At 37.0% G+C, this 144,179-nt stretch overlaps 4 protein-coding genes, 1 long non-coding RNA gene, 1 other non-coding gene and 2 pseudogenes across 7 annotated transcripts; 5 read left to right on the top strand and 3 right to left on the bottom strand.

Annotated features, from left to right (window-relative positions):
• Window positions 1–21,049: 21,049 nt before the first annotated feature.
• On the bottom strand, window positions 21,050–25,177 carry LOC146899658 (AMP deaminase-like). The gene is made up of 7 exons (XM_085737562.1): window positions 25,061–25,177; window positions 22,726–22,878; window positions 22,408–22,461; window positions 22,221–22,331; window positions 21,886–22,059; window positions 21,704–21,784; window positions 21,050–21,396 (listed from the first exon to the last, which is right to left on the bottom strand). The coding sequence occupies exons 1-7, from the start codon at window positions 25,169–25,171 to the stop codon at window positions 21,238–21,240; spliced, it is 843 nt and encodes a 280-aa protein (XP_085593688.1). The 5' UTR covers window positions 25,172–25,177; the 3' UTR covers window positions 21,050–21,237.
• A 26,550-nt stretch (window positions 25,178–51,727) lies between these two features.
• On the top strand, window positions 51,728–82,536 carry LOC146899656 (uncharacterized; annotated as a pseudogene).
• On the top strand, window positions 62,956–63,061 carry LOC146899657 (small nucleolar RNA R71). Its single transcript, XR_015024423.1, has one exon. It is a non-coding gene; the product is annotated as a small nucleolar RNA R71 (small nucleolar RNA).
• LOC146899655 (uncharacterized) lies at window positions 80,291–85,416 on the top strand. Its single transcript, XM_085734310.1, has one exon. It carries the CDS (start codon window positions 82,705–82,707, stop codon window positions 84,256–84,258), a length of 1,554 nt encoding a protein of 517 aa, XP_085590436.1. The 5' UTR covers window positions 80,291–82,704; the 3' UTR covers window positions 84,259–85,416.
• A 16,914-nt stretch (window positions 85,417–102,330) lies between these two features.
• LOC146899654 (protein NRT1/ PTR FAMILY 2.13-like) lies at window positions 102,331–105,424 on the bottom strand. Its single transcript, XM_085737585.1, has 4 exons — window positions 105,262–105,424; window positions 104,867–105,084; window positions 103,744–104,315; window positions 102,331–103,321 (listed from the first exon to the last, which is right to left on the bottom strand). Exons 1-4 carry the CDS (start codon window positions 105,386–105,388, stop codon window positions 102,478–102,480), a joined length of 1,761 nt encoding a protein of 586 aa, XP_085593711.1. The 5' UTR covers window positions 105,389–105,424; the 3' UTR covers window positions 102,331–102,477.
• Window positions 105,425–124,729: 19,305 nt separating this feature from the next.
• On the bottom strand, window positions 124,730–127,098 carry LOC146899653 (uncharacterized). 2 transcript variants are annotated; one of them, XM_085735506.1, is made up of 3 exons: window positions 126,718–127,098; window positions 125,767–126,176; window positions 124,730–125,162 (listed from the first exon to the last, which is right to left on the bottom strand). In XM_085735506.1, exons 1-3 carry the CDS (start codon window positions 126,842–126,844, stop codon window positions 124,833–124,835), a joined length of 867 nt encoding a protein of 288 aa, XP_085591632.1. In that variant the 5' UTR covers window positions 126,845–127,098; the 3' UTR covers window positions 124,730–124,832. The 2 variants fall into 2 exon arrangements, with proteins under 2 accessions (XP_085591632.1, XP_085591631.1); XM_085735505.1 differs by having other exon boundaries at window positions 125,767–126,188; window positions 126,718–127,014.
• A 1,434-nt stretch (window positions 127,099–128,532) lies between these two features.
• On the top strand, window positions 128,533–129,460 carry LOC146899652 (uncharacterized). The gene is made up of 2 exons (XR_015023722.1): window positions 128,533–129,061; window positions 129,152–129,460. It is a non-coding gene; the product is annotated as an uncharacterized LOC146899652 (long non-coding RNA).
• A 6,497-nt stretch (window positions 129,461–135,957) lies between these two features.
• On the top strand, window positions 135,958–138,661 carry LOC146899651 (uncharacterized; annotated as a pseudogene).
• Window positions 138,662–144,179: the final 5,518 nt, after the last annotated feature.

Here is a 144,179-nt window from a genome sequence, read left to right as displayed (position 1 = left end):
CAAAGACCAATCAATAATAGAGAAACAATGCAAGTTCTAGAAATGTAGTTGCATGGAAAACTAATCTAAATATAAGTAAATTGAAAAACAAAATATGGCAATGAACCTTATGGTTGAGATTTCTGGGAGTATGTGACTACCTAGCAATGCCGTACACTTCGCCTTTGAAAACCAAGTCACTCCTCCTTTTGAACTTTTGGAATACCACTTGAACAACTATTTGTTATCAAACTGTAAAAAGTCAACTAAACAAACAAATTCATAAATAATAAACAAGTGCAGGAATAATTACATAAACGGGGGGTAAAACCGAGTTAAACTTAATCAAAAGCAATTAAAATTGTTCGAACATAAAATTAAAGTTACATAACCAAAGTGCTGAAACAAAAACAGAAAAAAATACAAAAGAATGGGCCATCAGTAGCCTACTCAATCATACATCTGGTCCTCCGGAATCCAAGTGTTGGGGTCCTCCTCTGCATAGGTATCCTCCCCAAAGTGCTGCCTAAACTGAGCTCCACCAGCAGCAAAGTCAGCTCTGATCTCCTGCTCTCTATCCTGAGCTCGACCTCTGGTGACATCAAAGTAAGGTCCATAGCCTCCTCGGACCCATCAAAGCGCTCGAACGACCCAGTCATCTTCCTCCTGTTGAGGCAGACCGCCTCAGTGAACTCCTGACCAAACCTCGGACGAATCCAGTACTCCTGATCTGACACCTCATTCATCCAGTTGGCATGGCCGAACATGTAGTCCAGCATCATAGGATGAATAGGTGCATAGGCACCCTGCTGACTGCTCCCCTCTCCAGCAAAAGTCTGACTCTGAGGTGGTGGCTGTGGCTGATGCGGTGGTGGCTGTTGTGGCTGTCCTGCTGCTGCTGCCTCGGCAACCATGATAGCCTGCATGCGATCATGATAATCCTTGACAAAGCCATCCATGTAAGTTTCGGTGATGGGCTTCATCATTGCAACATTGATGGGTGAACCATCAAGAATAGCAGACAGCGTCAGTAAGCGGGGCAACGGAATCTCTGAAGTACAAGAGGTGCCCTCAATAGTTTGCACCACAAAAGATGCCCACGCCTTTGCATGGGGATTAAAGTCAGCTCTCAACAGCATATGCGACCCTCCATGCCACTTAGCACCTTCAACACAAATCTGCAATAGCAACTCCTCCCACCTATCATCATTCCAATTCTTGCACTCCTCCATCCTCCTCTTCACATCACAAGTCTCTGGTGGCACAATCTCCAGCAACTGATTAATCCTCTCCGGGCTATAGTCTATCTCCTTCCCCCTCACATAGGACACATACTTCCTCCCCATATACCTAGCATTGGAATAGAATTCTATCCCAATCGTTTTGTTGGCCTGCTCAAATATCATACTAACAAGGGACTCCCACCCTCTCTCAGTGATTACCTGATGGAACTCGGGGTTGGAGATGAGTTTGGTGAAATCAAATCCTCTCTCCGGGATTACCCTATAGCCTCGGATGTCCTTGAAACGGTCACGTGCAGCATTATTGTAAAACCGGTGGTTTATGGACGGTGGTGGTGCGGTGTTAGGGCTAGGTTTAACGGGTTGTTTACGTTTGGGGGCTATTTTGGCCTTTTTGGATGGTTGGGATGTGGCTTGGGACTTGCCTTTGTTCCTTGTTTCCACCATGGTTAGGGTTAGGGTTGGAGTGGAGATGATGGAGATGTTGGATTTGGTTTGTTTGTGGGTGAAGATGAAGGTTTATGGTGATGGTTTGATGATTGGAAGATGAAAATATGAAGATTTGTGGTAGAAAAGGGTTAGAAAATCGTAGGTTAGGGTTCTGAGAAAATTTTGGCAGAATTTGGCTACTTTTGGAAGTGAATGGAATGAAAATCGTGTTGGGTATATTTATAGGCTGGGAAAATCGTGTCACGTTTGGCCAAAAACGTGTCACGATTTGGTTTTGTAACGATTTTATTTTTGAAACTGCCAAAAATCATGTCACGTTTGGGCAAAATGTGTCACGATTGCTCAATTTTAAAAAATTTCTTGCCCAGAAATCGTGTCACGTTTTAGCCAGCATGTCACGATTTCTCAATGTCGAAATGCACCAGTTTGAGGCTTAGAAAAATTTTTAGGTGCCAAAAATCGTGTCACGATTTCAGTATCGTGACACGTTTTTGAAAATGTCGAATGGGCACCTTTTTAACTTAGAAAAATTTCTGGGAGGAGCTTCAGAGGGAGGAAAATCGTGTCACGTTTTGCCCAAAACGTGTCACGATTGGCACAGTATTGGAAAACAAAAAATTTCTTCCTCTGTTCGTTTCAGCAAAAATCTTTTTGTCTTTTTGAATATTTGAAAGCAATAAAAAGAAATAAGAACTACTACCTGAAATCTAAATGTGGGTTGCCTCCCACCAAGCGCTTCTTTACCGTCACTAGCTTGACTTCTGATGACCCCTAAGGATCATTCAAAATAAGTCCTACCCTTGCTTTCGGTAGGTCGCCACCCAAATATGGCTTAACTCTTTGCCCATTCACCTTGAAACTTCGGTCCCCTTCAGGTGTCATCAACTCCACAGCTCCATGAGGTGACACACTTTTTACCAAGAACGGTCCAGACCACTTTGACTTGAGCTTCCTAGGAAACAGCTTCAATCTGGAATTATACAACAAAACTAGTTGCCCACATTTAATATCCCTAGACACTAAGTTTTTGTCATGATACCTTTTAGTCCTGGCTTTATAAATGAGGGCATTTTCATATGCTTTAAGCCTCATCTCCTCAAGTTCATTAAGTTTCAAGAGTCTTTTCTTACCAGCGGCTTCTTGATCAAAGTTTAAAGCCTTAATGGCCCAGTATGCCTTATGTTCTAGCTCAACTGGCAGATGACATGCCTTTCCATAGACTAACTGATAGGGTGAGAGCCCTAAATGAGTCTTAAAGGCTGTCCTATATGCCCACAGTGCGTCGTCTAATTTTTTAGACCAATCCTTCCTATTTGACGCAACTGTTTTCTCTAGGATTTGTTTCAGCTGACGGTTTGAAACCTCTGCTTGACCACTTGTTTGTGGATGATAGGGAGTTGCAACTTTATGCCTTATGTTGTACTTTTTGAGCACAATTTCCAGAAAATTATTGCAAAAGTGCTTCCCCCCATCACTGATCAAGACTCTAGGTGTTCCAAACCTAGTGAAAATGTTTTTATGCAGGAAGTTAACAACTGTCTTAGCATCATTAGCAACACATGGTATCGCTTCAACCCATTTTGTGACATAATCCACATAGACAAGAATATGAAGGAAAGAGTAAGAGGAAGGGAAAGGTCCCATAAAATCGATGCCCCAACAATCAAATGGTTCAACTTCGATGATTCCTGATAGGGGCATCTCATTCCTCTTAGAGATGTTACATGTCCTTTGGCATTTGTCACAACGTGCAACAAAGTCGTGGCAATCTTTGAAAAGGGTGGGCCACCAGAATCCACTTTGCAAAATTTTCGCCGCAGTTCTTTCTCCACTATGGTGGCCCCCATAAGCTGAGCTATGACAGTGCCACATGATACGAAGAGTTTCCTCACCTGCAACACAACGTCTCATCAAACCGTCAGTGCCTAATTTAAACAGATAAGGGTCATCCCACACGTAGTGGTTTGCATCTTTAAAGAACTTTTTCCGCTGAGGATAAGTCATATCATCAGGGACTATGTTACCGGCCTTAAAGTTCGCAATGTCAGCAAACCAAGGCCTTTCTCCAATAGCAAGCAGTTGTTCATCTGGAAACTCGGCCTCAATGGCCTTCTCTTTCTTTGTCACCTCGTCATTTTCCAACCTTGAGAGGTGATCAGCTACTACGTTCTCTACTCCCTTTTTGTCACGAATCTCAAGATCAAATTCTTGCAACAAAAGGATCCACCTCAACAGCCGAGGCTTTGAATCCCCTTTGGTTAAGAGATATTTAAGAGCTGCATGATCTGTAAAAACAATTCCTTTGGAGCCTATTAGATAAGAACAAAACTTTTCCAATGCAAAAATTACCGCAAGCAACTCTTTTTCAGTTGTGGAATAGTTAATTTGATTCTCATTTAAAACTTTGCTTGCATAGTAAATTGCATGGAAAAACTTGTTCTTGCGTTGGCCTAGGACTGCACCAACAGCATAATCACTTGCATCACACATAAGTTCAAATGGTAGATCCCAATCGGGTGCAATGATTATTGGTGCAGTTACCAACTTGTTTTTAATCAAAGAAAAAGCATTCAAACATTCATCATCAAAATTAAATTCAGTTTCTTTGACCAAGAGGTTACAGAGGGGCTTGGAAATTTTTGAAAAATCTTTTATGAAACGCCGATAGAAACCAGCATGCCCCAAGAAACTTCTTACTCCCTTAACATTAACAGGTGGAGGGAGTTTCTCTATAACCTCTATTTTGGCTTGGTCCACCTCTATGCCCTTTGCACTTATTTTATGCCCCAAAACTATACCTTCGGTCACCATAAAGTGACATTTTTCCCAGTTTAAAACAAGGTTAGTTTCGGTGCATCGTTTAAGGACATCATTTAGGTGAAACAAGCATTGATCAAAAGACTTACCAAACACAGAAAAGTCGTCCATAAATACCTCAATATTCTTCTCTATCATGTCAGAGAAGATGGAGAGCATACACCTTTGAAAGGTCGCCGATGCATTACACAGCCCAAAGGGCATCCTCCTATAAGCAAATATACCAAATGGACAAGTGAAGGCTGTCTTCTCTTGATCTTCTGGAGCTACTGCAATCTGATTGTACCCCGAATACCCATCCAAAAAGCAATAAAAGGCTTGGCCAGCCAACCTCTTAATCATTTGGTCCATGAATGGTAACGGGAAGTGATCCTTCCTTGTTGCAGTGTTCAACCTCCGGTAGTCTATGCACATTCTCCAACCAGTGACGGTACATGTGGGTATTAATACATTTTTTTCATTAGCCACCACCGTCATTCCACCTTTCTTTGGTACCACGTGAACCGGACTTACCCATGAGCTATCAGAGATAGGGTAAATCATACCTGCTTCCAGTAACTTTAGCACCTCTTTCTTCACCACCTCCTTCATTGTTGGGTTGAGCCTTCTTTGAGGTTGAACAACGGGTTTGTATTCAGCCTCCATGTGTATTTTGTGCATGCAATAAGCTGGACTAATACCCTTCAAATCAGAAATATTCCACCCCAGAGCTCCTTGATTGTCCCTTAACACCCTCATCAATTTTTCTTCTTCTAAAGGTGTCAAAGTGTTGCTGATGATTGCTGGCTTAGAGGCATCTTTAGTGAGAAAAACATACTTCAAGTGAGAAGGTAGTTCTTTTAATTCTGGGTTTTTCTCTCCTTCTCTACTCAAAGTAGATGCCACGGTGTAGTCTTTACCAATTAACTTTTCAATTTTTACCGGGCCTAACTCTTGCTTGTTTGCCTCAAGTTGCTTGACACAATCACTCACCTCAAGATCTTCATCAGGCTCACAACTCTCTATAGAATTTACAATTGCTCTTTCAAGAGGTTGTGGTGGTTGAGGTTCACGAGAGTTGTCTTCTACTATTTCTTCAACAACATCAACTCGGTAACACTTTGGGTTTTCCTCTCGGTGCTTCATTGCTTCAAAGATATTGAACACCACTTGCTCATTATGGAACCTCAGCATTAGCTCTCCCATCTCAACATCAATCAAAGCACGACCAGTTGCAAGGAAAGGTCTTCCTAAGATGAGTGGCATATCTTCATCTTCAGCCATGTCTAAGATAACAAAGTTTGCTGGAAATACAAGATCATTCACCTTCACTAACACATCTTCAAGCACACCAAAAGGATAAGAGATTGACCGATCAGCTAAAGTAATGGTCATTCTTGTTGGCTTTGGCTCTCCACATCCAAGCTTCTTCATCATTGAAAGGGGCATCAAGTTGATACTTTCCCCTAAATCACATAGAGCTCTTCCAACGTTTACCGGTCCAATAGAACAAGGGATAGTAAAGGCACCAGGATCTTTCAGCTTAGGTGGTAGCTTCTTTTGAAGAATGGCGCTATAATTCTCGGAAAGAGAGATATTTTCATCATCTTTCGGTTTCCTTCTTCCCGTTAGCAAATCTTTCATGAATTTGGCATACAAAGGCATTTGATCAAGAGCTTCACTAAAAGGAATATTCACCTGAAGTTGTGAGATAAGTTGCATGAAATTCTTGAATTGTCCTTCCTCCTTCTTTTTCTTCTTCTCTAGATGAGGGTAAGGAAGCTTCACATATGATGGAATAATTTGTGGCTTGTCTCCATCTTTCAAGATTTGACTCTTTGACTTCCTCAAGACTGAGTCTTCATCTATCAATTTCTCACTTTTATCTCCCTCTATCTTTTTCTTCTTTTCATTTTCAACTACTCCTTGATCATTCTCATTTTCTACTACACCATTTTCAATTTCTTTTTCAACTTCGCCATCTTTTTCCACCTCCACTACTACTTCATCAACTTTCTTTGGAGCTTTTGGAACTAAAGGTGTCAAAACCTTTTTGCTCCTCAATTCTATATCATTACAAGACTCGTTCTTAGGATTTTCTTTAGTATTACCGGAGAATCCGCCTTTGTTTTGTTCAGCCAGTTGCTTAGCTAATTGCCCAAGTTGAGTTTCTAGCATCTTCATGGAGGCTTCATTGTTCTTTCTTTCAGCTTCTTGACTCTTTTTCATCTCCTCAAAGTTACCTTGAGTCATCTTCATAAAGTTCATCATAGTTTCCTCAAGAGCTGATGACTTTCTTTGTTGTTGTTGAGGAACAAGCATCTGAGAGTTCAAGGCGTTGTTATTGGAGTAACTGAGATTTGGATGCTTGTTGATACCTGAATTGTAGTATTGGTTCTGCCTTTGATAGCCTCCCATGAAGTTAGCTTCCTCACTTGATCCTTCTGGAACACATTCACCATTTGGATGTTCTTCACCACATAGATCACATTTGATTGCAGCCACTTGTTGTTGCTTGTGAGCCAAAGTAAACCCTTGAAACTCCTTAGTAAGAGCCTCGATTTGTTTGTTCATGGCTGCTTGGTTAGCTAGAATTGCTGTTTGTTCACTCACCCCAAACACTCCCCTTTCTTTTTTCTTTGCTTGGTCCCGATACTCATTGCCAGCCATGTTTTCAATTAGAGCTTGGACTTCATGATCAATTTTACTCTTGAGACTACCTCCCGCGGAAGCATCTAAGAACATTCTTGTGTTTGATGTCACCCCCTCAGTGAAAATTTGGAGGTATTGTTTCTCGGTGAACTCATGGTTTGGACATCTTTTAAGAAGCAAATTGAATCGCTCCCAAGCATCCTATAGTGACTCGTTCTCCCCTTGCTTGAAGTTAGATATCTCCATCTTCTTCTCCCAATACTTAGACATAGGGAAATATTTTTCGAGGAACTTAAGCTCTAGCTCCTCCCAAGTTTGAACAGTCCCATTGGGTCTAGCTCTTCCCGTCAAGGTGAATGGAAACATCCTTAGTTTCTTTTGTGCATCAGTCACAGTGGCTGGTTGTACGCAAAACTCACATGTTTCAGCAAAGCGGCTTAAGTGTTCATGTGGGCTCATGGCTTCGGTGCCATCGAATTGTCTGTCTCTCAATCCATTGAGAACAGTAGTCTTGATGTCAAAAGCAACTGGGTTAGCGGGTTGAAAAGTGTGGGTCAGTTGACCTCGATGAGTTGTTAACCCATAGTCTCCTAGCTTAGGTCTTGCTGCAGGTTCTCCCATGATAGCAGGTCTAGGAGAAGAGATTGTTTCAGATTCAGTTGATAGTGGCTCCGGTATTTTTTCTCGAACACCCGGTGGAACGGAATGAGACAACCTTCGCAAACAAGCAGCTTTCCGGAGTGCTCTAGCAGTCCTTTCTATTTCTAGATTGAATTCGAGATCGCTGGAGCTCACCTTACCTCGTATAAACAGCAAAATACCTTAGTAGCACTGCACAATGCAAAGTAATCAATGAATACTAAAACAGAAAAATAAATACAGAAAAATAAAATTGCAGAAATCCTAAATTATAACGTAATTGCCTTGTTGAAATCAATCAACAGTCCCCGGCAGCGGCGCCAAAAACTTGATAGAAGTTTGGCAAGTGCACCAAATACTATCGAAGTAGTAAAATATCGATCCCACGAGGACTGTTTTAATCTCAATAATTCAACTACGTTGTATTTTAGGATGTATAAAAGTTATTTTGATTCGCCACTAGGCAGTAGATTGGTTTGATTGCATAAAAGTAATTGCTGAAGATAAAATTGGTTTTTAAGAATAAGAGAGAGATGAGTTTAGGTCTTTCGAATCATCGATGTTCCCCTAATTGTTATGTTGCACCTAATCGTATGAATGATCTTCTAATCCCACGATAGTTAACAAAATAGTCCTAATCAATCCCTTGAGTTAGGACCCTCTTCTTAAACTACAGCCCCTAATCCCTTAGGTGGTCTAATAATCTTTGAAGGTTTAAAGCACGTTAACCTAATATCACTAATAAACGATTATCCATTCCTAGACTAACCATGTTTATTAGAACAATTCAATAGGTCTAAGTTGAAAGCTATGGTCAGTAGTCATTCATTCTCACAAAATCATATTTATATTTGATCAGGATATAAAAAGCATTAAGAACAATTGAATTGAATAAAGACTAGAATATCATTCACAATAAATAGAGTTTCACAACATAATATCTCAATTAGGGTTACAGTGAATCATCTCAGACCTAACCTCTAATGGATTTAGCTACTCATAATAGTGTTTACAAATAACATAATCATTAGAGGTAATAAAACATACACAAAGTGGTTGGAAGATGAAGAAATCGTCCTCCTGGTCCTCCTTGTAGTTGCAAAACCGCACTTGGCTCTCTAGAATTCGTAACCCTTGTTTTTGGAATAGACTTCAGCATAAATAGGCACAGAATATCGCCCAAATCGTGTCACGTTTTAAGTAAATCGTGACACGTTTTCACCTTGTAGAGCAAGAAATAAGATTAGGGTTTCTCCAAATCGTGGCACGTTTTACCAATCGTACCACGTTTTCAAATGTCGAACCAAACCTTTCTGAAGCTTCTTAAATCGTGTCACGTTTCATCCAAATCGTGACACGTTTTCATTCTTTGCTTTTTCTTCAGTTTTTCTGCTCTTTTGCTGTGTAACACCCTATTTCTAATAAGCGGTAAAACGCGCGAATATACTAACATATTCTAGAAATAGATGCTACGTCTTCGAATAAACCGCAAATCATACATGCATAAAGATCATGTTACACAACATAGCAGCGGAACAACATATAATTCATAAACATATCTGGATCTCCAAATAAAATACAAATGTATTCTCTACACTCCAAATAACAAAATATCTCAACAACTCCAAAATACAAAGTCAAATAAACAACATGCAAAGACTGTCCTAGATCAGAGCCCTAATCTAGACACTTGCATGAAAAAGAGGAACTCCACTCCTCAGCATCAACAAGCACAACTAAGCATCCTGCACTCCATCTACCCGTCCATACAGAAAGGTAGGTGGTAAAACACTGAAGGTTAGCATTACATCATCATAATCCATATAAGATTAACAAGAACTTTGAAGATGAAAGATATAATCAAGGATAAAGAATGACAATCCATACATAATTCCACCATATTCACAACATATAAATACTACAAGATCATTCAATATCATCATACCAAGTTCATGTCCGTAAGTGTATCATGCACATATCACAACTTCACCTTGTCAATCAACAATTAACAATTAACACTTCAATCCATAATTACAATTAGCAATCAAATCACCAAACACATCTCAATGCAATTCAATTCACCAACAGTTTATGCAATGGCTCTAGACTCATCTAGATGCATGTGGTACCAAAACACCTCAAGGTTGTCACCTTCGATGCAACAAAAACATCGTAATCACCTCCATTGGATATAAAATCCACCACCATCAGTCATGTATGCATGAACATATGACTCAACTACAAATGCATATGTTCACACAAACAATAATCACCTCACCATCACCAATACTTGTATATATGCAATCATTAACAATTCACCACCACATATCATATATACAATCACCAACAACATCCAAAAATCACGCAACATGTAATTGTCACATAAATACATCACCAATCATCTTCACATAACATATAATAATTCTCCATAAAGGATTCACAATCAATCGATTCTCATAAGTCATCTTTAGTCAAGTTCGTCTCTCAAAATCACAACAATTAAATTAATTGAACATTTGAGTCAAAACCAAGTAAACAAGCTCAATTGCCTATGCCTTGTATTCTCACAATTCACATATGTGTGCAGTAGAGGTTACATAAGCATTTCATCGGCCAAATGCGACGAATTCGCGAAAAACTCAAAGTTCGTCTCATTTTATCACTTTTCACAAAATTTTCCATTTTCAAAGCAAAACAAGTTCAAACTTGATGGAACCAATCACAACCATTTTTAGAAATCATATAAACATTATACAACTCTAATCCCACTTCAATTTCCGAAGAAAACGGGTTTTTGGAAAAATTAACGTTTGGACCGTTTTTACAAAAGTTAGACGATTTTCATAAATTCAAGTCCAAACCAATTCAAATCATGTTCCAGTAGGATTAAAGGTGTAAACAGAGGTTAATTATGTCCAAAGAAACATTTTAGAAGTATCGGATTGGTCCCCAAGTGCTCGGAAACAAAAATCAAAAGTTGCTGAACTGGAGCTAGGACGCGAAAGCGTCCTCTGCACGCTTTAGCGTCCTAGTTCCAGAAACTCTGGAACAACACGCTTTTGGGACGCGTTCTGGACGCTGATGGGTCGCTTTAGCGTCCCTAGCACGCGAAAGCGTCCTCCATCAGAATTCCAGAACTCTGTTACGGGTTCTAGTTCAATTCATCCCAAAATCCACTTTTCAATCCCCCAATTCACCCAAATCAGTTCCAAAAAGTGTTTATAGGTCAAAATAGGTTCAATACACTTAAACACATACAAGTTTTGGAATTAAACCATCAACATGACCAAGTTCACCAATTTCTCAATTCATTCTCAACTTTCAACAACAATATCAAATCTCATCATTAATTCACCAATCTTGATACCCAAAGTACCAATTCAACAACAACATGTTCCAAATCAATAACAACAACTAATGAACACAAATTCATGCATAATTCAACATCACAACATCAATTCTCATCAAACTTGCTCAAGAACACAAAACACCAACAACTATGCATTTGAACATGTTAATTCACATACTAACATGCAATTATCACATAAATCATGTTCTCAAACATAACAACAACAATTATGCACGAATTTTACAACAATTAGGTTCAATTCATCAATTTAACAAAAATGGGTAAAGAGAAAAAAAAGATGAATTATGGTTGAAACCTAACCCTCTTACCTCTAGCACCAAGAATCTCTAACCCAAGCTTCAATTGAGCTCCTAGATGAAGAATCCCCTCTTCAAGCTCTAACCCTTGATCTTGTTGTTGCCTCTAACCTCTAACTCTTCTCTTCCCAAATGAAATGAAATGAACAATGTTTGTAAAACCTAGTTTTACCAACAACTAGAGTTTATATACTAGCTCTACTCAATTGGGCTTATTTCTTAAACCTTAATGGGCCTAACCCATTTCTATTCTAACACCCAAAATGTCACTACTCACTTAATGGTAATTATAACACTAACGGTCACTTAATGGTAATTAAAATAATTACTACCCTCTCTCTAGTAACTTGGTAAAATAATAACTCTCACTAAACACTAAAAATAACTTTCTACAAAATTACAAAATTGCCACTGCCCTCAAAATAACCAAAATGCCCCTAAGTCCAAAATGACTAAAATACCCTTCTAACACCGAACTCTACGAATCCCAACCAAAAATACACACAGAGGCAAACAATCACATAAGAGCACATGTAACACACATAAATAAATAATAAAATAAATCTAGCGAAAAACGGGCTGTTACAACTCTCCCCCACTAAAAAGAATTTTCGCCCTCGAAAATTACCTGAAGGAAACAACTCCGGGTACGCAACCCTCATCCTACTCTCCGATTCCCAAGTGGCACTCTCACCAGTCGGTCCAACCCAAATCACTTTAACCAAAACGATCTCCTTGCCGCGCAAACGCTTCACTTCACGATCCTCAATCCTAACTAGCCAAGTCTCAACAGTCAAATTATCTCTCACTTCCAAATCATCCACTTGAATTACATGAGACGCATCATACACATACTTCCTCAACTGAGACACATGAAACACATCATGAAGATTCGACAAAGATGGCGGTAACGCAATCCGATACGCTACAACCCCAACCTTCTCAACAATCTCAAAGGGTCCAACAAAACGAGGAGTCAACTTCCGACACTTCAAAGCACGACCAACACCGGTTACAGGATTCACTCTCAGAAACACATGATCACCAACCTAAAACTCAATGTCCTTCCTCCTCTTGTCATGATAACTCTTCTGCCTACTTTGAGACGCTCCCATCTTCTCTTGGATCATCTTAACCTTTTCGGTCGTCTCTTGTACAACTTCCGGTCCTAACAAAGCACTTTCTCCTGACTCATACCAACACAAAGGAGTTCTACACCTCCGACCATACAAAGCCTCAAATGGTGCCATCCCGATACTAGAATGAAAACTGTTGTTGTAAGTGAACTCAATCAACGGTAAACATTCGATCCAACTGACACCTTGCTCCAACAAACAAGCTCTCAACAAATCTTCCAAACTCTGAATAGTCCTCTTTGTCTGACCATCAGTCTGGGGATGATAAGCAGAACTCAACCTCAACTTAGTTCCCAAAGCATCTTGCAAACTCTCCCAAAACTTGGAAGTAAACCTCGGATCTCGATCCGACATAATACTAGAAGGAATACCATGCAATCTGACAATCTGCTCAATGTAGATCCCAGCCAACTTCGCCACAGACATACCGGTCTTAATAGGAACAAAATGTGCCGACTTCGTCAACCGATCAACAATCACCCAAATAGAATCAAAACCCTTAACAGTCTTCGGCAATGCCCCAACAAAGTCCATAGAGATACTATCCCACTTCCATTCTGGCACAAACAACGGTTGCATCAAACCTGACGACTTCTGATGTTCAATCTTAGACTTCTGACAGACCAAACAAGCTTACACAAACTCTGCAATATCCTTCTTCATTCCAGGCCACCAAAACAACTTCTTCAAATCCTGATACATCTTAGTCGCTCCTGGATGGATACTCAAACTACTTCTATGGCCTTCTTCCAAAATCCTTCTCTTAAGCTCAATAACACTTGGCACACAAACACGATCTCGAAACATCAAAACACCGTTCTCATCCAACCTGAAATCTCCACCCTTGCCTTGGTTAACCAACACCACTCTATTAACAAGTTCCACATCTTCCTTCTGGCCATTCTTAATCTCTTTCAATATATTACTTGTCAGCTTCAACATTCCCAACCTCACACCATCTGGCGTCAACTCACTAACCAAACTCAAATCTCGAAACTGTTCAATCAACTCCAACTCTTTCACCATCAAAGAAGACATATGCAACGACTTCCTGCTCAAGGCATCAGCGACAACATTAGCCTTTCTAGGGTGATAGCTCAACTGAAAGTCAAAATCCTTAAGATACTCTAACCATCTCCTCTGCCTCATATTCAACTCCTTCTGGTCAAACAGATACTTCAAACTCTTATGATCACTGAACACCTCAAACTTAGAACCATACAGATAATGCCTCCAAATCTTCAATACATACACAACAGCTGCCAATTCCAAATCATGAGTCAGATAATTCTTCTCATGCACTTTCAACTGCCTTGAAGCATAAGCCACAACCTGACGATTTTGCATAAGCACACCACCAAGACCCATCTTAGAAGCATCACAATACACAACAAACGATTCCTTCGGGTTCGGCAAAACCAACACTGGAGCCGAAGTCAACCTCTTCTTCAACTCTTGGAAACTCTTCTCACACTTAGCATCCCAAACATAAGCTTGTCCTTTCCGAGTCAACTGCGTCAAGGGCAACACCAACTTAGAAAATCCCTCAATGAACCTCCGATAATATCCCGCCAATCCAAGGAAGCTTCTCACTTCAAAAACAGACTTAGGTGATTCCCATTGCAACACTGCATCAACTTTCGACGGATCCACGTCAATACCACCTTTTGAAATCACATGACCAAGGAAACTCACTTTCCGCAACCAAAACTCACACTTCGATAACTTAGCAAACAACCTCTTCTCCTTCAAAACTCCCAACACAATCCTCAAATGCTCGGCATGCTCTTCCTCAGACTTAGAATACACCAAAATATCATCTATGAACACCACCACAAAACGGTCCAGAAAAGGATGAAATATTCTATTCATATACTCCATGAAAACACCTGGCGCATTAGACACTCCAAATGGCATCACAAATACTCATAGTGTCCATACCTCGTTCTGAACGCAGTCTTGGATATATCTTCTGCCTTCACTATAATCTGATGATATCCTGATCTCAAGTCAATCTTGCTAAACACTTTTGCACCAACCAACTGATCCATCAAATCATCAATCCTCGGGAGCGGATACCGATTCTTAATTGTCACTTTGTTCAACTTCCGATAATCCACACATAACCTCATGCTTCCATCTTTCTTCTTAACCAACAACACAGGAGCTCCCCACGGCGAAACACTTGGCCTGATAAACTGTTTCTCGAGCAACTCTTCCAACTGTTTCTTCAACTCACCCAACTCTAATGCAGACATCCGATAAGGCGCAATCGAAATAGGACTCGTTCCCGGAACCAAATCAATTGCAAACTCAACTTCCCTCTCCGGCGGTAACTCAGTAATGTCGTCCGGGAAAAACTTCTGGAAACTCTTGCACTACCAGCAAATCACCAACACCTTTCTCACTACTCTCCCTCAAGGAAGTAAACATCATGAACACACTAGCTTCACCATCCAAGGACTTCTTCACTTGCTCCGCGGTCAAGAACTTCCCACCTTCCTCAGCTACCGGCTTAGAAAACGTTACACTCTTGGTCAAACAATTAATGTTAACACCAAAAGTCAACATCCAATCCATACCAAAAATAACGTCAATATGCTTCAATGGAAGACACACAAGATCCAACTCAAAATCAACATTGCCAAAACTAACAGGACACTTAGCACACACTAAAGAAGTAGTCACTGAACCACTAGCTGGGGTATCAATAACCATCCCTCGAGACAACGGAGTCACAACCAAACCCAAACGCTCAACACAACTAACTGCGATAAAAGAATGAGTAGCACCAGTATCAATAATTGCAATCAAAGGAGTACTATTGATAAAACACATACCTCGGATGAGATTATCCGGATGCTCCACCTCTTCCGCATTCAATGCAAACACCTTCCCCGCCGCCTTCTTCGGCCTGGTACACTTAGTACTGATATGTCCCTTCTCACCACAATTGTAGCAAGTGATTTCCTTCTTGCACTCAAAAGCCTTGTGACCTGCTTCTCCACACTTGTAGCACTTCTCACCACCCTTGCAATCATTAGCAAAATGACCCAATGTGCCACACTTGTAGCACCTCACCTCAGCAACATTCACCTTAGAGCCTCCACCAGATTCTCTCTTCTTGCCTTTGTCCTTGTTGTACGGCTTCCCAAATCCATGCCCCTTTCCTTTCTTCTCATTCTGAGCCTTGTAGTGATTAACCTTAGCCCTTCCAGCATCATCAAACATGCGACACTTGTACACCAAAGTATCAAAGTCACGGATCTCCTGAATGCACATATATTGGTAGATGTCAGGCCTCAAGCCACTCTCAAACTTCACACACTTAGAGACCATAGCATCCTCCGCATTGATGTACGGGCAAAACCTCGAAAGCTCCTCAAACTTTGCTGAAACCACAACCACAAACAACTGAGCTTCTCTATCCAAAAGATAACTGGAGTATGCAGCTTCTCCCCACTTAGCTCAGACCCGCCTAAAAGAACGGAACACCAGAACAAGTACCGACAGTACTTCCGTACATGTCGCATACAACGGGAAAACAACCAACAGATAAGAACAACAGCACAACAACACAAGAACAAGTACCGAAGGTAACTCATTACCATTCGCATACTAACAGGGTAATTCAACAAACACTAATCTACTAGTCTATTAGTGCAGACAAGACTGACCACGGCTCTGATACCAACTTGTAACACCCTATTTCTAATAAGCGGTAAAACGCGCGAATATACTAACATATTCTAGAAATAGATGCTACGTCTTCGAATAAACCGCAAATCATACATGCATAAAGATCATGTTACACAACATAGCAGCGGAACAACATATAATTCATAAACATATCTGGATCTCCAAATAAAATACAAATGTATTCTCTACACTCCAAATAACAAAATATCTCAACAACTCCAAAATACAAAGTCAAATAAACAACATGCAAAGACTGTCCTAGATCAGAGCCCTAATCTAGACACTTGCATGAAAAAGAGGAACTCCACTCCTCAGCATCAACAAGCACAACTAAGCATCCTGCACTCCATCTACCCGTCCATACAGAAAGGTAGGTGGTAAAACACTGAAGGTTAGCATTACATCATCATAATCCATATAAGATTAACAAGAACTTTGAAGATGAAAGATATAATCAAGGATAAAGAATGACAATCCATACATAATTCCACCATATTCACAACATATAAATACTACAAGATCATTCAATATCATCATACCAAGTTCATGTCCGTAAGTGTATCATGCACATATCACAACTTCACCTTGTCAATCAACAATTAACAATTAACACTTCAATCCATAATTACAATTAGCAATCAAATCACCAAACACATCTCAATGCAATTCAATTCACCAACAGTTTATGCAATGGCTCTAGACTCATCTAGATGCATGTGGTACCAAAACACCTCAAGGTTGTCACCTTCGATGCAACAAAAACATCGTAATCACCTCCATTGGATATAAAATCCACCACCATCAGTCATGTATGCATGAACATATGACTCAACTACAAATGCATATGTTCACACAAACAATAATCACCTCACCATCACCAATACTTGTATATATGCAATCATTAACAATTCACCACCACATATCATATATACAATCACCAACAACATCCAAAAATCACGCAACATGTAATTGTCACATAAATACATCACCAATCATCTTCACATAACATATAATAATTCTCCATAAAGGATTCACAATCAATCGATTCTCATAAGTCATCTTTAGTCAAGTTCGTCTCTCAAAATCACAACAATTAAATTAATTGAACATTTGAGTCAAAACCAAGTAAACAAGCTCAATTGCCTATGCCTTGTATTCTCACAATTCACATATGTGTGCAGTAGAGGTTACATAAGCATTTCATCGGCCAAATGCGACGAATTCGCGAAAAACTCAAAGTTCGTCTCATTTTATCACTTTTCACAAAATTTTCCATTTTCAAAGCAAAACAAGTTCAAACTTGATGGAACCAATCACAACCATTTTTAGAAATCATATAAACATTATACAACTCTAATCCCACTTCAATTTCCGAAGAAAACGGGTTTTTGGAAAAATTAACGTTTGGACCGTTTTTACAAAAGTTAGACGATTTTCATAAATTCAAGTCCAAACCAATTCAAATCATGTTCCAGTAGGATTAAAGGTGTAAACAGAGGTTAATTATGTCCAAAGAAACATTTTAGAAGTATCGGATTGGTCCCCAAGTGCTCGGAAACAAAAATCAAAAGTTGCTGAACTGGGGCTAGGACGCGAAAGCGTCCTCTGCACGCTTTAGCGTCCTAGTTCCAGAAACTCTGGAACAACACGCTTTTGGGACGCGTTCTGGACGCTGATGGGTCGCTTTAGCGTCCCTAGCACGCGAAAGCGTCCTCCATCAGAATTCCAGAACTCTGTTACGGGTTCTAGTTCAATTCATCCCAAAATCCACTTTTCAATCCCCCAATTCACCCAAATCAGTTCCAAAAAGTGTTTATAGGTCAAAATAGGTTCAATACACTTAAACACATACAAGTTTTGGAATTAAACCATCAACATGACCAAGTTCACCAATTTCTCAATTCATTCTCAACTTTCAACAACAATATCAAATCTCATCATTAATTCACCAATCTTGATACCCAAAGTACCAATTCAACAACAACATGTTCCAAATCAATAACAACAACTAATGAACACAAATTCATGCATAATTCAACATCACAACATCAATTCTCATCAAACTTGCTCAAGAACACAAAACACCAACAACTATGCATTTGAACATGTTAATTCACATACTAACATGCAATTATCACATAAATCATGTTCTCAAACATAACAACAACAATTATGCACGAATTTTACAACAATTAGGTTCAATTCATCAATTTAACAAAAATGGGTAAAGAGAAAAAAAAGATGAATTATGGTTGAAACCTAACCCTCTTACCTCTAGCACCAAGAATCTCTAACCCAAGCTTCAATTGAGCTCCTAGATGAAGAATCCCCTCTTCAAGCTCTAACCCTTGATCTTGTTGTTGCCTCTAACCTCTATCTCTTCTCTTCCCAAATGAAATGAAATGAACAATGTTTGTAAATCCTAGTTTTACCAACAACTAGAGTTTATATACTAGCTCTACTCAATTGGGCTTATTTCTTAAACCTTAATGGGCCTAACCCATTTCTATTCTAACACCCAAAATGTCACTACTCACTTAATGGTAATTATAACACTAACGGTCACTTAATGGTAATTAAAATAATTACTACCCTCTCTCTAGTAACTTGGTAAAATAATAACTCTCACTAAACACTAAAAATAACTTTCTGCAAAATTACAAAATTGCCACTGCCCTCAAAATGACCAAAATGCCCCTAAGTCCAAAATGACTAAAATACCCTTCTAACACCGAACTCTACGAATCCCAACCAAAAATACACACAGAGGCAAACAATCACATAAGAGCACATGTAACACACATAAATAAATAATAAAATAAATCTAGCGAAAAACGGGATGTTACATGCTGCATAAGTCTCCTTGTGAACTCCATTTTTGTGCTAAAATACATAAATAATTGTTATATAACTTGACAATATTTCGTGTATAAATCAATATATCAATAATTTCCATTAATATTTAAAAATTTTAAAAATTTAATCAAAATTATACAAACAAACATAATAAAATAATCACATGCGTTAACGCAGTAAAAAGAGCGGACAGACGGGCACGATAGTGCCCGTCTTTCCGCTAGTATATTAGAAAAAGATTTGTTAGGACTATATTAAATATTAATTATAAATCAGTTTCCAGGAGAAGAACATAATTTGTTGTCATTTGACGAGGTTGAAGGGGATACTAATAACTTATATCAACAGGAATTCCTAAACTCAAATGCTCAAGAAGTATCCCACCACATATTTTAAAGGTAAAAAAAGGTGCACACACGTTGTTGTGAAACATATATAGACCCTAGATATGGTCTGTACAATGGGATACAATGGTTATGTCGTGGTTTATTTAGGAATATGTTGGATATGGAAATCCAAACATGAAGCAATGCTGGAAAAATAGCATTCTTGCCCAAAATTAAATTGAAAATAAATGTGAGTTCATGACTTCCCTTTGTGCTTAGTAGAAAACATTTTCCGGTTATAATAAGTTTTGCTATTACCATAAATAAGTCACAGGGGCAGACCATTCCCAATGTCGGAATCTATCTTCCACGGCAAGTTTTCAGCCATGGTCAATTATATGTAGCTTTATCAACAATAGTTTCTCAAAATTCTACAAAAATTCTCATTAAAGAAGGAAAAATAGAAGGAGAAGATGGAGACTTTACGAAAAATGTAGTTTTTAAAGATATTCTTTAATCGTAATCATATCAATGTTTATTTTACATAACATGTTATTTATACATTTATGTTATGATGTTACTAATTATTATTACAATAAACAATAAATGATCATTATTTTAACTTAATTTTATATGCAGGCAAACTAAAATATGTTGAGTTGAAAAATAATTTTGTTATATGCCTTGAGAATATTTTGTTTATAAATCAATATATGAATAATTTCCATTAATATTTAAAGATTTAAAAATTTTAATCAAAATTATACAAACGAACATAATAAAATAATCACATGCATTAGCGCAGTAGAAAGAGCGGACAGACGGGCACGATAGTGCCCGTCTTTCCGCTAGTTCCAATAATACCCTACAAAATATTTCCTACAATAATGCGAAAGGAACAAATCTAGTAGAAAAGATAAAAGACTCTGTAAATGTTCAAAAAGAAGGAATAGTAGAAGACTTATTGGAACAAAAAGGAGAAGAGGGATAAACTGCCGACAATTGTTTGTTAGGCGAGAAAGATAGTTGTTCAAAAATTATGTGAATTTGTTTTATTGATGGTAGCTTCATTTTACACCTCTCATGATTATTTAAAACCTTTCATGTGCATACTATTTTATTCATCCCAGTTACGGAAAAACAAAGTTTTGTCCAGATTTATCTAGCAAGATGCAAGATAAATGATGTTCTTACAATGTGAGTTGTATATACGATCACTTTATCTCCTATTGACTCCACAATATTACTTGTTTCAATATTTGAAACAAAACAGTTCACAAGCAGAATTAAAACAACATTCTATACCTAAATTAACATGTCTCAGGTAATTTTACTTTACCAACCAACCAAAATTCTAATCATATTTTTAAAATGTCATTAACACCAAAGAGTTCAAAATGTGAAAAATTCCTGAGGGGGAGTTTTGTCGACAATTGTGGTCCTACCCGCCTCGAGGGGTTAGTCTCTATGCGCGCAGACTCTACCCAATTTACACCAAAAATGTCAATAATACAGTAATTTTTTAAAATCTCTGCAACAATCTAAAATAAGCAATATTTGGGTTTTCACCATCCAAGAGAAGAGAGCCATCATCGCTGTCCTTGAAGGCTTTCTTTTTTGTTAAAGAAGTCCTTGGAGGCTTTTAACATTCAATAGAATAAAGTTGTGTTTACCAGCCAAAAAACCGTTAATGGCCGGTCTCAATTCCGATTGAAAGTTGATATTGGAGATGAAGACATAATAAGACCTTTCAATTCATGTATTGAGAACAAAAAAATGTTATCGTACTAATTAGCATTATTCAAAACTAAATAAAAAAACACAGTTAAAATAGAATGTTTGTATCAAACTTCCAACCTCATATCGGAAAGAGATCCTCAAACTGGGAACATTTGTCTTGTGAATGTCATTTCCTTCAGAACCTCTTAAGAAATATTTATCCCCTAGCCTGTGTAACTGTAAAAGGAAAAAACTTACGATATAATAATGTAAAAAAAAAAATGAAGAAACTAGTGAATAAATATGAAATGAATTTAGCAAACAAGAGCTTGAGGTAGACTGCAAAAATATGAGAATGATCCCGATATACACTCAAAAAGGACCTAAAAAGATAGAACCCTCAAATATCAAATTGTTTAACCTCGGAAAAAGAAATCATTACATAAAAAGTCAAAACATGCATATTAATTGACAGTCAATAGTTTGCGTTTAGTATAAATGCATTTATGTGAAAGCATAAAATTCCCACATTCTTCCCAATTACCTTGTCTTGATGTGAAAATCCAGATTGGTAAACAGAGTTTCTAGCTATCTCACACAGGTCACAAGCAGAGAGTTTCCATTCCTGCAATGCACGTTTTAGTATGATATATAATCCGTAGGAAAGGAAACAGAACATTTGATCACCCTTTAAACAAACATGCCAAGAATTTGGCAGAAAACAACCTTTGCTGCAACGCTATATTCTTCTAGCAGTGGCTCTTTTGTCAAATGAATTTGCAAAGGATCGTCAGTAGAGAGAGAGACATTCAGCCCTCGCTGGAAAAACATTGGCAAAGGATTGCGGTGATAGTCCAGGAAAAGGGAATTGTTGCTAAGCGGTGACATAGCTAATCCAACCTAAAGAGAAGATATTGGTATATTATCACACATCAAAACAGAGAATGATCTAATCTAAAATATTGGGAAATAAAATGATTTATACATTAATTTCCCGTTACAAAGATTTAAAGTTTAAAACAACAAATATGTTATATGAATATTTCTGCCTGAGGGCTAACCTGCGCAAGGTAATATAAATATTGCAAAACAGGAGTCTTCCGTAGATTAATGCCATGGGAAATGTTATGGCATAGGAGGAAGGCAGCAGCCAAATGATCACTATCGCCTGCCTACATGAGTAAATCAATATTAGCACCTTAATAAACATACAAAATTAAGCCATACAGTTAGGGTGCAGAAAATAACCTCTCCACAATGAGGCCGCAATTTAATTGTTGTCATTCCTTTAGACTCGCGCAGCTGAAACCAACCAACAGTAAGATTAATTTTGTGAGTTAATAACCAAAAATTCCTTTCTAGAGTCCAGTCTTGGCCCCACCTTTTTTATCATTTTCACTACTGTGCTTGAGGAACTCAGCCCCCCCCCCCCACAACACACACAAAAAAAACTGAGGAGTAATTTCCCTTGAATTTGAAAGCGAAAAAAGGGAAGTGAAGGCAATGGTCAATTGTTAAAGACCTAGCTAGAGTTCAGTAAAGAGATGAATGGTGAATAACATAAACCTTGTTGAGTGTGTACAAGTTTGCATAGCAGTAATAGAGGTAATAAGAGTATGCTGGATTGAATTCATTTGTCCGTTGAGCAGGAGTAGGCATATGCTTAGTTGGACGCCTTTCTGGTTTGCTTTCATCATCTACAAGATCAAATCCAACCACCTGTATGTCGAAGAACACTGAAGTAAATAACAAAAAAAAAAAAAATCAAGAAAACAAACAAGTTTATGAATCTAACTTCTAAGACTTAAAGTAAAACAATGAAATTAAAAAAGAAAAAAAGAAAAAAAAGGGGCTAATGAAACAAGTACTTCCTTCTAAAGCATTCAGTATAGGCCAAAGACAGCTGCAATATGGGGCAAGACCTTTTTCCATGCTACAGTAATAACGCTATTGAGATAAGATTATAAGAAGGAATTTTAAGTGAGAATGTCATAATGTTAGAAATTGAAGCTAGGGTTCATAGATTCTAGAGAATTCCCAAAGCTCTTTGAGCAGTTTCTATTGATTATGATTATTGAATCATTACAATGATCAACGATCTCTATTTAAAGACTTTCCTAATGGTAACTAGCTCTTAAAGTTAGTTACAGAACTTATGCTAAGCTACAGCTAGCCTATGATAAGTAGCATGCTATTGTAACTAAATTGGTTACAGTTGGTTACATAAAGGTGTGACTACCCTAGGTGTAGTCCATCATACATACTGTGTACTCTTAATAGCAGCCCTCAAGTTCACCCTGGTGAGAAATGCAACACAGGGTGCTGAGGGTTTCAATAAAGGCATGGAGGATTGTTGAGCCCAAAGTGGAGTCAGTTGACTTGATTGTGGTAAAGCATCAGGGGTTGTGTTGGAACTTGGAACATAGTCTTTCTTGAACCTATGGTAACATAGCAGGTTGATGCATCATGGCCATACGTATGGCACACTTGACATCCAAGGTACTACGACCACCTCCTCGACAATTACGGCCACCGCGACCATGGTAGCCAGACCCTTGGGAGTAATTGAGATCAGTGACGTCATCTGAGGCTTGAGAAGAATGGTCTGGAGACAAATTTTTGAGTGGAACAGAATTCTGAGGCTTGGGAAATTAAACCAAATCTTTAACTGATAAGTGAGATTGTAGACTCGTAATCTTGAGGCAAACCCTCAAGAATCACATCCAAGTATTCTTTAGCTGAAAGAGTTTCAGCAGTTGCTTGCAATGATTCAATTAGGGATTGAATGTGAGCAAGAACTCAGAAACAGAACTTTGATCGAGTTGCGTAGCTCGAAGCTCAGATTGCAACCGTTGCGATTTAGCATCGGTATGTGTTTGCAAGAATGCATGAATTTGATCCCAAAGTTGCCACGAGTGCTTGCTTCTGATCACAATTGTGAGCATTTCTTTGGAAATTGTTGACTGTAACCATGAGAGCAGAATCTGATCTTGCACTTCACAAGCTTCAAACGCTGTATTAACTTGATATGCAACACTGTCATCGATCGAGAAAACGAGGTGTGGAATAGAAGGATACGCCAGAAAATTATGAAGCTTGTGAGATGTGATGACTACTTCCGCCTGCTGGCACCACACGAGGTAGTTTTGAGTATCCAAATTCACTTAAAGTGCATAGAAATGGTTGTGATGATGCGAAGACGATGCAACCAGCGGAGGAGGAATGGTTGAATGCACCGCCATGGAGGTGCTGTGCGGCAGAGGAGGAATTGGAATCGAGGAATCCATTGGAACTTCTTCTGATACCATGTTAGAAATTGAGTTAGGGTTCATAGGTTCTAGATAATTCACAAAGATCTTTGACCTGGTTCTATTGATTATGATTATTTTTATCATTACAATGATCAATGATCTTTATTTATAGACTTCCATAACTCTGAAAGTTAGTTACAAAACTTATGCTAAGCTACAGCTAGCCTATGATAAGTAACATCCAACTGTAACTAACTCTTGTTAGTTATAGTTGGATACATAGAGGTATGACTACCCTAGGCGTACTCCTAATATATAGGACCCAAGAAGGTCACCCAAGTCCAAATGAGGTTATCGGACCTAAGGTATGGAGAGTATACTACTATAAGAATAATTTGTTCCAGAAAATCATCTTATAAAAGAATAATTGGATAGATATTTGATATGTTTCAGTGCAAAATTGAAACTTATATTTTTTAGTGACCAAAATAGTATCTTTAATCTAATACAATTTTCTTTAAAATTCTTGTAACATTTTCTTGCCCAGCAGACTGTTACGACCATGCTACATATAGAAAACTATGTACGAAAACATACAAGCATACAAAGTAGAGGTGTGCACAAGAGCATAAAAATACAGATTGACGAACCTGCATCAAAAACAAATGTAATTGAGGATGAGAATTTGGATCTACCGTGGCTTCAAATAGAGGAATAAACACGTTATCCAGAATGTTCTGAAAGGAGGTAACAATTCCCATACTCCTGTAGAGAGACAGATCATTAATGGACAATCTTGCTCTAAATCAAAAGGAAGTTCTTCATCTTACTATCTGATTCATAAAGATCTTTGATGCTGCAGTTTGCGGAAGCACGGTATTGCTCTTTACCATAACAAAATAATGAATTTCCAATGAGGAAGTAGACAACTGAATCACATTGTTTTTTCATTTGTGATTCAATTGTCTACTTTCCTCATGGAAATTCGTACTTTGTTAAACAACTTCACTACCTTGGCAATGTAACTTTTCCAACGAGCAGAAGCAGTTCGACTTAGAAGCCACCACAACAAATACCTCCACACAGAAGAAGACTAAGAATCAATAAACCAAGACAGAAACGGATCATCCAAAAACGCTAAATGGACAGTCGAACACATCCCTGAATACGACAACATCATTCGCTTAAAAGCTGTTACAACAAATATTTAACAGCATCAAATCAGCCTTTATTTCTCGGCATCACGGGTCGAAATGTGATCATTCGTTGTGTATTTCATTTTAATTTTAATAAATTGTGTCTGCAAATCACAAATTATTATAATTATAAGTTACAATTAAAGTCGAACAATTTTAATGATCAGACAATTATGATCGATTGACTGTGTAAAACACTGAGGGACGGTGTACATGAACTAAAATCTGCGTGTATTTGTAGCCAAATTAATTCTTAAGCTGTAGTATAAGTCTTAATCAGTGCTGTTAAATTTTGTATGTCAAACTAGGTTTTGATTGTGTATTTTTTTTCCCGGATCTAATTAGTCCCTTAAGTATTTGACTTGATGGCTAATTTCACTCTTAATACTTGACTTGATAACTAATTTTACTCAAAATACTCATTTAGGATTGATTAAGACTATAAGCATAATTTTGATTGTTGAGAAACTAACATGATCGATAGAACTTGGATTCTCTAATGTCTATGTAACATTGAAATCACATTTTGGTTGTTGGATAAATCATAGAACTAAGAGTATTATCTCCCTGTCGTTAAATTAATCCAATGGTTGAAATGCGGTTAGAGTTTCAGAAACAGATGAGGATATTATGATTGACTACATGTTCTATAATGTTACTCTAAACTGGATTCTGTTTAAATTTACTTTTGGTTAAATAATAAGGTAATGAATACTCACTTACTTTAAACTAGACCCTCTTTTAGATGTTTATAGAGAAGTTAAATGAAAGGGTTTATGACAAAATTGAGATGCAGAAGCTAATTTCAATTTATACAAGAAACTGTTGTTTGCAAATGCGCTTTGAGAAGTTTATCCAATATACTCATATAGTTATATAGAAAATGAAACTGGCAGCACTGAGTGATCGTTGTTTGTAGTGAACTAGTGTGACTGTTGAATGACATTGGTATGTGATGATTTTGTTTGATTGAGTTTGTAGTCAACGGATAGTGTTGGTTCGCCACCAAAGATGGAGGGGAGAACTATATACTACCATTGTTGTAGTATGACTTAAAATTTGATGGATAGAGAATATTGTTGCTAAAAATATAAAAGATTTGTTTCAAATATATTTTGTGCTGAAAATATATTTATGGACAATAAATATATTTTTGTACCATATGAAGGACGATTTGATGCAAATATATTTTGAAAGGGAATATTATATTTTTGATGCAAATATTCTTTCACTGAAGGAGGAAAAAAAAACGTATCTTCAGTGTGATATTCGTTCCAAATTTATGAGTTATACTTTTACTATAAATATAGACATTATATCAGAGTAAACCTTGAGATAGAGGGGGCTGAAACAAGTGTTTAGAAAGGCAACAACAAATCTAGGGCTTGTATAGAGTTTGTCTCTTTGGAACAAACACTAGGGTTTGACGGTTGATTCACCTTGGGAAACACTATTAGGATTGAGTCTCTTGGTTACGAGAAGAGGCTGGGATTTAGGTAGAATTAGGTGGGAGACTTATTCTTGTAACCCATTGAAATCTCTTTTGTAACGTTACTCATCATATAGTGGAACGGAGGGCTGCTCTCTCCCCTAGACTAGGTCAATTTGGACCGAACTGGGTCAACAAATTCTTTTGTATTCTCTCTTCTTTTCTCTCTCGCTGTTTTCTACTTTTGGATTGTGTTTATAATTGTTCCATACACTTTATTTTGGTTGCTTGACTATCCCTTGCTCCACACATCAAGTTGTTATTGGTGTGTTTTCTCATAGAATTCACAACAATTGGCGCCCACCGTGGGGCAAGGGTCAAATGATAATCTAGTATCATGGGTTCAAAGTGGGATATTGAGAAGTTTACCGGAGATAACGATTTTGGGTTATGGAAGGTAAAGATGGAAGCGGTGTTAATACATCAGAAGTGTGAGAAAGCTTTGAAGGGTGAAGGTTCGTTATCGGTCACCATGTCACGAGCAGAGAAGACCGAGATGGTGGACAAGGCCAGGAGTGCCATTGTTTTGTGCCTCGGGGATAAAGTTCTGAGAGAAGTAGCAAAGGAACCAACCGCGGCATCGATGTGGGCAAAGTTGGAATCTTTGTATATGACAAAGTCTTTGGCTCATCGACAATTCCTAAAGCAACAACTCTACTCATTCAAGATGGTGGAGTCAAAGGCCATCATGGAGCAACTTACGGAGTTCAACAAAATCCTTGATGACTTGGAGAATATTGAGGTGCAACTTGAGGATGAAGATTAAGCTATACTCTTGTTGTGTGCTCTACCGAAATCTTATGAATCGTTCAAAGATACCATGCTCTATGGCAAAGAAGGCACTGTTACCTTGGAAGAAGTTCAAGTAGCTTTGAGAACCAAGGAGTTGACCAAGTCCAAGGACTTGAGAATTCATGAAAACGGTGAAGGCCTAAGTGTCTCAAGAGGGAATGGTAGAGGTAGAGGTAACCGGAGAAAGAGTGGTAAAAAGTCAAAGTCTGAATGCTTTAACTATCACAAGATGGGTCACTTCATGAAGGATTGTCCGGAGATTAATGGTAACTCCACACATATTGTCTCTGAGGGTTATGAGGATGCAGGTGCTCTGATGGTGTGGTGTTGTTTGGAGGATGAAGGTGATGTTGGTCACCTTGGGATTGATGCCTAGTGAAGCGGTAATCGTCTGGAGAGACATTAAACACTCAACATCAGCCTGGAAAGGTGGTGGTAAGAATACTCATGATTAGTCTGGAGAGGCAGAGGCAACAATACTCATGATCTACCTGTTGAGGTGGAGTTTCAAGGTTGAAGACATAGTGAGATGTACGCATTTGCTAGTTGAGGTAGAGTACGCTCAGCTTGAGGTGGAGTTGAACACACCGGTAATGGTACGACTATGGAGGACCTTGGGTGCTGTGCTCTATGGTGAGCAAGGGATTTCTTGATGAAGATGGAAGGCATTCCGGAGGTTGAAGAATGTATAGCACGGCTTGCAGGATTACCCTAAAAAAAGGCCAAGGGTGATTGGATGCAAGGAGACCTTCAAGGAAGCGAGAGATGTCCTGTGTTGAAGATGTTATGGTGAATGCTTGTGGGACTACCTGAAATTCCTAGCGTAGTTGGACTGCAAGGACCTTCGAGAAGGCGGAAGACATTCCAAGGGTTGAAGGGGTTTGAGGTGTATACTTGTGGATTACTCTAAAAGCCAAGGGTGATTGAGCACAAGTAGATCTTCAAGGAAGTGGGTGATGTCTCGTATTGAAGAGGTTATGGTATAGTCTTGTAGAACTACCTGAAATTTCTAGCGTAGTTGGACTACAAGCATCTTCGAGAAGGTGGAAGACATTCCGATGGCTGAAGGGGTTAAGGTGTAAACATGTGGAGCTACTTGGTGTAGTGGGAAGCAAGGGAAAGAGCAGCATGGTGGTTGATGGTTTGGCATCATCACTAATTTAGAATCAAGGTGGAGAATGTTGTAGTATGACTCAAAATTTGATGGATGGAGAATATTGTTGCTAAAACTATAAAAGATTTGTTTCAAATATATTTCGTGCTGAAAATATATTTACGGACAATAAATATATTTTTGTACCATATGAAGGACGATTTGATGCAAATATATTTTGAAAGGGAATATTATATTTTTGACGCAAATATTCTTTCACTGAAGGAGGAAAAAAAATAAACGTATCTTCAGTGTGATATTCGTTCCAAATTTATGAGTTACTAGCGGAAAGACGGGCACTATCGTGCCCGTCTGTCCGCTCTTTCTACTGCGCTAACGCATGTGATTGTTTTATTATGTTTGTTTGTATAATTTTGATTAAATTTTTTAAATTTTTAAATATTAATGGAAATTATTGATATATTGATTTATAAACAAAATATTGTCAAGTTATATAACAATTATTTATGAACTCAACATATTTTAGTTTGTCTACATATAAAATAAAATAAAAAATAATGATCTTTTATTGCTTATTCTAATAGTAATAAGTAACATCATAACATAAATGTATAAATGACATTTTATGTAAAAGAAACATTGTTATGATTGTGATAAAATAATATATTTAAAAACTATATTTTTCGTAAAGTCCCCATCTTCTCCTTCTATTTTCCCTTCATTAATGAGAACTTTTGTTGAATATTGAGAAACTCCTCTCGATAAAGCTACATATAATTGACCATGACTGAAAACATGTCGTGGAAGATAGATTCCGACATTGAGAATGGTGTGCCCTTTAACATTAATTTTTGCTCACATTTGTTACTAATATTTTTTTAGAGGATTTAAAGTCGAATCTTTAACATAATATTTTGCTCACATTTGTTACTAATATTTTTTTTTCTAGAGGATTTAAAGTTCAATCTTTAACATTATTTTTTGCTCACGTTTGTTACTAATATTTTTTTTAGAGTATTTAAAGTTCAATCTTTAACATTATTTTTTTCTCACGTTTGTTACTAATCTTTTTTTAGAGGATTTAAAGTCCAATCTTTAACATTATTTTTTGCTCACGTTTGTTACAAATCTTTTTTTGAGAGAATTTATAGTCCAATCTTCAACAATATTTTTTGCTCACGTCTATTATTAATCTTTTTTTAGAGGATTTAAAGTCCAATCTTTAACAATATTTTTTGCTCACGTTTGTTACTAATTTTTTTTTTTAGAGGATTTAAATTCCAATATTTAACATTATTTTTTGCTCACGTTTGTTACTAATCTTTTTTTTTAGAGGATTTAAAGTCCAATCTTTTCCATTATTTTTTACTCACGTTTGTTACAATCTTTTCCACGAGTAATTTATATCAATAAAATAATATGGAATACTGTTTTTTTGTGGAAGGGATATGAAAATACTTGACAATCTTTGTCGGTTGTATTTAGGGGAACAACACAGATGTACAACATAAAAGCGGCTGATGAAAAAGTAACATGAATTGTTGTTTTGTGCTAGTTTTTTTGTGGGTTTGATATTTGGTTAACAGAGGTAAAAGAGGGTTAACAATGACGATTAGTGACATGAATTACTAATCCACGTATTATTTTATAATTGGCTATTTGTATTTAAAATTAAGGGTATTTTTGGAAAGAAAAGTCCAACCCAAAGGTGTGCTTATAGATTAAAAAAAAAAAAAAAAACACATTATCATAGTTTGTATAAGCAATTATAAACCAGTAAAGTCAAATAATTCTTAAAATTAATCGTAAATAATTTGAATCATAATCACTTATAAACCAGCAAAGTCAAATAATCCATAAAATTAATCAACTTTGATTAGTTATAACATGAAAGAAAAAAAAGCTTACAGGTTAATTCTAAATTCTGATGCAGAGGGCGGAGAGAGGTTGAGAAAAACTAAACAATGCGGGAACGAACTATGAACTGTGAGAACCCTAGTTATTAATATTTTTAATATAGTGCTAACAAATCTATTTCTAAAAGATTTTGAATCATAATATTTTGCTCACGTTTATTACTAATATTTTTATCAGAGGATTTAAAGTCCAATTTTTAACATTATTTTTTTCTCATACTAATCATTTTTTTTTGCTCACGTTTGTTACTAATCTTTTATTAGAGGATTTAAAGTCTAATATTTAAAATTATTTTTTGCTTATGTTTGTTACTAATATTTTTTTAGTGGATTTAAAGTCCAATCTTTAACAATATTTTTTGCTCACGTTTGTTACTAATCTTTTTTTTAGGGATTTATAGTCCATTTAATATAGTGCTAACAAATCTTTTTCTAAAAGATTTTGAATCATAATATTTTGCTCACGTTTGTTACTAATATTTTTATCAGAGGATTTAAAGTCTAATTTTTAACATTATTTTTTGCTTAGTTTGTTACTAATATTTTATTAGAGGATTTAAAGTCTAATCTTTAACATTATTTTTTGCTGATGTTTGTTACTAATCTTTTTTTTTAGAGGATTTAAAGTCCAATCTTGAACAATATTTTTTGCTCACGTTTGTTACTAATTTTTTTAGAGGATTTATAGTTCAATTCTCATCGGCTATTATTTTTGTTTAAAACAAAATTAAAAAAACTCATATACGCGTGAGAAATAAAGCAGGAAAAACATAAACTTTGGATTATTTTTTTTCATAAGTGATTATTGTTCAACTTTGATTTTCTCAAATTCTGATTCATTCATTCTTCTAACAAAAAAAAAGTCAAAACAAAGCTTGAATTGTAATGTTGGCGGAAAATAAATTGCTCAAAGGATAAAATAGAAAGATATTCAATTCATGAAGTGGACCTTAAAGATATTCCATTCAATGGTGCTTCAGAAGTATTAATCAAGTTCGTGAGCCTTAGAACTTTCTAATTTTTTAGAGGTGATGAGATGTAATCAGAGGGTACTATGATGAATTCTGGATCGATTTGAATTCATGAGAAGAGACATAAAGAATGCAAATATATTTTTTAAACTTTTTGTGAGTTTGATCTGTTGTTAACGGTGGTAAAAGAAAGTTAACGGTGACGATTAGTGACATTGATTATTAATCCACGTGTTATTTTATAATTGGCTATTTGTATTTAAAATTAAGGGTATTTTTGGAAAGAAAATTTCAAACCAAAAGTGTGCTGAAAGGGGTAGTTTTCTTTATATATAGTATAGATACTTTTACTATAAATATAGACCTTGTATCAGAGTAAACCTTGAGATAGAGGGGGCTGAAACAAGGGTTTAGAAAGGCAACAACAAATCTAGGGCTTGTATAGAGTTTGTCTCTTTGGAACAAACACTAGGGTTTGAGGGTTGATTCACCTTGGGAAACACTATTAGGATTGAGTCTCTTGGTTACGGGAAGAGGCTGGGTTTTGGGTAGAATTAGGTGGGAGACTTATTCTTGTAACCCATTGAAATCTCTTTTGTAACGTTACCCATCATATAGTGGAACAGAGGGTTGCTCTCTCCAACAGACTAGGTCAATTTGGACCGAACTGGGTCAACAAATTCTTTTGTGTTCTCTCTTCTTTTTTCTCTCGCTGTTTTCTACTTTTGGCTTGTGTTTATAATTGTTCCATACACTTTGTTTTGGTTGCTTGATTATCCCTTGCTCCACACTTCAAGTTGTTGTTGGTGTGTTTTCTCATAGAATTCACAACAACCATGTTGCTTTGGATAATGGAGATGTGGATGACGAGAATGTGCAGGGCTATTCCTTGGTGTTCAATGGGAATGACGTCGAGCAGCTGACTCGTAAGTTCGTGGAAGAGACAGGATTTGACGGAGTTATTGTGTGTAGTCGAAGTTCTTTGAATGGAAAACTTTACCCTCTTCTTTTGGTCCTTCCTTCCTCAAAAGGTAACTTTCTTGTTTCCCTTGTCTAATTTTCTTTTTGTGAATGTTCAATCTTTAATTTGACATGCATTGATGTGTAAGTTTAGATTTGAGCTTTTGATGTCATGTTTTGTAGGCTTATGACACATGTGATGTTTCAAGAAATACAAACGGTGCACATGACATTGACATGTAGACACCACTAATAGTTTAAAAAAATAGGAGTGATTTGTCCTAACCATATGTGTTGGTGTTAGTGTTGGACATTAACACATGTCAGACACTGGACACACCTTTAATCCAAAGTGTCGATGCTACATATGTAAGAATACGACAGTTCTGATGAAAAGATATTTGGTTAAACTACAATTCCAGCTAAGCTGATTTTTGCTACTACAAAATATATTAATTCAACTATGGTTCCTTAAATGTGATTAAAAGCAAAAAATATTGATAATTGTCATATAAATGACTCAAATTGATGAATTTTGATTGGTTGGGTGATTGGATTGATTAAAAGTGACCCAACTACACCTATAAATGTTATCCTAACATTTGCTTTCTGTTTTGGTGTTTCAGTTGCAAAAGAATTTGAAGAACAAGGTTTACTGTGACAGACTTGATTTATGAAGTCTTGAGTGTATTAAACTGCAAGGCCAATGTAACATTGTGACCCAAGTCAAGTGGGTTTCAAATTCTATTTTATTACATTATATTATTAATGCTAGCTTTGGATTTGGGTACCTTGTTGTCTTATAAAGCTTTGTTTTTTTTTTTTGTTGCTGTAACCTTCTGCCATTCATTGTATTTTTTAGATGTATCTCTTGTATAAAGATATTTTATCAGAGAGATATAGTTATGTATTTTTTCAGGCAGATATAAATGTCAGAAACTAGAAGCATTTTTTAATCGGATATAATTTGTCTTTATTTGTTGTTTGCACATGGTAGTTCATTCCATGAAAGAGAGCATTCTTGTCAAAATATAAAATAAAAATAGAAACACATTATATTGATACAATAAGTTTTGAAATAAAAGTTTTGGAACACTTTCAGTTGCATCTCTTGTATAAAAAAAAATTCCTTTATAATGTTTTTAACATGACTGTAAAAATTCATTCAAAAATGTATAAGTTTAAGCATATATATAACTAAACAAATTTTAATTTAGGCCAAATACCTCCCTGGGTCCTTTTAAGTTTCACGTTTGTTTCAGATAAGTTTCTAAGGTGTCAGATAGGTCCTTTAAGTTTCTAAGGTTTCAGATAGGTCCTTTAAGTTTCGAGTTTGTTTCAGATAGGTCCTTCTATCAACCTCCATTAAGGACCTATCTGAAACCTTAGAAACTTAAAGGACCTATCTGACATCTTAGAAACTTAAAGGACCTATCTGAAACAAACGTGTAACATAAAGGACCCAGGGAGGTATTTGGCCTTTAATTTAACAGAGACTAAAACTAAGCGCTGAAAATTTTTATAGGGACCAAAAACTTATTTTACAATTAGATTTTTTTTTACAAATAGAAATAAATAGAAACCAAGAGAAAGAACTTTATTTAGAAATAGAAAATTTAGAGAAAAAATACACATCAATGATATTTATCCTGACCTGAATTGTGGAGTTAAAGAGAGCTTTGATGAAACAGTAGTACCATTCAATATTGGAGGATCATAGAAAACTGCATATGAATCCTCCTCACTTGGAAGCTTGACATTTCTCTTTTTGTCGGCAGCCACCAAAACTACAACAATTCCAGAAAAAATGCTTCCTTCAGGTTTCACATGCACTGATGCACATAGAGCCTTGTTCCAATAAAGAACAAAATTATCGCACAACCCATGCATACAACAGGTATCCCAAAACCTAACTTCCAACTCACTGAGTCTTGGATATAGACCATCGCTGTTTGGGTGAATAATAATATCAATGTTAATGTGGTATAATACCAAGTAAAGAAACTATTGATCCCTTTCTTTCCTTCATTTGTTGTTGGATCAAATTGGTCAACACCAAATGGTATGTTACATGGTCTTATCCCAACAGAGCCAATGGTTAGGAAACCAAGTCCCAAGAATAACACACTCATTTGAGAATTATTTGCTTTGATACATTCGCCAATTACTAGTTGCTGTGGAGTACAAGGTGGAGGGTGCAACTTTGGTAACCAAGATGTTAAAGCCACCATTATCATCCCCTGATTTACAAGGTTTATTAGAACACATAATGATATACATACATATATAAAATATTTATACTTAACATAGTGATTGAGATCATGTAATTATTGAGCTTCACCAATGACGAATTATTTGAGAGAACCCGAGTTCAATTACTGGTTGGAACAATTCTCTGTTAGGCTTTACATACCTCTCAACTGAACTTTGAGTTACTCAATTCCCAAGGAACTAGAGGGTTAACAAAAAAAATGCTTATACTTATTCGACCAAAGAAAAAGTTATACTAATGTGTAACTAGGGTTTTTCGGGGCGTGACTATAAATTGTCTACATATGTATATAGCTAAAACAAATCTTTAAATGAAAACTTTTCTTTAGATAATCCTATTTGAGGTGTATTAGATACTAAATATGGGCATATCCTTTGATCGAAATTCAATTTTTAGATCACCATATTATAGGAGTTTAACTTCTTCTGCTTGATCCAACTCACATTGATAAATTACTTATATTGTTTAAAGCATAAATAGTTAAATTTTTGAGATAAAAATTGCTTGCAGAATTGTTTTCTTTTTATTATCATGCAATTAGATTTAATATTGCAAATTGTAACCAATTAATAATTGGTTGTCATTTTAATATATCACGTCTATTTTTTTTAAAAACTCGGTATCCGTTCTTAGGAACAATTATTTCAAATTAGGTCAATGAGGTTGAGTGATTTAGAAAGAGAAAGTATTGATAGTGATAGAAGGCTAACCTTTGAACGTAAGAACCAACAAATAGGAGTTTGTCACATGTACCACATGAGAAGCAAGACTAATGTAGTAGATAGCTAGCTGCAAGTCAAATGGAAACCTGCGACGTGTTAGGGTCTGGTACATTAATCCTTGGGATACAAGTGGATTCTGGTGATGCAAACAACAATGGTGGGGATGATTTTTCGGGTTGATAGCGAGTTAAGCCCTACCTTGATAATGCGCTTAGCTGTTGGGCCTTGCCATAATGAGGATATTAGTGCATACGCACTTCTTCATTTAGTTAGGGGTGCTTTGAGTAAGCATTCTAGGCCTATTTTATATTTGTTTTCTAGGCCGTTGGAGCAAACTCTTTTGCATGTGGCAAGCTTAGGGCCAATTGGTAATCTTGTTTCTTGCTCAGTTAGACACACCCCTCCCAGACATAATTATCTTAGATTGACTCCCATTTTTTTTTCATCTTTGAGATTAGGGTAATGCCATTTTACATCGTGAGGAAGTGCAACATGTTTATGTTTGTTTTGAGAAGCCTTGGGAGTGCTTCCCTCCTTTTCGAGGGATTGTTGGTGGTATTCCTCTTGTGGAGGGGTTGCAAAAGAGGCTTACCCATAGCATTACACCAAATAGAAAGAATGCATTCATTATTATCCAAAGCTGGGGAGAAACTCCACTCTCATGCATAATTCCCCCCCCCCCCCCCCCCCCCCCACTCCCATGCATAATCCCCCCCCCAAAAGAGAATGACACAGATCATCAACAACAACTAATTTAGTTTCTGGAATAGCAAGGAAATCAAAGTGGATAAGAGTTTGCAAGAATCATTTTGATTTCCTTGCTATATTCCAGAAACTAAATTAGTTGTTGTTGATGATCTGTGTCATTCTCTTTGGGGGGGAAATTATGCATGTGAGTGGAGTTTCTCCCCAGCTTTGGATAATAATGGATGCATTCTTTCTATTTTGTGTAATGCTATGGGTAAGCCTCTTTTCTCCATCTATGGGTAGATTTTTGGGTTGGTGTCTAGAGTGGGGTGCTTCTGGTAATCATTTTTTTGTGGTCAATATTTATTAAAAGCGATCTCTATCGAATAAAAGAATTATGTGGGGCCACTTGGTTCATTTGAAGGGGTCCTTTAGAGGGGATAACTGGTGTGTAGTTGTTTTGTTTTAATTTTATGATGCATCACATTGAGCATGTGGGTGTTTCTAGAGATCCTCCTAGTTTGGATACTTTAAAAATTCGTGATTTTGGTAATTTTAATTCATAGATGGATCTTTTTTGTAATTTTAACTTTTGGTTGGATCGTTCAGAGTTCTCTAGGCTTGTTGTTAATAGTTGGGGACCCCTAGGTTAGTAGGATGGAAGGCAATTAGGATGGATGGAATGTGGAGGTTTTTGGTAATTTGGATTTTAGAATTTTAAATTTTGTCAAGCAGGTTAAGCTTCTGTATTTAAATGCTAAGGTGGGGCACTTACTTTGGAGGAAGTAGATTGTAGGATTAAATCATGTTCACAATTATGGGCTTTGTTAAAGGTCAAAGATGTCAAGGTGTTCCAAACTCCAAAGATCCAGGGCTCTTTCTTTGAATGGAGGAGATGTTAATTTAGGTTACTTTCATGCATGCTTAAAAAATAAGGGTAGGTGGAATTCCATCTTGGAATATTCTGACTCGCCAGAACCTCTATTTTCAGGCAGATTATTGTGCATCATGTGGTATTTCTTATGTCTTATGTGATGAGCTTCTAGAGTCGGCTTGCCACCTTTTTGTTAGGTGTCCTTTTTTAAGTTAGGTGGGGCATTATGTATATAGGTGGTTGGGGTGGGAGTCAATTTTATCGTGCGATTTAGCAAGTCTTCTTAGTGTAATGTTAAATTTAGGTGCAGGGGGATGAGAGGTTGGGTTTCTTAATTAGTTGTCTGAAAAGTTGTTGTGTGGTCCTTGTGGAGATCCTGTAATGCTCACATCTTTTTGGAGCAGGAGATTTATATGTTCCGGTTGGTGGATATGATTAATTAAATTCACCTTTTGAAAGTGGTTTTTAGGTAAACATTATGGTCTTACCTGCTCCTACGAATGGGATCATATAAATCCAATATGTGTTTTTCTTTGTTTTCTTTTTCAATGCTGAGAAGTAGACTTTTTTGGTGTTTAATATATTTTATTTTGCCTTATTCCAAAAAAAATATATAAATGTTAACGCAATAAATAAAGCGGAAAGAAGTAGTAAAACATTACCAGGAGAGACGCGAAACTAGCAAACGCTATAGTCCAAAAGCGGCATACGTATGCATCAGAAATGAAGGCACCAACTAGGGGAGCAAAGTTTGTGATCCCACCCCATATGTAGAGTATGTTAGTAGCATAAACTTGATCTAAGTGAAGTTCCCTTGTTAAATACACCATAAAATTAGCAAAAAACCCAAATATCGCTAATCTCTCAAAGGTTTCATTCCCTACAACATTAACAAAATAGACTTTAATAGAATAAATAAATAATATTCTTTTTTAAAAATAGAATAAATAATATTATAGTTGATTGAACTTCTGTTTCTGAAAGAATTTGATGGATCCATATCCTTTCCGTCAAAGTTCTCTACTGCATTCTCTTCTATACAAATCTCAGTCGTTAGATTAATCCAACGAATAAAAAAAAAGAAAAAAATAACAATAAAGATTCGAGATAAAGAAAATGGAAATGAATGCAGAGATATTCAAATTTGTAATTGATCAAACCATTGACGAGGTCGATCTTGTTGATACACATATACTCCCTCATACTCATTTATAAAAACAAACATATTTTTGTACATTTTTCTGAGGGAACATTTTTTTTTTTTATACATTTAAGGATAACAGAATATTAAATGTTTGACTTATTTCAAAAATAAATTAAGTCCGCAGCAGTATGCAAAATTAACTAAGCGCCTGTCACATTTATGGACTAAGGAACACAGGTTGCCAAGGACTCTTATTTAAGGATTAAGATTTTGAATAAATTTAAAATGTAGATATTTCCTTATAATAGTGACCGAAGCGTGTAGACATTTTTATTGAAAACAACCGTAGTATTTAACTTTTTTAAAATAAATAGTATTTCACTTTTTTTTTGTTGACAAACAAAACAATATTCATTCATTCAAATTGATAGAATACATCAGACACACTAACATCATCCATATTGCTAAAAATGTAAAGGGTGAATATTCGAACAAACTCACAACATTCAAGTTAATAACATACAACGACAAAATGTCTACAAATAATATGATAAAATCTAAATCACCAGAATACACATGTTTCTGGATCTGCAACGTTGACGCTCAAATCATTGATTGAATCTCTAATTGAATTACTGAAGTTGATCTTTCAATAGGAACAAATCTAACACTACAACAAGACGCGAAATCAAAAAACGCCGCACTAAGACGACGAAATCACGAAAAAGCAAAAAAAAAAAAAACTGTATATGTGAAAGTTACTTATTTAGATTGAAAGAAATGGAAAAAGAATGCATATGGGTGATATTCTCAGTCAAAAAATGACTTAAAAACAGTAGTATTTGACTTTTAAAAAGTTGAATATATCAATTTTTAATATTATATATCATATATATTGTTCTTTGCACAAAGTTGAATATATCAATTTTAAATATTATCATATATATATTGTTGTTTGCACTTGTGTTATAATTGTTTTGATAAAGGTTTTGGCTTATAAAAAAACAATATTCAGGAACGTAACAAAACTTCTCTCTCAAATTAACATTATTTTTCTTGATAAACTTGTTTTATTTTGTTTAATTACACCTCTAGTTTGGACTTTCTAAAAAAAAAAAAACTCTAGTTTAGACTATATGCTTTTTTCGATCAAATGTTTTCAAGTAAACCAAGTTTGCCTATTTCAACAACCAAAAAGGTATTGGTAGGTAAATTTGCTATAAATTCTTTTTACTCAATCTTCTCAAATTTTCATTTTTGTTTTAACAAAATATTTGGCCTTTGCGTTAATTGTAAGATATATGAACTAATTTTTCAAGGTTAGAAGTAAGAAGTTTAGTTCTCTCAAAAAAAAAAGTAAGAAGTTTAGTGAAATGTTGATAAAATTTAGAGGATTTGTAAGATTTCATATTGCAGTTCAAACTTGGTTTGATATCTCGAATATTAATAGTATTATACAGTGTGATTTTATTTCTTTGTTAGTATGGATTCCCATCTTATCCATTAGTACGTACTTGAATAACTTATGATAAATGTGTTGTGTGTTATGCATGATGCATAAAAAACCATGCTTAAATTATTCATTCAATGCATTATTCCGAGTGCAGGAGGTACATACCAACCTAGTTGGATTCACAAGGTGATGCTTCTGCAACTAAACAAGAATGGAATGCTAAATCTTGTTGGATACATATTTCATCATCTTTGTACAACTATTGACAATTCATGGAAGAAGACAAATATCATTCCTTATCCAAGACTTCTTACATAATTTTTTCACCATAGCTGGATAGTTTAAAAAATTGGAAAGTTTGGGCTACCAGACCCCACACATCATTTCTTTGAAATTGATTGAGCTCTTCTTGCATAGCTACTATGCATCCATCATCTGAAAGTGTTTCATCCACAGTAGAAGACTCTATCGCAGATAACAATCCCAACATAGACTCTTCTTGTCTGAAATATGATCTTGTTCTTCTGGAACTCTCTTTGTTTCCAATGATTAGTTCCTCTGGATGTGAAGACTTATACTTGTAGGTATTCTTGGATTGTGTTGCTTGCTGAGAACCATCTTGAGCTTCATCAGAAGCTTCTTCATTATGAGTGCCTGGAGTGGGTTCAGCTTCTGGACTTTCATCAGACTCTGGAGTCTGGTCAGGTTCTGAAGGATCTTCAGACACCTGTATATCTGCAAAACTTTCAACTAGTTCTGGAATTTCACTTCTAGGCTTTTTGTCATCAAATTTGATGTGCATTGATTCTTCAACACATTGTGTTTCTGAATTATACATTATGTATGTCTTTTACCTTTCAGAGTAACCTAGAAAGATTCCTCTTTGAGCCTTGGCATCAAATTTCTTTAGATAGACTTTATTATTTAGAATGTAACATGTACATCCAAATTGATGAAAGTAAGAGATATTATGTCTCCTTCCATATTTTTCACAAAAAGTTTCAAATGGATCATTTTCAAATTCTCCACCATGATCACTTCTAACTTTTAAAATTTTCAATTCCTTTTCAAACTGTATTTGAGTGCAGAAGTTACTAAACACATCATATGCATCATCTTTAGTTTTAAGGAATTTAACTCAAGTCCATCTGTTGTAATCATCAACGATGACTAATCCATATTTACTTCCATAAATAGATGCGGTGCCAACTGGTCCAACTAAATCAATATGGAGTAGTTCTAAGGGTGTGGGGGTTTAAACAATGTATTTAGATTTGAAAGATGATTTAACAATTTTTCCCTTCTATGGTATGCACCACAAAGTGCGTCTGAATAATAATTAATGTTTGGTAAGCCTCTGACCAGTTGTAACTTACTAAGCTTAGAGGTTAATCTCTAGTTAGCATGTCCCAACCTTCTGTGTCACAACCATTTCTTATCATTCACTGATAAAAGACAAACTACCTTCTGATCATTCAATTCTGAAAAATTAATTTTGTAGACATTATTTTTCCTTTTTCCCTTAAACACTATGGACTTATCATCTTTGTTGGTTACTGTGCAGTTGCTCTTATCAAACATAACATCATAACCACTATCACAAAACTGACTAATGGTAAGCAGGTTATGTCTAAGTCCATCTACCAACCACATATTATTAATTGTGATAGAAGAGTTACCAATAGTTCCCGTATCAATGATCTTGCCATTCTGGTTTCCTCCAAATCCCACAGTTCCTCCCTCTTTCATTGTTAGGGTTAGGAACATAGACCTTTCTCTTGTCATGTGTCGTGAGCAGCCACTGTCCAGGTACCATGACTTGTGATCTTCCATTACTCTTAGGCATATATGCAGCATCAAAAATTTCAGACTTAGGTACCCATATCTTTATGGGTCCTTTAGGGTTAGTACTGAAAGTTTTACTCTTCTTTTTTTGTGCCTTGTGCTTGAAGTCAAGTGGCTTCTGTTCATTCAATACTTTGGGTTTAGCACCTTTTGGTTTTGAATCTCATGAAGCAACAATTGTTTTCCTCCTTTGAAGCTCAGGCTTTAAGACATCAGACTCCGAGTTCTTCAGAACCTGAGATTTAGGTTCTGGTCTCTTCAGAATCTGAATCCTTGGAGTCTTAGATTCAAAGTTTATCATAACCTTAGGCTTAGAGTTCTTTGACTTTGAAACATTCACAGTCTTAGAGCTAGAAGCTTCAGGTTCTGATTGGATTACAACTTCAGACTCAACTACTTCAGGCACAAAATAATTTTTCAAACCCTCCTTAATGCATTCACAACATGATTTAAGATTGATTCCATTAGGTTTCCCTTATGAAAATCCAATCCCTTTACCATTGTTATTATATATGCTATAAATCATAGAAACTACTTTGCTTTTGTTAATACCTGATATAATGAAATCTTCAAGAGCAATCTCTTGTTTACTTAACGGTTTCCCTTCACACTTTTCTTGTTGACAAAGGTACTTTAGTTTGTCTTCATAAGTTTTACAAATGAAGTCAAAGCCTCTAAGTCCTTCCTCAGATTCTTTCAGATCCAATAGAGTCTTTTTTTGTTGTTTCATTAAATCAACATATTTATCTTTTAAATCTTTCAATTCATTGGTTCTATTTTCAAAGTGTGTGAGGAGCTCTTTAAGTGATTCAATAAGTTGTTCTCTGGGAATTTTAGAATAAATCTCATTTTCATCTTCAGAGTCTGTTTTAGGTTCAACATCTGAAGCCACTGTAGCCACTAATCCCACAACCACATTTGCTTCATCCTCAGCATCATCCTTATCAGACCCTGATTCACTATCCAAATCTTCCCAGGTGGCCATCAGACTCTGCTTGATATGTCTTCTGTACTTGTTGGATTTGAAAGTTGGTTTCTTGGATTTATCCTTTGATATCTCTTTCTGAAGATCAGGACAATCAGCAATGAAATGTCCACGCTTCTTACAGTTGAAGCAACCTTTTTGATATTCTTTCCTTGAGCCTTTGTAACCACTGCTTCTGATCAAAAACTTCTTATTCTTCCTAGCCAAATACTGAAGTTTGTTGGAAAGCATATCCATTTTCTCAACAACAGCAGGATCTTCTTCTGAATCTCCAGCAGGAGACTCGTCTTCAGACTCATTTGCTTTGAGAGCCTGTGAAGACTTTCCATTAGACTTTAGTGCAATAGGCTTTGGATTCTTAGAAGATTCATGTTCATTAATACCAATCTCATGACACTTGAGAGAGCTTATGAGATCTTCAACACTTAGAGTGTTTAAATCCTTAGCTTGCTCAATAGCAGTAACTTTAGGTCTCCATCTAGCAGGTAGGCTTCTTAGAATCTTGTTCACATGATCAGAAGCTACATAACTTTTCTTCAGTATCTGAAGTCCAGGTACTAGAGTCTGAAACCTTAAGTACATAGTCTCAATGCTTCCATCATCTTTTATCTTGAACAAATCATACTGATGAACAAGCATAATAGTTTTTGCTTCTCTGACTTTCTTGTTACCTTCATAGTTTGCACACAAGGAAGCAAACATTGCTTTAGCAGTAGATTTGTCACTCATCTTCAGATACTCCTTGTGAGGCAAAGAAGCCACAAGAATGCCTCTAATCTTGTGATGTTTATTGTACAACTTCTTCTAAGCAGCAGTGTGTTTCTTTCTATCAATAACAGTTCATTCTTCATCTAAGGCCTGTTATACCCTAATTTTGGAACTAAAAATACTTATTCAAAATATTTCTTCTATCTTGAATATATGTCTATTACTCTTGAAGAATTGCCAACTTGTTATTGTTTACACTGACATTTTACCCTGCTTTATCTCTCAATTTAGCTTTAAAAATCTTTTCAACTTTGTATTTGTCTATGTTTTCTTGCATTTCAAGTCATCCAAAAACATTTTTCTTGCATTTCAAGTCATTTGAATTTGTCTCTGATCAATTGCATATTTCTCTGCATTTTATTTCAATATTGTTTGCAAAATTCATGAAGAAGGGTATTTTAGTCTTTTCCTGCATTCAAATTCATTTTAGTCCTTGAAAATTGTTTGAGTCTTTCCAATTGGTCTGAATAAGTCCTTGTTTCAATCCCATGCTAAAATCCATTTCAAAAATCACAGTTGAAGTCATTTTGAGTCAGTTTAGCCCCAAGGGGCATTTTAGTCATTTCCTGTGTTAAAACGCTGTTTAAATCCCTAAAACTTGTCTCTGAGTCTTTTCATTTAGTTTGTATAAACTCTTGTTTTAATTCCCTGTTAAAAACCATTTTAAAATTGCATTTGAGTCATTCTGAGTCATTTTAGTCCCTAGGGGCATTTTAGTCATTTCACACAAAATTTCGACAGAGAGAGGTTACTTTGAAGTACCTCGTTTAAGTAGTTGGTTCATGTTAGTCCTTTTTGTGTTTTTTATTTTTGTTTCACTTTAAGTTTTTTTTTTTCAATTACCAATTTTAATTCATTTTTAATTTTACTTTTTAGTCCTTTTTGCATATTAGTCCTTCGAAGTTTTGAAAATTGCATTTAGGTCCTTATTGTTTAAAATTTGTTTTTTTAGTCCTTTTTCTAAAAATTACAGAATAGTCCCTTTTCATTTCAGTCCTCAAAATTTCGCAAGTTTTCATTTTTTTTAAGTCCTTTCACTTAAATTGCAGATTAGTCCTTTTGATTTGCAGATTAGTCCTTTAGGTTTTCATAATTTGCAGATTGGTCCCAAAGTCAAGTCCAGTGTCCAATTCAACGTGGCAAGCACCTATTGGCTATCAAATACACATGTCAAGCTATAAAAGGATCCAATCATCACAATCACCATGAATTGAATGCCAACTCATTACAATCACAGAAACAGAATCACACATGCTCTCTCTTGGCAGTTACGATCAAAAACAAAAGAAACCCAGAAATTCATCCCCAATTCATCAAACCCTAAATTTCCAGAATAAGGAATTGGATCGAATTGAAGCAAATTCGTTGCAGTTCTCAGAGATTCGAGTTCGAATCTTCATCATTGAACTGGAGGAACTGCAATCCAAGCACAAATTCAAAAGAATTGTGCGATCACAGTTCAGAGAGGTGAGAAGAAGAGAGATCGAAGCAGAATCACATCAGTGAAGAAGAAGAAGAGAATAAATGATTTATTTTCAGTTCAAGAACTTACCAGAAGCATTCGCAAGGATCTTTTGTTCGAATCTCCGAATTAAAACCAGGTATTCCTCAAAACTCCTTCGTTTTTCATCGCAAAAGCTCAACGAAGATCCACAAACACAAATAAACGGTGAATCGAAGAAGAACTTTGAAAAGATTCGAAAAAGTTTGAAACGAAACCCTAAAAATGTAAATCTTCAAAGATTCACCGTTTATTTTGTAAATCCAGACTCATAATCATAATCAGTGAAGAAAATAGTGTAGATTAGGGTTTCATTTCAAGAAGTTACGAAAAGTTTTGAAAACCTAAAAACCGTAAGATTCAAGCGTAGATCTGTTCACATCTAGGCCTCATTTCGAAAAATAAGTTTCAGAATCATGAAAAGGAAGCAAAGACGAACACAACGGTGTAAAGATTTTCAGAAAAGGTGTTCTTGTGCGGCGGCGCCACCGGCGAGCCACCGCACCTCTTCCGTTTGTGTTCGTCGGAGAAGACGACGGAAAGGAAGAGAGAAGTGAGAGCTTCTCTCACTAGGATGAGAAAAGAGAGAGAAAGAGAAGTGGGAAATGGCCTTGGACCAACCTCTTGAGCTTTTAAAGGAGCATGAACCAGACCGGTTCACCTGAACCAGTCTGGTTCACTCCTGGACCATGTGTTTGCACCGTCTGATCTAGGGTTTTAGGAACTGGATCAATCCAACGTCCCTGGTGCGTTTGGATGATCCAGGATCCATTTTCCTTTGGGCCTGGGTTTTTTCCTTCGTTTTTCCTGTGTTTTTTGCTATATACACCCATATATTTGCTATCTGAACCCTTATGTTTTTAATTTTCATGCAAAAAAAATCCAAAAAATTACCAGTGTATTTCTTGATGTTTCTAGTTGTTTTTGATGTTTTTTATATGTCAATGTTGACTTGAGAAATAGGTGAAAATATTTTTGTCCTTTGTTAGTTCAATATGTTCTTTTTTCATTAAAAAACTTTGTGAAAATTGCCAAAAAATAATTCCCATGTGTTTCTTGATGTATGTGTGACATTTTGTGATGATTTTACATGGTCAAGAGTGGGTAAGAACATAGGTGATTTTCCTTGTGTTGATTTGGTGTCTTTTGCCAATGTTTGTGAAGTTTTTGCATGATTTGATTCCAATACTTTGTCCCATAATGATTGATTGCTTGATGAATAAACTTTGTGATGTGTTTGCCCTTAATTTAGGGTATTTGGTACTGTTTGTGATGAATGTTGTTAGCTTCTTGTCCTACAAGTCATGAAAATATTTTGCTTGTGGAAATAAAGGGTAAGAATATGTCTATGAATATGTCATAACTCTTGGCTTGATACTTCTTTGTGATTCTCATGTCATGGCTGAAATAAAAAACCTTTGAAGATTGTCATGATATGGGGATTATAGGTCACATGCTTGTTTAAGTGTTATGACAAATTTTGGGCATATTTTTGCTACTTTTATGTTAAGTTTTTCCCTTTTGTCAAAGCTTTTTAGTGTTTCTTCTTGCTTATAATTTCTACTCTATTATGCATTATGCTACTAACCCTCTCATTTCATGCTTTCATGCATTCCATAAACATCTTCCACCCCTTAGTTTTAGTTTTATTTCTTGCACTTTAATCTCCATATCAAGGCTTAGCATGTATAATCTAGGAATCTTGTAATTTCTTTTATGCAATTTAAATTCTTGCAAGACCATAGCATGTATTTAGGCCAATGATGTAAAGGACAATGGACTCTAAAGATGTACACCGACACAAGCACCGACACATGCACACACATCACATGGTTACTTTAGATGTATGCTTAGGGAATGCATGTTTAGATGTATGCTTAGGAATCGCGATACTTAGAAAAATCCTCTTTCCAAAGAAATATGAACAACATCACTCAAATCGTTTTCTAAATAAACTTTGGGATCAAAATCCCATTGATTTTCTCTTTATTTTCTTAAACAAAATCTTTAATGAATCTTAATCATACTTAGACTTCTTTTGCAAAATAACTAATTCCACCTCACTCTTTTCACAATCTCATGCCCTTGAGGCCTCTCTCTCTCATTCTTCAAAATTCCATTTTTCAAACTTAAAATCAACCAACGAAAACAAAAACATCTTTGGAAGAGAACTACGGTGGATTTGATCCCTTAAAAGGGTACGTAGGCAAGGAACCAATATTCCTTCAATTCAAATAAAATGAAAATTCAAACACTTTCTTCTCCCTCCAATTCTTGACTTAGTAAACTCTTAGGTGTAAATATCATTTTCCAAATAGCATTTAAAAATAAAGCGCGCGCGTAGAAAGTAAAGATGGTTCCTATAGGATACTATAGTCGTTATGGGTGCCTAACACCTTCCCGTAGCGAAAACAACTCCCGGACCTCGATTCTCAAGGGTTTTGCTTATTTTTTCCCTTCCCAAGAAAAAATGAGATATCAAAGGTTAAAAAGGTTCAAACGTAATCAATGTTTGACACCCAAAAACCAAGATAAAACAGCTGGCGACTTCACTAGGGACATTCGAGAGTTACGCCTAGTCTTTATTTCCACGCTTGCGCTTTCATTTTTACTTGCTTCTCTTTGCTTTCTTATGTGAATAAATGTTTAAATTTCTTGCAAACGTGTGGGGTGAGAATATCAAAAGTCCTACACCTGGGCTGAGTGAACTTAGGATTTAGGAGGGATATAATCGACAATTCATTCCGAGGGTTGCCTCGTGTATTGGATTATGCGATCAATCCAACATAGCTGAGGCATTTTGGGGGTGATGTTGTCGGCGCGTGTTGTCGCGTTTAGGCACTTTACTTCTAATTGTTCTAGGATGTAGTGCGGAGGCTAAACCGAGTGTTGTCTCAAATTTTAGTCGTCACGCGATACTACACTCAAGTTAGACTTTCTTACGGATAATCATGGAGCGAGTGTTTGTCTCGTGGCACCATGATATATGTCAGAGAGGTTGCAACTTGGGAACCTTTTTAGAACCCGGTTACTACTATCCAAATCCTTAGATTCACCGGGCACCGTGTCCACCCATGACTCATTGACTTTGAATCTCAACCCACCATGTTTTCTCCATACTTGAACATGATCATGCATACATGCATACATGCATACATGCATAAACTTTTTCCATGCATTTTATCGAAGTGCTTAGACAAATTGAATTTGTAAACATTGTAGGAATGGGGAAGACTAAGTCCTACAAGTTCAAGGAATTTGTAAACATTTTATCCGACTGGTTTCCGACATCGTTACGGGGCTTTACTTACTCTTCTCCAGACTAATGTGGATGAGAAGCTTGTGCACACTCTAGTGCAATTCTATGATCGGGACTATCGGTGCTTCACTTTTCCCGACTTTCAGTTGGTGCCCACACTCGAGGCTTATTCTTGCTTGATGGATTTATCTATTGCTAAGGGGGTACCCTTCGCGGGACTTGAGAATACTCCTACTCCATTGGTTATTGCTAAAAATCTCTATCTCAAGACCACCGATGTCCCCAAGAATCTTGTCACTAAGGCTCACATCCGAGGGTTCACTTCGAAGTATCTACTTGAAAAAGCCAACCTCAAGACCACTTGTCAGGACACTCTCGAGGCTATTCTTGCACTACTCATCTATGGGCTTATCCTCTTTCCAAATCTTGATGACTTCGTGGATATGAATGCTATTGTGATCTTCCACTCCAAGAATCCGGTTCCTACCTTGATAGCTGACACATACCATGCTATTCACGATCGATCCGGCAAGGGTCGTGGATACATTCTTTGTTGTGTACCTCTCCTCTATAGGTGGTTTATTTCGCACCTCCCGAAATCTTTCCATGATAATCCAGAGAATTGGACTATTTCACAGAGGATCATGGCTCTCACCCCTAATAAAGTGGTTTGGCTCACTCCCGCTGCTAGAGTCAAGGAAATCATCTTCGGTGGTGGAAAGTTTCTTAATGTACCTCTTCTTGGTACCCGGGGTGGAATCAACTATAACCCGGAGCTCGCCTTGCGACAATTTGGTTTCCCGATGAAAGAAAAGCCCATCCATCTTGCTACATCTCCTTACTTATTTCACTACTCCAATGCACCCACTGGAATAAGAGAAGATTTCATAGAAGCTTGGTCTAAACTCCGGAAGAAAGAGGTGAAGCATATGGGTGTAAGGTCCGGTGTTGCTCATGAAGCCTATACACAGTGGGTGATAAACCAAGCTGAGAAGATTGGTATGCCTTACCCCGCCATGAGATATGTGTCTGCATCTATTCCAACCATACATTTGCCTCTACTTCCGCCTACGCAGGAGATGTATCAGGAGCACCTAGCTATGGAGAGCCGAGAGAAGCATCAGTGGAAGGCTAGATACTATGAGGCTGAGAACTTGATCATGACTTTGGATGGAAAAGATGAATAGAAGACTCATGAGGTGATGACACTGAAGAAAGAGTTGGCTAAAGCTAGGAAGGAAATTGAAGAAAAGGATAAGTTGCTTGTGAGAGACTCCAAGAGGGCTAGGGGTGCCCGTAACTTCTATGCCCGATACTGCAGCTATGAGTCTGAGTCTGAGGATGATGCTTCCACTTCCTATGCTTGAGGATTTCTTTTTCCTGTTGTTATTTCCAGTTGTTTATGTTGTTTTACATTTCAAAGTCTATCCCTTGACTTAGTATTTCCAAGGGAATTATCTTGTAAGACTCTGTGATGCTTGATTATTTTGTCTGGTTTTGATGTTTCAATTATTTAGTAATGTTTACAAGTTTCTAATTTGTCTAAAACCCTTCGATAACACAAAAAGAGTCTTTTTGCATATGCATTAACACATCTCATGCATCATATGCATTCATTGGTCACAAAAGACTTCTCTCGTGCTCATTGCCTCCCGGTTCTTCTGCCGCAGTCTGAAAAGTGGCTCGTGCTCGTAAGGTTTAGCAACCAGATAGAGTTCATCAAACAAGATTGTACAAGAGAAGAAACATGGCTAACTTTGAAGAAGAAAATGCTCAGCTCCGTGCCGAATTGGCTGCTATGAAAGAAGACTTGGCTAAGGCTCATGACGCTATGTCTACCATGATGGCTGCAGAAGAGCAACCAGCCACATCTGTCCCAGCTTCTACTGAAGTGATTCCATCTATCCCACTATCTACTGTGATGTCTGATGCTCGGTTTGTTATGCCCAATGGACGCCCTTATGGACTCTCAACCTTCTATGCTCCTAATACTGCGACTGGTATTTCTGGTATTGGCAATCATGGACAGATTCCTGTGACCACTTTTACTCCTACATCTACCTCTATGCCTCAAATAACTACTGTTGTTACCGATCCTATTGTACACATCGTGCAACAGGTAATCGATGTTGACACTCCGCGTGGACAAGGCCCTATAATGGAGGCTATGAGGAAACAGTTAAGGGAGTTAGCTGGAGAACTCCGTGAGGTCAAAACTAGCCGTGGGAACAGTGTTTTTGCTAAGGCTCGTGATCTATGCCTGGTATCCCGATTTGAGATCCCTAAGAAGTTCAAGGTGCCAGATTTTCACAAATACAATGGAACTTCTTGTCCACATAGCCATGTCATTCGGTACGTCCGAAAGATGGCCAACTACGCAGATAATGATGCGCTGATGATCCACTGCTTCCAAGATAGCTTGATGGAAGATGCGGCAGACTGGTACACTGGTTTGAGCAAAGACAATATCCACACTTTTGAGGAACTCGCTGCTGCTTTTGAAAATCATTATGAGTTTAACACCCCCTTGAAGCCGAATAGGGATTCTCTTAAGTCTTTGTCTCAGAAGTCAGATGAAACCTTCCGTGAATATGCTCATAGATGGAGAGGGGCAGCCGCCCGTGTTTCTCCTCGCCTTGATGTGGAAGAGCTAACACAGACATTCCTGAAAACTCTGAAGAAGGAATATGTTGAAAGAATGATAGTCTCTGCTCCAAATAATTTTTCCAATATGGTTACTATGGGAACTCGTCTAGAGGAGCTGTCAGAGAAGGTATCATTGTTCTTGAAAAGGGGGAATCTTCAGCTACCGCACCTAAGAAGTATGGTAATGGCCACCATAAGAAGAAAGAATCCGAAGTAGGGATGGTATCTGGTAACCAGTCTACAGCTGCTGCTCAGTTACCCGTGCCCTACCAATACATGCAGTACTCTCAACATCCTTTCTTCCCGCCATTCTACCAGCAATATCCTCTGCCACCGGGTCAACCACCAGTGCCCGTTAATGCCATTGCTCAACAAGTACAACAACAGCCTCCTGCTCAACAGCAACAACAGCAACAACAGGGTCCTCGACCCAAGACTTATTTTCCACCAATACCAATGCGGTGTGCTGATCTACTCCCAACTCTACTCACTAAGGGACATTGTGTCACTAGGCCGGGCAAACCTCCGCCTACGCCATTGCCTCCCAGGTACCGACAGGATCTCACATGTGAATTCCATCAAGGTGCTCAAGGCCACGATGTTGAGGGTTGCTACGCTCTGAAATATGTTGTAAAAGACCTAATAGACAGAGGACGGTTGACTTTTGAAAATAGTGTTCCTCATGTTCTCGACAATCCACTTCCAAACCATGCTGTCGTTAATATGATCGAGGCTTTCGAAGGAGTTCGTCTTCCTAGAGAGGCTCCCGCTTTAGATGTCCGTAATGTTGCCACTCCTTTGGTGCCACTACATGTCAAACTTTGCCAAGCTTCTTTGTTCAATCACGATCATGCCTCTTGTTCAAAATGTCTTCAAAATCCTATGGGTTATTGTGTGGTGCAAGGTGATATACAAAGCTTAATGGATGACAAGCACTTGATTGCCAGTGATGTTTGCGTGATTGTGCCAGTTTTTCATGATTCTCCGGCTGAAAGTGTATCTCAGACAAGGAATGTTGAACCCTTAGTGATCAGGTTACCTGGCCCAATATCTTACGCCTCTACTAAGGAAATCCCTTACAAGTATGATGCAACTATGATCGAGAATGGGGTGGAAGTGCCTCTGGTATCCCCAGCCACGGTTGATAACGTCGCTGGAGAAATTACAGCTCTGAGAAGCGGAAAAGTTCGTCCACCCTTATTCCAAAAGAAGGTGGTTACACCTGTTGCTACAATAACTCCACCAGTTGCTCCTCCTGTTGACAAGAACGCCGGCCCATCAGGCCAATCTATTGAGGAGTCTAATCTGGATGAAATTCTAAGGCTTATTAAAAAGAGCGATTATAGGATTGTTGACCAACTGCTGCAAACTCCGTCAAAAATATCCATCTTGTCTCTGCTCCTGAGCTCAGAAGCTCACAGGAAAGTGTTAATGAAGGTACTGGAACAGGCCTATGTTGATCATGAAGTCTCCGTGGATCAGTTCAACGGAATAGTGGGTAACATTACTGCTTGCAATAACTTGGGGTTTGGTGATGATGAGCTCTCCGAAGCAGGGAAACACCACAACTTAGCTTTGCATATCTCAGTACACTGTAAGTCTTACATGATATCCAATGTGCTGGTGGACACTGGATCATCATTAAATGTAATGCCTGAGTCTACACTGAGACAGTTGAGTCATCATGCACTCTCTCTAAGAGGAAGTAGTTATTTGGTTAAGGCTTTCGACGGATCTCGCAAGGATGTTCTTGGGGAAGTAGACTTGCCAATTACCATTGGTCCTGAGACATTCTAGATCACTTTCCAGGTCATGGACATCAATGCTTCTTACAGTTGTCTCCTTGGGAGACCATGGATTCACGACGCTGGGGCAGTAACTTCTACTCTGCACCAGAAGCTCAAGTTTGTGAGGAATGGTAAGCTTGTCACTGTACATGGTGAAGAAGCATATATGGTTAGCCAAGTGTCATCTTTCTCTTGTGTTGAAGCAGGGTCCGCTGAAGGGACGTTATTTCAAGGCTTGACTGTTGAAGGTGCAAAACCCCGGAGAGCTAGTGCTAGTATGGCTTCATTGAAAGACGCCCAGAAAGCTGTTCAAGAAGGGCAAGCTGCTGGCTGGGGCAAAGTGATACAGGTTTTGGAAAACAAGCGTAAAGAGGGCCTTGGGTTTTCCCCGACCTCAGGCATTTCAACCGGGACCTTCTATAGTGCTGGGTTCATCAATGCTATTGCTGAAGATGCTGCTGAAAGTAGTTACGTGCCTACGTTTGTTGTACCGGGAGGCACCATGAGGAACTGGGAGGCCATTAATGTTCCTTTAGTCATGCATGCTTCCATGTAATGTGTCTTGTTGCTCATGCTCTTTTGTTTTCAAAATAACAATCCTTTCGCTCTGCCCAAGGCGAAAGTGATATCATTGTAAGGGCATGTTTGTTTCGGCATTGCCGTTATCAATAAAAGTTGTCGTCTTTTCCGCGACTCTTTGTTTTTTTTTACTTTTAGTGCCTTTTTCTTGGAAATAATGGTAATTGATAGATCTCTGGCAAGTGCACCAAATACTATCGAAGTAGTAAAAATATCGATCCCACGAGGACTGTTTTTAATCTCAATAATTCAACTACGTTGTATTTTAGGATGTATAAAGGTTATTTTGATTTGCCACTAGGCAGTAGATTGGTTTGATTGCATAAAAGTAACTGCTACAAATAAATTGGTTTTCAAGAATAAGAGAGAGATGAGTTTAGGTCTTTCGAATCATCTATGTTCCCCTAATTGTTATGTTGCACCTATTCGTATGAATGATCCTCTAATCCCACGATAGTTAACAAAATAGTCCTAATCAATCCCTTGAGTTAGGACCCTCTTCTTAAACTACAGCCCTTAATCCCTTAGGTGGTCTAATAATCTTTGAAGGTTTAAAGCACGTTAACCTAATATCACTAATAAACGATTATCCATTCCTAGACTAACCATGTTTATTAGAACAATTCAATAGGTCTAAGTAGAAAGCTATGGTCAGTAGTCATTCATTCTCACAAAATCATATTTATATTTGATCAGGATATAAAAAGCATTAAGAACAATTGAATTGAATAAAGACTAGAATATCATTCACAATAAATAGAGTTTCACAACATAATATCTCAATTAGGGTTACAACGAATCATCTCAGACCTAACCTCTAATGGATTTAGCTACTCATAATAGTGTTTACAAATAACATAATCATTAGAGGTAATAAAACATACACAAAGTGGTTGGAAGATGAAGAAATCGTCCTCCTGGTCTTCCTTGCAGTTGCAAAATCGCACTTGGCTCTCTAGAATTCGTAACCCTTGTTTTTGGAATAGACTTCAGCATAAATAGGCACAGAAAATCGCCCAAATCGTGTCACGTTTTAAGTGAATCGTGACACGTTTTTACCTTCTGGAGCAAGAAACTGAATTAGGGTTTCACCAAATCGTGTCACGTTTTACCAATCGTGACACGTTTTCATAATGTCGAACCAAACCTTTCTGAAGCTTCTTAAATCGTGTCACGTTTCTGATAAATCGTGACACGTTTTCTTTCTTTGTATTTTCTTCAGTTTTTCTGCTCTTTTGCTGCATAAGTCTCCTTGTGAACTCCATTTTTGTGCTAAAATACATATAAAATTACGTAATGACAAGATGTCATCACAACCCCAAACTTAAACCATTCCTTGTCCTCAAGGAATTTACTTGCAAAGCTGACAATTGACAGTGAAATAACAATTACCTATTCAAGCAGTAGTACCCAAAAGTTCAACACCTTACTAGCTAAAGATGAGCTAGTCTGACTTGTATGCATCCACCAATTCACAACTCCACGCAAATATTTGAAATAGGGTTCTACCAGTCGACATGCAGGTCTACATATTACCATACGCTTGAAAAGTTTCTCAACATCAATCAAAGTCAATATCATTACACACTTTTGAGGTCTTTAGGGTTATAACGGGGCTTAGGTGAAAGGTGGGATACGTTTGGATAAGTAGGCTACACAAAATTTGAGTTAGGCATTCCTACGAAAGTTAAAGCACAAAATTCAATCCAACACATTCATTCAGCTAATAGAACCACAGTTGCAAAGGTACTAGAGAATATTTATAACTTTTAGGGACAATCGAGTTTGAAGTTACTCGTATGTTTCAAAGTTTGGTCCCTTTTTCATCATTCATTTCATTTTTTTTTTCATACACCAATTTTTGAATGTATTTTTGCATTTTGCATGACAATTCTTTTTCTTTTTGTTCTCTTATTCTCTAGTACCCCCACCCCAAACTTAATTGGTTGCAAATTCCAATAGCAACCCCAAACTTAATCTTTAGCAACATTCTACAATGCCTAACTCAGAAAAACAATAAGGGACAAGTCCTAAAAGTCTCTAAGTTTGTAATGTAGTTTGTCACCGAACAAAAAAGTTCTAATCCTACCGGCTCAAAGTGGCTAAGAAAAGGATAAAGTTTAACAATTATAATCAGGGTAGGCTTCAAAAGGCTCACAGGACCAAGCACTTTTGCCTCAGTGTGTAATTAACAAAGACCAATCAATAATAGAGAAACAATGCAAGTTCTAGAAATGTAGTTGCATGGAAAACTAAGCTAAATATAAGTAAATTGAAAAACAAAATATGGCAATGAACCTTATGGCTGAGATTTCTGGGAGTATGTGACTACCTAGCAACGCCGTACACTTCGCCTTTGAAAACCAAGTCACTCCTCCTTTTGAACTTTTGGAATACCACTTGAACAACTATTTGTTATCAAACTGTAAAAAGTCAACTAAACAAACAAATTCATCAATAATAAACAAGTGCAGGAATAATTACATAAACGGGGAGTAAAACCGAGTTAAACTTAATTAAAAGCAATTAAAATTGTTCGAACATAAAATTAAAGTTACATAACCAAAGTGCTGAAACAAAAACAGAAAAATACAAAATAATGGGCCATCAGTAGCCCACTCAATCATGCATCTGGTCCTCTGGAATCCAAGTATTGGGGTCCTCCTCTGCATAGGTATCCTCCCCAAAGTGCTGCCTAGACTGAGCTCCACCAGCAGCAAAGTCAGCTCGGATCTCCTGCTCTCTATCCTGAGCTCGACCTCTGGTGACATCAAAGTAGTGGTCCATAGCCTCCTCGGACCCATCAAAGCGCTCGAAAGACCCAGTCATCTTCCTCCTGTTGAGGCAGACCGCCTCAGTGAACTCCTGACCAAATCTCGGACGGTTCCAATACTCCTGATCTGACACCTCATTCATCCAGTTGGCATGGCCGAACATGTAGTCCAGCATCATCGGATGAATGGGTGCATAGGTACCCTGCTGACTGCTCCCCTCTCCAGCAAAAGTCTGACTCTGAGGTGGTGGCTGTGGTTGTTGTGGTGGTGGCGGCTGTGGCTGTCCTGCTGCTGCTGCCTCGGCACCCATGATAGTCTGCATGCGGTCATGATAATCCTTGACAAAGCCATCCATGTAAGTGTCGGTGATGGGCTTCATCATTGCTGCACTCAAATCATTAGCAAACAAATCGCACTCCTCCTCCTCACAAAGCCAATTGATAAGGCTCAAATGAGGGAGTGCCTTCTTGGTACCTGAAGCAAACATATAGATATTGTCGGCAATTAACTCACCAACATTGATGGGTGCACCATCAAGAATAGCAGACAGCGTCAACAAGCGGGGCAGCGGAATCTCTGAAGTACAAGAGGTGCCCTCAATAGTTTGCACCACAAAAGATGCCCACGCCTTTGCATGGGGCTTGAAGTCAGCCCTCAACAGCATATGTGACCCTCCATGCCACTTAGCACCTTCAACACAAATCTGCAATAGCAACTCCTCCCACCTTTCATCATCCCAATTCTTGCACTCCTCCATCCTCCTCTTCACATCACAAATCTCCGGTGGCACAATCTCCAGCAACTGATTAATCCTCTCCGGGCTATAGTCTATCTCCTTCCCCCTCACATAGGACACATACTTCCTCCCCATATACCTAGCATTGGAATAGAATTCTATCCCAATCATTTTGTTGGCCTGCTCAAATATCATACTCACGAGACTCCCACCCTCTCTCAGTGATCACTTGATGGAATTCGGGGTTGGAGATGAGTTTGGTGAAATCAAAACCTCTCTCCGGGATCACCCTATAGCCTCGGATGTCCTTGAAACGGTCACGGGCATCAGTATTATAAAACCGGTGGTTGATGGACGGTGGGGGTGCGGTGTTAGGGCTAGGTTTGATAGGTTGTTTGCGTTTGGGGGCGATTTTGGCCTTTTTGGCTGGTTGGGCTGTGGCTTGGGACTTGCCTTTGTTGCGGGTCTCAACCATGGTTAGGGTTAGGGTTTGGAGAAAAATGGATATTAGGGTTAGGGTTGGAGTGGAGAGGATTGAGATGTTGGATTTGGTTTGTTTGTGGGTGAAGATGAAGGTTAATGGTGATGGTTTGATGATTGGAAGATGAAAAGATGAAGATTTGTGGTAGAAAAGGGTTAGAAAATCGTAGGTTAGGGTTCTGGGAAAATTTTGGCAGAGTTTAGCTACTTTTGGAAGTGAATGGAATGAAAATCGTGTTGGGTATATTTATAGACTGGGAAAATCGTGTCACGTTTGGCCAAAAACGTGTCACGATTTGGTTTTGTAACGGTTAAATTTTTGAAACTGCTAAAATCGTGTCACGTTTGGGCTAAACGTGTCACGATTTCTCTTTTTGAAAATTTTTCTTGCCCAGAAATCGTGTCACGTTTTGGCCAACGTGTCACGATTTCTCAATGTCGAAATGCACCAGTTTGAGACTTAGAAAAAATTTTAGGTGCCAAAAATCGTGTCACGATTTCATCATCGTGACACGTTTTTGGAAATGTCGAATGGCACCTTTTTTAACTTAGAAAAATTTCTGAGAGGAGCTTCAGAGGGAGGGCAAATCGTGTCACGTTTTGCCCAAAACGTGTCACGATTTGCACAGTATTGGAAAACAAAAAATTTTCTTTCCTCTGTCTGTTTCAGCTAAAATCTTTTTGTGTTTTTGAATATTTGAAAGCAATAAAAAGAAATAAGAAATACTACCTGAAATCTACATGTGGGTTGCCTCCCACCAAGCGCTTCTTTACCGTCACTAGCTTGACTCATGACGACCCCTAAGGATCATTCAAAATAAGTCCTACCCTTGCCTTCGGTAGGTCGCCACCCAGATATGGCTTAACTCTTTGCCCATTTACTTTGAAACTTCGGTCACCTTCAGGTGTCATCAACTCGACAGCTCCATGAGGTGACACACTTTTCACCAAGAACGGTCCGGACCACTTTGACTTGAGCTTTCCAGGAAACAGTTTCAACCTGTAATTATACAACAAAACTAATTGCCCACAGTTAATATCCCTAGACACTAAGTTTTTGTCATGATACCTTTTAGTCCTGGCTTTATAAATGAGCACATTTTCATATGCTCTAAGCCTCATCTCCTCCAGTTCATTAAGTTTCAAGAGTCTTTTCTTACCAGCGGCTTCTTGATCAAAGTTTAAGGTCTTAATGGCCCAGTATGCCTTATGTTCTAGCTCAACTGGTAGATGACATGCCTTTCCATAGACTAACTGATAGGGTGAGAGCCCGAGGTGAGTCTTAAAGGCAGTCCTATATGCCCATAGTGCGTCATCTAATTTTTTAGACCAGTACTTCCTATTTGACGCAACTGTTTTCTCTAAGATTTGTTTCAGCTGACGGTTTGAAACCTCTGCTTGACCACTTGTTTGTGGGTGGTAGGGAGTTGCAACTTTGTGCCTTATGTTATACTTTTTGAGCAAATTTTCAAGAAAATTATTGCAAAAGTGCTTCCCCCCATCACTGATCAAGACTCTAGGTGTTCCAAACCTAGTGAAAATGTTTTTATGCAGGAAGTTAACAACTGTCTTAGCATCATTAGCAACACAAGGTATCGCTTCAACCCATTTAGTGACATAATCAACACAGACAAGAATATGAAGAAAAGAGTAAGAGGAAGGGAAAGGTCCCATAAAGTCGATGCCCCAACAATCAAATGGTTCAACTTCGATGATTCCTGATAGGGGCATCTCATTCCTCTTAGAGATGTTACCTGTCCTTTGGCATTTGTCACAATGTGCAACAAAGTCGTGGCAATCTTTGAAAAGGGTGGGCCACCAGAATCCACTTTGCAAAATTTTTGCCGCGGTTCTTTCTCCACTATGGTGGCCCCCATAAGCTGAGCTATGGCAGTGCCACATGATACTATGAGCTTCCTTACCTGCAACACAACGTCTTATCAAACCGTCAGTTCCTATCTTAAACAGATACGGGTCATCCCACAAGTAGTGGTTTGCATCCTTGAAGAATTTTTTTCTCTGAGGATAGGTCATATCATCAGGAACTATGTTACCGGCCTTAAAGTTTGCAATGTCAGCAAACCAAGGCCTTTCTCCAATAGCAAACAGTTGTTCATCAGGAAATTCGGCCTTGATGGCCTTCTCTTTGTTTGTCACCTCATCATTTTCCAGCCTTGATAGATGATCAGCTACTACGTTCTCTACTCCTTTCTTGTCACGAATCTCAAGATCGAATTCTTGTAGCAAAAGGATCCACCTCAACAGCCGAGGCTTTGAATCCCCTTTGGTCAAGAGATATTTAAGAGCTGCATGATCTGTAAAAACAATGACTTTGGAGCCTATTAGATAAGAACGAAACTTTTCCAATGCAAAAATTACCGCAAGCAACTCTTTTTCAGTTGTGGAATAGTTAATTTGATTCTCATTTAAAACCTTGCTTGCATAGTAAATTGCATGGAAAAACTTGTTCTTGCGTTGGCCTAGAACTGCACCAACAGCATAATCACTTGCATCACACATAAGTTCAAATGGTACATCCCAATCGGGTGCAATGATTATTGGTGCAGTTACCAACTTTTTTTTAATCAAAGAAAAAGCATTCAAACATTCATCATCAGAATTAAATTCAGTTTCTTTGACCAAGAGGTTACAGAGGGGCTTGGAAATTTTTGAAAAATCTTTTATAAAACGCCGATAGAAACCAGCGTGCCCCAAGAAACTTCTTATTCCCTTAACATTAACAGGTGGAGGGAGCTTCTCTATAACCTCTATTTTAGCTTGGTCCACCTCTATGCCCTTCGCACTTATTTTATGCCCCAAAACTATACCTTCGGTCACCATAAAGTGACATTTTTCCCAGTTTAAAACAAGGTTAGTTTCGGTGCATCGTTTAAGGACAGCATCTAGGTGAAATAAGCATTGATCAAAAGACTTACCAAACACAGAAAAGTCGTCCATAAATACCTCAATATTCTTCTCTATCATGTCAGAGAAGATGGAGAGCATACACCTTTGAAAGGTCGCCGGCGCATTACACAGCCCAAAGGGCATCCTCCTATAAGCAAATATACCAAATGGACAAGTGAAGGCTGTCTTCTCTTGATCTTCTGGAGCTACCGCAATCTGATTGTACCCCGAATACCCATCCAAAAAGCAATAAAAGGCTTGGCCAGCCAACCTCTCAATCATTTGGTCCATGAATGGTAAAGGGAAATGATCCTTCCTTGTTGCGGTGTTCAACCTCCGGTAGTCTATACACATCCTCCAACCAGTAACAGTACGGGTGGGTATTAATTCATTTTTTTCATTAGCCACCACCGTCATTCCACCTTTCTTTGGTACCACGTGGACCGGACTTACCCATGAGCTATCAGAGATAGGGTAGATCATACCTGCATCTAGTAACTTCAGCACCTCTTTCTTTACCACTTCCTTCATTGTTGGGTTAAGTCTCCTTTGAGGTTGAACCACCGGTTTGTATTCAGCCTCCATGTGTATTTTATGCATGCAATAAGCTGGACTAATACCCTTCAAATCAGAAATGTTCCACCCCAAAGCTCCTTGATTGTCTCTTAACACCCTCATTAATTTTTCTTCTTCCAAAGGTGTCAAGGTATTGCTGATGATTACTGGTTTAGAGGCATCCTTAGTGAGAAAAACATATTTCAAGTGAGAAGGGAGTTCTTTTAATTCTGGATTTTTCTCTCCTTCTCCACTCAAAATAGGAGCATCCATAGAGTGCTTACCCATTAATTCTTCTATTTTTACCGGACCCAACTCTTGCTTGCTTGCTGCTAGTTGCTTCACACAATCACTTACTTCAAGATCTTCATCATGCTCACAACTCTCTATAGAATTTACAATTGCTCTTTCAAGAGGTTGTGGTGGTTGAGGTTCACGAGAGTCGTCTTCTACTATTTCTTCAACAACATCAATCCGGTAACACTTGGGGTTTTCCTCTCGGTGTTTCATTGCTTCGAAGATATTGAACACCACTTGCTCATTATGGAACCTCAACATTAGCTCTCCCATCTCAACATCAATCAAAGAACGACCAGTTGCAAGGAAAGGTCTTCCTAAAATGAGTGGCATATCTTCATCTTCAGCCATGTCTAAGATCACAAAGTCTGCTGGAAACACAAGATCATTAACTTTGACTAGCACATCTTCAAGTATGCCAACAGGATAAGAGATTGACCGATCAGCTAAAGTAATGGTCATTCTCGTTGGTTTTGGCTCCCCACACTTGAGCTTCTTCATCATTGAAAGAGGCATCAAGTTGATACTTGCTCCTAGATCATATAAAGCTCTTCCAATGTCTACCGGTCCAATGGAACAAGGGATAGTAAAAGCACTAGGATCTTTCAGCTTAGGTGGTAGCTTCTTTTGAAGAATGGCGCTACAATTCTCGGAAAGAGAAATATTTTCATCATCTTTAGGCTTTCTTCTTCCCGTTAGCAAATCTTTCATGAACTTGACATACAAAGGCATTTGATCAAGAGCCTCACTGAAAGGAATATTCACTTGAAGTTGTGAGACAAGTTGCATGAACTTCTTGAATTGTCCTTCCTCCTTCTTTTTCTTCTTCTCTAGATGAGGGTAAGGAAGCTTCACATATGATGGAATAATTTGTGGCTTGTCTCCATCTTTCAAGATTTGACTCTTTGACTTCCTCAAGATTGAGTCTTCATCTATCAATTTCTCACTTTTATCTCCCTCTATTTTTTTCTTCTTTTCATTTTCAACTACTCCATGATCATTTTCTTTTTCAACTACATCGTTCTCCTCCACCTCAACTACTTCATCAACCTTCTTTGGAGCTTTTGGAACTAAAGGTGTCAAAACCTTTTTGCTCCTCAATTCAATAGCATTGCAAGACTCATTCTTAGGGTTATCTTTAGTATTACCTGAGAATCCGCCTTTGTTTTGTTCAGCCAACTGCTTAGCTAATTGCCCAAGTTGAGTTTCTAGCATCTTCCTGGAGGCTTCATTGTTCTTTCTTTCAGCTTCTTGACTCTTCTTCATCTCCTCAAAGTTACCTTGAGTCATCTTCATGAAATTCATCATAGTTTCCTCAAGAGCTGATGGCTTTCTTTGTTGTTGTGAAGGAGTGAGCATCTGAGAGTTCAAAGCGTTGTTATTTGAGTAGCTTAGATTGGGATGCTTGTTGATACCTGAATTGTAGTATTGATTTTGCCTTTGATAGCCTCCCATGAAGTTAGCCTCCTCACTTGATCCTTCTGGAACACATTCACCATTTGGATGTTCTTCACCACATAAATCACACTTGATTGCAGCTACTTGTTGTTGCTTATGAGCCAAAGTGAACCTTGAAACTCCTTAGTAAGAGCCTCTATTTGTTTGTTCATAGCTGCTTGGTTAGCAAGGATAGCAGTTTGCTCACTTACCCCAAACACTCCTCTTTCTTTCTTCTTAGCTTGATCACGATACTCATTGCCAGCCATGTTTTCAATTAGAGCTTGAACTTCATGATCAGTTTTACTTTTGAGACTACCTCCCGCGGAAGCATCTAAGAACATTCTAGTGTTTGGTGTCACCCCCTCAGTGAAGATTTGGAGGTATTGTTTCTCGGTGAACTCATGATTAGGGCATCTCTTCAGAAGCAAATTGAATCGCTCCCAAGCATCATACAATGATTCACCTTCTCCTTGCTTGAAGTTAGAGATCTCCATCTTCTTTTCCCAATATTTAGACATAGGGAAATACTTCTCCAAGAACTTCAGCTCTAACTCTTCCCATGTTTGGACAGTCCCGTTTGGAATTGTTAGCAACCAATCTTTTGCTCTTCCCGTCAAAGTGAAAGGGAACAGCCTTAGTTTCTTCTGTGCTTCAGTCACGGTGGCTGGTTGCACACAAAACTCGCAAGTTTCAGCAAAGCGGCTCAAGTGTTCATGAGGACTCATAGCTTCAGTCCCATCGAATTGCTTGTCCCTCAAACCGTTGAGGACAGTTGTCTTGATGTCGAAAGCTACGGGGTTAGCTGGTTGAAAAGTATGGGTCAGTTGACCGCGATGAGTGGCTAACCCGTAGTCTCCTAGCTTAGGTCTGGGTGGTACAACTCCTTCCATAGTTGCAGATTTAGGAGAAGCAGATGTTTCAGATTCAGTGGAGAGTGGCTCCGGTATTTGTTCTCGAACACCCGGTGGAACGGAATGAGCTAACCTTTGCGACCGGACAGTTTTCCGAAGTGCTCTAGCAGTCCTTTCAATTTCTGGATCGAATTCGAGATCGTCGGTGCTCACTTTACCTCGCATAAACAGCAAAATACCTTAGTAGCACTGCACAATGCAAGGTAACCAAATGAATATGAAAACAGAAAAAAAAAAATAAATAAATAAAAACAGAAAATTAAATTGCAAAAATCCTAAATTATAACGTAATTGCCTTGTTGAAATAAATCAACAGTCCCCGGCAACGGCGCCAAAAACTTGATAGATCTCTGGCAAGTGCACCAAATACTATCGAAGTAGTAAAAATATCGATCCCACGAGGACTGTTTTTAATCTCAATAATTCAACTACGTTGTATTTTAGGATGTATAAAGGTTATTTTGATTTGCCACTAGGCAGTAGATTGGTTTGATTGCATAAAAGTAACTGCTACAAATAAATTGGTTTTCAAGAATAAGAGAGAGATGAGTTTAGGTCTTTCGAATCATCTATGTTCCCCTAATTGTTATGTTGCACCTATTCGTATGAATGATCCTCTAATCCCACGATAGTTAACAAAATAGTCCTAATCAATCCCTTGAGTTAGGACCCTCTTCTTAAACTACAGCCCCTAATCCCTTAGGTGGTCTAATAATCTTTGAAGGTTTAAAGCACGTTAACCTAATATCACTAATAAACGATTATCCATTCCTAGACTAACCATGTTTATTAGAACAATTCAATAGGTCTAAGTAGAAAGCTATGGTCAGTAGTCATTCATTCTCACAAAATCATATTTATATTTGATCAGGATATAAAAAGCATTAAGAACAATTGAATTGAATAAAGACTAGAATATCATTCACAATAAATAGAGTTTCACAACATAATATCTCAATTAGGGTTACAACGAATCATCTCAGACCTAACCTCTAATGGATTTAGCTACTCATAATAGTGTTTACAAATAACATAATCATTAGAGGTAATAAAACATACACAAAGTGGTTGGAAGATGAAGAAATCGTCCTCCTGGTCTTCCTTGCAGTTGCAAAATCGCACTTGGCTCTCTAGAATTCGTAACCCTTGTTTTTGGAATAGACTTCAGCATAAATAGGCACAGAAAATCACCCAAATCGTGTCACGTTTTAAGTGAATCGTGACACGTTTTTACCTTCTGGAGCAAGAAACTGAATTAGGGTTTCACCAAATCGTGTCACGTTTTACCAATCGTGACACGTTTTCATAATGTCGAACCAAACCTTTCTGAAGCTTCTTAAATCGTGTCACGTTTCTGATAAATCGTGACACGTTTTCTTTCTTTGTATTTTCTTCAGTTTTTCTGCTCTTTTGCTGCATAAGTCTCCTTGTGAACTCCATTTTTGTGCTAAAATACATATAAAATTACGTAATGACAAGATGTCATCAGTAATGCCAGAAAAAACCAAAACATCTGTATTTTCTTATTAATTTCAAAAATCTGCATGAAAAACATTTTTTTCTAAAATCATCCCAATCATATTATGCAGATTGAACCATAACAAACCCATTGAACACAGTGACCTTATGGTTCCTCCAAATTTTGGATTCCCCGTATACGAAGCTGAAGATGAGGAGGATGATGAAGAGATACCGTATGAGATCACTCGACTGCTTGAACAAGAAAGAAGAGCCATTCAGCCTCACCAGGAAGAGATTGAGCTTATCAACCTGGGTACTGAAGAGAACAAGCGAGAGATCAAGATCGGTGATGCGCTTGAGCCAGAAGTGAAAAAGAAGATTACTCAGCTTCTCCATGATTATCCAGATGTCTTTGCATGGTCCTATGAAGATATGCCGGGTCTAGATCCCAAGATTGTGGAGCATCGGATATCGACAAGACCTGAATGCCCTCCTGTCAAACAAAAATTGAGAAGGTCCCGTCCAGACATGGCTCTTAAGATCAAGGCTGAGGTGCAAAAGAAGATTGATGCGGGTTTCCTCATGACAGCTGAATATCCTGAGTGGATTGCCAACATTGTACCAGTACCAAAGAAAGATGGGAAAGTTCGAATGTGTGTTGATTACAGAGATCTGAATAAAGCCAGTCCGAAAGATAACTTCCCATTACCTCATATTGATGTGCTTGTTGACAGTACTGCTCAGTCTAAAGTGTTCTCCTTTATGGATGGTTTCTCTGGCTACAACCAGATACGGATGTCACCTGAGGATAGAGAAAAGACGTCCTTCATCACTCCATGGGGAACGTTCTGTTATAAAGTGATGCCATTTGGCTTGATAAATGCTGGTGCAACGTATCAGAGGGGCATGACAACTCTGTTTCATGATATGATTCACAAAGAGATTGAAGTATATGTTGACGACATGATTGTGAAATCAAGTGAAGAAGAGCAACATGTCGTGTATTTGAAAAAGATGTTTGAAAGACTAAGAAAGTATAAGCTGCGGTTGAATCCTAACAAGTGCACATTTGGTGTAAGATCTGGAAAGTTGCTAGGCTTCATTGTCAGCCAAAGAGGCATTGAAGTTGATCCTGACAAAGTCTGAGCCATCAGAGAGATGCCGGCCCCTCAAACCGGAAAGCAAGTCAGAGGTTTCCTCGGACGCCTGAATTATATTTCAAGATTCATATCTCACATGACTACTACCTGCAGACCAATTTTGAAACTGCTCAGAAAGAATCAGCCTGTTGTATGGAATGATGAATGCCAAGAAGCTTTTTATAGCATTAAAGAATACCTGTTGGAACCACCTATCCTTGTCCCGCCAGTGGAAGGAAGGCCTTTGATTATGTACCTGTCAGTGTTGGATGATTCTATGCGTTGTGTTCTCGGCCAACAAGACGAGACTGGAAAGAAAGAACATGCTATCTACTATCTGAGCAAGAAATTCACCGACTGTGAAACTCGGTATACAATGCTTGAAAAGACTTGTTGTGCTTTAGCTTGGGCTGCCAAACGCCTACGTCATTATATGGTGAATCATACAACTTGGTTGATATCCCGAATGGATCCAATCAAGTACATCTTTGAGAAGCCTGCTGTTACTGGAAAGATTGCACGTTGGCAAATGTTGTTGTCTGAATATGATATTGTGTACAAAGCCCAGAAGGCAATCAAAGGAAGTATCCTTGCTGAGCATCTTGCTTGCCAACCTCTTGATGATTACCAGCCAATTAAGTTTGATTTCCCTGATGAAGAGATTATGTATCTGAAAGCAAAAGACTGTGAAGAGCCACTGATCAATGAAGGGCCGGATCCCAATAGCAAATGGGGATTGGTGTTCGATGGTGCTGTTAATGCTTACGGTAGAGGGATTGGAGCCATTATTGTAACTCCGCAGGGGCACCACATTCCTTTCACTGCTCGAATAACTTTTGAATGCACAAACAACATAGCTGAATATGAAGCATGCATCTTGGGCATTGAAGAAGCCATTGACCTAAGAATTAAGCACCTTGACATCTATGGAGATTCTGCACTTGTCATTAATCAGATAAAGGGTGAATTGGAGACTCATCATGAGAAGCTGATCCCTTACCGTGACTATGCAAGACGTCTGTTGACATACTTTACCAAGGTTGAGCTGCACCATATCCCTCGGGATGAAAACCAGATGGCTGATGCTCTTGCTACTTTGTCTTCCATGTTTCGTGTGAACCATTGGAATGGCATGCCCGTAATCAAGGTGCAGCGTCTTGATAGACCCGCTCATGTGTTTGTTATTGAAAATATGCCAGGTCAAGCTGATGAAGATGTGAATAATGGAAAACCTTGGTATTATAATATCAAACAGTTCTTGCAGAATCATGAATATCCACCTGGTGCTTCCAACAGGGATAAAAAGACCTTGAGAAGATGGGCTAGTAAATTCCTTCTGGACGGAGAAATCCTATACAAGAGGAACTATGACATGGTCTTTTTAAGATGTGTTGACAAACAAGAAGCTGAGAAATTGATGCATGATGTACATGATGGTACTTTTGGGACCCATGCTACAGGTCACACCATGTCAAGAAAACTGTTAAGAGCCGGCTATTACTGGATAACAATGAAGCGTGACTGCCACAGACATGCCAAGAGATGCCACAAATGTCAAATTTATGCTGACAAGATTCATGTACCTCCACATGCCCTCAATGTTATCTCCCCATGGCCTTTCTCTATGTGGGGCATTGACATGATCGGAAGAATTAAACCAAAGGCTTCTAATGGACATCGTTTCATTCTAGTGGCAATTGACTATTTCACCAAGTGGGTTGAAGCTGCTTCCTATGCAAATGTAACCAAGCAAGTGGTAGTGAAGTTTATCAATAATAACATCATCTGTCGATATGGTGTTCCCAACAAGATCATCACTGACAATGGTTCCAATCTGAACAATAGCATGATGCAAACTTTATGTGAAGAATTCAAGATTGAACATCACAACTCTTCTCCTTATAGACCTCAGATGAATGGTGCAGTTGAGGCCGCTAACAAGAATATCAAGAAGATTGTTCAGAAGATGGTCACTACTTACAAAGACTGGCATGAGATGCTACTGTTTGCCTTGCATGGTTACCGTACTACAGTGCGCAGTTCAACCGGGGCAACTCCTTTCTCTTTGGTATATGGCATGGAAGTAGTTCTCCCTCTGGAAGTGGAGATTCCATCTCTTCGTGTGATCATGGAAGCAAAATTAACCGAGGCTGAATGGTGCCAAAGTCGGTATGATCAGTTGAATTTGATTGAAGAGAAGCGTATGGATGCTATGGCTCACGGACAATTGTATCAAGTGTGAATGAAGAATGTGTTTGACAAGAAAGTCCGACCTCGAGAATTCAAGGAAGGCGAACTTGTATTGAAAAGAAGGATAAGCCAGCAACCCGACCCAAGGGGCAAGTGGACACCTAACTATGAAGGTCCTTATGTTGTCAAGAAGGCTTTCTCTGGTGGTGCTTTAATCCTTACACACATGGATGGTGTCGAACTTCCAAATCCTGTTAATGCCGATATAGTTAAGAAATACTTTGTCTAAAAAGAAAAGAACAGCGTGGTAGGTCGAAAACCTGAAAGGGCGGCCTAGGCAAAAATGCGCTTCCCGGTGGATCGAAAACCCGAAAGGGCGATCCAGGCAAAAGTTAGGGACAAAAAAAATGAATATGAAAAAGCTCGCTGAGATTGTACGCAACTCAGGCAAGAATGAGCGTCTCGATGAGCCGAAAACCCGAAAGGGCGGTTCATGCAAAAATGAGAATGATAATCAAAGATAAGTAACTATATCTGGCAAATCACCATCGCCCCTTGGGGCATCTGCAACTGTCAATGATCTTCTTCATCAGAAGCTTCTGTACTTGTGAATTCAAAATTTCTATGAAATGTAGCGGTCATCGTGTTCAATGTACCACCAACCAATAAAATTACCATTTTCCAAGTTTTGTAAATCCGTGAAGTCATGCCTTTGACTGACTCTCACTCTTCTACATCAATTTGAGCCTGTGCTATTGTTTGAAACACTATTTTTCTTTCTATTTTCAATGCTATATACAAAATATTTCCTTTCTATTTGATAAATGTCAATGTCTGAAACAAGCATCTTTGAAAATTGAAAAACCTTTTTCTGTCTATTTTGAAAGCAAACCTGACCAATAAGGTACATTCCAGTGAAACATGCATGAATAAATGAGTGTCAATGTCTATTCCAATACGTGTTACAAGCAGGTTGTTCCCCAGGATGATCTGTGGTCAATGGCAAGAATGAAAAAACAGAATGGAAATTTGAAAAAATACAAATGAAAAGCTTGCTAAGTTGAAAACCCGAAAGGGCGACTTAGGCAAAAATGAGCACCCCGCTGATTGATAACCTATGAAGGCAATTCAGGCAAAAATGGGGCAATGAAAAGAATCTATTCCCGGTGAATCGAAAACCCGAAAGGGCGGTTCGGGCAAAAATGGGATTGAAAAATGAAAAATAAAAGAAAAGAAAGAATGAAATGATATGAAAAGCATTGACCACAGCTACAATTATCCAATGCTTACCCAGCACTGACACGCCTAACAACGGCGACCTGTATCAAAGAATCTTCCAGGGTTCCCCCTTCTGCAAGCTTTGTATATGTGATATGATATATTGCCCTCAACCATGGTTTTGATACGTCTTTCAACGACGGTCTTTCCAAAGAGGATTTCCTGTACATGTTATAGCACGAGCCACTACGTGCCCAATCTTCCAATGTTTTGTCTATTTCTGTGAAACTTCTCTGTCAAACTACAAACCAATCATTCATTTCAAACATTCATACATGCATAATCATGCATTTTGTGTGCTCATACATTTAATAATCTTGTTAGACCATAAATACATGTTGCATCTCCAATCTCCACTTTCAATTTAGTTCAATCTCAACTTTCAATTCAACTCAATTTCAATCTCCAATTCAACTCAATTTCAACTCTCCAATTCAATGTCTATGTCTCTGACTATTTTCAACTTCCAATATCTCTTTCAATATCAACTTTCAATTCAATTCAATGTCTCCGTCAATTTTAATTCACTCTCAATTCGCTCTTGGGCCAACAATAATGGTCATGTCTATCTTCAAATCAAATCAATGTCAGTCTACCCTCAATTTGTATCTTTTCAAATCAAACTTCCAATTTGTATCTGGTTATACGTCTTGTTATTGGTCAAGTGGCTAGTTCGATCCAAAGAACAGCTTGTACCTGTTTACATGCCTATGCTTCCGGTCAAACGACAAGTTCGATCCAAAGAACAGTTTGCACCCGGCTTACGTTTTGTTATCGGTCAAACGACAAGTTCGATCCAAAGAACAGTTTGTACCAATCTACATGATGCGATATTGATCAAGCCGCAAGTTCGATCCAAAGAACAGCTTGTATCAACCTTTTGTCTATGTCTCTAGGTCAAACGGCAAGTTCGATCCAAAGAATAGTTTGTACCTGTCTATCTGTTTGTGTTTCCAATCAAATAGCAAGTTCGATCCAAAGAACAGCCTGTACCTGTCTTGTATTTCTATTCCCAGTCAAGCGGCAAGTTCGATCCAAAGAACAGCTTGTACCCATCTTCTGTTTGTATTCCATGGTCAAGTGGCGAGTTCGATCCAAAGAACAGCTTGTACCTCTCTTTTGTCCCCTGGTTTGTCTACCCTGTCAATGTCTACCTAGATCCCCAGTGATATGACATGCTCTGTAGACTCCAGTTGTTTGTCTTGCATTCATAATCAAAATGTTGCATGGCATTTATGTTTCTTGAAAATGTGAAAAACGTATTTTTATGTCCAAAAACAGTGCAAATGTTAATATTTAAGTATCTTCGTCCCGTCAAATCAAAGACTTCGTCTCTTGACTCTCTGGACAAAGAAACTTAAATAGGGGCAGCTGTTATATACCCTAATTTTGGACCTAAAAATACTTATTCAAAATATTTCTTCTATCTTGAATATATGTCTATTACTCTTGAAGAATTGCCAACTTGATATTGTTTACACTGACATTTTACCCTGCTTTATCTCTCAATTTAGCTTTAAAAATCTTTTCAACTGTGTATTTGTCTATGTTTTCTTGCATTTCAAGTCATTTGAATTTGTCTCTGATCAATTGCATATTTCTCTGCATTTTATTTCAATATTGTTTGCAAAATTCATGAAGAAGGGTATTTTAGTCTTTTCCTGCATTCAAATTCATTTTAGTCCTTGAAAATTGTTTGAGTCTTTCCAATTGGTCTGAATATGTCCTTGTTTCAATCCCATGCTAAAATCCATTTTAAAAATCACAGTTGAAGTCATTTTGAGTCAGTTTAGCCCCAAGGGGCATTTTAGTCATTTCCTGTGTTAAAACGCTGTTTAAATCCCTAAAACTTGTCTCTGAGTCTTTTCATTTAGTTTGTATAAACTCTTGCTTTAATTCCCTGTTAAAAACCATTTTAAAATTGCATTTGAGTCATTCTGAGTCATTTTAGTCCCTAGGGGCATTTTAGTCATTTCACACAAAATTTCGACAGAGAGAGGTTACTTTGAAGTACCTCATTTAAGTAGTTGGTTCAATTTAGTCCTTTTTGTGTTTTTTATTTTTGTTTCACTTTAAGTTTTTTTTTCAATTACCAATTTTAATTCATTTTTAATTTTACTTTTTAGTCCTTTTTGCATATTAGTCCTTCGAAGTTTTGAAAATTGCATTCAGGTCCTTATTGTTTAAAACTTATTTTTTTAGTCCTTTTTCTAAAAATTACAGAATAGTCCCTTTTCATTTCAGTCCTCAAAATTTCGCAAGTTTTCATTTTTTTAAGTCCTTTCACTTTAATTGCAGATTAGTCCTTTTGATTTGCAGATTAGTCCTTTAGGTTTTCATAATTTGCAGATTGGTCCCAAAGTCAAGTACAGTGTCCAATTCAACGTGGCAAGCACCTATTGGCTATCAAATACACATGTGAAGCTATAAAAGGATCCAATCATCACAATCACCATGAATTGAATGCCAACTCATTACAATCACAGAAACAGAATCACACATGCTCTCTTGGCAGTTACGATCAAAAACAAAAGAAACCCATAAATTCATCCCCAATTCATCAAACCCTAAATTTCCAGAACAAGGAATTGGATCGAATTGAAGCAAATTCGTTGCAGTTCTCAGAGATTCGAGTTCGAATCTTCATCATTGAACTGGAGGAACTGCAATCCAAGCACAAATTCAAAAGAATTGTGCGATCACAGTTCAGAGAGGTGAGAAGAAGAGAGATCGAAGCAGAATCACATCAGTGAAGAAGAAGAAGAGAATAACTGATTTATTTTCAGTTCAAGAACTTACCAGAAGCATTCGCAAGGATCTTTTGTTCGAATCTCCGAATTAAAACCAGGTATTCCTCAAAACTCCTTCGTTTTTCATCGCAAAAGCTCAACGAAGATCCACAAACACAAATAAACGGTGAATCGAAGAAGAACTTTGAAAAGATTCGAAAAAGTTTGAAACGAAACCCTAAAAATGTAAATCTTCAAAGATACACCGTTTATTTTGTAAACCCAGGCTCATAATCATAATCAGTGAAGAAAATAGTGTAGATTAGGGTTTCATTTCAAGAAGTTACGAAAAGTTTTGAAAACCTAAAAACCGTAAGATTCAAGCATAGATCTGTTCACATGTAGGCCTCATTTTGAAAAATAAGTTTCAGAATCATGAAAAGGAAGCAAAGACGAACACAACGGTGTAAAGATTTTCAGAAAAGGTGTTCAGGTGCGGCGGCGCCACCGGCGAGCCACCGCACCTCTTCCGTTTGTGTTCGTCGGAGAAGACGACGGAAAGGAAGAGAGAAGTGAGAGCTTCTCTCACTAGGATGAGAAAAGAGAGAGAAAGAGAAGTGGGAAATGGCCTTGGACCGGCCTCTTGAGCTTTTAAAGGAGCATGAACCAAACCGGTTCACCTGAACCAGTCTGGTTCACTCCTGGACCATGTGTTTGCACCGTCTGATCTAGGATTTTAGGAACTGGATCAATCCAACGTCCCTGGTGCGTTTGGATGATCCAGGATCCATTTTCCTTTGGGCCTGGGTTTTTTCCTTCATTTTTCCTGTGTTTTTTGCTATATACACCCATATATTTGCTATCTGAACCCTTATGTTTTTAATTTTCATGCAAAAAAAATCCAAAAAATTACCAGTGTATTTCTTGATGTTTCTAGTTGTTTTTGATGCTTTTTATATGTCAATGTTGACTTGAGAAATAGGTGAAAATATTTTTGTCCTTTGTTAGTTCAATATGTTCTTTTTTCATTAAAAAACTTTGTGAAAATTGCCAAAAAATAATTCCCATGTGTTTCTTGATGTATGTGTGACATTTTGTGATGATTTTACATGGTCAAGAGTGGGTAAGAACATAGGTGATTTTCCTTGTGTTGATTTGGTGTCTTTTGCCAATGTTTGTGAAGTTTTTGCATGATTTGATTCCAATACTTTGTCCCATAATGATTGATTGCTTGATGAATAAACTTTGTGATGTGTTTGCCCTTAATTTAGGGTATTTGGTACTGTTTGTGATGAATGTTGTTAGCTTCTTGTCCTACAAGTCATGAAAATATTTTGCTTGTGGAAATAAAGGGTAAGAATATGTCTATGAATATGTCATAACTCTTGGCTTGATACTTCTTTGTGATTCTCATGTCATGGCTGAAATAAAAAACCTTTGAAGATTGTCATGATATGGGGATTATAGGTCACATGCTTGTTTAAGTGTTATGACAAATTTTGGGCATATTTTTTCTACTTTTATGTTAAGTTTTTCCCTTTTGTCAAAGCTTTTTAGTGTTTCTTCTTGCTTATAATTTCTACTCTATTATGCATTATGCTACTAACCCTCTCATTTCATGCTTTCATGCATTCCATAAACATCTTCCACCCCTTAGTTTTAGTTTTATTTCTTGCACTTTAATCTCCATATCAAGGCTTAGCATGTATAATCTAGGAATCTTGTAATTTCTTTTATGCAATTTAAATTCTTGCAAGACCATAGCATGTATTTAGGCCAATGATGTAAAGGACAATGGACTCTAAAGATGTACACCGACACAAGCACCGACACATGCACACACATCACATGGTTACTTTAGATGTATGCTTAGGGAATGCATGTTTAGATGTATGCTTAGGAATCGCGATACTTAGAAAAATCCTCTTTCCAAAGAAATATGAACAACATCACTCAAATCGTTTTCTAAATAAACTTTGGGATCAAAATCCCATTGATTTTCCCTTTATTTTCTTAAACAAAAACTTTAATGAATCTTAATCATACTTAGACTTCTTTTGCAAAATTACTAATTCCACTGATGTAAGATTTTTCCTACATGTCATATAACTATGTACACGTGAGTATATATAGGATCGTTTCCACAGGGAGTTACGTTAGTCATAAGCATTTTCACAATCGTTCAAGTTAAGGGTTTGGATATAATTTGTTTGTTTGTAACACTATATCCATATTTGACACTAAAGTAAAAACGAGAGGGGATCGAACTATTTCGCTTGCGGTATAAGATAACGAGCAAGCATAACAGCAGCAATCTCTCGATCGATTAACAGACTCTAGCTTTATAACCAATATTATTACAATCATTTCTACAATATCCTTCGTGTCCAAAGCGACATCGTTATTTCCAAGTTAGCGTTTAAACATTCGTGTCCAAATTCCTTAAACGATAACAAAGTCGATCGGATAACTTAATCGACCGTGTCCAGCCTGATTAAGTATCCGAAAGCATTAAAATCTTGATTAAAAGTAATTATCAAAGGTTTACAAACTTGTCAAGAGTGATATAACATAAGATAGATTGTTATTCTAGTTCTAGATTCAAGAGTTTGTGTCCAAATCATCTTGAATCTCTTTGAAAGCATTAAAAGCAAGAATAACAACAATATTGAATCATTAAGCTAGAACCTTATATATTAAAAGATCAAAAGATTACATAATAGCTTGATAGTTACCTCAATACTACATAGAAGGTGATAGTTACACATAGACATGTAAACTAATGCAAGGAATGAAGGAAAGATGAAGATTCAACCCTAGATTCATTGAGACATCAAGGATCTTGGCATGGAATCTTCATCTTTCCTTCATTCCTTGCATTAGTTTACATGTCTATGTGTAACTATCACCTTCTATGTAGTATTGAGGTAACTATCAAGCTATTATGTAATCTTTTGATCTTTTAATATATAAGGTTCTAGCTTAATGATTCAATATTGTTGTTATTCTTGCTTTTAATGCTTTCAAAGAGATTCAAGATGATTTGGACACAAACTCTTGAATCTAGAACTAGAATAACAATCTATCTTATGTTATATCACTCTTGACAAGTTTGTAAACCTTTGATAATTACTTTTAATCAAGATTTTAATGCTTTCGGATACTTAATCAGGCTGGACACGGTCGATTAAGTTATCCGATCGACTTTGTTATCGTTTAAGGAATTTGGACACGAATGTTTAAACGCTAACTTGGAAATAACGATGTCGCTTTGGACACGAAGGATATTGTAGAAATGATTGTAATAATATTGGTTATAAAGCTAGAGTCTGTTAATCGATCGAGAGATTGCTGCTGTTATGCTTGCTCGTTATCTTATACCGCAAGCGAAATAGTTCGATCCCCTCTCGTTTTTACTTTAGTGTCAAATATGGATATAGTGTTACAAACAAACAAATTATATCCAAACCCTTAACTTGAACGATTGTGAAAATGCTTATGACTAACGTAACTCCCTGTGGAAACGATCCTATATATACTCACGTGTACATAGTTATATGACATGTAGGAAAAATCTTACATCAAAATAGCGCCGTTGCCGGGGAGTAACGGAAATTTTTGTCATAAGTGTTGAAACAATTTTGTCATGTTAAGTCAATTCTGCACAAAATTCTTTCATGCATATACATATACACATATATCATTCATTATTTTTTTTATGCTAACCACTTGGTATAGTCTTGGTGAACTTTGTTTATGCGAGGTACCGTTGCTCACGAAGACCTACAATTTGATCCAGAGATTGAGAAAACTGCTAGGTTACTTAGAAAGCAAGCAAAGGAAGCTAGGAGATTAGCCAGGCTGGCTCAGCCGGAATCTTTACTTTTTATTCCTTCTCCGTCAGGTTCGGTGCATACTATATCACTAGGTGATTCTTCACATTCTTCTGCACATTCATCTCCGAGGAGTGAACCAGAAGTAGACATGGTTAATGAAGATGAGAATGCTCTACCTATGTGGGTTAGTCCGAGGAGGCTAGCTAATCTTGGCAATCGTAATGCCAAATCAATTGAGCTGAAGTCGGGGTTGATAAACTTGATAACTCATAACCAGTTTACCGGTATGGATCATGAGGATCCATATAGACATCTTACCAACTTCTATGTTACCGCCGGTACACTTGGTATGAAGGAAGATGAGGAAGAGGGCGTGTTTGTGCAATTGTTTCCTCATTCTTTGATCGGGAAGGCTAAGGAGTGGTATCTTGATCAACCAACTTCTTTGATGGAAAATTGGGGTGAGCTAGAGAAAGCATTTCAAGAAAGGTTCTTTCCGGAGGATAGGCATCTTGAGGCTAAAACATCAATTACAACTTTTGCTCAAGGCCAAAGTGAGACTCTTTGTGAAGCTTGGGAGCGTTATAAATCATTGCTAAGGAATTGTCCAAAGCATGGTTTTGATAGCCAAATGCAACTATATCTTTTTCGTCAAGGGCTTCAAGACATGTCCAAGACGAAGCTAGATGCAAGTGCTGGAGGTTCTATTACTATGAAAAATCCAGCTGATGCTGTCAAAATCATTAACCAAATGGCTCTTAACATAAGAAAATCCTCTCACAACCGGAATCCTAATCAAAGGAAAGTCGGTATTCTGGAGCTAGAAGCAAATGATGCGGTCTTAGCTCAAAATAAGCTCCTCACTCAACAAATAGAAGCCATGCAAAAGGAGATGAGAGCTATGCCAAAACAAATTCTTGAATCTCTCAAGCAAGAAGGAGGAACCGCTCAAGTCAATACTTGTGGACTTTGTACGGGGGATCATCCCACCGGCTATTGTCCCGAACCCGGTTCTTTTGAAGGGGAAGAGGTCAACTATGTGGGAAACCAACAAAGGCCTAACCAACCACAACAAGCCGGAACCTCACAACAAAATCCGGGTACTTCCAACTTCCAAGGAAGGTATCCGGCCAACCAAAACCAACAAAGACCTTGGAGAACACCGTACAACAATAACTATCAATATCCACCATCAAACTTCTACCAACAACCTTACCAACAACCATTCAATAATCAATACCAAAATCCACCACCAAATAACCCCCAACAACCGAATAATTCCCAAAGTACCGAGGAGGTCTTGAAACAATTCATGAAAGTGTCCATGGCTAACCAGAAAAACACCGACGCGTCCATCAAAGCCCTTGAAACGCAAGTTGGTCAGTTAGCACAACAAATGGCTCAAGGTCCTCCGCAATTGGGAGCTTTCACCGCTAACACTCAACCAAATCCTAAGGAGCACCACAAGGCATAGCAATCAAAAGCTATAGCTACAAGGAGTGGGAGAGTAGTAGGTAAAGGGGTAGGTGATGATATTGTTGTTGAAGAGAAGGATGATGAAGTTGTCAATGAGGAGGACAAAGAGAAGTTCGAGGAGGATAGTGTAGAGATAGAGGAGGAAGTGTATATAAAAAATAAAGAAGCTTTAGTTGAAAAAGAAAAAAATCAAAAAAGAGATCTAGTGGTACAAGAGGAGATGGAGAGGAAGAATAAAGATGTGGGGAAAGATAAAGGGAAGAAACAAGTAGTTGAGAAGCAAGTGGTGGCTCAACGCTTACCATACCCACATGCTCCATCGAAGAAAGACAAAGAGCGGCAATACGCAAGGTTTCTTGAACTCTTCAAGAAGTTGCAAATTGATATACCATTCTCAGAAGCCTTGGAGCAAATGCCGGTCTATGCGAAGTTCATGAAAGATATCCTTTCCAAGAAAAGAAGAATCAACGATGAAGAGACGATCCAAATCGATGCCAATTGTAGTGCTATTATTCAAAGAACGTTGCCTAAGAAAGAGCAAGATCCGGGAAGAGTCACTCTACCGGTAGCTATTGGCACAACACATGTAGGTAAAGCACTACTTGATCTTGGATCAAGCATCAATCTCATGCCTTTGTCCGTTGCCAAAAGAGTTGGTGACCTTTGTATAAAGCGGACTAGGATAATGTTGCAATTGGCCGACAAATCCTTTGCAAAACCACTAGGTATGGCCGAAGATGTTCTTGTTAAAGTGGACAAATTTATTTTTCCGGCTGATTTTGTGGTTATGGATGTCGAAGAAGATGAGGATGTGCCTATCTTAATGGGAAGGAATTTCATGCAAACGGCTCGGATGATGATTGATCTTGATGATAATATCATGAAGATCAAGGTAAATGATGAAGAGGTTACCTTCAACATCCGAGAAGCTTTGAAGTACTCGAAAGACAAGGGTGCATGTTTCAGAATGGATGCAACCGAAGAAGTCATCTTGACTACTCGGAAGCAAATGCACAATAGAACACCCCTTGAGAGTGCTTTGGTGGACGCACTCAATGCTATTGATGAAGACGAAGCAAGTGCCATTGAAGAGTGTTTGAAGGAGCTAGATTCCTTGAAGGAGGTTCTTCCTAATCAAGCCATACTTGAAGATTTGAAAGAAGAATCCAAGGAAGAAGCCAAAGTTGATGACACCAAGGTAGAATTAAAAATTTTACCATCTAATTTGAAGTATGTTTTTCTTGAGAAAGATGGTACAAAACCGGTGATCATCAGTAGCTCCTTGTCCATCAATGATGAAACCAAGTTGGTAGAGGTTCTCAAGGCCAACAAGGAAGCAATAGGGTGGAAGTTATCCGACTTGAAAGGGATAAGTCCATCTTATTGTATGCACAAGATTATGATGGAAGAAAACTTCAAACCGGTAGCACAACCGCAACGCCGCTTGAATCCAAACATGAAAGAGGTGGTGCGAAAGGAAGTAGTGAAGTTGCTTGAAGCCGGCATGATCTATCCTATCTCGGATAGTGCTTGGGTAAGCCCGGTTCAAGTAGTTCCCAAGAAAGGAGGAATGACGGTGATCACTAATGATAAAGATGAGTTGATCCCAACTAGAACCGTCACCGGATGGAGGATGTGTATAGATTATAGAAGACTCAATCAAGCAACAAGGAAGGATCACTTCCCCTTGCCCTTCATGGATCAAATGCTTGAAAGACTCTCCGGTCAATCCTTTTATTGCTTCCTAGATGGTTACTCCGGTTACAATCAAATCGCCATGAATCCAGATGATCACGAGAAGACGGCTTTCACTTGCCCCTTTGGTATTTTTGCTTATCGAAGAATGCCATTTGGCTTGTGTAATGCACCCGCAACTTTTCAACGGTGTGTTCAAGCAATCTTCTCCAAACTTATTGGAAAATGCATGGAGGTGTTCATGGATGATTTCTCGGTTTTCGGTTCGTCATTTCATATGTGTTTGAATAGCTTGGATACCGTGCTGAAGCGGTGTATTGAAACTAGCTTGGTGCTCAATTGGGAGAAATGTCACTTCATGGTTACCGAGGGTATTGTCCTTGGTCATAAGATTTCTGCTAAGGGTATTGAGGTAGACCAAGCAAAGGTCGATGTCATAGGAAAGCTTCCTCCACCGGTAAATGTCAAAGGTGTGCGGAGTTTTCTTGGTCATGCCAGCTTCTACCGGAGGTTCATCAAAGACTTCTCAAAGATTGCAAAGCCTATGAGCAACTTGCTCAACAAAGATAAGTCTTTTGTTTTTGATAATGAATGTCTTGATGCATTTGAATCTTTAAAAGAAAAGTTGACCACCGCACCAATAATCATTGCCCCTAATTGGGATTTAAATTTTGAATTAATGTGTGATGCAAGTGATTATGCTGTTGGTGCGGTCTTGGGTCAACGTAAGGACAAAATTTTTCATGCTATTCACTATGCAAGTAAGGTTTTAAATGAGGCACAAATTAATTATGCCACAACTGAAAAAGAGTTACTTGCAATAGTTTATGCAATGAAGAAATTTCGTTCTTACTTTGTAGGTTCCAAAATTGTTGTTTATACTGACCATGCAGCTATCAAGTATCTCCTTACTAAGTCCGACTCAAAGCCAAGGCTCATCCGTTGGATGTTATTGCTTCAAGAGTTTGACTTAGAGATCAAGGATAAGAAAGGCACGGAGAATCTTGTAGCTGATCACCTTTCAAGGTTGACAAACAATGAGGTAACCAAGAATGAACCGGAGGTTCGTGAAGAATTTCCAGATGAACGGTTGCTAGCTATCAATGTGAGACCGTGGTTTGCCGACTTGGTAAACTACAAAGCAACCGGGTTCATTCCGGAAGATTTTGAATGGCAACAACGCAAGAAGTTCCTTCATGATGCTAACCACTTTGTGTGGGATGAGCCTTATTTGTTCAAAATTGGAGCGGACAATCTCTTGCGTAGGTGTGTGGATGATGAAGAGGCAAAGAAGATCCTATGGCAATGTCATAATTCGCCCTATGGAGGTCACTTCAACGGGGAGAGAACAGCCGCAAAGGTACTTCAATCCGGGTTCTATTGGCCAACTTTATTCAAAGATGCCAATTTACATTGCAAGTATTGTGATGAATGCCAAAGAACCGGATCAATGTCAAAAAGAAATGAGATGCCTCTACAACTCATCCTTGAAGTGGAAGTGTTTGATTGTTGGGGTATAGATTTTGTTGGCCCTTTTCCTTCATCATATTCAAATGAGTACATCTTGGTGGCTGTTGATTATGTTTCAAAGTGGGTGGAAGCCGTAGCATCGCCTAAAGCCGATAGCAAGACGGTAGTGAAGTTCCTAAAAAAGAATATTTTCACCCGGTTTGGTACACCAAGAGTTCTCATTAGTGATGGAGGGTCACACTTTTGCAACACACAACTTGCCAAGGCCCTAGATCATTATGGAGTCAAGCACAAAGTAGCATCACCGTATCATCCACAAACGAATGGACAAGCCGAAGTTTCTAACCGGGAGGTCAAACGCATACTTGAGAAGACGGTCTCTACATCTCGGAAGGATTGGTCGGCTAAACTTGATGAAGCTTTGTGGGCATATAGGACTGCATACAAGTCTCCTATAGGCCTCACTCCTTTCCAAATGGTTTATGGCAAATCTTGTCATTTACCGGTCGAGCTCGAACATAAAGCCTTTTGGGCATTGAAGTTCCTAAACTTTGATCAAGAGAAGGCCGGTGAAAGAAGAAAAGTTCAAATGCATGAGCTTGAAGAATTGAGAAATCAAGCTTATGAATCTTCAAAGCTCTACAAAGAAAGGACCAAGAAGTATCATGACAAGAAGATCATTCTGAGACAATTCATGCCGGGGCAAATGGTATTACTTTTCAATTCAAGACTGAGGTTGTTTCCGGGCAAATTGAAGTCTAAGTGGTCCGGACCTTTCATGGTTAAAGAGGTCAAACCGTACGGAGCTGTGGAGCTTGAGGACCCAGTCACCAAAGCCAACTGGACTGTTAATGGGCAAAGGCTTAAGCCCTACTTCGGTGGTGAAATTGATCGGTGTTTGACGACAATTTCACTAATTGAGCCATGATTTCTTCAAAATGCGTCAAGCTAAGGACGTAAAACAAGCTCTTGCTGGGAGTCACACCCAGTTTTGTAAGTATTTTCATGTTTTAATGCATTTAGGAATAATTTCATGAGCAAAGCAAAGTAAGAAGCATATCTGGAGAAATCTCGCTCAAGCGAAGTTACTCTCGCTTACGCGAGATTGTTGCATTTTCGAATTGTTGGTTCTGGAGAAATCTCGCTTAAGCGAGTTAATCTCGCGCAAGCGAGATGAGTTTTGAATTTCAAAAAGTGTAACGGTTTCCAAGGGGATTAACTCCCTTAACCACTCCCCCATCCACTCATTTTCCCCTTTTACGGTTTCCATATCTCTTCCCCTCAAATTTCTCTCACTCTCTTATCTCACACTCACAACCATCAAACACAAACCTCAATTCATTCTTAGTTTAAGCAAGTCAAGCATTTCATTGCATCCATTCCATTAATCTTGCTTTTGCATCATAACAGGTTTGTTTTCCTTTCCAATTTCTTGTTTTCAATTTGCAAATTCACTTTCTCAATTTGTGTAGAAATGGCTAGGTCAGGGAAAGATGTAGTTGTTTGTGACTAGAGACTATTTTAATAGGATGTAAATGAACAAGAATCACAACTCAATACCAGGAACACTCACTTTTGGAACATAGACCCATTTTTGAAATTTTTGATAAATTAGGGTTTTGAGTGGTTCTTGGAAAAATGTTGTGATTTTGGTTCCTTTTTGGACTTTGGTACGTTATAGAAACCTAGGGAGATGAATGTTGTGATTAGAAATGCTGAATGTGTTGAATATGCTGGAAAAGTTCTGAAATTTCGCAGGTACAGACAAATCTCGCGCAAGCGAGGTTCTTGAGCAAAAATCTCGCGCAAGCGAATCTTCAAATGAAATTCTGGAAATATCTCGCTTGCAACTCGCTTAAGCGAGACACAAGCGAGATTGTTCTGTACCTCTGTTTTTAAAGTCTATCTGCCTTAACCTTTTTGATTCCATACATGTGCTGATTATTGTTCTATACTGTATATGGTTTTGCTGGTTGTTTTGCAGATGGCACCTAAAAATCAACCAACCAAGAAACGAAAAACCACTGCTTCCTCATCAGGTGTGGTAAATAGTCCTGCACCCTTACCTAGAAACCCGGACCGTACCATTTACACGTCCAACAAAACCTATGCCAGGTTTCTCGAGCTGAAAAAAGAGAAAACTTGGCATGACAAAATTTTCCGGATTAACCCTGAGGGAGAGTATGCTGACATAGCAGCCATTTTCACTGAGAGAAAGTGGGAGAAACTCCTTAACCCATATCCCAAAATCAACCTGGATCTCTTGAGAGAGTTTTATGCCAATTCTTTACCAGATTGTGATGCTAAGGAAATGCATGCTGCATTTTCTTACACCACAATGGTGAGAGGAAAAACCATCCGCTTCGATAGGGATGCGATTAATGAGTATCTAGGCAACCCTTACACCCTACCTGAGTCTGATGACCCGGACACACCTGCCTTGTGTCCTTATGGGGAAAGAGAGAGAGCTGCTGATTGGAATCTTGGTAAGATTGAGAGGGAGATTTTGCTACCGGGTAGGACATATACTGAGTCCAAAGCGGGTAACCGCAATTTGGCGGCCTTCACTGATATGAGGCCAAAAGCTGGGATTCTGTTTAAGTTCTTAGTTCATAATGTCTGGCCGAAGAGTCATGTCACCACAACTCCCAAAAGAATAATGCCTCCTCTGATTTGGCACATTTGCAAAGGAAGGCCGGTGGATCTGGCTTCGATTATTTCAAGAGAGCTGAAGCATGTAGCTCTCGGTGGTGTAGCGGGACCAGAGACCAGGCTTGCTTTTCCCGGCTTTATTATGGGATTACTTAGGCATCATGAGGTGCCAGTCACCGAGCCTTTTTCTGAAGAGCTGGTTTCTCCCATTGATGACAAATACATTCGGGGTTACATTTCTAGAGCATTAGCCAAAGGTGCTGCTTCTTCTTCTCAAGTACCCCAACCTGAGGATGTACCCCAACCTGAGGATGTACCCCAACCTGAGGACTTTCCAGAGCATGAAGATCCTCACCAGACTATGCCACCACCTCAGCAGTCAGGCACTTTTGATTTTTCATCTTTTCAGGCATACATGGCTCAGTATGAGCAGCGAGCAGTTGAGAGAGCTCAGGCACAGCAGCAGCAAGCCTTTCAGTTAGCTCAAGCACAGGAGTTGAGAGAGAACCACATAATGGACCAGCAGGCTGCTATCTTCCGCAGCAACCAGGGCATCTACTCGCATCTTTACGATGCTCACATGGATCCCCGGTGTTTTATGTTCACTCCTGCACAGTATTATGATTCTTGCATGTGGCCTGGGGACAGGCCAACCTACCCAGGAGGGGGCAGTGGTGCAGCATTTGGTGGAGCAGCTGATGACTTTACTAGGACAGCCAGTGTCCACATTGGTGGTGATGCGGTGAGGACAGCTAGTGTGCATGGGACAGCTAGTGTGCATGGTGTCGATGATGATCCAGAGAGGACAGCCAGTGTCCATTTATCTCAGCAGGATGATATGGATGATGATGCGGCACACTGACCGCATTCTTTTGATGTTTTTAGTGATGCTTAGTTTACTTTGACTTCTGCTTTGACTTTTTAGTTTATGTTTTTATTTTTATGCTGGAACAATTTTATCGCTTTTGAACTTATACTTTTTGAGCACGGTTTTGGGTGTTCATCACTTTGGTTTAATTTTAATTTCGTTTTGGGTTAAATAGCTTAGCTTGTTGTTTGGTTTTTAACTTATTGCTTTAGATGAAATTTTTGATTAATCTTGCTTGTGTTTAGTCAAAAGAAAAAAAATTGCTCATAAACATCAAAGTTTAAAGTGCTCTATGGAGCCAATTATTGAGCAAAAGCAGGTGAGTGATAATGATATGAATTGTGAGAAAGCGCATTGCCAAGGTATTGGTTTCCTGTTATTCTAGGTGTTACTATGAATTTGAAATTTGTACTGTGCATAAAATATATATCATTTAAGTCTTTTCATAAACATGAATATCTTTGAACCACTTAGTACTTAACCTAAATGTGAGGTAGCTTCAATCTTTTGTATATATGCTGGAGACCGATAATCATCGTCTAACTTGTTTTAGTTATGTTAAATCTGATAATTATTTTGAATTGTTTGAAAGCATGGAAAGGATCAAGGCACTTTTTGAATTGAGAGTAACCTACTTGACCACATAAAGCCTACCTGTGAGAAGAGCGAGTATCTGATACCCCAATCTGAGCCAAATGAATCAAGTCCTCAAACATGAACTGTCAATATTCATAAGCACAATGCTTGTTGAATTTGCCTGAAATTTTTCAAAAATCCAGTTCATGGTTGAATCTTATAGGACTTTGATAATTTTACTTTGTTGAACCCTTAACCTTTTTGTACTTTGTCCCTTGCCTTAGGATAGGGGAACATTCAATTAGAGTTTTGTTGTATTCAAGTTGGGGAGGAAAAGGAGGCATTATATGTTAAGTTATGGTGAAGTTGTAAAATAACCTGACAACATTGAATCAAAGAAAAAAATTGTACATTTGAAAAAGAAAAGAAAAGAAAAGAAAAAGAAAGAGAAAAATCAAAAATAGAATAAGTTGTCAAGGTTATAAGTTTGATTGTTAATCACCAAAGGTTTTAATTCTTGGTAAGGAAGTATTTGGATTTCAAGTTGTGATACAAAAAAATGTTCCTCTTTGATAGGCTTTCTGATCAATTGCCCCACATATGACATTTCTTTTGTAGCCCGGCCAAGTTATAACCCTTGCAAGACCTTTTGATCGATGCTTTTATGCTTTTTGAGACGATATTTGGATGGACACCTAACTTAAATAGGATGTTAGCATGGTTGTTGGATGTGTGTTCATTACCTCATTCATTGTTATCATTATATTGCATTTACTTTCAAAGAAGTGTGTTAGGTGTGGTTCATAGATAGATATGTTTATACTTTGAAGTTTATGATGTGTATATTGTGCTTAGGACTTGTTTCACATTTATAGCTGTGCTAGGAATAATGGAGAACTTCATGCTTGCCGGTGCTTTCACATTTGAATCACCACTTGAAAATTTTTATTTAATTTGAATTGTTTGGTATTGTGCTAGAAAGCTTGTCCAAAGCCTTGTGAGTTTCCTTTTGATTCTTTTGTTTGAGGATAAACAAAAAGCTAAGTTGGGGAGAGTTTGATAAGTGCTCAAAAGTAATATATTTCATGTGTTAAAAGAGGCATTTTTAGTGACTTGTTATGCAAGTTATCTACGGAAAAGCAACCAATTGTTATAATTATACCATTTATGCTTTATATGCCTAATTCTACCCAATTTATGCAGGAAATGACAAGCAAGGACCAAAACTCAAGTTGTGTGATCCAAGCAAATCTCGCTTACGCGAGGTCATATCGCTTAAGCGAGATTCCTCCAGGGAGAAGCTCAACCTTCGCTTGCATCTCGCTTCCAGGGTCGCTTGTGAATTTTAGAATCTCGTTTACGTGAGATCATCTCGCTTAAGCGAGATTTCTCCAGGGAACAGATGAGCATCTCGCTTTCCATCTCGCTTCCATGTCGCTCAAGCAGGATTCTAAGGCGGTTTAAGTTTCAAGCAACTTCGCTTGCGCGAGGTCTAACTCGCTTACGCGAGATGCAACTTCATCAAGGAGCAGGGCTACATGGCAAGACTTCATTGGTCATTGTTAGATATTTAGGCTTCTCGCTTGAGCGAGATGTATCTCGCTTAAGCGAGATTACACGTTTTCAGCCCATTTAAATACAAGTCTTCCCTCTCTCTAGCACTATTCACTATTCCATTGAAATATTTTATACATTTCTAGAGAGAGGTTAGAGCTATTTCATAGAGAGAAACACAAAGCAAGTGATTAAGGAGTAGATTCAACCCTAGATTCATTGAGACATCAAGGATCTTGGCATGGAATCTTCATCTTTCCTTCATTCCTTGCATTAGTTTACATGTCTATGTGTAACTATCACCTTCTATGTAGTATTGAGGTAACTATCAAGCTATTATGTAATCTTTTGATCTTTTAATATATAAGGTTCTAGTTTAATGATTCAATATTGTTGTTATTCTTGCTTTTAATGCTTTCAAAGAGATTCAAGATGATTTGGACACAAACTCTTGAATCTAGAACTAGAATAACAATCTATCTTATGTTATATCACTCTTGACAAGTTTGTAAACCTTTGATAATTACTTTTAATCAAGATTTTAATGCTTTCGGATTCTTAATCAGGCTGGACACGGTCGATTAAGTTATCCGATCGACTTTGTTATCGTTTAAGGAATTTGGACACGAATGTTTAAACGCTAACTTGGAAATAACGATGTCGCTTTGGACACGAAGGATATTGTAGAAATGATTGTAATAATATTGGTTATAAAGCTAGAGTCTGTTAATCGATCGAGAGATTGCTGCTGTTATGCTTGCTCGTTATCTTATACCGCAAGCGAAATAGTTCGATCCCCTCTCGTTTTTACTTTAGTGTCAAATATGGATATAGTGTTACAAACAAACAAATTATATCCAAACCCTTAACTTGAACGATTGTGAAAATGCTTATGACTAACGTAACTCCCTGTGGAAACGATCCTATATATACTCACGTGTACATAGTTATATGACATGTAGGAAAAATCTTACATCATCCACCTCACTCTTTTCACAATCTCATGCCCTTGAGGCCTCTCTCTCTCATTCTTCAAAATTCCATTTTTCAAACTTAAAATCAACCAACGAAAACAAAAACATCTTTGGAAGAGAACTACGGTGGATTTGATCCCTTAAAAGGGTACGTAGGCAAGGAACCAATATTCCTTCAATTCAAATAAAATGAAAATTCAAACACTTTCTTCTCCCTCCAATTCTTGACTTATTAAACTCTTAGGTGTAAATATCATTTTCCAAATAGCATTTAAAAATAAAGCGCGCGCGTAGAAAGTAAAGACGGTTCCTATAGGATACTGTAGTCGTTATGGGTGCCTAACACCTTCCCGTAGCGAAAACAACTCTCGGACCTCGATTCTCAAGGGTTTTGCTTATTTTTTCCCTTCCCAAGAAAAAATGAGATATCAAAGGTTAAAAAGGTTCAAACGTAATCAATGTTTGACACCCAAAAACCAAGATAAAACAAGGCCAAGTCACCAACACCATCTTCAAGCACATCCCAGAGCTCTTCTTCTAAACCCATAATGTAACTATACATTTTGGTTTTCCAGCAAGAGAAAGTCTCAAGATCTCCATTAAACCTATAAGCCTTGTTGTTGGAATCAGATGACTTTTCATCAGAAGTACCATAATCATATGCAACAACATTATGACCAGTACTGAAACCTTCACCAGTTGACATGTTTATCTCAGATTGTTCTCTGTTACACTATTAAGTGCTAAGACAACAGAACCGGACACTTGATACCAATTGAAGGTGAGAAAAATACAAGAAGGGGGGTTGAATTGTGTTATCTTTTTCTTCTTTTTAAAACTAAGTCCAATGTTCAGAGTCTGATAGAGTTCGGAGTCTGGAACAGTGTTTAAAGTCTTATGCAGCAGATAATGTACAGAGAGAGAAAAGAAAGACACAAAGCAATTATACAGGTTCCTTCCACAATCCGAAAGTAGTTATGTCCCCCTTGCACTTCCAAGGAGAGTTCACTAAAATCAATATCTGATTACAATTGCTCAAGCACAAAAGCAAGAGACTTCAAACTACTCAAACACAAAAGCATGAGGTTTCCTATGCTCAAGCAGACACGTAAGAGACTTCTATGCTCAAGCACAAAAGCAAGAGACTTCTAAACAAACACAATTACACAGAAAAATGTTTGAGGTTGAACACTTGATATACAATCAGTGGTGTTCACAAATACAAATCAGATACAAACTCTTAAGACTCTAGAATTTCTAAGATATGAAAGTTGTTAAGAAATTCTAAGTGAACTTGATGTGAAAAGAATTTAAGCAGAGTTTTGGAACTTGTAAAATTGTTGTGAGTCTCTTACAATCTTCAAGTCTTCACTCCTTTATATAGAGGTGTGAAAGAGACGTTGATTGCCAGCACATCAAAAGAGTCGTTGTTGAAGCTTGATAATCACCAATGATTTGTTGCTTGATTTTGTTATTGTCCTAGGAGAGAACAATTTCAAATTCATTCCCTGAATAGAGAATAACAAGCGTAGACACAACTGTTATCTTGTACTACTGCAGACATGATGAGTGGAGTAGTGGTTGTACAATTGTACTGTGTCCTTTTCCTGCGCTCTTCAGTGTATAAGCATCCAATGCCTTCTAATTCCTCTGAAATAGCCATTGCTCCAGGCGTCCATTCCTTCTGCAATCATGTGTATTCAGAATAACAACTTTTAACTAACTCCAGCTTACAGTCTTCAGACTCTGTTGTGTTGGAACAAAATGTGTTTAACAATAAACCTTAGAGAGTTTTGATGATAACAAGGTATTAAAAATTGACAATTGGACTAGCTAATATTTTTTCAAGTGTACAGGACCATAGTTAAAAAGTTACATCATATAAAGGTTCTGAAGAACAAAAGAGAGCTAAGGAATCAAGAAAAGGAAGCTTTAAAGCGTCTGAAGAAAAGTGCTCCTGAAGTCAAAAGTGCTCCTGAAGACAAAGTGCTCCCGAAGATGACGACGTCATTAGAAGCTGAAGTTCATCAGAAGCAAGTTACTCAGAAGCAACCTCATCAGAAGCTGAAAATCACCAGAAGCTGAAGATTCAAGATTTAACACTTCAAAAGCTGTCTATTGGATTCGAAAGCAATGCAGAAGACTGGAAATACAAAGCAACGGTCATTTTGTGAAGATTTGAAGGCACTGGATGCTTATATTTAAAAAGCGTTGACAAAGTACAAAGTGTACGAAGTGTACAACCACTATCTCCACTACTCTGCAATGTCCACGCTACAAGACAAGAAAACAGCTCCAGAATACAGCTCTGCCTGCAACAATGTTCCTTCACAATAGGAATGGATTTCAAATTGGTTCTTCATAGGACAACAACCATATCAGGCAAAAGATCATTGGTGATTGATCAAGCTTCATCAACGACTCTTTTGATGTGATGGCAATTTCACAACGACTCTTTCACACCTCTATATAAAGGAGTGAAGACTTAAGGATTGACATACGACTCAACTACAATTTACAAGCGCCAAAACTCTGCTGAAATTGTTCTGCTTTCAAAGTCACTTAGAATTTCTGTTTTCATGTTCATATCTTAGAAATTCTAAAGTCTTAAGAGTCTGTATCTGATTTGTATTGTGAACACCACTGATTGTATATCAAGTGTTCAACCTCAAACATTTTTCTTTGTAATCTTGTTTGATTAGAAGTCTCTTGCAGTTGTGTTTGAGCATAGAAGTCTCTTGATTGTGTTCTTGAGCATAGGAAGACTCTTGCAAAGTGTGCTTGAGCAAAGGAAGTCTCTTATTGTGTGCTTGAGCAATTGTAATCAGATATTACATTTTAGTGAACTCTCCTTGGAAGTACAAGGGGGACTGGACTACTTCCGGATTGTGGAAGGAACCAGTATAATTGCTTTGTGTCTTTCTTCTTCTCTCTCTGTTTTTATCCACTGCATTTAGATTCTGAATATCACTTTAGAATTTGTCTCACTTTGCTTCTGATCAGTGTGCTTCAGTTTAGGAGAAACGAAGAAAAATAAAACACAATTCAACCCCCCTTCTTGTGTTTTTCTCACCTTCAATTGGTATCAGAGCCTTGGTTCTGTTGATAACACCTAACAGTGTAACAGTCCAAGATCTGAGAAAAACATGTCTGATGGATCATCTGGTTTTAGATCTGGTCATGATCATACTGCTGTTTCTCATGATTATGGTGAACACAAGAAATCCAGTGTAGGAAAGATTCCTAAGTTCAATGGAGACCCTGAAGAATTTACTTGCTGGAAAACCAACTTCTACAGCTATGTCATGAGTTTAGATGAAGAACTATGGGATATACTTGAAGAAGGTGTTGATGACTTGGTTCTTGATGAAGAAGGAGCTGCTGTTGATAGAAAGAAACATACTCCTGCTCAGAAGAAGACCTACAAGAAGCATCATATTATCAGAGGAGTACTTGTCACTGCTATTCCTAAGGCAGAATATATGAAGATGAGTGACAAGTCAACTGCTAAAGCAATGTTTGCTTCTCTTTGTGCTAACTATGAAGGCAGCAAGAAAGTCAGAGAAGCAAAGACTCTTATGCTGGTTCATCAGTATGAGTTGTTCAAGATGAAGGATGATGAGACTATTGAGGAGATGTACTCAAGGTTTCAAACCCTAGTCTCTGGACTACAAATACTGAAGAAGAGTTATGTTGCTTCTGATCATGTGAGCAAGATACTCAGAAGTTTGCCTGCTAGATGGAGACCAAAGGTGACTGCTATTGAGGAAGCTATAGATTTAAACACTTTAAGTGTTGAAGATCTTGTTAGTTCTCTCAAAGTTCATGAGTTGAGTCTTAATGAACATGAGTCTACCAAGAAGAGTAAATCAATAGCTCTTCCATCCAAAGGCAAGTCATCAAAAACTCTCAAAGTAGTTGAATATGATGAAGAAGAACCATCTGATTCAGATTCTGAAGAAGATGCTGCTGAGATGGCTATGCTTTCCAACAGTCTGTAGTATTTGGCTAAGAAGAATAGAAAGTTTCTGACCAGAAGGAGTAACTCCAGAAGCTCAAAGAAAGAAGATCAGAAGAGTTGCTTCAACTACAAGAAGCCTGGACCTTTCATTGCTGATTGCCCTGATCTTCAGAAAGAGAAGTCAAAGGACAAGTCAAAGAAGTCAACTTTCAAACCAAGCAAGTTCAAGAAGCAGATTAAACAGAGTTTAATGGCCACCTGAGATGATTTGGAAAGTGAATCTAGATTTGATAGTGAGGAAGCTGATGAAGGTGCAAAGATAGTTGTTGGGTTAGTAGCTACAACAACTTCAGAAGCTGGACCAGAATCAGACTCAAAAGAAGAAAATGAGGTATATTCTAAAATTCCCAAAGAAGAGTTGATTGAGTCTCTTAAAGAACTCCTTACACATTTTGAAGTAAGAACCAATGAGTTGAAAGATTTAAAAGAAAAATATGTTGATTTAATGAAGCAACAAGAATCAACTCTATTGGATCTGAAAGCTTCTGAAGAAGGACTTAGAGGCTTAGACTTCATTTGTAAAACTTATGAAGATAAGCTCAGGTTCTTGTGTCAGAAGCTACAAGAAAAGTGTAATGGAAAACCTTTAAGCAACCATAAGATTGCGTTTGAAGATTTTATCATGTCTGGCATTGACAGAAGCAGAGTTGCCTCTATGATTTATAGCATTTACAAGAACAATGGCAGAGGAATTGGTTTTTCAGAAGTGAAAACTAGTAAAACCAATATTAAATCCTGTTGTGAATGCATCAAGGAAGGACTGAAAACAGTTTTTGTACCTGAAGGTGTAAAAGGTGAAACTGTGGTTCAGTCAGAACCTTAAGCTCCTGACTCTAAGGCTAAGATTGCATCAAAGCCAAAGAATCGTAAGTCTAAGGTTGTGACTAACTCTGAACCCAAAAACTCAAAGATTAGGATTTTGAAGAGATCAGAACCTGTCCCTCAAAGTCTGATGAAACCAGAATCTAAAATTCTGAAGTTTGGTGTTCAGAAGAACAAAACAGTTTCTGCTTCTGAAATACCAAAATCAAAAGGTGTTAAACCTAAGGTGATGGTTAATCAGAAGCAACCTAAATCACACCCTAAAGTACAAGAAGTGAAGAGTAAAGCTTCCAGTACGAACCTTCCAGGACCCATAACACAATGGGTACCTAAATCTAAACTTATGAAAAATGCAGATATGTCTAAGAGCAATGCTAAAGCAAAAATCATGGTACCTAGACAACGGTTGCTCAAGACACATGACAGGAGAGAAGTTCATGTTCCTCAACCTAACAATGAAAGAAAGAGGAAATGTGAAGTTTGGAGGCAACCAATCTGGCAAGATCATTGGTACAAGAACTATTGGTAATTCCTCTACCTCAATTAATAATGTATGGTTGGTAGATGGGCTTGAACATAACCTATTGAGCATCAGTCAATTCTGTGACAATGGTTATGATGTGTTATTTGAGAAAGCCAACTGTACTGTAATCAACAAAGAAGACAAATCTATTGTGTTCAAGGGAAAGAGAGTGGAAAATGTCTATAAAATCAACTTTTCTGAACTAGTTGACCAGAATGTCATTTGCCTTCTATCAATGAATGATAGGAAATAGATGTGGCACAGAAGGTTGGGACATGCTAACTGGATATTAATCTCTAAGCTTAGTAAGTTACAACTTGTCAAAGGCCTTCCTGATATAGATTATCATTCAGATGCACTCTGTGGTGCATGCCAGAAAGGAAAAATTGTAAAATCATCTTTTAAAACTAAAGACATTGTTTCAACCTCCAGACCCTTAGAACTACTTCATATTGATTTATTTGGACCAGTTAGTACTGCGTCCTTATATGGAAGCAAATATGGATTAGTCATTGTTGATGATTATAGCAGATGGACTTGGGTGAAATTCCTGAAAAGTAAAGATGTTGCTTGTGATGTATTCAGTAACTTCTGCACTCAAATTCAATCTGAAAAAGAAACAAAAATTTTGAAAATCAGAAGTGATCATGGTGGAGAGTTTGAAAATGAGCCATTTGAAGCTTTTTGTGAAAAACATGGAATTGTCCATGAATTCTCTTCTCCTAGAACTCCACAATAAAATGGGGTTGTAGAGAGAAAGCATAGAACTTTACAAGAAATGACTAGAACCAAGATTCATGAAAACAATCTAGCAAAACATTTTTGGGCAGAAGCAATGAATACAGCATGTTATGTCTAAAACATGATCTATATCAGACCTATTTTTGGAGAAAACAACATATGAACTCTTTAAAGTAAGAAAACCCAATATCTCTTACTTTCATCAATTTGGATGTACATGTTACATTCTGAATAACAAGCTCTACCTAAAGAAATTTGATGCCAAAGCCCAAAGAGGAATCTTCTTAGGTTACTCTGAAAGGTTAAAGGCATACAGAGTGTATAATTCAGAGACACTCTGTGTTGAAGAATCTATGCACATTAAATTTGATGACAAAGAGCTTGGAGATAAAACTCCAAAGCAAGATGAAAGTTTTTCAGAGATACAGGTTCCTGAAGATACTCCAGAACCTGATCAGATAGCTGAATCTGAAGACAGTCCAGAAGCTAAACCCACCTCAGAAGCACATGATGAAGTTGCTTCTGATGAAGCTCAAGATGGCTCTCAACAAGCTATTTAACACCAGAGCAAATTCAAGCACAAGTCTTCACATCCTGAGGATCTAATCATTGGAAACAAAGATAGTCCTAGAAGAACAAGATCATATTTCAGACAAGAAGAGTCTATGATTGGACTAATATCAATGATTGCTGCAACAGTTGATGAAGCAATTTCAGATGATGGTTGGATCTTAGCTATGCAAGAAGAGTTGAATCAATTTCAAAGAAATGATGTGTGGGATCTGGTACCCAAACCTCAGCACAAGAACATTATTGGAACAAAATGGGTGTTCAGAAACAAGTTGAATGAACAAGGAGAAGTAACTAGAAACAAAGCAAGACTTGTTGCACAGGATTACAGTCAACAAGAAGGCATTGATTATACTGAAACATTTGCTCCAGTTGCAAGATTGAAAGCAATCAGGTTACTTCTTTCCTATGCAGTTAATCATGGCATAATATTATATCAAATGGATGTCAAGGGTGCATTTCTTAATGGTGTCATGGAAGAAGAAGTGTATGTCAAACAACCTCCTAGTTTTGAGGATCTTAAGCATCCTGATCATGTTTATAAACTGAAGAAATCACTATATGGCTTGAAACAAGCTCCAAGAGCTTGGTATGATAGACTAAGTAATTTCTTAATCAAAAATGATTCTAAAAGAGGACAGGTTGACACAACACTCTTCAGAAGGACCCTTGGGAAAGATATTCTTGTTGTGCAAATATATGTTGATGATATAATATTTGGTTCTACTAATGCATCTCTTTGCAAGGAATTTTCTAAGTTAATGCAGGATGAATTTGAAATGAGCATGATGGGAGAGCTGAAGTTCTTTCTTGGCATTCAAATTAATCAATGCAAAGATGGAGTCTATGTTTATCAAACAAAGTATACAAAGGAGCTTCTGAAGAAGTTCAGGCTTGAAGATTGTAAAGTGATGAACACTCCAATGCATCCTACATGCACCTTAAGCAAAGAAGATGTAGCAGCAAAGGTAGATCAGAAGCTGTACAGAGGTATGATTGGTTCCCTGTTATAACTCACTGTATCTAGACCAGATATTTTATTCAGTGTATGCTTGTGTGCAAGATTCCAATCAGATCCTAGAGAATCTCATTTAACTGCTGTCAAGAGAATCTTCAGGTATCTGAAAGGAACAACTAATCTTGGACTCCTTTATAGGAAATCCTTAGATTATAAGTTGGTTGGATTCTGTGATGCTGATTATGCTGGTGATAGGATTGAAAGAAAGTCAACCAGTGGCAATTGTCAATTTCTAGGTGATAATCTGATATCCTGGGCTAGCAAGAGACAAGCAACTATTGATATGTCTACAGCAGAAGCAGAGTACATTTCAGCTGCAAGTTGCTGTACACAACTACTTTAGATGAAACATCAGTTGGAAGACTATCAGATTATTGCTAACAGTAGTCTCATTTATTGTGATAATACTGCTGCTATTTGTTTATCTAAAAATCCAATTTTGCATTCAAGAGCTAAGCATATTGAAATCAAACACCACTTTATCAGAGACTATGTTCAAAAAGGAATTTTAGATATACAATTCATTGATACTGAGAATCAATGGGCTGATATATTTACTAAGCCTTTAACTATTAAAAGATTTGATTTTATAAAGAAAAATTTGAACATGCATTTTGTGTCTGATTAAAGCTTGCTTGCTCCTGAATAGGATTTTAGGTTCTGAAGTCAATTCTGAAGCTATGGTCCATCAGAAGCTCTTAATTGAGGTTCTGAGGAAAATGTGCTTCTGATGATGACGTCAGCATCTGAAGTCCAGAAGATGGATTTTATTCTTCTGAATAGCAGAGTTAGTGGAAACATTGGAAGTTACTTTTTATCGTAACTCCTGGCCCACTAACTTAGCAGTTTCTCTGAGAACTTCTGACGTGGTTTATTTGTATTGGTGTATAACTTGAAAGAGCAATGATGATTATAAGCTTTGAATGTACTATACACGCGCCCCCTTTGTCATTAATGTTATGTTTGTTTGTCGCTTTTCTGAATTGCAAACGTTTTAATCTAAACACTTAGTCAATTCACACACCACTCACTTCACAACAAACACTTTGTATTCTCAAACCTCTCTTTGCGAAGTAAGCGCAAATTCTCTGCATCTCAACCCTAGAACCCTAAAATCATGATCTTCATCAATGGCATCATCAAGCTTGCATCAGAATCTTCCAGAATTAATATCCAACATGCAACATCAAGGTGCTCCAGAATCTGGTTTAGTAATCAAACCTAAAACCATGACCATTCCATTTGAATCCTTAGTTGTTCAAATGGAATCACTAGTGGATTTCACCTCCCTCAAGGAAAACAAGGTGGACATGAAGAAATGGGTCTTGAACCATTCAAGGGAATGGAGATTAGGTCAGCTGTGATGGGTATTCCTATAACCATCACAGAAGAAGTGATTGCCAAAGCATGCAGGGTGGCTCCTGAAGACAGATTTCAATGGAATGTCAGCAAGAATGATGTTTTGTTGGAAAGCTTCACAAACTTACTGCTGAAAGGAAACTCAGCTGCTAAGTCTGTGGACATGGAAGATAGTCACAGGTTGCTCCAGAAGTTTTGCACAAACTGCTTCTTTCAGAGAGGAGGAGGGTCTGACCAACCAAACCAGGATCACCAACTGGTACTGTACTTCTTGGCTACCTTTCAAAAGATTAATCTTCCAAGATACCTCATGCATCATCTATGATGGGCTATAAAAGAAGGTATCAACAAGAAGAGAAAGCAAATACCATGTGGGAGGTTACTATTTGAAATCTTCCATCAAGGTAAATTGCTAGAGAACCTGAGGAGATTCAAGCCTGCATCTGACAGCTGCTTCAAGATAACCACTTCTAGGAAGATTATCAATCGCATGACTTTGTTCTTTATGAAGATTATCAAGGAAATTCCTCTCAACGAGAATAGTATGGAAGAATCCACAGCTGAATCAGAACTGATAAGGGATTTTCCTTCCATCACAAAAGAGGATAATCCTAAAGTCTTGGCTAGATTCATAGCTGCTCATGCCAGAGAATCAGGTGTCAACAATCAGGATGAAGTTGTTCCTGATGCTCCTGATGGAATCAAGGGCAAAAGGAGCAGGACCAATACTGAGTCTGAAGCTGCTGGTGCTAAGGCAAAGAAACAAAAAGTTGCTAAGTCTGAAGCAACTAACTACGACAGTGCTTCTGGTGTTAAGGCTAAGAAAAGAAGAGGTAAAGGAGATACCTCAATCACTAAGGAGAAGGTGGAACACGCTCTTGACGAAATGGAAGCAGAAGAGCAAAAGCCCAGATAGAGGAAGCAAGCTCCTGAACAGATTGTGAGTCCATTGTTTGTAATGACTCCTGCCTTGGCAAGAATGGCTAAAGAACAAGCTGATCAGATGATAGCAGACAAGATGGAAAAGGAAGCACAATATAGACTAGAAAGGGATGAAAAGCTCAAGGCTATTGGGCAAGAAAAGTGTGATGAATTCTTTGTGAAGAAGATTGCTGAGGTCAAGGCAATTGCTGGTGAAGCTGCAGAAATTACTGAAGAGGAAGCTCAATTTGTTCTGGAGGAGATTCAAGGAACTTCAGAAGCTGGTGCTTCAGGATCTGTTTCTCAAGCTGCTGCTCCAGAGTCTACCTCAGAAGCTGATAACTCAGTCATGGTAACTCAGATTTCAGAACCCCTTATCACCATCTCACATGTTGAACCTTCATCATCAAGTCCTATTGAAGACACCACAGTATTAGATAAACTTGAAAGTCATTGCAAAGGTGAACTACCTAGTGTAAGCTTACAAAAAGCCTCTGAAGTTGCTTCTGAAATAGTTGTTAATGAAGAAGTTCTTTCAGAAAGCCTCCAACAACAACCACCTGAACCACAAATGACCTCAACATCACAAATACTTCAACCCTCTCAACAAATGACCATTCCAGATTCTGAGCAAACTCAACCCCCACCTCCAAGTCAAAACCAAATTCTTAGTGTTTCTGACCAACTTTCATCTTCATCTTTATCATACACTGAGATCCTTGAACAACCACCCCTAGACATACTGGAATCTGATTACATTGAGACTGAGCTTCAAAAGATCAACACAGAGATGCGTCTTCTAGTGCAACTAAGAAGAGTTCCAACTCTTAGTATTGACTATGAGGACCGTTGGACATCTCTGAAGAGCAAAGCTTCTGAACTGCTAGATGCAACTAAGAAGAGTTCCAGTAAGAATACATTTGAGGAATATGCACTTAGCTGAGCAAGCTAGAGGTCCACTGTTGTATCTAGGAAATGAGACCTTCTATTCAGAATCATAGTATGTTTCAAGGGAAGCAAGGATATTCAAGATGCTGAAGCAGAAACTGGTAAAACAACAGGAGGAGTCAAAGGCTAGAGAAGATTCCCTCCTTCAGAGACAAATGATGCTTGAAGAAATTGTTAAGCAGCAAGCTGAGGAGATTTCTCGCATGAAGGCGTTGATCCAACAACCCAACCTTTAGATGCACACCTAGTTGTCTTTGTTGTTTTTGATATTATTTTTTTCTGCTTCTGAATTTATCTAGGTTCTGAACTTATTTTTTGCTTCTGATTGATATTGAAATGCATCTCATGTTTATATGTTTGCTCTGATATACATTTTATATTCATGCTCTGAAGGTTTTTTTTTAAATTAAGTTATTATTTGCTCTGATTATGTTATGATCTGACGATATGCTCTGATTATATGTTTATGTTGCTCTGAACCTTTTTACTATATGTTTTTCTCATCTCTTTTTTTTGTTTATTTTATTTTTGCTAATATCAAAAGGGGGACTATATGTGATAGTATTTAAAGGCTCTGAGCCCCATTAATGTTATTTGAAAATTAATTTTGAAAAACTTCTATCATTCTTACCTGAAAGGTATAAGCTCTGAACGTAAGAAGGAGTATCAAATTTCAAATAAAATCAATTAAACCATTCTTCTTATCTATAATCTACTTCTTTTCATTTTTTTTTTGAAATATTATTGCGCGTTAAAAGAATTTAATTAACCTGGATAGAACTTAGGGGGAGCTTACAAACCTCACCTTAAAGACTATCAGACTCAGGGGGAGTTAGAGCTTACAAACCTCAGACTCTGAGCTTACAAACCTCAGAACCCCAAAGTCAACTTGTTAATTAGATTAACAACAATTGATCAAATTTTAAATACTATTGTTTGTCATCATCAAAAAGGGGGAGATTGTTGGAACAAAATGTGTTTAACAATAAACCTTAGAGAGTTTTAATGATAACAAGGTATTAAAAATTGACAATTGAACTAGCTAATATTTGTTCAAGTGTACATGACCATAGTTAAAAAGTTACATCATGTAAAGGTTCTGAAGAACAAAAGAGAGCTAAGGAATCAAGAAAAGGAAGCTTTAAAGCGTCTGAAGAAAAGTGCTCCTGGAGTCAAAAGTGATCCTGAAGACAAAGTGCTCCTGAAGATGATGATGTCATCAGAAGCTGAAGTTCATCAGAAGCAAGTTACTCATAAGCAACCTTATCAGAAGCTGAAAATCACCAGAAGCTGAAGATTCAAGATTTAACACGTCAAAAGCTGTCTATTGAATTCGAAAGCAATGCAGAAGACTGGAAATACAAAGCAACAGTCATTTTGTGAAGATTTGAAGGCATTGGATGCTTATCTTTAAAAAGCGTTGACAAAGTACAAAGTGTACGAAGTGTACAACCACTATCTCCACTACTCTGCAATGTCCACGCTACAAGACAAGAAAACAGCTCCAGAATACAGCTCTGCCTGCAACAATGTTCCTTCACAATAGGAATGGATTTCAAATTGGTTCTTCATAGGAACCATATCAGTAAAAAGATCATTGGTGATTGATCAAGCTTCAACAACGACTCTTTTGATGTGCTGGCAATTTCATAACAACTCTTTCACACCTCTATATAAAGAAGTGAAGACTTAGAGATTGGAATACGACTCAACTACATTTTACAAGCGCCAAAACTCTGCTGAAATTGTTCTGCTTTCAAAGTCACTTAGAATTTCTGTTTTCATGTTCATATCTTAGAAATTCTAAAGTCTTAAGAGTCTGTATCTGACTTTTATTGTGAACACCACTAATTGTATATCAAGTGTTCAACCTCAAACATTTTTCTTTGTAATCTTGTTTGATTAGAAGTCTCTTGCAGTTGTGCTTGAGCATAGAAGTCTCTTGATTGTGTTCTCGAGCATAGGAAGACTCTTGCAAAGTGTGCTTGAGCAAAGGAAGTCTCTTGCTGTGTGCTTGAGCAATTGTAATCAGATATTACATTTTAGTGAACTCTCCTTGGAAGTGCAAGGGGTACTGGACTACTTCCGGATTGTGGAAGGAACCAGTATAATTGCTTTGTGTCTTTCTTCTTCTTCTTCTTCTTCTTCTCTCTCTCTCTCTCTCCCTCTCTCTCTCTCTCTCTCTTTGTTTTTATCCGCTGCATTTAGATCCTGAATATCACTTCAGAAGCTGTCTCACTTTGCTTCTGATCAGTGTGCTTCAGTTTAGGAGAAACGAAGAAAAATCGTAGAAAAATAAAACACAATTCAACCCCCCCTTCTTGTGTTTTTCTCACCTTCATGTTGAACTGCAGCTTCTGAGGCTCTTCAGACTCTCTGATGACGTTAGCTTCTTGCAGTCAGCTTCTGATGATCTTCAGACTCTCTTAGTCTTCAGACTCTGTCTTGCAAAGCTTCTTTTGTAAATTCTATTGCTCTCATTTGTTCTTTCAGAATCAATACTTGAGTTTAAGACTTATAAATTTTTGTCTATGGTCCTGCACAGTTAACAAATATTAGCATATCCAATTGACATTTTAATACCTCGTTATCATTAAAACTTAAGGTGGTATTGTTAAACTCATCTTGTTCCAACAAGTTTTTCCCAATACACCCCCCTCACGCCCAACACTCTTTGGGCTTGGTGCGGGAATCGCTAGTTGGCCCTAACACAATCCCACAAAACCGACTTGGTAGGTGAGGATTTCCCTCACTTATTAACACATTGTCAGGCTATCTCATATCCGATGTAGGACTCTTAACACACCCCCTCACGACCAACACTATTGGGCTTGGTTTGTGGACATAAATGGTGGGTGGCCCGATAGCCGAAACCTAATAACATGTGGCCCAATGAAACCTGCTTATGAGGTAAGGATTGCCCTCACTTATAAACACATTGTCATCAGGTCATCTCATATCCGATGTAGGACTCTTAACACACCCCTCACGACTAACACCATTGGGCTTGGTTCGTGGACATAAATGGTGGGTGTCTCGATAGCGGCAACCTAATAACATGTTTCCCAATGAAACCGGCCTGTGAGGTGAGGATTGCCCTCACTTATAAACACATTGTCATGCCATCTCATAACCGATGTAGGACTCTTAACACACCCCTTCACGACCAGCACTATCGGGCTTGGTTCGTGGACATAAATGATGGGTGGTCCGATAGCGGAAACCTAATAACATGTGGCCCAATGGATCTTGAAGAGGCTCTGATACCATCTTAGAAATTGTCGTTGAGCCTTACACAACCCCACAAAATCGGCTTGTGAGGTGAGGATTGCCCTCACTTATAAACACATTGTCAGGCCATCTCTTATCCGATGTGGGGCTCTTATGAAACTAGTTCATCCAAATTCATATTAAGAAGAAAACTTGAGACATAAGAGCATAGTTTATGGTCTCAAACCAACAGCATATCATATCAACCCAAGTGGGTTTCATATGTAGGAAAGTTAAGGTCCTAAATGTGATTTAAATTTGATATTCTGTGCATGATTAAACTTTGGCGCCCTGGAAAAACACTGTCCTATTTTTGGGCTTTTTATGATTGTTTTGACATTTCCGCACCTCAATAACTTATTATTTTTTTTTTTTTGGTACAACCTCAATAACTTATTTACTCAAATAATATACTCCAAATAATGAATTGCATTTGAAGTTGATTATTGAGGGTGAAGGCTCCCTTTGTTATTCTTTCAATTCCCTAAAAGAGTGCGACAGGTACTAACTGATACATGTGTGGTTGCACGAAGAATTAAAACATCCTCATGTATAAGCCTCGAGAAAAGTAACCTTAAATACGACGTTTTAATAACACATACTAAGGTACAAATAACTTGCTTAAAAAAAATACAAATAACCAAATTAATAGTCATACACTTTTTAGACAAATTTATTAATTGAACAAATTTATTTTTTTGAAGGAAACAAATTTTTTATTACCCGTCATTTTTGTTACATGGTATAATAAAAAGGGATGGAGGGAATACATATACCTATGATTTATTGATTGGTAGAAAACAGACATTGAACATCAAATGCTCTGAACATTATCTATGTATGTTCTATTACAAGGAAAGTTTATGGAAAATGTATATTCAACCTATCCACTATTGTATGCTATTTTTCACCACTTTCATCCTTTCAACAAAGTAGACTTGTAATGATACCTACGAGCACAATATATGAAATAGCATAAATTTAACACTGCCAATCCAGCAATGATGAAATAAAAGTATTCCAATCTTCCCTTATTAATATCACTATCAAGCCAATCTGCTTCACCTTGTTTCCCAGTATAAGAATGCACAATGTTCACAATAAATGTGCTAAGGTTACTACCAACTGAAAGATTGAGACATAGCAAAGAATTGCTTATACTTCTCATGCTTTCAGGTGATTCTTTGTTGAAAAACTCAGTGTGTCCAACTGTTCCAAAAATATGACAAAATGCTATGAGTAAAAACTGAGGTGCTAGCCACATTACCGACATAGGCGCGACACCGTTAGAATCTCCCATTGAAATCGCTAAATCTCTTCTCGTTTTCTCAACCAACCCGGCAACTACTACTGCTAGAATTGCAGAACCATGTCCAAGTCCAATTCTTTGAAGAGATGTGAGTCCTTGTTCTTGTTTTGTGATTTTCTCTAGTAAAGGTGAAATTACTTGATCATAGAATGGTAGGAATATACCTATTGCTATTAATGATATTACTGTTACTGAGCCAGCATGTATCTCAAAATCAAAATTGAGGAGTCCTATGTTTCTGTCCATTTTTAAGGCTTGTGATATTGAAAATATTGTTAGTTGTCCTATTGGAATGTTGACTATGATGCTTGTTACCCATATTGGCATTATTTTAAGCATGCATTTTAATTCTTCAATTTGTTGGATGCTACAAAGTCTCCATGGATTTTTGTTTGTTCCATCATTGTTTAATTCATTCTCCTCAATCACAAGAGCAGCTTTGTTTAAGCACCTATAAGAAAGAAGAAAAAAAATCAATCATGGAAATGATTTCTTGTAAGATTAAGGAAATATCTAAACTTTAAAATGATTAAAAATGTGGGCACTTCATAAACATTATTTTAGAAATTTCTTACTACTAATCTTTTAAATATAATAATTAGATAATAAGATTATACAACAAAAAAAAAAAAACTTTAATTGGAAGAAAAAAAAATCCGGTTGAATCATTGGCAGTTCGATTCGGTACTAAAATATTGAGAACCGACTGCAGTTGAATCATGAGATTTGCCAGTTCTTGGTTCAACTGGTTGTATTGACCGGTCCAGTTCTGAAAACACCGTCTATGATGCAATGAGTGTTTTCTAGTGTAAGGTTGGCCGTGCCCGTGATTACTTTTTAATATTAAGTTTTTAAATAGAGATGATACATTACCTAAATTCTTTTGTAAGAGGAAGTTTTCCTTCTGAATCATTCAAGAAAGGTGGATCATAAAAAGCTTCTTGTGTGTCGTCAAAATCCGGCAGATGATGGTGTTTTTTGTGCCTAGCTGCAACCAACACTTGAGCAATGCTAGATAATATACTTCCTTCAGGTTGAACATAAGCATAAACCCTAGTACCAGCAAAGAAAACTATAATTGCAATCAACATAAACAGCGTGAACAATCCATAACCAAGTGTCCAACTAACAGAATCCTCAATATAAACCAAAACAGTTTGGTTTATCAACATGACTATTGTTTGTGTTGTGTAGTACAAACTATAGAAGCTGCTACTTCCATGTCTTCCTTCAGAGGTTGTCAAATCAAATTGGTCAACTGCAAATGGAATACTGCAAGGTCTAATTCCACCAGTGCCAATTGATAACCAGAATAGACCAAATATTAAGAACCATAGATGGAAATTTGTGTAGCCAGTACACACACCAAGTTGTTGCAGGTGAAGTGAGCATGGTGCTGGATGAAACTCTGGCACCCATGCTGTTAGCATCAATATCACCAATCCCTAATCAATTTTAGAAAGAAAAAAAAATTAATTTATAATATAATAATTGATATTGTTTAATATTCAGAATTGAATTATGATTAATTAAGATTTTATTTGCTTACATTGATTATATCAAATTTTATTCGAATTTGTAATTATGATTAAATTCAATTATTTGTAATTTTACTTAAAAAAATAATTTAATTAGTTAAAAACGAATAAAATTGTAAATAATTATAAAAGTTTAAATGAAAGACAAAATTGAAGAAAAAAACTACACCAAAGCTTAGTATTTTGTTTATATATAGATAGGTTAAGTAATCTCAGTTCATGATAAGTGGATAAATAATTGATGCTATTTGCACATACATAAAAAAATAAAAAATAATGTGTTGATATTTCAACAATTGATTTTCTTATCAACCGTGGAGGCTAACTTACTTTACAAGTATAACAAATCAAAGATAGGTTAAAATATCAGCAGTGCATTTATCTTTTAAAGAGAGTTATTTTGACTATAAAATGCTAAATCTTATATATAATCAACCTAAGATGTAATGAAAACTTACCACAAGACTAGCAAAGGAAGAAATAGCAATTGTAAGAAATTTTCCCAAGTAGGAATCAGCAACAAAGGCACCAATGAGAGGAACAACATTGGAGACAGCCATCCAAGTATTCATAATATTTGCAGCAAGAACTTGATCCATGTTATACACTTTCATCAAATACACAACAAAGTTTGTTTGCATTCCATAAGTTGCCAATCTCTCAACTGTGTCATTTCCTGTACATCATTGCATATGTTTATTAGATGGGATGCGGGTTCGGACACATAATTTCCTACATCTATGCACTTAGTGTGTGTCAGTTTTGTCGTTAGGTTCTTTGACAAAAAAAAAAAAAAACAGATAAGTTATAGGTGTGAAATTAAAAATATCATATAACATATTCAGAACCATACCTAAAATATAAGGCATGGCCTTCCATCCAGGCTTCCTTTGGTGAATCTTTGGATTTGATTCAACAAGAAGACTTTCTTCATCTAGCAAGTTTTTCTTCAGCGATGGAATTGAACACTCTCTACTCATTGTTTTTTCTTGTTTTTGATTCAATGATGTTTTCGCTAGAATTTGTAAGCTTCTGAATAAATGTGAAAGTGGTTGATCAATGATGTTACATAAGCAAGATATATATATAGCCAAACGATTTGAAGTTTAATGCTTTTTTTTGGTCCTGGGATTCATCTGTCCACGTGTGAAAAATGATTTGGGTCAAAAAAGTAGTGAGTCAAAAAAATAAAGTTTTCTTTATGTCTCTAATTGTTTTAGAAATTTTTTAAAAATAAAATTGAAATGTATCTAATAACAATGATAATACATTATCAGTCTCTAACTATTTTGGAAAAATAAAATATCTTTCTCTAAGTATTTGTAGGATGTTGAAAATTAATCGTTGAGTCTCGAACTATGTTCGAGTTGACTCGATTCATTGTTAGCCTTAAGATTCACAATAGAAACTACACCTTTTATTATTTATTAATAAAACAATTCTTGTAATTACTTATTAGAAAAAAAATTATTTGGTTGTCACCTAATTTTTAAAGTTTATACTCTCTTTATTTGAATTTTTTATATTTTATAATTTTTATTGTTCGTAACGGAAAAAAGCACTTACTTTAATTTATTTTTTATTCTTTTTATCATATTCAATTATTTCTTAAGGACCCCCTAAAAAAATATTTCTTAAGGACATTTAAGTTATCCTTATTCTCATATTCAATTAAATGGAATCGGAAGAAAGAAAATAAATAGAGAAAGAGGATATTACCATAAGTACACCACACCATTCTCTGCATCCAAAATTTTCAGAATGTCTCTCCAAATTTTTGATTCATAGTAGAATCTCTTGGCCCTTGCATATCCGATTTATTACCTTTGACGGCTCTTATTTCCCTTCAAGACCATTTATCTCATCAACTATTGTTTTTGGATTTCTTTTCTTATTGTTGTTGGATTTCCTTTCTTATTGTTGTTGGATTTTATTTGTAGATATGCAATAAATAGCGGGAAAAAAAACATTTGAGAATCATACACTACCAAAGGACGCAACATTTGAGAATCATTCCACGTACGAGACAAGGTAATCTTCAATTTTTGTGGTTAAAAAATAAAATTAGCACTTCCCAGTTTTGCTGCTCACAGTGAAAGGAAATGTTGCGGAACATATCAGGCACGATGTTTTACCATATATACTTACATTATGAATCGGTGCAAAAATTGTCTCATTATAACATCTGAGGTGAATTTTACAACATATCTATTGGAAGGCTTGTGCAAATTCTTTAGCCAACATAGAACTCGCTCTAGATATCTTTGTATATTTTTATACCTATACCATCTCTTTGCAAGTTAGGAGTGATTATGTTAAAAATAGGCTAGGATCCTAACCTATTTTAGGTTCAATGACTTTTGAGAAGGTTTTTTTTTTTTTTTTAACAATCTTTTTTTCGTGAATATATTTCGGGTTCCCTGTACCTAGCTGCAATCCTAGTTTAAAAAAAATATCGACCTTCTCACCAATCACCATTATCAACCCGACTACTACATCCACCTTATCCCACTCAATCCCTATAGTATCTCTCGTCATAACCTGCCTCGTTCCTGATATTTTATGAGTCCTCTATAAATCATGAGAAAATGACTCTCCCACATAACTATTTTTTTATTTGAAAATATTTTGATAAAAGACAAAAAATAACTTGTTTCATTTAACAAACCCACATGGTTTGGTCTGAAGGTGTTGGTTTGAGACCTTGGAGCGCGTTCTTTTCAAAGTTTCAAGTTCGATTATCTCTGGTGTCAATTTCAGTAGGCGAGTTTGACTTCTTAAAAAAAACCTACTTCATTTAACATAATACACCTTAATAGATCCAAATAGTTTTACAAAATATAAAAAAACGACTATTTTCCGAGGAAGTCATAAGAAGCATTTTCTTAGATCATTTTGAGATGCAAAATTATTTATAATCACCTCAACGTTCTCCAACATGTCTTTCTACAATCAAGGGCACCGTCCATAAAACTCAATAAGTAACTACTACATTCGAATAAGAATATACAAGTTTGACAAAATTAAAAATAATAATGGTAGACATTGTTTTAGTTGGCAAAGTGAATTTTAACACTTTTAATTCAGAGGCGTGTAAGTTTCACGTTTGAACCCCTCGTACGTTTTATGTTTTGCTTGAAGGAAACAAGAGCTTGACAACAATCATTATAATATTTGGACCCCTTTCATGTGCTTTGCTATTTAAACCACAAACCATATAAAACATTTTGCAATATACGCCTGATACTATAATTTTTTTTCGTTTTCCCTCTGCAAACCTGGGCCTTAGGCGGCCGTACCACATTCCTAGGCCCAGGGCCGACCATGACCCATAAAAAATTGAACGCACAAACAAACATATAGTTAGAAAACCCTATTTCATAGTTTTTATATCAATCCAAAAAAAAAAAAAACTAGTGTTGGTGAGAACATTATTTCAAACCTTAATTTTTATAATCAAAACTAGTTACAAACCTGTTCAGTAACGTATTTGACAAAATATTATATTGGAAGGATAGATTGCGAAATGACAGATAATTATAAACCTTAATACAATATTTAGAGTACTCTTGCATTACGGATTACAAAATTAAATCTTCAAAATGGCTTGATCACGAGTAACAAATGAAAACATATTTAGTCAGCGGTAGAAACACTTTTCCAATAATAATTGATATCTATCTATAAACCAATGAAAACCCTATTACCAAAGCTACCTGATTTATATCATTTTGACTTTCAGCTTCAACATATATAAATCCTTTCACATGATATACAACAAAGGCATATATTAACTGCAATTTAGTATCCAGTTCTTTCAGGTGGACAAACTTCTGCATCAGACAGATAGCTGAAAGCCTCTCTACCTGATTTATATCATTTTGTGTTTTAGCTTCAACGTATATAAATTTTTTCACATGATCTACATCAAAGGCTAGGGATGTCAATGGATACCCATGGGTACGGATAATATGATACCCGTCCCCGCCCCATTGGATAAATATGATACCCGTGCCCGCCCCGTATCCTTGTGGGTACCCACTATACGGGTACCCATGGGTATTGAGGTATCCATGGGTATCCATGGGTACTCATGAAGTTTTGAATTTATTTATTTTTTGGTACAAATAATAACTTTTTTTAACTACCAAAAAACTTCAACTTTTAAACATCCATACATAATCCACTCAAAATTTCATAAATCATACATAATTCACAGAAAATTCATGATTCTTATATAATCTATATGTTTTATGATGTGAATGAAGTGGAAACGGTGAACTTAACAAAATGAATTAAAAAAATTTAAAATAAAAATAGGATATTATTGAGGATTTTTAGGTGGGCGGTAAAATTTTCTTCAATAAGGTACCAACTTTAAGTAATAAGATATGATATATAAAGATGTATTAGTAATTTACTTAATTTATTATCGGGTATGGGTACTCGTGGGTATGGATACAATCCAATCCGTGTCTGTGTTCATATAATAATGGGTAGTCAAATACCCGTTTATTATACCCGTGAATACCCGTTTAGCTACCCGCTCCATGCCCGTGATGGATTTTACCCACGAGTACCCGTGGGCATGGGTATTTTTGCCACCCCTAGAAAAGGCAGATATTAACTGCAATTTAGTACCACGTATATAAATCCTTTCACATGATCTACAACAAAGGTAGATATTATCTGCAATTTAGTATCCAGTCCTTTCAGGTGAACAAACTTCTGAATCAGACAGATAGTTGAAAGTCTCTCTACTTGATTTATATCATTTTGTCTTTCATTTTCAACGTATATAAATCATTTCACATGATCTACAGCAAAGGCAGACATTAACTGTAATTTAGTATCGAGTCCTTTCATGTGAATTATACGTACTTTTAAAAAACTTGTTTTAAAGGAGAGATGTTCAAATTACAGAATATTACCATTCTTCGTAAATTTGAGAATGAATGTCGCATAATCCAAATATTTGTGATGCATGGTCTAAGGCATGGGGTTCAGTAACGTATTTTGTAAAAAAAATTGTTCCGAAGGAAAAATGAACAAATTAGTGAATATTGCACAAAAATTATAAATCTTTATCAAAATATTTATGAAAGCTTTATCAAGAGTAGAAAAACATCATAAATTACATATTAGTTAAAATTATAAAAGTAAGCGCTACTGTCACAGAGTTACCAAAAAGGGATTAACACCAATATTTACATGACACAAAATGAACGAAAGAAACATATTAAACTCTTTAGCGTCTTGTGTAGGAACTTGGTTATTAATAATTTGACCGTTAAAAAATAAAAATTCTCTTTGACGTCAAAAAAGTAATATTAGCTGAGCAATATTCAGTCTCTTCACATATGCTTAGTAATATTCAATCTGAAAGATTACATTGAAAGGATAGATGGTAAAATGACGGATAATTGTGAATCATTGCAATATGTCAAAATATAAACCTTAAAAACCATGAACCATCAACTTAGTTTTAAATAGTTAAAAATAAAAAATTGTAAAATAGTTAAAAGTTTTTAAAAATATAAAAATTGGAAAATAGTTAAAAAAAATTGGTGAGGTAGCACTCAACCAAGCAACACTAAAAAAATTATATGCATTAGCATAACAAAAAAAAAACAGACAGACGGACATAAAATATTACTCTAAACGTTAATGTGTGTATATATTTGCGAGGTTGAACAAAGAAGATAAAAATATTTGGGATCATTAAATGACAACGTGAATAAAAAATATTTGTGAGATTGTGATGATTAAACGATATTGAAATTAAATATATAAGTGATAAAAAGATAATAAAATTTCTTTGAAAAAAAGATAAAATAAAATGGAACCTCCTTAAAAAATTAAATGGAACGGTTAAAAAAAATAAAGTTAAATGGAAGAAAAAAAAATATTGAAATAAAATATTAAAAAATAAAGAAAAGGTTCTCAGCTTGAGTTGAAAAAGGTGCTTGTGAAATAAATTGTCAAGAAGTAGTTTTTTAAAGTAACATTCAACAGCTTCTGGTCAAAGCTCATTCCATTCAATTTTATGCGTTCAAAAAAAGTACTTTTTTTACTAAGACTTAATTGATAATGTGTTTGGCCTAACTTCTCCTTAAAAATGTAGAGCAGTTTGAAAAAAGTCGGATCAAACGATACCATAATCTCCCACAACGGCAATGTAGAAGCAACTGAATTTGGGAGAAAAAATTGAAAAATAGTTAAAAATATAAAAATTGGAAAATAATTAAAAGTTATTAAAAATATAAAAATTAGAAAATAATTAAAAAAATTGGTTAGAGGCAAAAATGGAATTTCATAGGCCATTGGTTTCAAAAAAACTCACTAATAAGTGAATTACCAAAATGCCCCTTTTAGGGGCAAAATGGTAATTTCAAGGGACATGTCTTTTTATATTAGTTATAGATATAGATATCATAGTTTATTACTTGGGAATAATGAGTAGGTAAATAAAGAAAGGTGGGAAGTAAAATTAACAACCCTATCTACCTCTCCAATATCCCTCTCATTCTTCCTGGTTTAGGGTTCATTTTCCCAAAATCAACTTAAAAATTTCAAAATTTGTGTTATAATATATATATATATATATATATATATATATATATATATATATATATATAGAGGGGGGGGGGGGGGGGAGTATTATGGAAAAAGAACAAGAATAAATTGCATTGCGGTAAGAAAGGGTGTTGTTGGGTGGAAAATGAAATGAGAACGAGAGAACATAATATTATTTAGCTCTTGAAATAATGTAAATCGGTGGCAGTGCCACATCATTCATGAAACTTTCGTGATGCATATTTTCCCTATAATAAGAATTTCTCTATAGAAAAGGGTGAATAACTCATAAGAGAGAAAGAAAAAGGAAATGGAGAAACTAAATAAACATTCTTAGACATGAAAAAACACAGAAATATCATCAAAGATTAAACTCCGAAGCTCACACGGAAGAGTCTTCAAAACAAGAAGATTAATAAAACCTTTAATATACAAGGATAAAGTTACTTGAGAATCAACACTTCTATTGTCTTGACGCTAAGAGTGAATCATAGTTTGTGTGCGCCAATTCCTTTAAAGAAACTTCTAAATGCATCGAACCAAGGAGGGGATGATCCTATTGATCTAGCGGTTGTTAGTAATCATATCAATGATAATATTCGACTCACTTTCCATAATTTTATTAGATCATCCATCTCTCAAAGTCATGTCAAGTCCCATAGGAAGATGTTAATTTACACCCTTAGGACGTATGTTAAGAAACTAAAAAATTTAAAAATTTATCTTTTCAAAAAAAAAAAATTGTGTAAAACAATTTGGTTGTCACTAAAAAATTGGTTGTGCCGAAGCTCTCAAGGAGTAGGAAGATCATCGGTAAAGGTTATCCTTCCATGGGACAAGGAGGATTTTTTATAAATAAAGAGTATGTTTTTTCATACTTCTAATGCATGTCATCTAAAGAAGAGAACTTGGTGATTCAACCTTCTTTTCATGCTTCATCATGAATATTGTTTACTTAGACAAATCCTAGATACCCCTTACGGTTTATTTTACCTTTTAACCAATTTAATTTGGTTTAGCCTTTTTGTAAGGAATATTTTAATGTAATAGAAATTACACTTGTAATGAAGTTACAATTGATGCATGATTTATAAATTGAATATGTTTTTGTGTTTTATTTATCTTGCATTTTATATATTGGGTATGTATTTATTTTGTGGTTGTTTGTTATTTTTTAGGACAAAACTTACACATAGTTTCATATGTACTCCCTCCATTCCTTTTCTTTTAGGTAATTGCACAAATATTAAGGAATCATTAAATTATAGGAATAATTTTATGGTTTATACTAAAATACCCTTACTTACTCCTTGATTTTTTTTCTTCTCAAAATTCTAATCTCCTTAATTATTGACACTCAGCACACAAATTGCATTTATTATTTAAACTTCCAATTTTCTCCAACTCATAATCAACTTTCCTTTCAAGTGAATCCTCAACTACCATCTCCAACAATTTTTCTCTCTCTGTTGCATAGGTTTCGTTTTGAGTTGCTTCCATGGCTGATTTAAAATGGGAATGAATGGAGTAATTTTACCATGTTGTCTTTTACTGTTCAAATTGTTCTCCAATAATATAATGGCAGCTGGATTATTTATTCTATGTAGACTCATATCAAATGAACCCCATTAAATTCCTTGCCTATATTAACCCTATATATTTTGCTTCTGCTGTTAAATTTCAACACCACCAACACATGATAAAATGCTCTCTGGCTTACTCTTGCAGAAACCACCAAGCACCAACACGGCAACACCACTAACACAAACTTGTTTGAAATTAGTGTTCCCTTAATTCACCACTCAATTCATCATCCATCACACTCATCAACCCAGACATGATGAAATTCGCATGAATGAGAATAACTTATTTGCTTACACATGTTGGATGAATACAGAAGTGCCACCGGATTGGTTTGATTCACGCTAACTTATTGCCGAGTTCGACGAACTATTTTAAACTCGAGGTGTTTACGAATTATGAGTTCAAATTTTGCGTCACAATTGTGTTGGAGGAAATGAGAAAAAACCGTGGGGAGGTTGACGTGTTTTAATTTCTCCCTTAATTCAACTGCCGTGATGATAAGCTTCAATTTTGAATCTTTTTCTTGTTTCGAGACATTGGCAGTGGTGAGACATTGGCGGTGGTATATGAAGAATTGACGATTGAAGCGACATCGCGATTCGTGAATGGAAGATTAAAGGAGACGAAAGGTGGATGTTGTGATTCTCGTCTATCAAAGAATATTGGAGATGAAACAAAATGTTTGTTGTACAGCGATTCCCCACTCCAACGTGGAATTTATAACTCACATGTCTTGATATTATTGGGCAACATTAAGATCAATACATAAGATACTGATTTCATTAAGGGCAAAAGTGTAAATTCATGTGGTATTTCCTGACTCGTCGTGGTCTTTTACCAGTCAGTTTGTGCCACATAAGCAATCAAATAATGAGATTAGGACTAAAAGTTAAATGATTAATATTTGCACTGAATGTTTAGAAGGATTAGTAAGTTCGGAGACAAAAGGGTGAATCTGTTTAAGACAGCGAGCCCAAATCTTTTTAATTTATTTATTTTGATAAATAACACACCCACACTCAAGCCCAACCCGATACCTTTTGAATTTCGTTATTCTTTCCATCACTTTTCCAAAACAAATGTTATGCTATTGTTACGCGTACGCTCGCTCTCCTTCATTCCCTACATTGAAAACGATTCCTTACTCTCCTATCTCAGATAAAAATTCAATTCCTTCATTCTCTTTCGGTATAAAAATCGATTCCTTCTCCCTTCCTTGTTTTGTTCTGCTATGCACACTTCTCCTCTTTCTTTTTTTAAGTTTTCCCCTCACTCTCCAATCTCATCTTCTCACCATCTCCTTCATGTGTTCCTGTTTCAGGTTTGTACTTTGTGATTTTGTGAAACATTGTAGAATTTAAAGGCATATTGAATTCCGATTTGTGGTTTTAAGTTTTGTGGTAATGATACATTACTTTTCTGTAGAATTACTTTTTTGTTTAAATGTAGCATATTGAATATTGACGTATATTTACAGGGATTGATTACATATTTAAATCAGATTTTTATAACATTAAGATATAGTCTAATAAAAACATAAAACTTCATACAAATAACATTGATTCTTTTATTTAAAATCTAAATGCGCATATGAAATAATTACTACGAGTATTTCTTTTTTTTTTTTTTGAAGGAGGAACTACGAGTATTTCTAAATGCAAAGTGTAACAGCCCGATTTTCGCTAGTTTTTATTTTATTATTTATTTATGTGTGATATATGTGCTCTTATGTGATTATTTGCCTCTGTGTGTATTTTTGGTTGGGAATTGTAAAATTCGGTGTAGAAGGGTATTTTAGTCATTTTGGACTTAGGGGCATTTTGGTCATTTTGAGAGTAGGGGTAATTTTGTAATTTTGGATGAGGATTATTTTTAATGTTTAGTAGGAGTATTATTTTACCAAGTTACTAGAGAGGGTGTAGTAATTATTTTAATTACCATTAAGTGACCGTTAGTGTTATAATTTACCATTAAGTGAGTAGTGACATTTTGGGTGTTAGAATAGAAATGGGTTAGGCCCATTAAGGTTTAAGAGATAAGCCCAATTGAGTAGAGCTAGTATATAAACTCTAGTTGTTGGTAACACTAGGTTTTACAAACATTATTCATTTCATTTCATTTGGGAAGAGAAGAGATAGAGACTAGAGGCAACAACAACAACAACAAGGGTTAGAAGGCAAAGAAGGGATTCAACATCTAGGAGCAAAATTGAGGCTTGGGTTAGAGAATCTTGGTGTTAGAGGTAAGAGGGTTAGATTTCAACCATAATTCATAACTTTTTCTCTTTACCCATTTTTGTGAAATTGATGAATTGAATCTAATTGTTGTAAATTTGTGCATGATTGTTGTTGTTATGTTTGAGAACATGATTTATAAGATAATTGTATGTTAGTATGTGAATTAACATGTTTAATTGCATAGTTGTTGGTGCTTTGTGTTCTTGAGCAAGTTTGATAAGAATTGATGTTGTGGTGTTGAATTATGCATGAATTTGTGTTCATTGGTTGTTGTTATTGATTTGGAATATGTTGTTGTTGAATTGGTGCTTTGGGTATCAAGATTGATGAATTGATGAAGAGATTTTGTATTGTTGTTGAAAGTTGAAGAAGTGATGATTATTTGGTGAATTTTGTTATGTTGATGCTTTAATTCCAAAACTTGTATGTGTTTAAGTGTATTGAACTTATATTGACCTATAAACACTTTCTGGAACTTGTTTTGGTGAATTGGGGGATTGAAAATTGGAATTTGGGGTGAAAAGGGTTGGAACCCGTAATATTTTTGCTGCAGAACTGTGATGTTTCGCTTAAGCGAACGCGTAAGCGAACCAGCATGTAGGTTCTGACTTGAGTTCGCTCAAGCGAACTGTGCCTTCGCTTAAGCGAACCTGCACAGGTTTAGCCACTTTTGATTTTTCGGTTCGTGCACTTGGGGACCAATCCGATACTTCTAAAATGTTTCTTTGGACTTAATTAACCTCTGTTTATACCTATAATCCTACTGGAACATGATTTGAATTGGTTTGGACTTGGATTTGTCAAAATCGTCTAACTTTTATAAAAACGGTCTAAACGTCGATTTTTTTTTAAAACTCGTTTTTCTCCAAAAAATTGCAGTGGGATTAGAGTAGTATAATGTTTATATGATTTCTAAAAATGGTTGTGATTGGTTTCATCAAGTTTGAACTTGTTTTTCTTTGAAAATGGAAAATTTTGGGAAAGTGATAAAATGAGACGAACTTTGAGTTTTTCAAGAATTCGTCGTATTTGGCCGGTGAAACGCCAAGGTATCCTCTACTGCACTCATATGTGGTCTAGAGGTATGCTTAGTTGAGGCATTGGAACTTGTTTACTTGGTTTTGACTTAAATGTTCAATTAATTTAATTGTTGTGATTTTGAGAGACGAACTTGACTAAAGATGACTTTTGAGAACCAATTGATTGTGAATCCTTTATGGAGAATTGTTATATGTTATGTGAAAATGATTGGTGGTGTAATTATGTGACAACTTTATGTTGTGTGATTTTTGAATGTTGTTGGTGATTGTATATATGATATATTGGTGGTGAATTATTGATGATTGCATATATACATGTATTGGTGATGGTGAGGTGATTATTGTTTGTGTGAACATATGCATTTGTAGTTGAGTCATATGTTCATGCATTCATGACTGATGGTGGTGGATTTTATATCCAAGACTGATGGTGGCGGATTTTATATCCAATTGAGGTGAGTACGATGTTTTTGTTGCATCGAAGGTGACGACCTTGAGGTGATTTGGTACCACATGCATCTAGATGAGTCTAGAATCATTGCATCAACTGTTGGTGGATTGAATTGCATTTGCAAGGTGTTTGATGATAGTTTTGATAACTGTACTTGTGAATTGGATTATTGATTGTTAATTGTTGATTGACAAGGTGAAATGGTATATGTGTGTGATACACTTGTGGAGATGAACTTGGAATGATAATATGCATGAGTTGAGATTACTTGTGAATAATATGTATGAATTGCTATTCTTGAATATATCCTTTCATTTCCAATGTTCATAATAAATGTTTTTCGTGGATTATGATGATGTAATGCTAACCCTCAGTGGTTTACCACCTACCTTTCTGTATGGACGGGTAGATGGAGTGCAGGATGCTTAGTTGTTGCTTGTTGATGTCGAGGAGTGGAGTTCCTCTTTTTCATGCAAGTGTCTAGATTAGGGCTCTGATCTAGGATAGTCTTTGCATGTTGTTTATTTGACTTTGTATTTTGGAAGTTGTGGAGATATTCTATTATTTGAGATTTGGAGAATACATTTGTATTATGTTTGGAGATCCAGAGATTTTTATGAATTTATCTGTTTGTTATACTGCTATGTTGTGTAACATGATCTTTATGCATGTATGATTGTGGTTTATTCGGAGACGTAACATCTATTTATAGAATATTTCTGATATATTCGCGCGTTTTACCGCTTAATGGAAATAGGGTGTTACAAGTTGGTATCAGAGCCGTGGTCAGTCTTGTCTAGACTAGTAGATTTGTGTTTGTTGATTTACCCTGTTAGTATGCGAATGGTAATGAGTTACCTTCGGTACTTGTTCTTGTGTTGTTATGTTGTTGTTCTTATCTGTTGGTTGGTGTTAGAGAAGTGAGATGGCCGGTGGTAGAGATGATGGAGCGATTGCTCAGGCTTTGACTTCGGTGGCTCAGGTGTTTGCTCTGGTTAATGAGCAGGCGGCAGCTGGTCATCGTGATCCTGGTGAGGCGGAGGAGCGGAGGTTGGATCGTTTCTTGCGAAACAGTCCGCCGACGTTCAAGAGTAGGTATGACCCGGATGGAGCTCAGAAGTGGGTGCAAGACATGGAGAGGATCTTTCGTGCTATGGTGACTAGTGAGGACCAGAAGGTCAGGTTGGCTACTCACATGCTAAGGGAAGACTTGAGGCTGGTGGAGCTGTGACTTGGGCTAGGTTCAAGACTGAGTTTTTGAGGAAGTACTTTCTTGAGGATTTGAGGACCAAGAAGGAAGTGGAATTCTTGAACTTGAAGCAAGAGAACCGTTTAGTAGCTGAATATGCGGCGAAGTTTAAGGAGCTTTCGAGGTTTTGTCCGTACATCAATGCGGAGGATGTTATGGTTTCCAAGTGTGTGAAGTTTGAGAGCGGTTTGAGGCACGACATCTACCAGTATATGTGTGTTCAGAAGATCCGAGACTTTGATACTTTGGTGCATAAGTGTCGCATGTTTGATGATGCTGGAAGAGCTAAGGTTAATCACTACAAGGCTCAGAATGAGAAGAAAGGAAAGAGTCATGGATTCGGGAAGCCGTACAACAAAGACAAAGGCAAGAAGAAGGAATCTGGTGGAGGCTCTAAGGTGAATGTTGCTGAGGTGAGGTGCTACAAGTGTGGCACATTGGGTCATTTTGCTAATGATTGCAAGGGTAGTGAGAAATGCTACAAGTGTGGAGAAGCAGGTCACAAGGCTGTTGAGTGCAAGAAGGAGATCACTTGCTACAATTGTGGTGAGAAGGGGCATATCAGTACTAGGTGTACCAAACCGAAGAAGGCTGCGGGCAAGGTGTTTGCATTGAATGCAGAAGAGGTGGAGCATCCAGATAATCTCATCTGAGGTATGTGTTTTATCAATAGTACTCCTTTGATTGCAATTATTGATACTGGTGCTACTCATTCTTTTATCGCGGTTAGTTGTGTTGAGCGTTTGGGTTTGGTTGTGACTCCGTTGTCTCGTGGGATGGTTATCGATACCCCATCTAGTGGTTCAGTGACTACTTCTTTAGTGTGTGCTAAGTGTCCTGTTAGTTTTGGCAATGTTGATTTTGAGTTGGATCTTGTGTGTCTTCCGTTGAAGCATATGGACGTTATTTTTTGTATGGATTGGATGTTGACTTTTGGTGTTAACATTAATTGTTTAAACAAGAGTGTAACGTTTTCTAAGCCGGTAGTTGAGGAAGGTGGGAGGTTCTTGACCGCGGAGCAAGTGAAGAAGTCTTTGGACGGTGAAGCTAGTGTGTTCACGATGTTTGCTTCCTTGAAGGAGAGTAGTGAGAAAGGAGTTGGTGATTTGTCGGTAGTGCAAGAGTTTCCAGAAGTTTTTCTGGACGATATTACCGAATTACCGCCGGAGAGGGAAGTTGAGTTTGCATTTGATTTGGTGCCTGGAACGAGTCCTATTTCGATTGCGCCGTATCGGATGTCTGCATTAGAGTTGGGTGAGTTGAAGAAGCAGTTGGAAGAGTTGCTTGAGAAACAGTTTATCAGGCCAAGTGTTTCGTCGTGGGGAGCTTCTGTGTTGTTGGTTAAGAAGAAAGATGGAAGCATGAGGTTGTGTGTGGATTATCGGCAGTTGAACAAGGTGACAATCAAGAATTGGTATCCGCTTCCGAGGATTGATGATTTGATGGATCAGTTGGTTGGTGCAGAAGTGTTTAGCAAGATTGATTTGAGGTCAGGATATCATCAGATTAGAGTAAAGGCGGAAGATATATCCAAAACTGCGTTCAGAACGAGGTATGGACACTATGAGTATTATGTGATGCCATTTGGAGTTTCTCATGCGCCAGGTGTCTTCATGGAGTACATGAATAGAATATTTCATCCTTTTCTGGATCGTTTTGTGGTGGTGTTTATAGATGATATTTTGGTGTATTCTAAGTCTGAAGAAGAGCATGTTGAGCATTTGAGGATTGTGTTGCTAGTTTTGAAAGAGAATAAGCTGTTTGCTAAGTTGTTGAAGTGTGAGTTTTGGTTGCGGGAAGTGAGTTTCCTTGGTCATGTGATTTCTAAAGGTGGCATTGCCGTGGATCCGTCGAAGGTTGATGCAGTGTTGCAGTGGGAATCACCTAAGTCTATTTTTGAAGTTAGAAGCTTTCTTGGATTGGCAGGTTATTATCGGAGGTTCATTGAGGAATTCTCTAAGTTGGCGTTGCCATTGACGCAGTTGACTCAGAAAGGACAAGCTTATGTTTGGGATGCTAAGTGCGAGAAGAGTTTCCAAGAGTTGAAGAAGAGGTTGACGTCAGCTCCAGTGTTGATTTTGCCAAATCCGAAGGAATCGATTGTCGTGTATTGTGATGCTTCTAAGATGGGTCTTGGTGGTGTGCTTATGCAGAATCGTCAGGTTGTGGCTTATGCTTCAAGGCAGTTGAAAGTGCATGAGAAGAACTATCCAACTCATGATTTGGAATTAGCGGCCGTTGTGTATGTGCTGAAGATTTGGAGGCATTATCTGTATGGTTCTAAGTTTGAGGTGTTCAGTGATCACAAGAGTTTGAAGTACTTGTTTGACCAGAAGGAGTTGAATATGAAGCAGAGGAGATGGTTGGAGTATCTTAAGGACTTTGATGTCCAGTTGAGCTATCATCCTGGAAAGGCCAATGTTGTTGCTGATGCTTTAAGTAGGAAGTCGTTGCATATGTCTGCTTTGATGGTGAAAGAGTTGGAGTTGATTGAGCAGTTTCAGGATTTGAGTTTGGTTAGTGAGTTGACACCGGATGGTGTGAGGTTGGGAATGTTGAAGCTGACAAGTAATATTCTGGAGGAGATCAAGAATGGTCAGAAGGAAGATTTGGAACTTGTTGACCGAGTAGTATTGGTTAACCAAGGTAAGGGTGGAGATTTCTGGTTGGATGAGCACGGTGTTTTGATGTTTCGTGATCGTGTTTGTGTGCCCAATGTTCTTGAGCTTAAGAGACAGATTTTGGAAGAGGGTCACATGAGTAGTTTGAGTATTCATCCAGGAGCGACTAAGATGTATCAGGATTTGAAGAGGTTGTTTTGGTGGCCTGGAATGAAGAAGGATGTTGCAGAGTTTGTGTATGCTTATTTGGTGTGTCAGAAGTCTAAGATTGTACATCAGAAGCCGTCAGGTTTGATGCAACCGTTGTTTGTGCCAGAGTGGAAGTGGGATAGTATATCAATGGACTTTGTTGGAGCGTTGCCGAAGACTGCTAAGGGTTTTGATTCTATTTGGGTGATCGTTGATCGGTTGACGAAGTCGGCACATTTTGTTCCTTTTAAGACCGGTATGTCTGTTGCGAAGTTGGCTGAGATCTACATTGAGCAGATTGTTAGATTGCATGGTGTTCCTTCTAGTATTGTGTCGGATCGGGATCCGAGGTTTACTTCTAAGTTTTCGGAGAGTTTGCAAGATGCTTTGGGAACTAAGTTGAGGTTGAGTTCTGCGTATCATCCCCAGACTGATGGACAGACGGAGAGGACTATTCAGAGTTTGGAAGATTTGTTGAAAGCTTGTGTGTTGGAGCAAGGTGTCAGTTGGATTGAATGTTTGCCGTTGATTGAGTTTACCTACAACAACAGTTTTCATTCTAGTATCGGAATGGCACCGTTTGAAGCTTTGTATGGTCGGAGGTGTATAACTCCTTTGTGTTGGTATGAGTCAGGAGAAAGTGCTTTGTTAGGACCGGAAGTTGTGCAAAAGACGACCAAGAAGGTTAAGATGATTAAGGAGAAGATGAGAGCGTCTCAGAGTAGGCAGAAGAGTTATCATGATAAGAGGAGGAAATACCTTGAGTTTCAGGTTGGCGATCATGTGTTTTTGAGAGTGAATCCTGTAACTGGTGTTGGACGTGCTTTGAAGTGTCGGAAGTTGACTCCTCGTTTTGTTGGACCTTTTGAGATTGTTGAAAAGGTAGGGGTTGTAGCGTATAGGATTGCGTTACCGCCATCTTTGTCGAATCTTCATGATGTGTTTCATGTGTCTCAGTTGAGGAAGTATGTGTATGATGCGTCTCATGTGATTCAAGTGGATGATTTGGAAGTAAGGGATAATTTGACCGTTGAGACTTGGCCAGTTAGGATTGAGGATCGTGAAGTGAAGCGTTTGCGTGGCAAGGAGGTCGTTTTGGTTAAAGTGATTTGGGTTGGACCAATTGGTGAGAGTGCCACTTGGGAATCGGGGAGTAGGATGAGGGTTGCGTATCCAGAGTTGTTTCCTTCAGGTAATTTTCGAGGACGAAAATTCTTTTTAGTGGGGGAGAGTTGTAACAGCCCGATTTTCGCTAGTTTTTCTCTTTACCCATTTTTGTGAAATTGATGAATTGAATCTAATTGTTGTAAATTCGTGCATGATTGTTGTTGTTATGTTTGAGAACATGATTTATAAGATAATTGTATGTTAGTATGTGAATTAACATGTTTAATTGCATAGTTGTTGGTGCTTTGTGTTCTTGAGCAAGTTTGATAAGAATTGATGTTGTGGTGTTGAATTATGCATGAATTTGTGTTCATTGGTTGTTGTTATTGATTTGGAATATGTTGTTGTTGAATTGGTGCTTTGGGTATCAAGATTGATGAATTGATGAAGAGATTTTGCATTGTTGTTGAAAGTTGAAGAAGTGATGATTATTTGGTGAATTTTGTTATGTTGATGCTTTAATTCCAAAACTTGTATGTGTTTAAGTGTATTGAACTTATATTGACCTATAAACACTTTCTGGAACTTGTTTTGGTGAATTGGGGGATTGAAAATTGGAATTTGGGGTGAAAAGGGTTGGAACCCGTAATATTTTTGCTGCAGAACTGTGATGTTTCGCTTAAGCGAACTCTAAGCGAACGCGTAAGCGAACCAGCATGTAGGTTCTGACTTGAGTTCGCTCAAGCGAACTGTGCCTTCGCTTAAGCGAACCTGCACAGGTTTAGCCACTTTTGATTTTTCGTTTCGTGCACTTGGGGACCAATCCGATACTTCTAAAATGTTTCTTTGGACTTAATTAACCTCTGTTTATACCTATAATCCTACTGGAACATGATTTGAATTGGTTTGGACTTGGATTTGTGAAAATCGTCTAACTTTTATAAAAACGGTCTAAACGTCGATTTTTTTCGAAAACTCGTTTTTCTCCGGAAATTGCAGTGGGATTAGAGTTTCATAATGTTTATATGATTTCTAAAAATGGTCGTGATTGGTTTCATCAAGTTTGAACTTGTTTTTCTTTGAAAATGGAAAATTTTGGGAAAGTGATAAAATGAGACGAACTTTGAGTTTTTCAAGAATTCGTCGTATTTGGCCGGTGAAACGCCAAGGTATCCTCTACTGCACTCATATGTGGTCTAGAGGTATGCTTAGTTGAGGCATTGGAACTTGTTTACTTGGTTTTGACTTAAATGTTCAATTAATTTAATTGTTGTGATTTTGAGAGACGAACTTGACTAAAGATGACTTTTGAGAACCAATTGATTGTGAATCCTTTATGGAGAATTGTTATATGTTATGTGAAAATGATTGGTGGTGTAATTATGTGACAACTTTATGTTGTGTGATTTTTGAATGTTGTTGGTGATTGTATATATGATATATTGGTGGTGAATTATTGATGATTGCATATATACATGTATTGGTGATGGTGAGGTGATTATTGTTTGTGTGAACATATGCATTTGTAGTTGAGTCATAGGTTCATTCATTCATGACTGATGGTGGTGGATTTTATATCCAAGACTGATGGTGGCGGATTTTATATCCAATTGAGGTGAGTACGATGTTTTTGTTGCATCGAAGGTGACGACCTTGAGGTGATTTGGTACCACATGCATCTAGATGAGTCTAGAATCATTGCATCAACTGTTGGTGGATTGAATTGCATTTGCAAGGTGTTTGATGATAGTTTTGATAACTGTACTTGTGAATTGGATTATTGATTGTTAATTGTTGATTGACAAGGTGAAATGGTATATGTGTGTGATACACTTGTGGAGATGAGCTTGGAATGATAATATGCATGAGTTGAGATTACTTGTGAATAATATGTATGAATTGCTATTCTTGAATATATCCTTTCATTTCCAATGTTCATAATAAATGTTTTTCGTGGATTATGATGATGTAATGCTAACCCTCAGTGGTTTACCACCTACCTTTCTGTATGGACGGGTAGATGGAGTGCAGGATGCTTAGTTGTTGCTTGTTGATGCCGAGGAGTGGAGTTCCTCTTTTTCATGCAAGTGTCTAGATTAGGGCTCTGATCTAGGATAGTCTTTGCATGTTGTTTATTTGACTTTGTATTTTGGGAGTTGTGGAGATATTATGTTATTTGAGATTTGGAGAATACATTTGTATTATGTTTGGAGATCCAGAGATTTTTATGAATTTATCTATTTGTTCCGCTGCTATGTTGTGTAACATGATCTTTATGCATGTATGATTGTGGTTTATTCGGAGACGTAACATCTATTTATAGAATATTTTTGATATATTCGCACGTTTTACTGCTTAATAGAAATAGGGTATTACACAAAGTGACTAATAATTGTGTCTATATCAATATGTTCTATCATATCTTTGTCAATACATAAAATAGCTAGATCATTCAACCTTTCTTATGACATTTACGATCTTAAGTAATAGTATTTTTTTTGCTAGATCAATTTTTCTTTTATAATTATCTAACTATTCTGTTAAACTAATAACAAGTGTATTTTAATATATGAATTTAATTTTATTATAAAAATGAGTACACAAAATAATGTTATTTAAAGAAAAACCTGCATAAGCTTGAACGACATATTACGAATGAAGAAAAAAGAATATACTCACACTCACATAGCTCCTTCCTCTCCAACAAGCCTCCCTTAGTTTTTCTCTATAGGTTTTCATTTTCATTTTTTTTAATTGAGGGGTGGCTCGAGACCAATTTTAAAATCACCATTTTCATCTTTTTTCTTTACATTTCAACATAAATAAGTGATTTTCACATAAATTTTACTTTTTCTCCTTCATGATTGAATGTGATGTTATCTTGTTGATTGTTTTGTGCGGAATTGTTCTATATCTCGTCTTGTTGCGGTTTTCATTTGGTTTCTATTGAAATAATATACTCCCTCCGTTTCAAAATGAGTGTCGCTTTAGCCAATTGCACACAAATTAAGAAATGAAATAATGTTGTACAAAGATATGATACTTTTACTAAAATAACCCCGCTAGTTATTGGTGCATTTGTCATCATTATAAATTAGAGTACAAAATGATACTTTGAAAGTTGTGTGAATAATAATAATTAAGGGTACTATTAAAAAAAAGGGTACTATTGAAAAAAAATAATTAATAGTAGATATTTTGTCGTTGTATGTTATTAACTTGAACGTTGAATGACGTACTCACTAATTTAAATAAATGAATATTGAATATCGTAATGCAATATCATTCTGATTTTAATCTTTATTAACATTTATTGCTTTTGGTACAGAACTGCAACTGCCAACATTAACATTCCACTAGTAGTACTGACTCAATAAGACCAAAAGTAAAAAGTTTGATCTTCAAATGGGAACTGAAAGCTACAGCAACTTTCATGTGGTTCATCATAACATCCAACATCTTCAACTTTAGGTATGAATGGAACAGTCAAGAGGTTTTGGCTTAGGATGTCTTCTTCATCTTGTGAAAATTCTGACTGGTTTGGTTCCACAACTAAGGATTGGTTTCCATCAGTGTTCTGTAGGCATTCTGAATCAACCACATCATTTTTATTTTGTGAAATGATATCATCAAGGGACTTATCAACTAAATTATTTTCCTCTTTTTTTCTTGGGACCAATCTTTTCTTGAGAGAAATAACCTGTAATAAGAAAGTTGTACCAAAATTAATCACTTACCATTAGTGGGATAAAATTATATGTAAAATGCTCAAAGCAGTACTGAGAAAAAAATAAGCATAAAGAGAGATGTTGCGTGTAAGTGATTGTTAATGTTGATAAGTTCTTGGCTAGATGATAATAACAGATTTTACATTTTGCACAGGGTTTTGTAAAAAATTGACTATTGAAAAATACATTTGAGTAATTATTTAACTAACTAAAGACACATTTAAAGATCCAAATGACCGATAAAAATAGATTAAGCTTGTTTTGATGATTTTAAGACATTTAAAAACTATTATAATAACAATATATCATATTTAAAAATAAAATCAAAACATAGTGAATGCATACGTCTTTGTTTTTGTCATATCAAGAATCTATAAACACTAATACGAGCACCAGACATGACATTGGCACTGACGTATTGCATATTGATATCGAAAATAATTTGAGAACATACATTAATTGAATATAATCACATATGTCAGAGTTCGAGACACGAGATGTGTCAGTGCTATATATGCTTGATGGTAGACAAATGATTTTGTATATTATATGTTTGTTTATGTATAAATTTTTTACCTCTTCTTTTAATTTGTTGTTTTCTTGAAAGAGATTGTCATAGTCAACTTTGAGCATATCATAGCTAGCTTTCAATGAACCATAGTCCTTTTCTAGCTGTTTTGTTTTGAATCTTGCTCTCCTATTTTGGAACCATATAGCCACTTGTCTTGGCTGCAAGCTAAGCTCCTTTGCAAGTTGAACTTTCCTTCCAGGTTCAAGCTTGTTTTCTATCTCAAAATTCCTTTCAAGAAAATGAACTTGTTGGTTTGTGAGCCTCCTTTTCTTACCTGGTTGGTGCAAGCTCACCTCATAGTTCTCATCATCATCATCATCATCATTGTTCTCTTCTTTCTCAAAAGCTTGAAAGAAAGAGCTACTTTTGACTCCCATGTCACCAACATTCACAACATCAACCATAGAATTGGAACCTGAATCCAAGCCTAAAAAAATGTAACTTTGTATTATAATAATTCGACTTACATGAGATTCAATCTTGATTTTTCATCGGAAAACATCATCTTTTAAAACAAGGTTTAAAAAAAATGTCCTTAATCGCGAATTGGGCCGGGAAATTTATAATGGAAACATGATTACAACATAATCGTTGACCGAACCATATCGGCTACATTTTACTACGATTCACTAAAATATTGTGATTCTTTAATTGACGGTGAGTTAGATAGAATCAAATTGTACCACTTTAATTTTGACAAAAGCTACATTTTAGGGTTTCAAGAAATCACGTTACCACCCTGATTTCAAACATGCACTAAGTATCGTGGCACTATTAGAATAGCAATTTAAAACAGATAAGAAGAAACCATAAGAATCCAACTTCTGTTTTCGACCAAAAAGAAAATTTCATCTGCACTTAAGAAAAACTCAACATGTGAAACAAACTTCAAAGAAAAAAAGCAAAATAAAAAACTTCAAGACAACAATCAAGAAGCTACAAAGGTAATGAATCACCTTGACAAGAAGGTTTTGAGCTTTGATTGTGAACCAAGAGAGAGTTGACGAGCTCAGAAGAGCTTTGACTTTGAAGTAGAATAGTCATGCTTGAACTTGATTTCTCATAAAGCTTCTCATCTTCCATAGCCTTATCAAAATTTATGCTACTATGTATGATAATAAACTTAGCTTAAAGGGTCATATTCAATTAAGAAGTGGCATAGGGATAAGGCTATTTTGTTTGATAAAAAATTAATGGCTAGAGCAGAAGGTAGTGAGGAATAATGCAATGTGGAATTTGTGAGTGAGGGACATAGGAGTTAAGAATGTGTCAGATGTGAATAAATTTAAGGGCAGAGGGTAGTCATGTGGTGTTTTCTTTTATGTTTGGAATGAGACAGAGGGTATGGTCAGAGTTTTATTCTTTGTTGGGATACACAACAAAGTTTTGACAAGAGAAAGAGAGATTCTTTTGGTTTTGGTGGTGGTGGGGAAAGGGAACTTTAATGGTGTTGTTATATGGAGACTAGAGTGTTGGCAAGGTGAAGTGACAGGGAATCATGCATACACAAACAAGGGAAATCTTAGCATACATATAACTATATTTTTTTATACGTATAACTTTATTTGAATCATGCTTGTTTTTTTCTATGAAAAGAATAATTGCAGAAAAAAATTGAAAAACAGTGTAAAACGTGGAACTGAAGAGGGTTTAGGTGTTGAGAGCGATTTTGGATTGGAAAACAAACTGTAAGGATAATAAGGAATCATTAGGGAGAAGATTCAGTGTTTCTCTATTTTATTCTAGAGTAAAAATCATTGAGGGTTGTGAGAGAGAGAGAAAAAAAAAGAGAAATTAAGGATTGATCATTTTGAATTATTGAGATTGATTTTTTGTAATCTTTGTGTATCTTTTGTAAAGACTTATTAATAGTCGATTGGGAGCTTCTCTCTCATGCAAATGTAGGCTAATTTTTGGGCCGAATTGAATCAACAAACATAGTATTTCATTATATAAGGCCCCCAAATATCAATTATATATGAAGGTTGCTCTATTGTTCGTTGATGAATGGTAAGTAACTGTCGTTCTCTACAAAACGGTAGTTAATTACCACTCCGCTGTGAGTATATATCATAATCAGAAACAAAACGCATACATATTCAAACTCATTGAAACACAAACCATACTCCTCGTTACTAACAAATTAAACTCCATCGAAATTCTTCAAAATCAAATACCAAGTAAGTGTTCAAAATCTCTTAGCCTTCGCATTGTGAATTTTATATGTTGGTTTTTTTTAATTGCTCATTATGTGTGAGAGTTATTTGAATGTAAAATTAACGGTTGTTTGAATACTTGTTGATCAATTAGATTGTTGCTTTTACTATGAATGTATAGATTTAGTATTGACATGTTAATTAATTAAATGTATATTGATCTCAATCAATGAACAATTAAAATTGGATTTATGGAAAATAATCAATCACAATCATATGGTAACTATGCTAATCAATAAGCATCATATATCAAAGTACATTTCTTATATTAAAGGATAAGGAAAATAAGAACACCATATTTATAAAGGTTCACCTTTTTGTTACGTTCTCTCTTCGTAGAAGAAAACGTCTCTTCTACGGACTTTCACTATTATAAAAATGTTTACAAATGTATGATTACAAAGATTCATTCGATTCCTAATATTCTATGCTAAGCAATTACACTAGATCCAATATGTAATCTCTCTTGAAATTGGACAATCAACAAGATTCTTCAAATCTCAAGCTTGTATGCAATCCTTCGCTCTTTTACTCCAAGAAACCTTCTTTCACTACAAGAAATCTTGCGTTTTGCCAGGGAATAATGTCAGGAGCATCAGCTCCTGGCAAATTTGCCAGGAGTAATGCCAGGGAAACCCCTGGCAAATTGCAATTACAAACTGGACCATAAGCCAGGAGCAAACCCCTGGCAAAGTGCAGTAACCCCTGGCAAATTTTGGGCGGGAAAATTTAATTCAAATTTGAGCCCCTAAAGTCAAGGGAATCTCTGCATTATGCAGAAGATTTGACAAAATTCTGAAAAGCTGACATGCCAGGGGCTCAACCCCTGGCAAAATGCACACTTTCGTGGCAAATTACTGACACCTTTTTTTTTAGGCCTGCAGCTACTCAATTGTGTTGGAGACCGAGCCTTGTCAGGGGTTGCTCCTGGTTGGGCTCCTGGCAAATTGCAGATCTATAATTTCTACAAAAACAACACCGTTCCATTCATTCATTGAAACTCCCCTGTCTCACTTAGAAAATTTTCCTCTTCTCATTTCTTCTTTCTCTCTAATACATTCATCTTCTATTTTCTAATTTTGAGGTAAAAAATTGTTTTGTTATAATTGTATTATTTTTACAATAAATTCTATACTCACTTATTTACTTATTTTTTTCTTGTTTGCTGCATCAGTGTTGTATCTCATTTGCCAAAGTAATTTCCACTGCCTCCTGTGAAGCTTGCTCTTGGATTTGTTTGTTGTTCCTCTTTGACAGGTTAGTATAAGTGTGTTGTGTTGATTATGTACAAAATAAAAGGATTTTATTGTGTTGATTTTTTTCTGGCCGAAAAAATAAATAAATGTGGTGCTGTATGTGTTGAATTATTTTTCCTTATATGATCTGTTCCAAAAAATAGATTTGTTATGCTGTCTTGATTTTTTTATTCCTCATAAGATCTTTTATTTTGATTTTTTTGTTCCTCATAAGATCTTTTATTTTATGTTATGTTGTGTATGCATGTATGCTGCTGCTGATGGTTGAAATGAGAAATAAGGTTACTCTTGATATAAAACTTTGGAAATAGTTATTAGAAATGAGAAATAAGGATACTCTAGTCTAATAAAAAAAATTAATACGATTTTTTTAAAGTAATTTTTTTATTTAAGACAAATTATTATAAGGTTACTCTTGATATAAAACTTTGGAAATAATAATTAGAAATAAAAAATAAGAAATTCTTTTTTATTAGTTTGTAAATTTAATTAATTTGTAAAACTGTTTTTAAAGTAATTTAAACTGTTATTTTAATTATTAAATTTTAATATTTTGATTTTTTAAACAACTAAAAAAACATTTTTTTTTTAAAAATTCGTACTCATTTTGCCAGGGGTAAACCCCTGGCAATTTCCCTGGCATGGTCTGAAAATGACTGATGTGATCTCTGCAAAAGCCTGCATGTGCCAGAGTACATCAGAAAAGCATGAATGTTTGAGAAACAACCCCCACAATTACTTTGGATGAGAAAGGTACCTCCTTTTACTTTAGATCCATGATGCACCGTCAAGATCCATAAAAGAAACCAACTTACAAGTAACCTACAACACACTAACAATCTAGATGTTAAATCCTACAAAAGTTCTTAGAAAAAGTGTTTAATCTTAAGAAGTTTGTAGAAAATGAGAGGTTAGACACTTTAGAGTGTTTTTACAAATTATTTATATGAGTGAAAAAATGAGTGGGTGAAGGTATATATATATAAGTGTGGGTGAAAAGAACAAGTTTTCCTCAAACTAACACTAGAAAACTGAACTTGAATCGTATCACAACATGTGTTAATCGATTCAATTAGTGCAAAAATGAAAATCTAAAAGCCATGATGATTGACTCGAAAGTCAATTGATTCAAAATTGCACAAATGGTGTCTCCCAAAACACTATGAGTATTTTAAGCTGGAATGACTTAGGTCAAGTATATATTGTCCAATTTATAGTATAAAAATATATCGATCCCACAAGGACTGGGGAGCTATGGCTTCCTATAGTTTTCCAGTAGAAAACTTGTTTGCAAGAAAATAAAATAAATCATTTTTTACAACAATAAATATAAAAGGTTAAAGGTTGAGAAAACAGTTAAAAAGACTTAGAAATTCTCTAGATAAAAATTGTGGTTTAAACTAAGTTAAGCTATGAAAGAGCTTTACTACGATTTACAGAGTTATAGCTTTCTACGGCTTCCTGGCAACCTAGTGGCCACTAGGAGTGTTGTGCACTTAGCCCTCGTGTTAATGTCTTAATGACGCACCTTTCAGGGTACGATTACGTAGAACTTAACACACAACATTGCTATCTTAGGATCTCAACTTTTCCACAAAAGTGTACTCTGTCCGAGCCTTTGGCCTATGGCGAGAGTGATATCTAGATCTTAGTGCTTCGAGGCCACGTGATGATCTAGTTTACGCTAAAAGTTGTCTCTCTTGATCCTTTCACTTTTCTATGCTTAAGGACAAATGCATATCTAATAAACATGTTCCACTCCCATACCAGTGAAGGATCAGGGGGCTATAACATTAAAAGTAAACATGATCAATTTTCACTTCTAAAGATTTTGAGTTAAATCAGTTTGTTAAAAAGAAACTCAAAGTTATAGCTTTATATATCACAAGTAAAGAATATAATAACCTCTCCATGTCTAAATCATGGGATGGTGTTTAGATTATGGTGAGATTAACCTCTGAGATGAAAATGAAAATAAACATAAATGAAAACATGGAAAACTAAATTGATAAATTATATAAAACTAGTACATGATTACAATCCTTGAAGGAAAGTGGTGAGCTGAAAGCATCACCAAATAATCTAACTCTAAAACTCTAAAAACTAGCAACCATGCTCATATATGGTGAAGATGGGATGGAATGAGAACTCTAAAGCTACTAACCCTAGCTGAAACCTAGCCTCTCCAATTTTATTACAAATTTTCAGACCCTTGGCACTAACACATGGTTGTCTTTTTATAGTACAAGGCCAACCACTACAAGTTGTACCCTTCCTCATTTAGAAATTCTCGTTCAGAACTGTGACAGTTTAAAAGGAAGAAAACTTTGGAGCTTCGGGAGAGTTTCTATCTTCTGCTTGATTTTCTAGGGTATGTTTTTATCTTTAGTAATATGTTTTTAGGTATCATGTGTAACTAAATATTTTAGGTTAGAGTTCTAAGATGAACCTCTGTTTATTTTTGTTGGATATTTATTTAATATAATGTATCGTTTATTTTATTTATTCTTTTGTTCTCTATTAAGTTCTTGATTTAGTTATTTATTTCAAAGGAGCGTAACCCTAGATTAGGTATTTAGGTTGTGACAGGGCCTAACATTTCTTTTACTATCTTGTTTCTTATATCTAGATATTTATAACATTATACTAGTAACTATCTATCTAGGAAGTAAGTGATTATTAACTAGCGAAAGATACCGAAAGAGAGTTTACCCTAGTTGTAGGTACTTAGGAGGTGACATTACTAAGACTGAGTGGTGCTCTACCGAACCTAGGATGTAACTGGTTAGTAATTAGGAAAACAAGCGTCTCCGGGGAATAATTCTTTATCGAACCATTCTCTTGTAACCCTTTGTAAGGTTGACGTAGATTAGGGTTTCCTGTTTGTAGAACTACTAAGAGTGTAGTGAGAGTGTGTTATGAGTGACCTAGGATTCATAGATGGGAAGAGCTAAGGGAACCTCAGCCTTCATTGCCTTGGGAAACACTAGAAAGCCAATTTAAGTTTATGTTTCAAATACCTTTGAATTAGAAAGACCTCGCACGTAAGAATCACCGCACGATCATCAGGTGCAGTCAGCCATCAGAGGGATAGACTAAATTAGGTTAGTAACATCCCAACGACCTCATCACTTGTATAGTCTACCTAAGATAAATAATTGCGACATATCTGTTATTTAATATCTAACAATATAAACAGGGGGATTTGAAGAATCCTAACCGCTGCTTACTTTTCTGCAACCGAAACAGGTAAACTTGCTCTGTTGTAAGACTTTGTAACCCTTACTTTTATATCATCAAACTTACTAAAATAAGTAACGTGAATTGTTCGGATGAAACGATAATCCGTGTGGATACGATACTCTACCTATCACTTTATTATTTGGTAAACGAGACACTCTGAGGAGTTCTATGGATAGTTTGGGAGTTTACAAACAAGGAAAGGTTGGGACATACCATTCACAATTAAAAAGATCAAAGAAAAAAAAAGAAATTATGATATGGGATGAAGTCATGTGGTATACATATGTTGATCTTGATCCGAGTGAAATCAAGATGTAGGTCAAGTAGAAGAAGAGGAACCTACTCCAAAGAGGTTCAAAAGCACAAGGGTCTGAATTTAACATTTAGACATATATCAGAACTAGCCAAAACAACTAGCCATAAGGAAAACCATGAGAGTGAAGTCTTTAGAGAAAACCAAGCCCAATGAGGAAATATAATTAGAGTGAAGTCTTTAGAGAATTAGGGTTAGAGCTCATAAGGAACAATTTGAGAGAAGAGACAAGAGAGGAGCTAGAAGAGAAAAACTCTAGGAGGCTAGAAGAGAAGATTGGAGAGATACCCATTCATTGTAGAGGCTTGCTTTGTTGATTTTTGATGTAAGGGAGAGTTTATATTCACATATGGGTTATATGAACAAATGGGTTGTAAAAGGGTTTGTGTAATTCTTCTTATTTTCATGTTCTTATGATGAATTGTTGATGAATTCATGCTCTAGTTTGTTGTTATGATTTTGGGTATGTTATTATTTGTGAATCCATGATGTTGATATGCTAAATCCATAATTGAATTATGTTGATGTTGTGTTTTTTAGTTTTATGTTAGAATGAGTGAAATTCATGAAATTTGATGCATGATTGATGTTTTGATGTGGTATAATTGCTTAATTAAAGAGTAATAACTAAGGGTAATGTTCATATATCATTTTTGGGTTGAAAGGGATCGAAAATTTGGATTTTGGGGTGATTTTAGAGGGTTCCCGAGGCCAAAATCATGGTTTTAGGGACAGACACAGCACCTACGCTGCAACTGGGATGCCCAACGCTCAGTTATAAAGAGTTGGCATCCCAGGATGTCAAATCCTGGTGCCAGGCGCCCTTAGCAGTGAAAGCATGAGTTGTTCTATGTGTTTCGATGCTTGGGGTGGGTTTTGGGTATTCTTGGAAATTCCTTTGATGATGTTTTGTTGTTGTTTTGATGATTAAATGATGAGTGCTTGCAATGAATTAATAATATATAGTTAGTTTGAGGTCAAAAGAGATTGTTTATGGAACTTGAAATGAACTTAATTTGTTAGATTAAACTAGTACATCAAGATGAATAAACTTGGAAGGTTTTTTTATTGATAATAGTGATTGAGAACTAGTAAGATAATGGATACATGCATATTCTATATGGTCAATGGTTATGTATGAACATGGAAATTTGACAAATGTGAATGTTGAAAATTAGATGATGTATATTTAACGATATGAATATGATGGATAGTTGTAAGATGCGGAAAGGGGAAATGTGTATGTAAAGTTGTGATATATGAAATGTGTTATATAATGAAGTGAATATATAACAATATGATGTGTTGATATGATGTGTATGTAAAGTTGTGATATATGAAATGTGTATGTCAAGTTATGGATTTTTTAAGTTTTACATGGTGTTTATGCATTCATAGTCAGTCCGATTTGACAATGGGGGAAAAATCAGTAACATACTTCTGATGTCCGATTTTATATGACGTTGAGGCATTTGTCAGTAACATTCACATATCCAAAAATCGGTACCACATGCATATGGAGTTGAGTTAGGTACATTGCATACATAACTGCAAATACATTTGAAGATGTGAAATTAGATGTGTATTTGTTAGCCTATAATTTTAAGGGCTATCATTAAATGCAGTCAAAGAGAATTGACCTTATCATCGAAGAAACAAAGAACTGTTCTTAAGTTTTATCGAAGTTGGACTTGCTGGGAGCACGTGCTTCAGTTCGACGGACGAAATTTATCGAGGAACGGTTATTTTGGATAAGGGCAAGCAACATACATCTCCAAAGAGGCGCGTTCGAAATTCAAATTTAATAGATAAGACTTGTTAGTTTTCTATAGTTATAATTTTGAATTCGAATTTAGGTAGTTATTTCTATTTGTATAAATAGTAGTTTTTCTGATGAAAAAGTGGTCACAATTCAATCATACAAAACTTACACTCAAATTATCCGTATGGAAGCGAGAAACGAGTTACAAGTTGCAATGTATGAATCTGTGTACCAATTTACATTCAATCAATGCAATTTACATTTGTCTCTTTAAATGTTTTTACATTTTACTTGTTTCTTTTGAGCAATTCAAAGTTATTTCACTTAAACACATTTCGATTGAATTTAACTGGGTTGAATTCGATTACTTTACTTGTTTTATTTACTTAAAGTTCTTCAAAGAACAATACAAATCTTTATCGGAAGTTATATAAAAAAAGCACAAATATGCTCTTAAGATTTACTGGTTGATCTTGCAAGTAACTATTTTTAAACCAGCGATTGTTTACCAAAAATCAGTGTAAACAAATTGGTACACCCAGTGGGACCGTTTTGTGCTTGCTTTTTAATAACTTTATGTTTTATATTTACTTGTTCAATGTTGTTGATTTGCGTTGTGCATGTTATTGAGGAATAAAAAAGTACTTCCTGAAATGACGCGCCCTCCGCCCATTCCAAACACAGCGGGATCGAATGCCGCTAGTTCGTCAGGAACAACAACAACATCCCCACCCACATCGTCTGGTGGTACACAAGCGGTACCAACTAGTACCATGATGACCGTGATAGAACCGGTCGAATCAACAATGGCCATGCAGACGAGTCAGGCCATGCCGGTGGTTATGTCGGCCATGCGAACTACTCCGACGGGTTCAACTATGACTACCCAAATGACTCAGGCCGTTCCAGCATTTACATTGGCCGCGCAAACTTCGCATGCCAGTCCTAATACATCGAACCAAGGGTTTTTTAATCTTGGCACAAGTCGTCGAACTATGCAGTACGGCATGCCAACTTCTTTAAGGCAGGGCCTACACACGAACCCATCTTCATTTTCCAAAAGTTTAAATGTGCCAATGCCCCAATTGTTCGCTCTTGGGGTGAGCGTTCCGATTGCAACACCCCAACAATCCTTAACAAATGCATCCATGATGGCATTAAGGCAACAAATGGATGAGGCCAACCATGATATGGCCAATTTAGTAACACAACAAATGGGTGCAGTAATTAATCCTTTAATTCGAGATACTAACAACAGTTACCAAGCATTATCCGCTCAAATGGAGCGAATTGCTGATTTTTTCGGTGCCCCTGCGGCGCGAAAGACACCGTTAACTCAAAACTTAAACAGTGGGTCAATAGAACCCCCTGCAGTTAGTCAAAATGCCTAGGTGCCTGAAAATCAAATGCAACCGCCAAGGGCACAAGCACAGATGCTAGAAGAACCCGAAAGGGAACCAATATTGGTGAACAGGCACCAAGATGCGGACCAAGTGGTCATGCAAGCCCGTCGAAACAATTATGAGGGCCATAATAACATAGCGAATGTTGTCGAGACTTTGTTGGCCCAAAATGGTTTTAATATGGGTCTACATAGGCCAAATTTTGTGTCATCTTTATCTGAATATGTTTTAGAGACTGACTTACCAAGGAATTGGAAAGTCCCCAAATTTACTAAGTTTGCCGGGGAAACCAATGAGTCAACAGTCGAACATATTGCTTGATATCTGATGGAGGCAGGTGAAATGGCAAACAATGAAAACTTGAAATTAAAATATTTTCGAAGTTCTTTGACGAAAAATGCTTTTACTTGGTTCACTACTTTGCCTCCTCATTCCATTTATAGTTGGAATCAATTAGAAAAGGCTTTTCATGAGCAATTTTATATGGGCCAGTCTAAAATTAGTTTGAAGGAACTGGCCAGCGTTCGACGAAGGACGCATGAATCAATAGATGATTATTTGAATAGATTCCGTCTTCTTAAGGCCAGATGTTTTACTTCAGTGCCCGAACATGAATTGGTCGAAATGGCTGCTGGTGGTCTCGATTACTCTGTTCGAAAGAAATTGGATACCCAGTATCTTAGAGACATGGCACAATTAGCAGATAGAGTTCGACAAGTCGAAAGGCTTAAAGCTGAAAAAGCCCGGACGAACAAATTCCCTAAAAGGGAAAACGTCGCCTATGTAGATGCAGGAGACAATGATCCCGAATTCGATTGGGGATCCGATACTATCGAAGAAAATGAGATTAATCTGGCAGAACTAAAAGATGGACCGCCTTACACATGTAAATTGTTAAGGCCATCAAATGGGAGAAATCCCGAAGAGCCTAAAAATGACAAATACTCGCCTAAAACATATACTTTTGATGTTTCTAAATGCGAAGAGATTTTTGATCTCTTAGTTGCAGATGGCATAATTTTGGTGCCAAAAAAATATGAAACTTCCCCCTTTAGAACAAAGGAAGAAGCGGGGTTTTTGTAAATTTCATGGTTTTTTAGGCCCTAACTTATCTCGTTGTACACGTTTCAGGGACTCAGTGCAAAAGGCTCTCGACGAGGGAAGATTGAAATTTGGAGATAAAACCAAACAGCCAATGCAAATAGATGCAGATCCTTTGAAGAAGGCTGATTCAATGTACGCTGATGTGGTCGCCATAAACATGGTAGATATTTCAGAAGAGTTTGGCACTGAATCCCCTTCCTTGGACCCAACTTCGAATGAAAATTTAAAAATTGGAAAGGAGATGGGTGCTGAAGACCATCGATCTGAACATGCAATGGTTACTGAAGACCAGTTTGCTGAACAAATGAAAGTGGCATATCCTAAGGTTGAAGAAGATTTAATTGATTTTCTCAACAAGTGCAAAATTTCCAACGCACATGCCATGCTTTGCCCCAGGTGTAGCGCAGTTTTCGATAAAGAAGCTGCAAAATCCGTCGAGGGATTTCAACCCCAAACTAAACGGAAAGGGGGTTGGGTTGATAGCCGTCCAAAATTCGGTTTCAACAAACGAGGAGTTCCTTATAAAACGAAAGCTTCAGAGAAGAATCCAGGCAAAAGTCACAGGAGGACTTTCAATCCTCCTTCGAAGGCTCCTACAGATACTTGGGTCTTTTCTGGGGGCAAGAAATCTGGTTACTCCGCCCCACCAACGAAATGGGTGAAAAGAGTAGCCACAACGTCTCATCAGCAGGAGACATCGAATTCTAATAAGTATGCCTACAGCAACAATTACAAGGGTAAGAACCCCATGACAAAAACACAATGGCGAAGGTATCAGCGCCAGAAAAAGGCAAACGTGTTGAAGGACATCACTAATGTTGAAAAAAGGGAAGAAAAACAGGAAACTGTTTTTGAAATGGTCAAAAGACCAGCCACCGAGAGAATATTTCCCCCTTTGTCAACTTTGAAAGAAGACCTTCCAAAAGAGGATGAGGAAATGACTTCAAATTTCTCTGAATCCGACCGAAGTCTCGATATAGTGTGTAATGTTGTGTCAGTGCTGCCAGTTGAATATGATGTACCTTCTGAGGTGAATGAAGTGGAAAGTGATTTCACTGAAGAAATGGCTATACACAAGCCATTGTGCTATTATGTTATGAATAATAGTTGTGTCGAAGATCAACATGCAGTGTTCGAGAGGCCTGGTATCTCGATGATGCATCACCTTAAACCCTTATTTATACAAGCCAAGATAAATGGTGTGGGAGTAAATAAAGTTTTGGTAGATGGAGGTGTTACAGTGAATTTGATACCCCAATCCTTTTTAGGAAAAATTGGACTTCTTGATTCTGATTTGAAACCACATAACATAGTTCTTACTAATTATGAAGGAACAACTGGCAATTCGCTTAGGGCTATTGAAGTTGATTTGATAGCTGGGAGTGTGAAAAGAACAACTATGTTCATGATAGTCCCGTCTAAGGCTAACTTCAATGTGTTATTAGGCATGGAATGGATCCATGGTGTGGGGGCAGTGCCATCTACTGTGCATCAAAGGATAGCTATCTGGAGAGAAGATGGTTTGGTAGAAAATGTAGAGGCTGATCAAAGTTATTTTTTGGCTGAAGTCAATATATACCATCACCAAGAAGAACTTCGATAAACAACTTGCAAACATTTCTCCAGTTGGGACTTTGGGTCCCAAATATGTAGTTTCTGAAGATGAAGTGTGCACTATGAAACTGCATCCAGATGGTTTTGTATGGGAAAGAGAGCTCATGGATCATGATTACATAATGGTAAATCCTAGAGAAGCTCCCCTAGAAGAGGAAGATGTACTTAAAACCAGGACTTCAGCATACAGGAAGGTTACTGACGACCTCATCGATGGAGTATGCAGTCTCACAAAAGGGGTGAGATATCGAAAAGCGATCCATGATTAAGCCCAATGTTTGGGATAAAATTACGGCCTACGTGGCCGAAACTCAATTCAAAACGGCTAAAGAGGCCGAAATTTCACAAAAAGAGGTGATCGAAACTCCGGTGGGAGATGCTACTGATGACCTTCTTGAAGACCAAAAACTGGATTGTACATATGATGATGAACCTTTGGGCTTCGAAGAAGATCCTATGGGTTCTACTGTTAAGATGAAGGCGCAAGATTCTCTCGACGAAGTAGATTTGGAAGATGGCTCCGTCAAAAGACCCACTTATGTGAGCGCCAAGATTCCCAAAGAGTTCAAAGATCGAATAGTTGAACTTCTAAAAGGATACAAAGATTGTTTTGCCTGGGATTACAATGAAATGCCTGGTTTAGATCGAAAAGTGGTAGAGTTGAAATTGCCAATTCGACTAGATAAAAAACCAGTGAAACAGATTCCCAGGAGGTTTGCGCCACAGATCATACCAAAGATTAAAGAAGAGATCGAAAGACTCTTGAAATGCGGTTTCATCAGACCGGCCAAGTATGTAGATTGGCTAGCAAATGTAGTGCCTATTAAAAAGAAAAATGGGACAATAAGAGTCTGCATTGACTTCAGAGATTTAAATCTCGCTACTCCCAAAGATGAATATCCCATGCCTATAGCAGAAATGCTAGTAGATTCAGCAGCAGGATTCGAATATCTAAGCATGCTTGATGGTTATTCAGGCTACAATCAAATCTTTATTGCTGAAGAAGATATTTCTAAGACAACATTTCAATGCCCGGGGGAATTAGGCTGTTATGAATGGCTAGTGATGCCATTTGGCCTAAAAAATGCTGGTGCTACATACCAAAGAGCAATGAATTCGATGTTTCATTACTTCATAGAAGACTTTATGCAAGTCTACATCGATGACATTGTGGTGAAATCTTCATCAGAAGATAGGCACTTAGATCATTTACGCCAGTCATTCGAAAGAATGCGGCAATATGGATTAAAAATGAATCCATTGAAATGTGCATTTGGTGTTTGTGCAGGTGATTTTTTAGGTTTTGTTGTCCACAAAAAGGGGATTGAAATCAATCAGAACAAAACCAAAGCAATAATGGAGACTAAAGCCCCTTCGACCAAGAAAGAGTTGCAGTCTTTGTTGGGAAAGATCAACTTTCTTAGAAGGTTCATATCAAACCTAAGTGGCAGGACACAAGCATTTGCGCCACTGCTTCGCCTGAAGAAGGAAGATGTGTTCAAATGGGAACCAGAGGACCAGAAGGCTTTCGATGAGATTAAATCTTATTTGATGAATCCTCCTATTTTGTCACCTCTTTTAAAAGATAAAAAGATGAAATTGTATATAGCAACATCTGAAAGTACCATGGGAAATATGTTATCTCAAGAGGATGAAGATGGCGTAGAAAGAGCCATTTATTATCTTAGTAGGGTATTGAATGATGTTGAAACAAGATACCACCCCAGTGAAAAATTATGTCTTTGTTTGTATTTCTCATGTACAAAATTTAAGCATTATATAAAGCCTTTTGACGTTTGTGTTTATTCTCATTTCGATATAATTAAACATATGTTTTCAAAACCTATTTTGCATAGCAGAGTGGGAAAATGGGCTTTAGCACTTACAGAATATTCATTGACTTATCAATCTTTGAAGTCCGTTAAAGGCCAAATTGTGGCTGATTTTATTGCTGATCATTCGGTAGCAGAACCAGTGCCTGGGGGCATTGAGAACCAGTGTTGGAAGTTGTATTTCGATGGGTCTAGTAATAAAAATGGCATCGGGATTGGGACGGTGATTTTTCGCTTAACAACACTATCACTAAATATAAATTTTTTATTAATCAATTTTGTTCCAATAATGAGGCTGAATATGCGGCCTTAATTACCGGTCTAGAGATCTTACTCGAACTGGGGGCAAAAAACATCGAAATCAAAGGAGATTCAGAATTAGTGTTGAGACAATTGACAAAGGAATACAAATGCGTCAAGGAAGGTTTAATTCTCTACATCACCATAGCAAATGCGTTGCTCAAACGTTTTGTCCATGTTGAAATAAAACATATTCCCCGAATGGAAAACCAAGAAGCAAATGACCTTGCTCAAGCAGCTTATGGGTATAAAGTTTCAAAAGATCAAGAACAGGAACCAATCGAGATCAGGAATAAGCGTAGTTCGACAAAATCTCTCCCTGGAGAATTGTCAACACCAAAATTTGGAGGCATGGAAGCATCTCATAGACAAGTACAAGGTACGAACTTGGTCGAAATTTTGGTTGTTAACAATTTATCTGATGATGATTGGCGAAAGCCCATTGTTAATTATCTGGAAAATCCCGATGGTACAACTTGTCGAAAAATAAAATATAAAGCTTTGAGTTACGTGATTATGGGGAACGATTTGTTCAAGAAAACTCCAGAAGGAGTTTTACTTAAATGTCTTGGAGAAACTGAGGCATATCTAGCCGTTTCCAATACTCATAGTGGAGCATGTGGTACGCATCAAGCGGGCCATAAGATGAAGTGGTTGTTATTTCGACAAGGACTATATTGGCCAACCATGCTAAAAGATTGCATAGAATTTACCAAAGGTTGCCAAGGGTGCCAAGAGCACGCTGGAATTCAACGTGTGCCAGCAAGTGAACTACACTCGATAGTCAAACCTTGGCCATTCAGAGGTTGGGCTTTGGACGTGATTGGGGAAGTAAAACCTAAATCATCGAAAGGCCACAAATATATTTTAGTAGGGATATATTACTTTACTAAGTGGATAAAGGCAATCCCACTTAAGGAAGTTACACAGGATGAAGTGATGAGTTTCATTCAAAAATACATCATATACAGGTTTGGCATTCCTGAAACTATCACTACAGATCAAGGATTTGTGCTTACTGGTCGAAAGATTGTAAAGTTTGCTGAAAGTGCAGGCTTTAAGTTATTAACTTCTACACCATATTATGCTCAAGCCAATGGTCAAGTTGAAGCAGCAAATAAAAATATTATTTCGATAGTTAAAAGGAAAGCCAAGCGTAAACCCCAAAATAGGCATGAATTTCTTGGTGAAGCTTTGTGGGCATGTCGAACTTCTCCCAAAGAATCGACAAATACTACACCCTATAGGCTTACATTTGGCCACGACGCTGTCTTTCCAGTCGAAATTTTGCTTCAATCAACTAGAGTCCAAAGACAATTTGAGATTCCAACAAATCATTATTGGACCATGATTCTGGATGAATTAGTGGATCTAGACGAAGAAAGATTGATGGCACTAGAAGTTCTTACAAAGCAAAAGGAAAGGATAGCGAAAGCTTATAATAAGAAAGTCAAGTCGAAACTTTTTGCTCAAGGAGACTTGGTATGGAAAGTTATTCTGCCAATCGACAAGAAAAGTCGAGTGTTGGGGAAATGGTCTCCTAGTTGGGAAGGTCCATGGGAAATTCGAAAAGTTTTCTCGAATAATGCGTATGAAATTAAAGAATTAAATGATGATCAAAGAGTTATGCGCATAAACGGAAAATATTTGAAAAAATATAAACCGATGTTGCAAGAAATTAAAATTGCACAAGAATAGTTTAAAATAGAAAACGAAATATGTCATTAAAAGATAGTGTCAACTAACAGGCAGTTTACATCATAAGTCCCAAAATGGATAAACTAACCATTACAAAAAATGCAAATAAAATAAAGCGAAGTTAAAATAACTAAAGTTAAAAAAAAAACTTTAGGCATGACGATCAAAGCCAAAAGCGTCCATCATCCACTTAATTTCTGTATCGAGGCGGCAGCGAATGCAATAGCCCTGATAAGAATAGCCTTCGTCAGTATTGGGTAGGAATCCTCGATATCCTCCCATCCACCCATCCCCAAGGCAGTTGTGCCGGTTATAGCAAAAAAGCAGCCATACCATTCCAAGTGGAAGTCGCCAGTAATACTCGGCGCAGTGAAATTGATAGGGAGTGCCGAAGCCCAGAATATCATGACGGTATTGAAATATCCTTCTAGTCATCAGGATATTTTCAAAATCCTTGAACATTTGTTGGTAGTCAGGAGAAGGATAGCTGGTGGCTCTAATTAAAACATCGAAGTATTTGGCGCTGTTAGAACCAGTAGCCAAGGCATTTTCGAGCAATTTCTTTATCATATTTAGCTTTGGTTGTGGATGAAGTAATTGTTGGGTACACCGGACAATGCAGAAAGTAGGGTGGCCTGCATGCCATAAGCGCCATGAGAACCTTAAAGTGTCATAAGTAAGGTCAAGTTCAATGAGCAACTTGACACAGCGAACGTGGAGAACTCTTAGAACTCCATGGGTTCGGCAGAGAGAACAATGTCGTTTGTTAGTTCTCATGAAGTTGCAGAAAGAAGGTGCATCATCAGCAGCAACCCTCTTAGCAATGTTGATGCGGATATCATTGATAGGGCCAAACCGCAAGTGCACGGCCTATCGAAGTAATAGTAGTAAGTAGAGTATCGTTCCGCTAGGGAGTTGTTCAACTTAATTAACTTTTAATGAATGATTAGAGGAGAGAAAGTTGATAAGAAAGGGTTTGATTGCTGAAGGTAAAAACAATAATAATAAAAGGGCCTTAGGATCATTGGTTCATCTTAATAACTAATCCTTCACTAGACAAAACCTAAACATCTAATTTCATGATTTACACACTAATTTCTAAAGACCGGTTTCCCTTAGCCCCTCACCTTTCCGATGAAAGTCCGGTGAGAGTTTACTTCTAGCAACCAAGCCTATTTCACTGACATGATTACTAGAAGATGCATAGAGGATTGAAACTACTCTTTGTCTCAATAATTGCAAAGACTATTTCACTGTTTTGCAATTATTGTCTAGATTCACTTGTTCCAACATCAAGACTCCGCTCTCGCTTTATGAATTGATGTTTGGGATGATGGATTAACGATTATCAAACCCTCCGCTTTCGCTTCCACAGTTTGATAATTGTTAATCCACGTTAAGACGGTGAATCTAGATTAGAAATTAGGGTTACATGGAAATTAGGGTTTAGACATGTTTTGTTTAGGATTGAGTCATTAGACTCCCCAACAATCCTAAGACTAAGAAGTCTACTCACTCATGTTCATCGTAGACATGGAGGAAGAAGAGAGAAATGCGGTAAAATAAATTGCAAAGAAAGTAAAAGGGAAAATAAAGACTTTTATTAAAATAGCAATTGAAATAAACAAAGTAAAGCATGATTGTTTATGGTGGAGAGCTACTCTATTTATAGCTTTA

This window comes from Medicago sativa, chromosome 8, assembly GCF_051527215.1.
Source record: "Medicago sativa cultivar Bolivia chromosome 8, Bolivia_mono, whole genome shotgun sequence".
Classification (NCBI taxonomy): Eukaryota; Viridiplantae; Streptophyta; class Magnoliopsida; order Fabales; family Fabaceae; genus Medicago; species Medicago sativa.
The sequence above is the reverse complement of the archived record's forward strand: the minus strand, read 5'-3'. Positions and strand labels throughout refer to the sequence as shown.

Excerpts from the sequence above, each read along its gene's own strand:
- LOC146899653 (XM_085735505.1), bottom strand. The coding sequence starts at position 126,844 with ATGGAAGATGAGAAGCTTTATGAGAAATCAAGTTCAAGCATGACTATT. Across the intron at positions 126,189-126,717 it reads CTCAAAACCTTCTTGTCAAG|GCTTGGATTCAGGTTCCAAT; the intron begins GTGATTCATTAC and ends ACATTTTTTTAG. Across the intron at positions 125,163-125,766 it reads ACAACAAATTAAAAGAAGAG|GTTATTTCTCTCAAGAAAAG; the intron begins GTAAAAAATTTA and ends TTCTTATTACAG.
- LOC146899654 (XM_085737585.1), bottom strand. The coding sequence starts at position 105,388 with ATGAGTAGAGAGTGTTCAATTCCATCGCTGAAGAAAAACTTGCTAGAT. Across the intron at positions 105,085-105,261 it reads GGCCATGCCTTATATTTTAG|GAAATGACACAGTTGAGAGA; the intron begins GTATGGTTCTGA and ends AATGATGTACAG. Across the intron at positions 104,316-104,866 it reads CTTCCTTTGCTAGTCTTGTG|GGATTGGTGATATTGATGCT; the intron begins GTAAGTTTTCAT and ends AAAATTGATTAG.
- LOC146899658 (XM_085737562.1), bottom strand. The coding sequence starts at position 25,171 with ATGGGAATTGTTACCTCCTTTCAGAACATTCTGGATAACGTGTTTATT. Across the intron at positions 22,879-25,060 it reads TACATTTGTTTTTGATGCAG|GTGGTTGGATTTGATCTTGT; the intron begins GTTCGTCAATCT and ends TTCGACATACAG. Across the intron at positions 22,060-22,220 it reads ATTTATATTACCTTGCGCAG|GTTGGATTAGCTATGTCACC; the intron begins GTTAGCCCTCAG and ends TCTTCTCTTTAG.
- LOC146899655 (XM_085734310.1), top strand. The coding sequence starts at position 82,705 with ATGGTTTTGCTGGTTGTTTTGCAGATGGCACCTAAAAATCAACCAACC.